The sequence below is a fragment of the Leptinotarsa decemlineata genome, unplaced genomic scaffold (genome assembly GCF_025532065.1).
Source record: "Leptinotarsa decemlineata unplaced genomic scaffold, Ldec_3_MD MMD2_tig00026354_RagTag_RagTag, whole genome shotgun sequence".
Taxonomy (NCBI): domain Eukaryota; kingdom Metazoa; phylum Arthropoda; class Insecta; order Coleoptera; family Chrysomelidae; genus Leptinotarsa; species Leptinotarsa decemlineata.
The window spans coordinates 6,415,888-6,546,151 of record NW_027412702.1 but is presented as its reverse complement, the minus strand read 5'-3'; the positions used below and the strand labels follow the sequence as shown (position 1 = coordinate 6,546,151).

The 130,264-nt window shown below is 35.1% G+C and overlaps 2 protein-coding genes, 1 long non-coding RNA gene and 1 other non-coding gene across 5 annotated transcripts; 2 read left to right on the top strand and 2 right to left on the bottom strand.

Moving 5' to 3' along the window:
* Positions 1–49,694: 49,694 nt before the first annotated feature.
* On the bottom strand, positions 49,695–49,766 carry TRNAP-UGG (transfer RNA proline (anticodon UGG)). Its single transcript has one exon. It is a non-coding gene; the product is annotated as a tRNA-Pro (tRNA).
* Positions 49,767–64,100: 14,334 nt separating this feature from the next.
* On the bottom strand, positions 64,101–128,537 carry LOC111504891 (uncharacterized). 2 transcript variants are annotated; one of them, XM_023159615.2, is made up of 7 exons: positions 128,205–128,537; positions 105,304–105,668; positions 89,572–89,878; positions 87,004–87,457; positions 81,812–82,326; positions 70,606–70,814; positions 64,101–65,748 (listed from the first exon to the last, which is right to left on the bottom strand). In XM_023159615.2, the coding sequence occupies exons 2-6, from the start codon at positions 105,564–105,566 to the stop codon at positions 70,629–70,631; spliced, it is 1,725 nt and encodes a 574-aa protein (XP_023015383.1). In that variant the 5' UTR covers positions 105,567–105,668; positions 128,205–128,537; the 3' UTR covers positions 64,101–65,748; positions 70,606–70,628. The 2 variants fall into 2 exon arrangements, with proteins under 2 accessions (XP_023015383.1, XP_023015373.1); XM_023159605.2 differs by having other exon boundaries at positions 70,628–70,814.
* On the top strand, positions 82,916–84,478 carry LOC141486495 (uncharacterized). Its single transcript, XR_012467890.1, has 2 exons — positions 82,916–83,798; positions 84,005–84,478. It is a non-coding gene; the product is annotated as an uncharacterized lncRNA (long non-coding RNA).
* Positions 102,346–103,857, top strand: LOC141486494 (uncharacterized). The gene is made up of 3 exons (XM_074184605.1): positions 102,346–102,861; positions 102,921–103,142; positions 103,201–103,857. Exons 1-3 carry the CDS (start codon positions 102,691–102,693, stop codon positions 103,837–103,839), a joined length of 1,032 nt encoding a protein of 343 aa, XP_074040706.1. The 5' UTR covers positions 102,346–102,690; the 3' UTR covers positions 103,840–103,857.
* Positions 128,538–130,264: the final 1,727 nt, after the last annotated feature.

Here is a 130,264-nt window from a genome sequence, read left to right as displayed (position 1 = left end):
AACCTTTGTAAATTGTAGCCTAAATAATATTCTAATGTATAATGTATAATGTTAAGTTCTATCTAAATCTGTTCAGCCGTTTAGGTGGAAAGAGCCCCAAACACGTACATACGTTTATCCATTCTCACAAACTTTCACATTTATAATATTAGTATAGATAACTTCAACAATGTTTACAATTTCAGGATGACTCATTGTATTGAATTCGCATATATGAAAGTAATATTTTCTAGAAATGATTTGAATAATATTTGAAAACACTAAATTTATTTGATAACACCTGATAATTGTAAAATGTGACGCACGTTGTCATACAATATGGTTATCGAAACGTGACTATGCATCACTATGTAATTCCAAGTTTTTCATGTATCAGAAAAATGGAATGATGTTTGCAAATCATTTTCATATGTACCACGTTGAAATTTCAACCTAAATTCTTGAGTATCAAGTTCTTTAATGTCATATCATTGTTTATTGGGGCACTTTACGATAAGTAAGTAACTAAAAGTTACTGTCCAGAAATGAAAAGAAATAGTTAGTTGTTTTGTCTGTTCTCACCCTGAGCTCAGGGAGTAAACATTATTCTGGTTACGAAATGTCATAATGAACTTTAATTTTTCATTCATCGTGAACAGGGAAAACCTTTTGAACGAAAAACTTTTCAGATGTAATTGGACGGTTATCGACGAATAGACGTGATAAACAAATTGAGATTACTTCTCAAGTAGTACCTTAAAATGCATCAGACAGAGACTACCAAAAATTCTAACTCAGTTAGCATCAAGTGTTAGCATCAAGTGAAAGGTTTCAATTTTACCTCATATATTAGAGACAACTGAAGAATCCATGATAATAATTAAACAGTTTGCTCAAACATAATTTTATTTTGGACGCGTTCCTCTAATATTGTAGTCTCATCGATAGTAACAGTACTCCCCAATGCCCCCTCTCGGGTTGAGTGCCCTGAGATGCAATCTTCCCTACACGGTTACTGTGTGCAGAACATCCCATCCCGTCCATCTACCCCCACTTTTATGAGTGGACCTTAATTAACTGATGACAATTTTTAGGTGCTTTTTCTTTCTAATCTAGAACCTCATTAAATCGTGTAATTTATTGCATGGGGCCCCCAAAAACTAACTGGAGATGAGTGTCTTTAGATGTGTTTCCCAGTGAATCTGAAAAAGAAGTGAATTTGAAATCTGATTGAAAAGTTTTTATACTTACCGAAGCTGGTTTCGATTTTCCAGAAGTATGTAATACATTTTATTGCATGTTTCACCAACACCTTTGACATTAGTTTTTATTGTTCAGAATTGGCAAACCAACAGCATTTTCATGCTCGTTCAGATACAAGAAACAAAAAAATAACAACAAATAGCTTTTGAAACTAAATTTGATTCAGTAGTAGAATAGATGATTTTGAGTTCATTCCTACTTTTTTTTGTCGAAATCATTAGCAAAATTTTATGAACAATTCACCAATTTCATTATTTTCTTGGTCGAAATTGTCAAAGGTTCTATCTGTATCTGTAGAGTAGGCAGGGTGAATGTAGACGCACAGCACTTGGGCCACATGTGACCCATTGTACATCCCCCCGAGGAGTTGTTCTCCTAGGTCATCATCCATCCTGTCCTTTCCAGAAAGTTGGACGGGTCACTAGGAGACATCTCCTTTATATTGTCAGGTGTAGTCCAAGAATCGCCGAGCACACACTCTTTTTGGCACCTTGAGGTGTTTTACGATGGCCTCCGTGAAGGTTTTGGAAGGTGCTGCGATATTACTGTCGATGCGCAGCTTCTTCAACCTTCTTGGAGTTCCTTCCATGGAGGTGCATAAGTGAGGGAGCTTTCCTGCAGGGGCAGCCGGTTCCTTGCCTTCATTCAAGGCGGAGCTCTTGGCGCCCGCCGCAGAAAGTGCCCTTGTTGTTGGAGACGGAGTGGGGGAAGAGGAGGGTGCACTTATAATTGCTGCCACTCCTGCCTCCTTCGCTCTCTTTCTCCTTTTGGCCTCGGCGCCGCAAATAAGCTTACGCCTTGGCCTTCGTATTACATCACGAGGTGGTCTGCTATGTCCAGCCTCATTCCAAGCGGTAGATTGGGGTGGACATTTCTGTTCATCCGCAGCCACCACCTTAGATTGAGGTGAGCACTTCTGTCCAGCCTCGGAATTGGTTTTTGTTTGTGTTGTTTCTGTTTTCGTGTTTGTTTCATACATGTGTGCTCACACGAGTAGCAAGGGAAGGGTTGGTCACCTCTGGCAGAGCCCCGCATTACCAGAGGTAGGCTGATTACAATGAGATTTCGTCCAGTTCCCCAAGAAGATCGTTCGTAACCGTAATCACCCTGCAGTCATTCAGCTGTCGGTACGATTCCTTACACCTTATCTTGGGTAGACTGGTCCACGGTGGCATGTTTTGTAAAGGCTTTTGGAGAGTTTCAGTTACCCTCACTCTACTTATTTCTGCCACTGACCAGGAGTCCGGCGACCCCGTCCGTAAGGCCACATTGGCTTCCCGGACCAGAGCCTCCAGTCCCCTGGCCGTTCCCCTATCCGACACCTGAGGACGATCCCGGTAGGTAGCCCAACCCACGGGATTGTCAAAGATTATTTCAATTGATAAATCATTCTAATCCCCAAATAGCTGATTTATGAATCGAATAACATTCCTTTTGGAACAGTGCAAGTACTTTAATAATAAAATACGCCGTTCTCGGAAACGAAATCAAAATGTAAAACATGTATCGATATACACGATAACCGTGCCTTCTCTTCAAATCGCTCTCCTCAAATAGTATTTATCATCTAGATTGATATCTAATAAATATTCATTTTGAAGCGAACCTTCTCATACTCGATTTAGGCGTATAATTTGAGCACATTTGTTATGATGAAATAGAAAATAATAAGCCGTCTACCGATGAATGTGAAAGTAAAACCGACTCCTTATTTCCTCGTAATGACCCGTATATACTCAGATAAGTAAAGGGAAACACTAGTTACGCTCGTAACAGAGTAAGACAAAAATATGGTTGCATTGTGATTTGTGTAATTCGATTTAGCATTATTTCCTTAGAAATAGCATGGAATATTGGTACAGATGCAATGGATACGAGAACGTTTCATCATTTATTTCCAGACAAAAATTGAAACAGATAATCAGTATATGAATTTGCATTTGTATAGTGAAGTACCATCTGAAGAGTACCTCTGAAAAATTCCCTGTCATTTGGCAAATATTATTTGAATGAGAGATTACATTATTGTACAATTAATAGAATATTACATCCATATTACAAAGGTTCATTACGCCTAGAGGATATAAGACATTTTCATGTCAAAAAAGGTAGACATGTTATTATTCAAATAAATATTTCAAAACTTATTTGTTCTATTTTGGAATTTACCGACTCTCAAGCATTCTACGCACAACCAAATTAGTTTTAGTGCAATTCCTTTCAATCTGGTTTCTACAAATACATAATGAATTGTGTGTTTTTTCTTATAATATTATCCAGAGGAGAATCCTGCCTTCCGTCAGCGGAAGGAGGCTCCTCCTCTCTCGTCGGACAGACGCTCAGCGTTTAGTGTGCGATAGACATATACTCTCAACAATATTATGAAAATCCAACCAGCAAGCATGTACTATTCTTTTATAATGTGAAATGTGGCTTTCTATATGTACATTAATAGTATAATTATTCATTCCAACAAAAGTAACAATTGGCTTATAGTAGCGATGATATATGTACATGCACAAAGTAATCAATGAAAGATTTCAATAATAAATAACCTTTCCCCACATTATCATTATAATAGGCACAGCATTTAAGTAATAACCCAAGCTTTTCTCAAGATAAAGCCTTTCAAAATCAAAAAGTTCAAGTTCTCATTTCTGTCGGGCGTCCCGAGACGCACAGCAGAACTGCATCACTCTTCTCGACGCGCGTTTCACCAACCAAGTTGTGGTCTTCAGGAAATGAAGTAGACTTACTGAAGTATATACTCTAGAATTTCAAGGTTGTTTGTGATTCAAGTGTATGTTACAGTAGTGTACAATAGTTTTTCGGTTCAAGGTAATGATGCAAGCATCTGAAAAGCCATCTGAAGTCTATATTTCTTTCGATATGAAGGTTTGGATCGAAGGTTTGGAAACAAGGTTTGGAAACAGGGAACTATCGATGGATACTTATGAAGAAGTTGGAAAGTCATTAGCAAAAGTCACCGGATGCAGGTCATGGAAACTGAATTGGACTTGATTACCTCATTAATTGCAACTACTTTCATTTAAAAGCTCTCTTCTGATTCTTAATATCATTCAAATATTTTCCTTTTTTCCATAATCTTGTATACTTGCGAACACCATAATAATTGTCGATTGAGTTTTCAAAGCATTCCAAATATCAGAAAATGTTATGTTTCGATATAACTGTTATTGTAGTGTTAATGTAGACCAATAGGATTTGAATGCTTTCTAACAGAAAAAAGAAATATTTTTTTGAAAGAAAAAGTCCACATGATTAGATGATATTTTATCAAGACGCGAAAGTTTCGATGATCGATGGTGAATAGTTTCAGAGCTTTATTGAACATTATCGAGCACCGTGTGTTGATCTGTAGAAATAATAGGAATCACATGTTGAAAGATAAGACCTCGTTAGTCAGCTCGCACAAATTTCAACTTCTGAGGGTTATCGTTTGTACGGGTGCAATAGTTGGTTAACGGAAAATCAACTGTTGAATTAAAATTCAATTTTATGGCACACAAGTTCACCATCTGTGTCGATGTAGTTGCTTTTATAACATCTGCTCTTCTTAAGCGTTGTATTATGGATTTGTAGAAATTATAGCTGATTATATTAGTCAATAACCAGTATAATATGAAATCGTTGTTGATACCAATAAACTAATTGGTGATTCTCAGAGATGACAGTGCTCAATAACGACATGATTTGGGATAACGATAGGATTGGATGTTAGAAAATCCTCTATTGGAAAAAGGATACAGTGAATATGATGTAATCATCTTATATTTCAGGAACACACGAAGGAAAGAGTAGAAACAAACGCTCACCCAGGAGGGAGCTCATAAGTTTTGAACATTTCGTAGGTGTTTTTCTGTAGGTGCTTTGTAATGCCAAATTATACGTGTTTCAGGTGATTCTTCGACACGGGTTATTGAGTCAATCATGATTTCGGAGAGTTTGTGGCTGGCAGGCTTAGTAATTATTTTCCATTTCATCAATCACTGTGAGATGTTCGAAATCTGCATAAATATCAACAGATAATTTGAAATCGAAGTGGAAATACTGATTTCATGAATTTAAAGAGATGGTCTAATGCAAATTGAAACATTTTCAATATTAATTCAACAAACAGTGATCAACCTTGGAAACCGATAGTTGTTTTTGATCGCCCCTAGATTTAGAAGAAATAGAAATATTCAAACTCTAAAAAACTAGGTATATCCGTGATATATTGGATGCCATAAATATATTTCGTATTTATGCAAATGTTACTGTGGCAATGAGCTCATTAGATTCGTTTTCGTAATGGATATTTGCGTAGGAATATCGAAACCTTTTCGAGGCCTCTAATAATCGTCAATAAATTTACGAATTGTATTGTTGATACAAATTTAGGGAACATAAACACATTTTTTTTTCATTTGTATTTAAGAAAAGAATATCTGAAACAAATGTGATTGTAGATATATAGAAAAAAATCATTGAAATGTTATCCAATTACATCAAGAATATAGGAAGTGTTTCGAATTGAATTAAAAAATGATTTTTGAATAATATTTTTCAGAAAAATGTAAAACTGATACATACATATATCGAACCCTTGAATGTATTCCAAAAAAGGTGTATGTTCAAATTTTGAAGAGAAAGAAATGGTTTTAAAATGAGTTTCTTCTTTAACCAGCTGCCTCTCCCATCCCAAACTGCAGTCGAAATTCGTACTAGCTATAGATTACCAAGATCTTACCTCTCACTGTATGATTCCTGGCACGGATCAGAAAATTTGTCGTTTGTTTGAAGCTGGTTGACAATGTTTCGTGGTGCAGAGCATGTTTGGACTCATCATCATAACATCAAGTGGGCTCAGGCTGAAATCATCCACAAGGAGGAACATTGGTTCAGGAGAAAATTCAAATAGGCCGCATATATGTTGTCCAACAATGCATTTACCCAAGCTAGCATAGAGATACGTAACATATGGAAACCTCTGATCAAGCGCAACACGAACAATTACCGCCAAATGGTCAGCTCCCGCTAAAAACCAATGAAGCGCAGAGATGTAAGAGGGGATAGGTGAAAGCAGTCGAATGACCTACAAATAGTCGGATCTCGAAGAAATAAGTCCAGCAAGAGACACATCTGAGAAATCAATCCATTGTCATTCCAAATTACAGATTCTATCACAGAGGGGGAGTTGGCATCTTTGTCAAACGATTCCTTCAGTGTGTTCAATACGGCATTGACAGTGCTCGATTACACGGAACTGAGACCGTGGGGGTCAAAATTCAACTGAGCAGGGGTTGTCACAGGATAATCTCGGTTTACAACCCTCCGAACAATCATTTACTTCCAGAATCTCTGGATGAACTGCTGATGGGAAGCAACATTCCGACAATTGCTGCTGGCGACTTCAATGCCAAGCACAGACTATGGAGCAGAATCACAAATCGAAACGGCCAAGCGCTCCATGCGCATGTTGACAGACACGAATATCTTGTGCTGGGACCAGATGAGCCTACGTACTATCGCGGGTAGACTAGGCCTGATGTAGGTACTAGACATCGCGCTTCTCAGAAACGTCTCTCTGACTAGCGAAATTTACGTTCTGTCGGAACTGGATTCCGATCATAATCCAGTAACCCTGGTATTAGGTGATGAACTTCCTTCTCCTGATTACCGCATGAGATCTAAGACGAATTGGGATATCTTCACAACCTCGGAGAGATGCGCGCCCCTCCTGCGGCACTTTGCTCTCCCGACAAACTCGACGCGGCAGTTGAGCGTTTCGAGCTTTCTGTGAATGATACGTTTCGAGCGGCCACCTCCAGGAAAGGGTTTTCGCTGAAGAGCTATAATGAGCTTCCCCCTCGTATCAAAGCCTGGATACGAGAGAGAAATCGCTTGAGAAGGTTCTATCAATGAACCCTTTTCTCAGGAGATGAAATTGCGGAAAGCAGCATGGCCAATCAAGTTAAGCAGGCCATCATTAACCACCGAAACGAAAGGTGAGAAGAGCTTTTGGAATCCTTCGAACCTAGGGATGACGAGCTTTGGCGAGTCACCCGCAGGCTCAGGGGGAAGAACACTGCTCTCTCGCCCATTCACGGAGAGCGCGGAGTGTGCTACTCCCCCGCCGACAAAGGGTTACCGACACGATGGAATGTCAGTTTCAGCTTAACGTTGACGACGATGAACACATCGTCGGCGATATGCTGTTGGAAGACCGGGTTTACCGTATCCTCAGGGAAGATGACGATGATAACATCCGTCCTGCTTCTGTGGAAGAACTAAAGGGTTACATCTGGCTCTAAGGCTGGTCGAAAACACCATCCACGAGTTAAACACCAACAAGAAAGTGTACATTGTTCTATTAGATATCTCGAAGGCCTTCGACCGTGTATGGCACGAAGGCTTTCTGCACAAATTAATCGCGTTCGACCTACCTAGGGGCCTAATCCGGTGGATTGGGTCTTTTCTGAAAGACAGAACATTTCAGGTTAGAGTAGATGGCTCCCTGTCTGACAACAAGCCCCGACACTCTGTTGAATGAGGCCCGTTAATGGACGAATAGATTTTTCATCCATCCCACCCTAGCCAGGTAGAGGTACACCGTGAAGGGCGGTACTGATGCCTGAGGACTTCATACCGCCAACATCCCGCCAGTCATGGACCCATTTGTCCTTCTTCGACAAAAATCAGCTGGGCTCCAACCTGAATGAACTCAAGACGACGTGCAGGGGAATAAGTTCAGTTATCACCCGAAGACGATTGTGGATATTAACAATCGAAACGTCGTGAAGTAACTTGGTTTGGAATCTTTTAATTTTATATTTTTAATTTTCATTTCTTGTTAATAATTTTTTAATTTACAGCTCGTGTTGATAGTTTTTGGTTGTTGCTTGTATGTTATTTCATTGTAATTTCAGTTTTTTACTTAATAAAAGCTAATCTTTTCGCGCTTCGCCCATTATACGGTGCTCATGATCGTCCTACCGAAAGGACAATTCACTATAAAGGGTTTTACAAAAACCGCGACATGTGTTTCGCTATAAAACAGCTTTCTCAAGCGTTAAATACGCTTGTATAGCGAAACACGTGTCACTGTTTTTGTAAAACCATTCATAGTGAAAATCATACAATAAACTGTATTAATTAGTTTTTTTATTCTTCGGAACGATTGGTGTGTGATAACTGAATTTTTACAACTGTGAAAAACTATTTTGTACGTCGAAAATGCCTGCCATTTGGAGAATTGACAAAAAAAATTTAAGTTTATCCGTTTGAAATTGTAGTTTGTAGAAAAACCACAAGTTCACTTAGAATACTCGAAGAATTACTTCAATTGTGTTATTTCTCTATCATGCTTTATAAAAACTTCAAAACACTTCGGTGTGTTTGTGCCAACAAGTTTTATTGATGTTATTCGCCAATGCATTTTGTATGACTTGAAAAAATTGATGTACTCATTCTTCAATATCTTATTCTCTGTATAATCTCATTTTTTGGAGAATTATTCATCAAGAAATTGCGGTTGCTGTATTTCTTGATATTGAAGGAGCATTTGATAATACACTACCTCATTCTATAGGATTGTCTCTGGCTAGAAAGGATATAGAATCGACCATAACTGGCTGGATCTATGCCATGCTAGTAAACAGAACTGCAACTACGACTCTTCAAGGCGAGGCTATCAGGTTCAGGGTCGACAGGGCCTGCCCTCAAGGTGGGGTACTATCTTCCCTTCTGTGGTCGCTCCTGGTGTATAGTCTGCTTGATGCCCTCGACAGAAGAAAAGTTGATCTGAAAGCTTATGCAGATCCACGTCGGGAAGGATAGCTTGTAATATCCTCCAATGCGCGTTGTTCACAGTTGGTGCCTGAGGGAGCAGATGTCTGTCAACCCCAGCAAAACTGTATTAATCCCCTTCACCAAGAAAAGGAAATTGGACGATCTAACGCCACTTTCCCTCAATGAGCCACAGAAAACGGCCTAAGCGAAGCTCTCTGGCTTACAGAGACAGGCTTGTCTGGCTATCAGTGGTGCCATCAGTACCACACCGTCAGCGGCCATGGAGATCTTTCTAGATCCATCTCCTCTCCACATTTTTCAGAAAAGAGAAGTTAGATGGACTGCATACAGACTTGTGCACATTGCCAATTGCACAAATCAATTCAATGCAGAGTGCAACAGACTCTTGGTTGACATTGGAAGTCACAGCATTCTGGAAATGACCTCTAACTGTATGCCTCCAACTGTCAACTACGAACTGCCTTATAAAGTACTATTCCCGAGTGGAGAGGACTGGATCCTGCGGGAGAAGGAAGTATTAAGAGCAGATAGTTGTTGGTTCACAGATGGATCAAAAACACCTTCCGGTTCTGGTGCAGGTATTTTCAGTCGCAGACCCAGGACAGAGTTATCTACCTGCCTAGGAACTTATGCGACTGTATTTCAAGCGGAAATTTACGCTATTGAATTGTGTGCGGAGAGATTGGATAAATCCAACCTCACTCACAAGTCAATAAAAATATTCTCGGCCAGTCAAGCGGCGTTGGAAGCTCTTAGCTCCCACCGAGCAACGTCTAAATTGGTAGCAAACTGCCAAAAAAGACTCTCCTCGATAGGAAGACTAAACAGATTGTGTCTGATCTGGATTCCTGGCCATACTGGCCTGGAAGTCCATGAAACTGCTGACTCTCTTGCAAAGGAGGGTGCTGCAAGCGGCTTCATTGGACCAGAACCTGTCATTGGCATCGCTTTAGGCTTTGCCAAACAAACACTCAACACCTGGATGGCAAGAAGATTTATGGACTTCTGGCAGAATCTACCTGGATTGGCTCACTCCAAGGCGTTTATTCACCCTTCGAAGCTTGATTCCAAACAGTTGTTGGACTACAGTAGGGATGAAAGACGATGTCTAATAGGCCTTCTTACAGGTCACTGTCATTTGAAACATCACATAATAAAAGTTTCGAATATCTATCTAGTAGGTCGCTATTAGCGATAGTACATTGCTAATTAAATCATATAATATTTCGTTGAATTCACCATCATCAGTAGTAATAATATTTTACTATCCAACTTCTGTATGACTAACTATTCTGGAGAATAATTCCGGAGTTTTTAGGTCAAAAAGTAGTCTCACTCGAAGTGTTCATATTGTTTTTTTTTCATTCTATTTTTCCTTTGATATTTTGCCATATTGGAATGAACGTTTATCGATTTTGGCTGAACGTCGTAAGCTCGTAGAACTTCGTAAACATATCTCGATAATTGTTGAATTTTAAATTGATATTCTGAAATAATCTACTGTATCACAAGCATATATCTCGTTGTGAGTTTTTGTACACAAAGTTATTGTCATTAACATGTACCGGAATATGAATATAATGTTCATGAAAAACTGGTAATGATCTGTTAATGATAAGTTTGTGAGTACAGAGCAAACTCCTAGTTCTCCCTGAAGATCTCACTATAATTTTCTCAGTAATCTGCTTTTCAAAAGTACGTACATTTACAAACCTGGGGAATAAACTGACACAATACTATTTTTACAGGTGGAATGACTGAAACTTAGAAAAGATGTATAAAGTTGCTCTCTATTGTTGAATAATTTCAGTTTTTAATTTACTCGATGGTATAAATTGTACCTGCATTTCCTTATTGGAATCGAGCATGGTAGAATTATTCACAATCTTATTTGACTTTACCTTATTTATTCCAATAGAAGAATGAACTATTATGTAATTTTCTCTTACACTCATGTTCTGTGAATCTTCTTCGACAGATATTGAGGTGTGTTTATTCACATCGCTATTTACATCGTAACTAGCTTCAGCGTTTCTATAAATGTTTACTAGTTCTTCGAAACTAAAATGCAAATAATTTCGTAATAAATTACATCTTTTGCGTATCAATTATTACCCAGTGAGGTCTTTCACCTGGTAAAACACTAAATAATTCATACTTCAACCAAGTTGAATTTGGTTGGCGTGATAAAAGAAAATAGTTAAGGCTTTTGCGGCCGAGGTTTTCTGTGTTACTATTTTTATTCGGGTTTGAAGGCCGTTTGAAGGCTGAAATGTCAACGTTTTCAATAAGTGTGCTTCACGTTTCCTACCTTTATCCAGTTGGTTGTATAGTCTCCATATTTCATACCAATAAAGGCTTTCGAAAAAATTATTGAAGCTTTCACGGCCGAGGTTTTCAGTTACTTTAGGTAACGAGGTAGTTCAGTTAATTACTATTTTTATTCGGGTTTGAAGGCCATCTATTTTTAAAATATCTTCCTCAGCTGGTCTGATATTGCTCGGAATCTCATATCAAAAGGTAGGACTTTGTTAATCATCAGCTCTCACAGATTTTGAATACAACTCTGAGAACCCATGTTTCAAAATTCAAACAAGAGACACACTCATTTGTTTCTCCCCTAGCAGTTGATGTACAGAGTTTCTACTTTTTGCAACCTCTGAATGTTGGTGAACCAGAAAAATATTAGCACCAGTTTATTTCATTGACTGCTGAAGATTCCTGATCAAGCTGAACCGTCACTGTCGGAAATTCCTTCTCTTAGGGAATTTTCTTGGAGAGGATGTGTTTATTTGCTATAAGAGAAAGTGTTGTTTGCCGAAGTCACGATATATAATTTTGTGTAAGATTTAATTCGTTTTATAATCTGTAAACATATAATTATCAGCCATTATACTTTTTTATCAATTATATTCTCCACATTACCACTGATGGCGTTTCCAATGGGCATATTCAATGGGCATAAATTCGAGTTCAAGCTGATTATGCTATGCAGTTTTATTACTCCCTCTGTATGTAGTTTACATTTGATATCATACAAAACTTTCAGTATTTGACAAGATTGACTTTGAAGTATGTGATTTGAAAAATGTTTTTCTGTTAACCAGCTGTCGCACCCCTACGAACGATAACCCTCAGAAGTCAAGAAGTGGTTTTCAATCGCACTACTCAATTACAAAAAAATCGCCTTTTCAAGCCTACTATTCAAAGCTGAATAAAAATATGAAAACAAATCATATGCGTTTTTCACGATTTTGTCAAAGTTCTCCGAAATGATGCTTCCAATTCCACCAGAAACTTGATTGTTCTCGTGTAAGTGAAATTCAACATAAATACTCTAAATATACGAGGAATACGTTATACTACAGATGTTTGTTGTACAAACTGAATGAGAAAAAGTGATTTTTGAATAATTCAATCTTCATATCGTTGAAATATTTTCTTTTTTCATTTGGAAATTTCCAAATTTTTTTGTGTAATGATAAAGGAGTAAAAAACCAAAGAGATTGAATCTCTTTTGGAAAATATTTTCCTTACTATGTACAGAAACGAAATAATGTGAAGGATAAATGAAGTAAGAAAAGATATATTGCAATTTATATTGTTGAATAGATCGTAATATACGCAAACGTATGTAACATTATATCACCTCTATAAGTAGTTAAGAACTGAAGTGGATTTAGAATGAGTGACATTCATCTGAAACAGCTATTGAAACGAGACTCGCAGAAAACATTAGAAATGAGTTTCTGAATATAAATATATAGAATATAAAAGTTTATGTGAAAGGTAATGTCGATTTCTTTGTCTCCATTAAGACTAAAATATTCTCAAAACCCACATACGTCACTCAAAGTAAGTAACAGTTCCCATCCATTTCAAAAAAACGCATACTGACTGCTTTCCAACCAGATCATTCGTTTTTATTTCTGTTTCCTAGATCAGTCGATCTTGTTAACAATTAACCTATAAAAAATGTCACTCATATTGTTATTTTTTCATTCATTTCTATTCACATAGTGCGCAGTGAACTAATCAAGCTTGCACTGCTGATTATTAATGATTGATAATTGTCTCTTTACGTAATTTCTTCCGTCAGTCAACTAATAGAATTGAAGAAGTAGACAAAGATTTTTTTTATTACGTAAGTGTTTCTTCAATCATTTTATTGTGACATGTGTATCCTATGTAACCACACAAGAATTTTTCATTTACGTTTTCAATATTTATCCGTATGATAGTGTTGAATGTCAAGCTATCGATTACGTAGAAATATATCGTACGTAATATTGCAAAACATTTTCCACCATTTTTTATATTTATATTTCAGTAAATATTACATTCATTATCTAAGATTCAAATATTATTAAATCCGTTGTCGTTATCTTTCAGGTTTGAAGGTCGCCGATTTTTCGAATTTTTCGAACTATGTAAAATATTTTCTTAATTATAAATTCGTTTGTATCCCTAATCGTGCAATAAATAGATAAATGAATGAATATGCTTCTTTCTGAGGGTGGATTGGTTAACGCGAAACGATAGAGTGGCCCCAAGATCTTCAGATCTTACGCCAACAGATTTTTTTGTGGGGTTATTTGAAATCGAAGGTGTATGTAGACCGCAAAATTTACAGAAGTTGAAATATCGACTTAGGGTCGAAATCAGCAGAATAACCCCAGAAGTTATTCGCAATATGTAAATTTGCTTATTGTCTAGAAACTGGTTGATGGCAGTTGGAAAATCTCATTTAACTGTTGTATTTTATTGTATTTGAAATTATTCTGCCTCTGAAATGGAATCAATTTTTGATCCTAGTACAAAGATATTAAATTGATGATCATCACTGAATGTATTATTTAACATTTTCAGATGAAGTATCAAAAGACCTCTATTTAAATTTAAAAATATCACTACGTGACTACGTCATAACCAATGACGGAATATCATTAGAATATACGCTGCAGCACATCAACAACCAATGAAATGTTGAGAAAGTGAAAATACTTGTTATGGATATCAGCATATTGGTTGGCTCATGCCATACATTTTTTTTAATTACTGGCATGGAGCGTGTGACAGCAAACTTTGTTCTGGAATTGCTGAACTTTGAGACAAACAAACCTCACATGAGCATCGCCCAGGAATGACATCAACGACGATTCAGATATGCTTGAAAAGGTCATAACTGATGAAAAATCATGGGTATATGATTAAGACATCGAATCCAAAGTCCAATCGTCCCAATGGAAGAGCCCAGGAGAGCCAAGATCAAAGAAAGCACGTCCAATTCGATCAAATGTAAGGGATCACTATTTTCTTAGATTGCTAGGCGTAGGGTATTAGGAGTTTTTGCCATATGGTCTTATGTCAAGAAAGAGTATTACCTTGAAGTTATGCGCTGCTTGCGAGAACAATACAAAGAAAACGTTCAGAATTGTGAAAAAAAAATGGCTCTTGGATCACGATAATGCACCTCATCACTCCACATTGCAAACTTGTCATTGCTTGTTCGTAATTTTTCTGCCAAAAACAACACGTATTACGCCTCAGCCACCGTATTCACCACATTTGCTCCCTTGCGACTTTTCCCTGTTCGCAGGATTCAAGAGACCCATGAAAGAATGGCATTTTGCAACAACGGTGGAGATCAAAACCGAATCGCTGAGAGAGCTCAAGGACATTACAAAAAGTGTATATCAGAACTGCTTTGAGGATTGAAAAAAAACGCTGGCACAAATGTAATTTATGGGACAAAATAGAAATTGAAAAATAAATAAATCTTTTTTGAGAAAAATGAAAATTCATGATTTTCATCAAAAGTACGCTTGCGAAATATTGAATTTACCGCTCACTATAAAGGGATGTGTTAATTTCTAATGTGACTGTATGGGGTATATGCACGATATATGAAAATAAAAAAAAAAATTGATTTCATTCCAGAAATTGATCATTTAATTTAGAAAATGTAGAATAAAAAACATATACCGAAATGGTATGTACACCTAAAACCAGGTAGGATGGACTACACCTTACCAAAATCATTCCAATCAATTAGTCTCACATCGTTCTTTTTAAAAACTATGGAGAGGCTATGTGAGCGGTACATAAGAGATGAAATAGATAGAACACAGAGGCAGATGCCACAAATGCAATAAGCATAAATATAAACGGCTCAAAAAGCAAAGAAGGCTCAGGATGTGGTGTTTACTCCAGATCACTCAGCCTAAGGATTAACTGGGGAATGGGAAAAATACCAACGTGGTTCAAACAGAACTGGCTGATATCTCAATCGCCACAAAACAAATAAACAGGAAATACATTTCTGGCAAAAACATAATAATTTGCACTGATAGTAGACAAGCCCTATTAGCCTTGAACAGACACCGTGTTATCTCAGGGCTAGTACAAGAGTGCTACCAAGTAGATAAAACATCATCCTGAGGAGAGTTGGAGAGCACGACAGGAGTAAAGGTAATCGCATTGCCGACTCTTCAGGCAAGCAAGAGGCTGAACTAAAAATTTTAGGACCCAGTGACACCTACGGCCTGATGACTTCGACAATTGCGGAACTAGCCAAACGCATGCTCAATCCCTAAAGAGGATCACCCTGAGCAACCCTGGGAAGGAGGTGCCGCAGAAATATCAAGTGACAACCAAGAAAATCCTACACTTAACAGTAGGACTTCTGACTGATCACTGTCAACTAAAGGAACATCTCCATAATATAGGACTTGTGGGCACACCTCTATGCAGGATGTGCGAACAGGAAGATGAAACTGTCAGACATGTCCTATGCGAAGGTCCGAAGTTATCGTCAATAAGAGAGTGTGTGTTCGGCGAGTCTTGGCCTACACCTACCGATATCTGTTCTGTCTGTTTAAAATCTGTTTTTCCGTTAATCTGTCGCACCCCTACGAAAGACAACGCTTAGAAGTCGAAACTTCTGCAAGCTAAGGACTGACGAGGTTTTACCTTTGAACGTGGGATTCCTAACTCCTATAAATGTGATATCTCCTTGTGACCTGTCCACCTTCCTGGAAAGGACGGGATAGACGATTGATGAGATTAAATATTCCATTTAGATAATTTTTCATGAGAAATTGGTTTCATACATGCATATTATGAATCGAAATCCCATGCCACGCCATACAATAAACTCCCAAACTACCGCACAGATTTCATAAGGTCTATATCCATAGATCGAATGATTTATGGGGAAGTTTTACGTGTATAATTTATTATTGTCTTGTTGTCAGATTTCATCGAAAACGCTGGCTAATCCCTTCGAGATTTTACAGATTGATAAATATGTTTCTCCTTTTATAAGTCTATAAAAAAGTTCTTGATGTTATGATCCACCAAGAACAGCTGACTATAGTGAAGAAGTAAAGAAGTTATAGCAAAATTAAAACTAGCGCGCAAGGAAATGAACTCAAATGGCTTGACAAACCGATGTGACACGCGTGATGAAGAGAGGTTGCAAATGCTTTTACGCAGTAATTGGTTTTGATTGTTAAGGTCGCATTTTTGCTGTTATTGTCTTTAGGTATATAAATCTATTTCGAAATTAAAATTGGAAATTGCTATCATAATTTTGTTTGAGTGAATATTATCAAATGGCATTATTATCAGTTACTAGCTAGGGAATCCAGCTTCGCTAAGTGAGTTAACTGTACTATAGGAGGTCGACGGATCTTACTTTATATCCTCCTGTAGCCTTACCTATACAAAAAAGCTTACCCAATATCCCCCAATATTTCATAACATTTCTCAGCTTCTAAAACTGTTCTGAAAAGTTTCACAATTCCATAACATATACTCTTTCGATGGTTCAATTATAATCTGGGATATTTCAGGAAATTCCCGAAGATGCCATACCATCTCCAATATTTCCAAAATGTTTTTAGATGTTCTGGAATGTTATAGAATGCTTTCGAATGTTCTGGGCCATTCTGAAACTTCCTAGAACGTGAAATTTTCAGAATCTACATCTTCAAAATCACTTCCTCCAGATGAAAACTGATTTTTTTTCACGGATAGAGGAAAAAGAGCTACAGCAGCATATAATTTCGTTAATTGTTACACAATGATTTGGGATATTTCGAAATTTCCCCAAAACTTCCAGACTATTTACGAACATTCTATCATACTCCAGAATGTTCCGAGGTGGCGTGGAATATTGTGTAATACTTTCGATAGAATATTATATCTTCTCAAGGTCGATAGAAATTTAGAAAGCACTTGATGGTCTTACCACTTCGTCCAAAATATGTAATTCAAATAATGATTTTTTTCAAAACATTGTGGAAAATACTAGATTATTCGAAATATTAACGGATATTTATGAATCACAAACTTCAGATTTCAACAGATTAACAGATGTGTTTTTCAGAAAGTAAGGCAAAATTGAACTTATCGGAAACTACTTTAGGGTGAATTCAGTAAATATTCATAGAGAAATATATTTGTTCCTTGTAGAATTACTGACTTCAATAAGTCTATTCTCAGGATTTTACAATAATGAAAAAAGTTCACAAATATACATGAATTTGAATTTTACTAGTTTGGACTTTCCTTGTCTAATATGACCTGAAATCTCTGAAAGAACAAATAAAATTAAAAAATTAGAATTAATATCTGAAAAAAACAATTATATCAGGCAATAGTGCAATGAAATTACAATAAAATAAAAAGAAGCAGAAAAATTAAAAAAAAAAACAATTAAAAATGGAATGAAAATTAAAAAAAAGATGTCAAACCAAGTTACTTCACGACGTTTCAATTATTAGTATTCACAATCGTTTCGGGTCATGACAACTATTCCTCTGAAAGATGAAAGATAACTATTAATGGGTCATTCGAACGCCTCCACCTAACCCCTCTTTCCGCTTCACTGGTTTAGCGGGAGTTGACCATTTTCCGCTTGATTAAAGGTGTGTATCTATACGCTAGTTTGGCTGAATGCGTTGTTGGACAACATTTATGCAGCTTCTTTGAACTCCCTCTTGAGCCAGTGTTCCTCCTTGTGAATGATCTCAGATTGGGACTACCTGATGTTATATTGATGCGTCCAAACATGCTCTGCTATTCCCGATTTGATGGTTTCTCTTCTCTGTGTGTTTCTCTTGTGCTCGGCAATGTGGACTTTCAATGGCCTTTCAGTGTCACCGATATAAGATTTGCCGCACTCACAGGGTATCCGGTAGATGCAGTTCTTGGAATCGAAGTTCGCGTGTGGTGGCCTGGTTGTCGTGAGGCTGCTAAGGATGGTGTTTCCGGTGTTCTATTTGTTCTTTCAGAGATTTCAAATCATAATATATCATAATAGACAATGCAAGTCCAAACAAGTAAAATTCACCATGAAACATTGTCGACTACTTTCAAACATAGATTATACTTGTTACTTCATATTGCCACACTTTTTGAATTATGACAAGCCCATAGCTTTCGTTGAACACGCGAGAGAAAAAGGCCATTGCTTTTATTTTTCAAAATCCATACATTTTATATATTCAAACTCATCTTTCAATATGTCAATAATAGAAGTGAAATCGAGGAAATGAATACCCAGCCACAAAACATTTTCTGGCTCAGTATCCTACGAAATCTGATGAATACTCATAGGTTTTTACGATTTCCTCAAACAGGTTGTCTTCAGGAAACTGTCAGTTGCTTATCAAGCAACGTGATTTCTTAAATTGTGGTGAAATTATCTCTTAATTATCAGTAACTCTGGGCTCTTAGGTTAGGTTACGTCCAAAGTGAGTGGGTCTATTCGACCCTCCACCGCAACCCGCAAGGGTTTATTGTGGCTCACACCTATTAACACTCGACAAAATAAACCCAGCTTCTTGACGCAGCCAACTAGTTTGTATGGTGAGTGGTCTTTCAGGTCAGATGGTAAGAATATGGTTCTACCGAACTCTAAAAACCTGATTCGGTCCCCAGCGGGGCAGGCACAAAGTATGTGCTCTATTGTTTCATCATTTTCCAAACAGAGGCGACACACATTGTCTTCCGACAGTCCGAGTCTCTGCATATGATGATTCAAATGACTGTGACATGTAAGAAGGCCTGTTAGACATCTTAGTTCATCCATACTGTAGTCCTGGAAGATTCTGCTAGAAGTACTTAAATCTTCTTGCCATCCAGGTGTTCAATCTTGACAGGCTCTGGTCCGATTAAGCTGCTTGCAGCACCCTCATTTGGAAAAGAGTCAGCAGCCTCATTGCTTCCAGGCCAGTATTGCCAGGAATCCAGACCAGAGACAATCTGTCAAGTCTTCATTCACTTGTGTATGAAGTTGGATTCTTTCAATCTCTCCGCATACAATTTAATAGGGTAAATTTCCGCTTGAAATACAGTCGCATAGGTTCCTAGGCAGGTTGATATCTCTTTCCTAGGTCTGCCACTGAAAACAACTGCACCAGAACTGGTGTTTTTGATCCATCTGTGAACCAACACCTGTATACTCTTAATATTTCCTTTTCCTGGAGGATTCAGTCTTCTCTACTCGGGAACAGTACTTTATGAGGCAGTTCGTAGTTGACAGTTAGAGGCATACAGTCAGAGGTCATTTCCAGAATGCTGTGACTTCTAGTGCCAACCAACAGTCTGTTGCACTCTGCATTAAATCGATTTGTGCAATTGGCGATGTGCAAAAGTCTACATGCAATCCATCTAGCCTCTTCAGAAAAATGTGGAGATGAGGTGTAAAATTCTTTTAGAGAGACTCTGGGCTCTTACTACCGATAACCTCATTATTATGCACCAGAAGTTTTTTGTCTTGAAGTGCTTATCCTTCTTCTTGACTGATTGTATGTCGATTCAAATCACTTTCTGATTTTGGTATTCCTAATATTTTTGTAGTATTTAAGTTCCACTTTCCAAAATTTTCTAGGTGTTGTAATATTATACTGTGAAAAAAAATCAGTATTTCACTAATAGATCACAGCAAGATCAGTCTCAGTTGGTGCAAGTATATTTCTTCAGAGATTTTAGCAAGTAGATCTCATAATTCCTTCTTAGGAATTATGAGAAAAATGAGAGTCTGTCAATACTTTGACAGACTCTCATTTTCCCAAATTATCGTCGTTTTAACAAATCTAGAAGAAGATCGTTTCCAATTTTTCATTGAATCTCATAAATACGATACCAGGTTAAAAAAATATCAGAGTTCATCGAATTCTCATGAACTCGCGGTTTAAACTTTCACACTAAAATATACGCCGAAGATGATCATCATTTAAGTAAGAAAGAAGAAAGTTTTGCTCTCAGGGTACGAAATGATTAATTGTAAATACCATACTTCGGTGCTGTGCAATTCATTGTTTACGTAAACCGGCAACAGGTGAATGATTTTGATTCTTAAAATGTGAATTTCTTATACTTAGTTTTGGATTATTCTCAAATAAAAACTTGATGATTTGGGAATCAATAGTCTAGTTTATAATGAGGAAAAAAAATTTATGGAAATGTATTTCAATGGAAAAATGTGAAAATCGGGCTACCTGTCAGATGATTTGTCGAAGTTTTAGGCGTCTATAACCATTCTTAACAGTACAGTTATTTCCGGTAGTATAAATAAATTGTCTAAAATATGCAAAAACACGTCCAAAAAATTGTTCGGGGGAATATTTTGTACGATGGTTTTCAATCAAATTATATCAAACCTCTATCCGGGCGGACACAACTCCAAAATCCCAAATGAAAAGGGAAATCAATTAACTCCTCCATTTAAAGATTCCATTATCTATTCAAAAATACCATATAGTTGACTTTTTTGTAGTTTTGGAGAAACACGGTGAAAAGGTGAAGATATAAAAATAATCGTATTGAATAATGTCTGCCTAAAATTTACTATACACAGCTGTTGTTCTCCTCTTCCAATCTGCCAACTCTCGAGTATAAGTAATGGATACACTCATATAAATGAATCTGTAGGCGATGAGTTGGGTGACAGTAATGAATATCTATCCAGAAAATCCATCATTTAGCCACTAATTTTCCAAAGTAGTTGTTATCAATTAGGCGTTCAATTTGTGATGCACTGTTCAGAACCTTTGGTGTAGTAATGAATATTACTGGAGTTTAATCCCAACACCAAACTGTTATTTTCAACACCTCGGAACCTGTTTCAATCACCAGGTGATCATCTTGAAGAGATGTCGCATATTTCTGATATGTACTGCTCTTGGTGGGATCAAATGTGCCAGATCACTTGAACACCTCTTGTGAAAATATCTATAAAAGATTGTTCCAGACTATCGAGGTTGCAAGTAATGTTCATGTTTCCAATCACGTGAATGATTTTTTCTGGATGGAACCCAGCAGCTTCAGGTGTGCTTAGAGATGGAGCTCCTTACATGAGAACAACACTCCAAAAAAGGTCTGATCTGAGCTTTGTAAAGCATCAAAGGTTGCTTAGGTGTGTACAGTTTTCTGGTTCAGAACAGTATTCCATGCTTTTGAGAAGTAGCCTTTGCAATTTCAGAGACATGATTGTGCCAAGATATATTGATGTCCATTTCAACTTAGACACTAGTAATATGAGTAACAATGAGACCCACACTTACTTACACTTACAAACTGAAAGAAACACCAGAAAATTGACACAGACTTGAATCTTTGGAATTATTTCATAAGATTTAAATGAAAAGAGTATTTCATACTCACAAAATTAATTAAAAATATGGTAAGATATATCCTTCTTTTCAATTACTGCCCTCTATTACAGTTACTTCAGTTATAAAATATATGTTCAATTATTTCTGGTTTCTTAAAGTCGAAATTGACTGCTTCATTCGAGTCAGAATCCAACTGAAATTATCACTTCTCCCTCAACTGCTAAAAGCAGTTTATGCTAAAAGCAGTTTATGTTTGGGGAAGCTATTGTATATCAAAACACGTGTCGCGGTTTTTAATATAGATTTTCATCAAGTAACGGCCAGTTCTATTCAAATGAAGGAAAAAAATTAAATTACACCTATTGTAGGTGATTAGGATGAATCGTGATGAAGTCGATCCGGTGTTAAACGACATTACCACGAAAATGTAAATTTAATCGGATTGTGACTTAAATTTGATTTGAAAGAATATCTAAGAACTAGAATGTGATTGATAATATCATGGTTGCTTTGATATGAAAATAGTTAGGTGTTAGACAGAACTAATTGCCCCCAACCAGGAATACCATAGCCGACTTGTACGGGAGGCAATAGAGATCCACAAACATACGAAAAATTTCAACAGAAAAGAAGAAGCGGTGAACCTCAATAGAATATGGAACCCCATTTTAACGAATTCGAAAATAACGAACAGGATAACAGGCACCGAGATTGTTAATGTTCCAGGTTCAAGTGCAGGTACGACTACAGGTACAAGAGCAGGTACGAATACAGGTACAAATACAGGTACAGATGCAACGGATCACCTTGATTTCTCCATCGAAGAAATCAGCGGCTTCCTAGAAGCCGCTAAACTTCAAGTATTAAAAATTTGGTGGATAACCTCCAAAAAAACGTGCAAACCGACAACCCTTATTCGCGTCATTACAGCGAATAAAGAACAGTATACAAGATGTTTGACTCACGGTAATAATATTTATGGCCGAACCCATGAGTGCGAGGCCTCAAATATCAACCCTCTACACCCCATCCCAAAATACTGTAACATATGCAGTGAAACGGGACATTCAGCAGCGGAATGTCCCACACACAAAGCGAAGTGTCCTCACTGCGGTGAGGCACGTCCATCTATGAAACGCACTGAAATATCTAACCCAAAATGTCCTAACTGTGAAGGCGACCATGCCGCCTTCTCACTGAAGTGTCCCAAAAGGGTTAAAACCCCAGAGAACCCCAAAGAGGTTGCTCCTATAAAAGTCGAAACTCCCAAAACTATCCTAGCAAATCAAAGCTGTTGCAAGACAATCCTAGGACACTTCCTCTTCGCCATGGCTATCGGTGACACTATTACATCGGATCACCTCACCGTCATCGTCAAAACTTTCCTATTCCCTCAATTCCTGAAACCATTACAAAAATCATAAACTCACAGACGTCAAACGTTTCCACCTCCTCATCAATCAAAAACTTTCTTCTCTTGACAATCCTCCACTTAACCATCCCCGACAAATTGACGCTCAAATTGACTCAATTCAAAAATTATTTCTGAATCAGACGACTTATCCAGTCCGACCACTACCAGACGAATCGATCAATCCCCACTTCCACCTTATCTCATAACTCTCATCAGAAGCAAGCGTAAACTCTACAGAACTTTCGTCCGAACTAGAGACCCAATCCTAAACACCGAGTGGAACCGTCTTAACGCTCGCATACGTCTCCTCATCAACCCATTCACCCAGAAAAGGTGGATGGAGGAGACTAAAAAACTCGACTACCGAGATGGAACGGCCTTCTGGAACAAATTCAAAGTCCTCACTGGACAAAAAAGGAAAACCGACAGTCACCTAGCGATTGACGCTAACATCATCTCCAACCCATTTGACAAAGCAAAAGCCTTCCGCGAAAATCTAGAAAACACCTTCCCTCTCCCTCAGGACCATCACTTCGATAACCCTTTCCTAAATCACATTCACCAGCAATTGCCCGCACAGCTGGGTAGGCAACCAGGTCGAATCCCCCTCGACGCCAACTGCCCCCTAAGATCCCCATTCAGTGAGGAAGACATCCTCATTACTATCCACAGCGGTATAAATACCGCTCCTGGCCCAGACTCGATTAACCGCCGAGTACTGAAAAACCTTCCCGATTCTGTAATTTCTTTCCTCAAACATATCCTCAATGCTTGTCTTGTACACGACTACTTCCCAATCGCCTGGAAACAGGCTAACACAATCTTAATTCCCAAACCCCATAAGGATCCCACTAATCCCGACTCATACAGACCTATCAGCATGCTTAGTTGCCTGAGCAAACTGCTGTAATGACTAATGACTAACCGTCTGAACGACTTCCTCATATATCACAGCATTATACCTCCCCACCAGCATGGTTTCAGGACCGAACATTCCACTCAGAACGCACTAGTCGAACTACATACCCACATATTCCAAAACATCAACGCATCTTTTTGCACTATTGCAATCTCTCTAGATATTCAAAAAGCTTTCGACAAGGTCTGGCACGCGGGCCTGATCTGAAAGCTTATCCAAATTCGTCTACCTCATCATTTCATCCGACTAGTAGCATCTTACTTATCTAACCAACAAATCCGCGTTGAAGTCGGTGAAGCATTATCCTCCCCTTTCACTCCAAAAGCCGGAGTCCCCCAGAGCTCAGTCCTCGTTCCGTCCTTATTCCTCATCTACGCTCATGACGTTCTCACTACCCATAAAATCCTCCAATATGCCGACGACACTATCCTTTACTCTTCCACCCCCAACACCCGCCGCTTTCAAATTCAAGCTCAAAACATGATCGACCATTTCGAGCAATGATGTAAAAAATGGCGTATCAAAATAAACCCCACTAAAACCCAAACTATCCTATTCCGACATCCTAACACCTCTACCCGTCCTAAATCAAATCCTGATATCTTGAATCTCAGACTTTTAAGGAAAACCTCATACTCCAGGATTCGGTGTCCTATTTGGGGGTCATCTTCACGAGGACCCTCAACTGGGAGACCGACCTGAGAGAGACACTGGACAGAGTTCGGAAGAGATCCAACCTGCTGAAGGCTCTGAGAGGCAAGCTCGGTAGGTGCGACAGTAAAACTCTCCTTCATACGTATAAAACTTTCATAAGATCAGTCCTAGACTACAAAGCGATGATATACTGTACGCTTCCCCCGAGACTATCCCACCGAATCCTCACAACTGAGAGAAGAATCCTTCGTAATATACATAACCTTCCCTATCGATACTCATCCCTAAAGCTATACTACCTCACCAATACTACACCTATTAACAACGATTTCAGAAACTTCAAGGAAGATATGCGACCAGAACGATGAGCAGCAGCAACACCGATGCCATCAACTCACTCACAACGTCTTGGATTCCCCGTCAGGATCCAGAAGGATACCCAGGAAAAAGCTCCCCTTTCCCCCAGCCAGAATCCTGGGAGCAATGGAAGACCCGCCGGAGCCGTTCCAGGATATCATAGAGGACTTCCCACTGAGAATCAGATAGCGGACAGCAACGTCCTGGAAAAACCCGAAATCCGAAGAGTTTCACCCCCTACAGCCTCGGCCTAAAAACCCGTACCCAAAAAGTACCAACACCACGACCTCTGCAATGGACCCGGACCACCCTACGGATCAACGGAATAAACCATATGAACAAGCGGAACACAAAAACAACACAATACAGACTCCAACACACAACAAAACACACACACACATACAACACACTTACCCTGAAGAGGCATTAGCCTATAGCAGGGCCCCACACAAACATACCTAACAAATGAATTGTAATTAACTAAAAATTTTGAATGAACGGTTTTTATTCATTCATTCAACGGATAACCTGACAAGGCATAAATACGCTTTACGAAGCCTAAAAGGTATTCATCGGACAGTAAGCCATGATGGTTAAACCTCTGAAGAAGCTAGCCACTCGCGCCAGCGAAACGTCAGGAAGAAATTCCAAAAATCCACGGCTTTCAAACTCGAAAAGCAATGACACTGATCATTATTATTATTATCATATAAACCAGCGTGTACCCAGATTACCAGTTTGCAATATTACTTCTTATATTGAGCTGTAGTTGAAGATTGGAAATATCAAAATTATTTTGACAGTAAAACATTGAGATCTGTGCCATAAGTAACAGATCTGTCTCATAAAATAGACAATTAAAACATCATCAGTATTCATTTGCAATTCACAACTGACGTGGAATTGTTTATTCATCAAATAATTGATATGACAAGAATCGCATCTGAAATCTCAGAAGTGACTTTCAAAACATTTTCGACTGAACAAAATTGAATATTTAGGCCAAATTATTCGTTGAAACGGTGACTTGCGAAGCTAGTACAGTCACTGCAACTTATGCAATCATCTTCTGCAAATGATTTCATAAATTAATTCAACCCTGTCAACAAAATTGTTGGTGAACGGAAAATAAGAAGTTGAACTTGACACCTCTGGCACTACCTATGTGTGTAAAAAAATAACTGAAAAGTTCCGTTATAAAACATAAAAAACATCGGTAGTAAATCACTGGTATTTCCTTCTCATTGGTCATTCCATTCTTCCGCATGCTCATCCCTAGGTATCGTATATCATGGGAAACATTAAAATGAATTTACTGGTAATTTTACTCTTCTAATCGTATAAACTTGAGCAGTTTCTCTAAACGATAAATTTATCATTCCTTTAATGTTTCCTGTGATGTGGTCATTGAACAAAGAAATAGTATCCGCACTACAGACGGATCATCCCAATTGAACTCCAGTGATAAATTGGTTTAATGGTGTTACACACAGTTTTTTACCAATAATAAATAATAAAATGATATCAGATTGCACCTTCTGATGATTGATCTGCCAATATTTTCAAGAAAGTATATCCAGATACCGAAATAAACTGATGGTCGAAGATATATTTATTCAAAAAACACCTTATTGTGAGATTTTCACTTAACAGTTTAACAAAAATGCATCACATGTTTCGCCATACAATGGCTTCTTCGGGCGTATCGAAGATATAACATTCATGGTGATTTGGTAATTTCTAAAAATAGATTGACAATGTACTTCAAATCAAATTTTGAGTCAAAATTGTTTCTTGTCGCCCTCTTACGAACGAAAACCCTCAGAAGTCAAAACTCGCGCGACCAAAAGATTAACGAGGGCTTTCTAAAACAGGTCGGACGATACGTAGTGAACACTCGCGCTAACCAACGGGCTCCTGTCTGTCCGGAATATTCTAGATTTTTTGTAACATGTGAATAAATGCAAAAATATGTCGATTTTATGATCGAAGAGAATAAGTTTCACTACACACTTGTTCAATTCCCATTCGTAATACCCTGCTAACTGATACTGATACTCTACCATTCTGATACTTGTGTGAATGCCCAGTCAGCTTGAAGTAATCAATCATTTGACTACATCATTTACATTATCTCTTTAAATTCTCTTATCCATCCAATATATCGTTCTAATACTCTTCTCACTGTTTGTGAACTATCCAACTATAGTTATTGCTGTTTTTTTCGTTTTTCTTTCAAAAATGTGATGAAGATGACAAAAACTTGATGAACATCAATTATAACGTATCCAAAAAACACACTTTATTGTGAGATTTCCACTTGAGGTGTTTTTTGAATACGTTTTTTTTCAATCAGCTAATACGTCATATCCATCTGATTGGTACCGTACTGAGTGTTCTGTTCGCGCAACGTACCGCGTGCTACGCCCATTTTACGGTCGCCATAATCGTCCTACATAGTAAACTATTCGCAATGTGATGAATGAATGTGAGTCCACTGGTTCAGTAAACGATTGACCAACACCCGTGTCAACACCCGCCTATGCAGATGACCTTGTCATCCTGGCAAGGTCCACGTCGGGAAGGGTAGCTTGTAATAACCTCCAAAGCGCGTTGGACGTTGTTCACAGTTGGTGAGGGAGCTGATGTCGGTCAACCCCAGCAAAACTGTGTTAATCCCCTTCACCAAAAGAAGAAAATTGTACGATCTAACGCCACTTTCCCCCAATGGTGTGGTCATTCCATTTGGAACGGAGGTGAAATATCTTGGCATTGTCTTTGATAAAAGACTCGCCTGGAACGCTCACTTGGCAAAAGTTTTTCACAAAGCCAGACTGTCTCTGTGATGGACATGTCGGAGGATTTGTGGTAAAACTTGGGGTTAAGATTCCAAACAAATCCATTGGATTTATGTGATGATTGTCAGACCAATGATCACGTATGGTGCAATTGCTTGGTGGCCAAAGGCTTTACAGAAAACGGTCCAAGCGAAGCTCTCTAGCTTACAGAGACAGGCTTGTCCGACTATCAGTGGTGATATCAGTACCACGCCGTCAGCGGCCATGAAGATCCTTCTAGATCTACCTCCTCTACACATTTTTCTGGAAAGAGAGGCTAGATGGACTGCATACAGACTTGTGCACATTGCCAATTGCACAAATTAATTCAATGCAGAGTGCAACAGACTCTTGGTTGACATTGGAAGTCACAGAATTCTGGAAATGACCTCTGATTTTATGCCTCCAACTGTCAACTACGAACTGCCCTATAAAGTACTATTCCCGAGTAGAGAGGACTGTATTCTGCGGGAGGAAGAAATATTAAGAGCAGATAATTGTTGGTTCACAGATAGATTAAAAACACCTTCCGGTTCTGGTGCAGGTGTTTTCAGTTGCAGACCCAGGACAGAGTTATCTACCTGCCTAGGAACTTATGCGACTGTATTTCAAGCGGAAATTTACGCTATTGAATTGTGTGAGGAGAGATTGGATAAATCCAACCTCACTCACAAGTCAATAAAAATATTTTCGGACAGTCAAGCGGCGTTGGAAGCTCTTGGCTCCCACCGAGCAACGTCTAAATTGGTAGCAAACTGCCAAAAAAGACTCTCCTCGATAGGAAGACCAAACTGATTGTCTGTGGTCTGGATTCCTGGCCATACTGACCTGGAAGGCAATGAAGCTGCTGACTCCCTTGCAAAGGACGGTGCTGCAAGCGGCTTCATTGGACCAGAACCTGTCATTGGCATCGCTTTGGGCTTTGCCAAACAAACACTCAACACCTGGATGGCAAGAAGAGTTTTGGACTTCTGGCCGAATATTCCTGGATTGGCTCACTCCAAGGCGTTTATTCACCCTTCGAAGCTTGATTCCAAACAGTTGTTGGACTACAGTAGGCATGAACAACGATGTCTAACAGGCCTTCTTATAGGTCACTGTCATCTGAAACATCACATGCAGAGACTTGGACTGTCGGAAGACATTGTGTGTCGCCTCTGTCTGGAAAATGATGGAACTGAAGAGCATATACTTTCTTTGAGTTCGGCAGATCCGTACTCTCACCATCTGACCTGAAAGACTACTCACCATACAAACTAATCGGCTTCGTTAATAAGCTGGGTTCATTTGGCCGAGTGTGAATAGGTGTGAGCCACAATGCTAATGGGTTGCGGTGGAGGGTCGAATAGACCCACTCACTTTAAACCTATCTACCTTCCAACACCCGTGAGATCTGCCGAAGAAACGTAAGATCTACAGAAAACATTGCCGCTATCTGTGAGAGTGTGCAAGATAATCCTAGGCAGCCGATTACGCGTCGCTCACAAGAGCTCGGCCTTTGAGAGACAACAACTTGGCGAATTCTGCATCATGAATTGGGCCTGCACTCGTACAAAATTCAACTGATTCAGGCACTGAAAGTAAACGACCATAGACATTGGCATGTGCTCACTGAATGGGCTCTGAAGCAGTTGGCAACTGACCCTAATTTTCATCTTCAGCGCAATAGGATGACGCTACGTGCCGCATTGAAAATTCTGCATAAGCGATTTGGGGGCATGATCGACTCACGTGGAGGTGATGTGAACTGGCCACCGAGATCGCACGATTTGACCCCGATAGACTTTTTCTTGCAGTGTTTCGTTAAGTCGCAGGTGTATGCGACTAAGTTACAAACCACAGCGGTCCTCAAAGTCAACTTAACCCATACCATCGCTCAAATTCGGCCTGATTCAGGCGCCAGAGTCATGAATAATTGGACATTTCAAATGCGCTCCACCCAGAGAAGCCGTGACGGACATTTGAACGATGTTATACTCCACACATAATGACATCAATAGATCTTTCAAACGAATAAAAAATTCCCATGATATCTCACACACCCATTTTCCATTCGTCGTCACATCAATGAACTCATGCACTATTTCATTAACACATAAAGATACAGATGAAGCCATTAGATTGTTTCACATCAATTTATGTGGTGTATTTTCTCACTACGGTCCTTTTTTTTGGTGTTTCTATTATGTCTTATGATTTTTAAATGAGATTATTTTTCGGTAAGTAACTTCATTGAAAATCAATTATCAATTCTTATAACATTGAAATGACAATACATGCTCATGAAGTGACATGTATTAGGTGAGGTACGTCATTTAAACTCATTGCAACAGAGCTTTCAAGAATAATTCAATCAATTTCGAAACGTTGACAAAATTATGAAATCAAGTAATAACCGTTAATACAATTGAAAACTTCACTGAAATATATTTCTTGTTGTATTTCATCAGTTCGGACTTCCATTGTCTAATATAATATAAATTGATCTCTGAAAAAAATAAATAAAATCATCCACAAAGAAGAACACTGGTTTAGGAGAAAATTCAAGGAAGCCACTTATATGTTGTCCAACAACGCAATTAGTCAAGCTAGCGTAGAGATACGTAACATATGGAAACCTTTTATCAAGCGAAAAACGATCAACTACCGCCAAACGGTCATCTCCCGCTAAAACCAATGAAGCGGAAAGAGGAAAGAGGAAAGAGGAGATAGGTGAAAGGTGAAAGCACCCGAATGACCTATAAATAGTCAGATCTCGGAGGAATGAGTCCAGTTATCACCCGGAGACGATTGTGGATACTAACAATCGAAACGTCGTGACGTAACTTGATTTGGAATCTTTTAATTTTCATTTCTATTTTTATTTTTGTTAATAATATTTTTTAATTTTCAGCTTTTATTATTATTTAATTTTTTTATTTCTGGTTGTAGCTTGCATGTTATTTGCTTGTAATTTCAGTTTTTTGTTTTAATAAAATTGTTATTTTCGTTTAATCTTTTATTTTTTTCAGGGATTTCAAATCAATTTATATTATATTAGACAATAGAAGCCCGAACTGATGAAATACATCACGAAACATTGTCAACCATCTTCAAACAAATAATCTCGTTGATAATGAAATTGAATTATTAATTTTTTTAAATGTTTTATGGATTAGTTAAATTATTGGGATAGGCATGAGGGTTGCAGTTCATGAGAAGTCAACCCTGGTTAACGGAAAAATAGATTCTAACAGATCTAATTGGCGAAAACGATTGGACTCATTCGCGAAATTGAAGTGAAATCGAAAATCTTCACATGAACTTTTACACGAATGATGAGAAGAACAAACACGATTAATTTGAAATAGATTAACGTTTTTCTCGTCACATTCATTTGGAATACATTTTGTTCTTTCAGATAGAAAGTGCTTGATGGAATATGAAATTATAATCAGTAACGAAAAAAAGTAAACACACGACCGTCAGTGAATTTTCAACTTTTACTCTGTTCTCGTGTTATTCAAGTCAGTGACGTGGGGAGCGAGGATCACGAGAATTGAATAAATAATTTCAAAAATGGCCTAGGGGGAGTTGAAAACAGCCAAAATCATCATTTTTGACAGTCAGGTTTCGAAAACTTATGATTTTGAACTATGCATTACTGATGTGAAAAATGTAGAAAATATCGATGCAAAAGTGGGAGAATGAACTTATTTTTTGTTCAAGCTATTAAACAGCTACAAACTCTTTTGAATACTTGAAATTATTGTTTAGACATCATGTATATATTCCTCATAACTTGCAAATTCATGTAAAAAATTCAGTTCAGTTGATACGTCAAAAAGAGTACTTCGACAACGACGCTGAAGAATGTTTCCACAGTTGCAGAAACATTTAGAGATTACAATCAAAGAAGACCACGGCAAAACCCGAAAACTAACCAAACCATTGACGCCAGCCGTAAAACCCTACATTCCAAGTAGGAATGTTTATTGATAATCTCAAAATTACATATTTTATGAACGTCCATATTCCTAGAAAAATACTACAATTCAATGTAGGAATACAAGTGAAAATTAATAGAAATATTCCCTATTCATCAAATCAAATTTAGTAGTCAGTGAATTTTCAACTTTCACTCTATTCTCTAGTAGTATTAAAAAGTAATTTAATGTTTTTTTTTTCTGTTTCATGTACAGTGAAACAGAAATTTTAAACATACCGCTTCTTTTACTTCTTCTTAATCAAACATAGAACTAGTAACGAGACTTGGGGACAAGGGAGATAACGACCTCGTCCTCGAGTCATGTAAGTACAAATCTAAGAGATTTTCGAAAATAGCTCCAAAGCAGGAGCCGAAACGTCGAAACGATGAAAATTACAGACGCGGTTCAACCCGGACAACACTATATCAAATTACTGACCACGGAAACCTATCCGAACAGTCTTTTTCAACTGAAATTACTTTTTTAATATGTAATGTAATGTAATAAATGATAAAAAGTCTGCGTTGTTATCACACTCGTTATTACTACTAGTATTTGTCTAAGGACGCCACATTTCAAACAGATAACAAAAATTTTAAGTTATTATATCTGCCCCAATTTCGAATTTCAACACTCAAATCGCGATCAGTTCCTGAACTGAACATTGACAACTCGACGGCTCGCATTTTATTCGTCACCGTAACATGACTTCAAATTTGATTTTATGACTCTTCAGCCAATCATAAAACTCGGTTAGTAAAACTCATCTAATAATACGAACCGCCAATTCGTCAGTCCACGTGGACTAGTTGGCAGCGACTTTATTTCTATGTATTGGTTTTTTCGGCCTTTGAGAGCGCCGACATTTTAAGTATGCACGATACCGGTTACTTCGACTATACTCATCCCTTTATATATTTTGTTTTTTATGCATTATGTGCATATTGGTCCAACATGTCTATGGAATATTTACTGTTATTCTGATCATTTATGTCTGGCTGAATCTATCAACATTCTCGAAAAAAATAGAAACGAGCTCAATGAACTCGTAAAATCAACTATTTAAATATGCACAGTTCTTTACTTGAATACGATTTAATGATTAATACGTATTTACAGACGGTATTTAAGGACTGCGAATGGTATTGATGATTCTTAATATATTGACACCATTCAAACTAAAAAACCTTGAAAATCTGATGAAGTACATTTTTTCCTATCGATTCCATTACAAAATTTCAGAAAGCCCAAACCTGAAATTTTTTCACGGTCCCAATGCAAATACTGGAGTTGATTGATGACATATTTTTAAAATCTGTCTAAGAATATTCTTTCATGAAACGGATCTGAAAGTCTTTAACAATTTGGTCTTAGGTTAGGGGGCCCAGCTTCAAAAATATGACCTCAGTTTTCATGGTGGGAAACAAGTTTTAGGAATCTTTATGTTTGACACTATGATGTCGTTTGGAGTCGTCTGTTATGTTGTATATGGTCTCGAGTTAACAGTAATCCTTAGCTTTCCCCGTTCCTTATCCATCTCTTAGATGTTCCTAGTTCATAGATCTCGCTGGTAAGCTGTTAATTTTGTTTCCATATCTGATGGTGTATATACTTTGGTAGTTGTTCAATGCACAGTTATTTCCTCCTCAAAATTTCAAACAATATTCTAGGAGATATCTGTACAAAACACTGTTTTGAATGAAATAATTATATTTGGCACTCGAGGTCCTTGATTTTCACAATAAATAGAGTTTTCTATCAACCAATGAATATTCTTTTGCGAATTGTTTGGTATTTTTTTCTGATACCATTGAAAGTGGTGAATGTGTGAAACAGCTCAAGGCTCTAGCTCAAGCTCAAGACATACCAAAAAGTGCATATCAGAATTGCTACAAAATTTAAAAAAACGCTAGTCCAAGTGTATTGTATTTGAAGGGGACTACTTTGAAGGAGGCAAAATGGAAATTGATGAGTAAATAAATATTTTTTGAGAAAAATAGAAGTTCATGTTGTTGTTTCATTCATATAACAAATCATTGTTTTTCATTGCGTTTCCATACAATGTTTAAAAGTATGAGTATGAAAACGCCTAAGAAAGCTTTTGTTTATCGAAACACGTGCTACGGTTATTTATGGTTTTGTAAACCGTCTAGTGAAAATATCTCTTGAAAAAAATGTTATTTGAGTACGTTATCAATTTTCATCAATTATCAGCCAATTCCATCACATATGTTGCATTATTCAAATAATTTTTGGAAATATCTTAAGAATATTATCGTCGCCACTGTCATTCGTCTGATCGACAGTAATTTATAAATAAAACAACCTGAATCTAGGATGCTATTAACAAGGTCATATTTGATCCCACTCTGTCACTACTAGAAAGATCGTTCTTTTATCAGAATCAATTTGCCGTGAATAATTATCGAAGAAATTTCACCTTCAGTAAAGTTATTTGATAATATCGAATATGTCGTATTTGGTTTCATTTTTCGACCGGCGATTTCTCCTGTACAGGCAAATAACTTAGATATTCTTTTACGCTGGAAAATGTAAAAGCTGCAGAAGAAAGTGATTGATAATTTGCTGGATCGAAAAATGATATGAAACAGATCCGAACACGATATGAAGAGGATGTAACATCCGGCAGATTCAATTTGCTAATGAAATGGAAATTTGATGCTGTCATTCCTTGATAATATTTTACAGATTCTTGTCGGAGTAGATTGTTTTAAATAGAAGCCATAGGATTTTTTATTTGTTAAATTATCATGGATTTTTGAACTGAGATTTGTTTATATATTGTCACCTATTTGAATAAAATTAGGAATCGGGTTTTTGAGTATCTTGTTCTCAAAAAACAAGGAAATTGCGATGTTTGAATTGAACAGAAATATCTTTCAAGGTGGAATGCTCATAAGTTTTTTTGAAACGAATATTTATGTAATCATCTACACATTCATTCAATAGAAGCTACATTGATTTTCTACTTTTCGATGGGAGTTTCCCAGAAATTGTCGCAGAGAATATTTTTCAGAACTAAACAAATAGCTTTTTTAAAAGTTTCAAATTCCGTTCGTCATAGTGAATATACTTTCATTTGCCAAACTTTCTAAATGATTTTGTTTGCGTCTTTGATTATACACAACGAAAACAAACAATATATCTGTTGTGTTTTTCAAATTTGGAAATGTCAGGAAATGGCATTTGTAGCTATGCAGCTCATCTGAGAAACTTTATACTACTAGTTGATTTTAAGTACAATAGCACTTAGGCTTCCACGGAAGCCTTACTCCATTTATCATCAAGTATTAGGTATATACTTTCTTAAAGTAGATCACTCTACTTCATCTCTGAAGACGTTAACTTGGTTGGTGAAACGCGCGTCGAGAAGAGTATTGTAGTTTTGGTGTTGGAAACAGTGCTTGTTTTGGAATTATTCTAGGCCTGAGGTTTCAGTTTTACTTTTTATTGATGCTGAATAGTTAAATTCCATACACTTTTGAACATTTTAAATGACACTTAATACTGTATTTGTAACTCTATATAATAATAATAACATGTATTGAAATCGTCAAAGTACACATAAAGCCATGACACAAAATTCAAAGTATGAGCAACACCGTTGTTATTAAAACAACAACAAAATTAAAATAAAATAAAATAAAATTCAGCACAGATACACTTACATATTACGAATCGAAAAATTTTTGCAAATTATAAAAACATTTCTCAATCAAATAATTATTCAACAAATTACTGAGTTTATTGAGGTTTGTTATATCTTTTAGACACCTAGGGAGCTTATTGAAAATAGTAAGACCTACCACTGATGGACAATTTAATGTTGTTTTATATTGACGAAACGTAATATGGAGATCACGTTTTTGTCTAGTGTTCACATTAGAAATACTTCCATTTGAAGAAAATCTATTCTTGTGTTTAAAACATATATTGACAGTTCAAAAATGTACATGACATGGTTAAATTTCAAAATTTTTGAAATATATCCCTACAGGAACTCCTGCTTCTATAGGAATTTTTTCTGTACAATGAACACATCTGAAGCTAATGTAGAGTTACTCCATATTCATATGCCATATCGCCACCTTGACGCAACTTGCGCATGATATAAAGATAATAATAGTTGTTCTATCAAAATGCTTCTGAGGTTTCTGAAAAGGTAACACAATGAATTCAATTTGTTAATCACGAGTGTGCATTGTTTTTTCTAAGTCAGACATGCATCCATGGTTATCCCCAAAAATGATGTATCATCTGAACTGTTGAGTGTTTGATCATTTATTTAAATTTGTAAATTTTTGCACTGAGTTTTTTCAGTATTGAAGTACAATGAATTGTTTCCGCACCAATTCACAACTGACTTCAGAGTACTTTCACACTTCTCAAACAGAAGATTATCCACATTACTAGACACCACCAAGAATGAGTCATCAGCGTACATCGTTATGAATGAATCTGTGATGAAGTTATCGATTTCATTTATATAAAGAAGGAATAATATCGGACATAGCACAGATCCTTGTGATACACCTATCGTGATGTCCAAGCTCTCAGAAACAAAGGTGGTGGTAGTAGTCATACCATCATAGTAGCAGACGAAACGTTTGGTACCTACTACTCAATACTGACTCCGATCATATATCAACTATTAATTATAGGTTGATATTGTTTCTACTCTGAATGTCTCAGAATCTTATTTTTTTCAGTTGTACAGTTTTTTGTCCATCATGCATATTATCAGCTCTCAAGTTCGATAAACGCAACTATCCCGCCTAACGGGCCAACAAAATATTTTTATATTTTTATCAAGGTGTGTGCAGAAAAAGCAATTTCCAACGATCATTTCCCATTTCTGAATTGGAAACAGATTGATCAAATTATACAGCTGATCAAGCCAACACCTGGACAATAACACCGCTAAACTCATCAGGTGGAAGCATATTGTACATGACTTGAATTACATTTGAATAATGTGAGGTAAGTATACAGTTATTTTGTAGTTGATAAAGTTTTTCATTAGCAGTACGATTTTAATTTTTATAGTGACATTGATGAAAGCTCAGCTTCAATTAGTGAGCTAGTGAAAGTTGCTTCTTCTTCAGATTCAGATGCACAACTGTACTCTGCACAGTATTGATCTAGCAGTTAGTAAAATCTGACATGGATCACCTTGGGATAGTTCTTTTCTTATGTTTGAAAATGGCTTTAACCTTTGTATATAACATTACGATGTACCCGATTATCTGGAATCGATACGATGACAGCGAGGAATGTGGAAGACAGAAGTTTTCTTGAGACTGCTAGTGATGATTCACCTGCTTTACTATTTGAACGTTCTATTGGACTTTCACAATATGCTATGATAATGGCATGATATATAATGATATATTGCGATGATATCCAGTTGTATCAACAAATATTTTCAACAGATTGTACACTATTGTTTGATAATCCAGTTGTTGCCCGATCAGTAATCTAAAATCGTCATTCACATCACTGAATCCAAACCCCAAGAACAGGTTCAGTCTAACAAGTCTTTTTTGAATATCGGATGTGGTGGTTCCAGCTTTTGGTATATGGTATTTGGCATTATTTGTTTTTATGAAACTGCAGCTTGGTAGTTTAAGGAACAATTTCCTTTCCAATGATTTCTCAACGGAGGCTGTTTCAAAGCTTTCCAGAAATAGATTTATGTGAAAAAAAATTTAGGAACTTCAATTTTGAAAATTTCACGGTTTTTATGTGAATATTCAATTTAAAAAATCCTCATTCATGAAAAGCATAATTGAAATGCGCGAAAAATGTAAATAGCAGCTTATTTCATTTATGTATCTGAATGATAACTGGATTTTTCATTCTTTGATATTTATATTTTATGAAAATATATATTTTTTGAGAAAGGGAGGAAATCAAGTAGCACCCTTGGGGGCGTCAGTTCTTTTTTCACCTCTAAATTGAACGGATAAAAATTGCTGATAGAGTTCCGTAAGTACGGCCTTTCCGTAGAGAATTTGTTCTTTGAAATTCGTTTTTCATATTTGGGATATCTGCAAAACTTTTACAGATATTTGCAAAAAAACATAACCTATTTTCTATTTTGCACTTATTCGTTAAGAAATTTTTCATTTTTTGCGTGTCACTTCAAATTTTTCAAGAAGTTTCTGTATGCTATAGATTTGTTGACGAATATCGATTCTTCATCAAATTTTATACACATTAAATATTTTATTTGAATGAAATTTCTGTCATTAAGTTCACTGACGAACGTGTTTCTTCAGAGTGTCTGCAATATACTTGCCAACGGGTACGATTCGTGGCATTTATCAACGATCACCTGGTATATGGCGGAACACATAATCGAAAGAGCAATGAGTCGTGATGATGATGCACCGTCTGCGCTTTCTAACCGTCGATGGCCGGAAGAAGCGCGGCGGCTGTGCTCACACAAGAAGAAGAAAGTCATCGAACATTCCGAATAATTTGAGTGCCTACGAAAAAAGCTATCTAGACACGGAGCGGCCTACTTACCGGGCTACTTTTGCTTCTCTCATCGCCATTATAGCAAATATTCGAGAACGAATTTCTGCAGCGATGACGGATAAGCGAAAATTGCCTCGGTGAAAACAAAGAACGGAGAGAGGTTACACGTGGGTACTGTAACGTCCAGTTGACTCAGTACTTTTTGAATTGTGCAGAAATGTTCATTTGTTGTTTCTATTTTCTCATTGAGATACACAGGCTATGCCAAAAAGGGCAAGAAAAGTCTTTCAAAGAACTAATTGCTTCACTATCACTGATATCAATAATCATGTAGAGAGTTGATGAACAACAATACATTGTTGAAATGTTTCAAGATCTTGAGCAATATGATTTACAAAATAAACAAGCGACCTTTCCACATATGTCACCCACTTTTATAACTATGTAATTAGGCAACATGGACAGTCTTGAGCTGTTGAGCTTGCTTCCAAAGCATTCAACCGTGTCTGGCAAGAATGTCTACTAATTGAACCTTGATGCTATGGCTTATGACATATTCTTCTTCTTTTCTCAAAGAACATAGAACTTCCGCTAGAAGCTATCGATGGTTCTCTCTCAGAAACCTTAACCAACGATCTTCAGTGGTCCATTCGGTTACCAAACCATTTTCTTCAGAAGATCAATGATATATTGGAAAAGAATAACAATTCTTGATAACAGCTCACTCTTCTTCCCAATTGAATGTCTGAACATCATCTGCCAATGCATATCTTCATCGACAATTGGATGTTGGTAAGGGAATATTTTCAAAAGAGATCGGTCTTTTGGGAAAAGCTTTTTGCTTCTCCATACATATCTTCATATCTTTATAAAAGAATAAATTGTACCTATCCTTTTCTTTCTTTCTTTGGAAGATTCTCACATACTCAAAAATATTATTTTGTTGAAAACTTACAGACAGCCTTTGTCTTTGTGGTGATACGCTATTTGAAATACTCTTAATTTTATATCAAATAAAATTTAATGGTTATATTGTTTGGATGTGAAAATGTGTAATTGATATTTCCGTTTATACTAATAAATATTTCCACCAGCTCATAACCATTTTCCACACTTCAAGATGAGTGATCATTGGGTCCGAGAATCGGAGCCAAAAATGATAGGCTTCAGCATTTGTGCGTCCAAGATTTCTGCCGTACTACGGCACGCCTAGACGACCTTCAGACTTGAGGATACAGAGGGATCATTCTTTCAAGAAATCTAATAAGTCCAACAATCAGAACAAACATTTCAGTAGAGTATTCTCGGTAGAGTTTGTGGAGTTTGAAAGAAAGATCTCGATATTTCATTCGTTTTTTTAATTAATTTAATTATCCAATCATAACCAATGATCACTTCTCACACTGTGAGGTAAGTGATCATTGGGTCCGAAAATCATGTGCTACGAGCCTACTACTGACTTAGTCATTTTGAACACGTCTGAGGAAGTCATTGTGAGTGAAATATGTGTTGATATTTTTTAAACTATCCAGTGAAAATCTACCACTGAAGTTCCACTAAAATACATCATGAATTTTCATCAAGTATTTCATCGAGTATTGACCAATTCCATCACAAGTCTTTAATGTTGTTGAAGAAGACTCCATGCATGGCTCATCTCTGTGTTTCCGCAGGAGTGAGGTAATCTTTGAGGCTTCCATGTGCGCTTTCTGCTAAACGGCTTCCACTTCTTGACAGAGGTGTGATCATCTTTTTCATTGTCGTAAATTGAACAAAGTTCCTCAGCTGCTCGGGTAGCTGCGTTGAAGAAAAGATCATAAATTTCTGCTCTTTCATTGTCGCGGACCATGCAGTCAAGATGATGCGAACTTCTGCTAACTCCACAGATTCCATACAGTACCATTCTGTCATCTAGATACTTCAAACTCAAAAATCCACGACCTCCCGGAAATCATATTCGTGACAGCAACTTTGTTCTTTCCCGACGACAGATTCGATGATCAGGTTTGTCGGAGTTTATGGTGTTACTTGTCGTGGAGAGTTCTTCATGGAGGTAACTCCCTATGAGTTCCATATATATATATATATATATATATATGAGTGACCTATTCCTCTGGTTTCCGGAGGTGCCACGGGTATCATTCTAGGAATAGGTGAATCTTGACCAAATTATTACTATCATCATCATCATCATCTTCATTATTATTATTAGTATCCGACGAGGTTTCCTTATCAGAAGAGTAATAAATATATCTAAACAACTCCCATTGAAAAGATAAGACGGGTAGAAATTTAAGGTTATGAAACTCATACTGGAGTCAGAAATTTGTAGGATAACGAAACTTAGCCGTAGAATATACATGTGTTTTTTTAGAAATCAGTACCTCTGATCTGAACGTTGTCGCAATATAATCTCCTGATGACAGTTTGTGTCAGGAAGGTTACAGTGGTTACAGTTTTAGAGTGTGGCATATTGAACGTGAAACTTGTTTCACGCTACACATATCCTATTTCGGAGATCAGAATACAGAATAGTCTTCACCATTTGGGAAACGACCACAGAATTTACGAAAATTGTCTAAAATTATGAAGACCTAGACTTTTGCTTTCAAAACTCGAAAAATAGCAAACTGTGACATTAGACCTATGCACAATGAGAAAAGACTTATTCCAAACAGCCGATTGTTCACTTTTATAGTAATTACACTGATGTAAATTGACGGGAAAATTTGTACACAAAATCATTGATGTATGGTAAATGTGTACACTGATGAATATAAAAGGGTGAAGTTACAGTTGGGAACTAGTCTTGTTCATCTCCTGATGACTCAAACTTGATCAACGATAGGCTCACCAAGAATAGTGCCGCAGTTCTGATGTTGGGATACAGTGCTTGTTTTGGATTTACTGTACACGAGAGGTTCGGGGTGAAGAACTCCCTATGATTAGAATAAACTGTTGTGTTTGGAAAAAACAGTAATATCTCAAAAGCAATTTTAACGTAATCCAGCGTTCGCTAGAGATTTCATTGTGGTACTAGGCCATGAGTGCAACCTTTGATCTTGGGTATCTTGAGGACAAAAGCATCCCTAAAATAGGAATTGACCATAACGACGCTGGTCTCTAAGACCAAATGATGACGATGGTTCAGAAAGAGGGCCATGGGATTGAAAGAATTCAATATCAATTATGAACTTACTATTCACGTATTCATAATCAATAATTGATATGCAATGCAATATGAAGATTCATTCACCTCATTCATCATATGGAATTTCTACTTAGTTGCATAACCCTTTCAAATTCATTCATGTGTATTCTTTCCTTGATCGATAATCCTCATTACTTTAAGTATTTCCTGCATTGTCTGGCAGTAATGGTATTTTCCCATTACTACATGGTATGCTAATACCCAGGAATATTCTACTAACAAGTTATGTAACAATTAAATAGAACAATTTGTGTGCGTGTTCAGCATCGATTGGAAAAATCACAGAATCGCAAATCATGTTCATTGATTTGTTCTTTCCTTTCAAAATACTGGAGAGATGTGTTTACATTCATAATGATCAAAGAAGTATTATTGAAAATTGAGCCGATATAGAATTTCTTTCTCGCATGAACCAGTCATCCTACAGTAATCTGTGATATAATTCCGGATCAATAGCTTAGATTTTTTGTCATTTTAATCAGAATTGATCCATAATATGATGTAAGTAACATAAAAAAATCCGACTACTCAAATAACCGACAGTTTTATAATGGTGATTTATAAAATGATTTGTTGTGTAAGAAATCATTATTTTATTCCAAATTGTTGCATGTTTTTCTGCATCAACTACTCAGTATAAAACAAAGACGCTTTCCTCTGTCTGTCCCTGTGATTTAAAGCTACGCAACGGATTTTGATGCGGGTTTTTTAATAGATGGAGTGATTCAAGTGGAAGGCTTATTTGTATATAACAAGCATAATAGAATAAAGAAACACTGATACTTTTAGAGGTTTCTAATGTGATGTCGTATATAAACACATTTTTTGCGACTACATTGCAAAACGGGTTACCTCGTTCACAGGCAGATGAGGCAATGACAAATATGTTGTTCGTTGTCTGCTGCATCCTAGTTCGAGGAATGATACTCTGAAGAAATTCGATTTTCAATTATCAAAAATCATTGACTTTATGTTGATGATAGACACTTCCTTGCAATGACGAGTGGCCAAAGAGCCTGAAACCGGTCTGCAAGTGTGTTCCATCAATTGAATCTATTGCGGCAGTTGTATCGCCAACAGCATATGCAGGAATAACTTCAGTGAAAAATCATGCACTGACACCTGTCGGATATAATCCAACGCCTTTCGTGGTATTAACCAGGGAAGTAGTTGTTTTCTGATAGGTGTCAGTCCATTAAACTTCAGTGTAGGGAGTTGAGACTGGACTGAAAAAATTTTTGCTTTAGATGATTTAATCTATTCAGTTTGTATTCCAAACATTCGTTATGGAACTGATTTATATATCCTTCACAGGATTGCTACACAATATGGGTTTTTCTAGTCTCATTTCTTTTTAATTTTATTTTATATGAATGAAATTGTAAATTTACTTCTTTGCAAAATGGGAGGCTAATTATTTTGGATATTTATTCTCACCAATTGAATAATTCAGAAGTTGTAGCTGATGTTACTAATAAGATTTTTAGAGTAGCTGCTAACAAACTTAATACTTGTCTGGTTTCACTTGACTTCAGCAAAGCCTTCGACACCATCAATCATGAACTTATCTGGTGTATCCCAGGGAACTATCCTTGACCCACTATTATTTTCAGCTGATTTTATCGATAGGTACTTATAGTTCTGCAGGATGCATCAGTATGCTGACGATACAAAGATCTGCTTTTCTTCTTCCATGGTAGACAGAGATATTACTTGTTACAAAATCAATTATGATCGAAAATATATTTATGAAATTTTCTGTCATCATAACTTGAAACTCAATGAGGTGTAAGTGTCACCTTATGTGTTTAGTTTCATAAACATTTATAGAACGTTAAACGTATTAAGAACTGTGACATCAATGAACGTACCACACACTCATGATAAAATTATGTTTTACTATATATGTCACTGCAATTTTTCAAAACTCATTTTGATGCGTTGGGGATTCTTCATAAAACTCCATACCTGGTACAATCAAATTGTCTACTACAGTATTTTCGTTCCAAAAAAATCTTATTTTTTTTGTACTTCTCTCCCAATTGAGTTAGGTCACCTGTTTTACAGTTACATATTTCAGTTCTTTGACATTTTTGTGATTTTCACTTATATTCATTGTTTTTCGTCTGGAGGTTGAATGGAAGAGCAATTCTGTTGAACCCGCCTTTATTGAAATCGTATATTTGTTTTGTCTATTAAAAAAAATTAAGACACATTATTATTATAATTTTATCTCTCTTCCTATCAATAACGGAGCTAATTTTCACTTCATTTAATCAAGTGATTACAACGAATGATGTATAAAATACAAACAAGCACTATTCATTCATCTCAAAATCCCCTTGTGTTTGTCGTTATAACATTTATTTAGTTCATCTGCCTTTGAATCCGTGATAAATATTCGTTATATTTTACCATCAAAACATGACTTGTTTTGATTTCGTAAAATTCAAAAAGTTAAATTTGCTTTTGCATGTTCTTTGTATCCTATTTTATTTCATTTAGATTGTTGAGTCCATGCTAATCACTTCAACATCTTGAAAGATTAATCTCAGCAGAGAGGAGATAGTTAAACTTAAAATCAGACCTCTAATGCTAAAAGTGATAGTATCGAAAGGCTCTTAGATAAATAAAATATTCTCGAAACCATTTCCAAGAATCACTCTGTGCCTGTCGACAGTTGTAGAATTTGACGACCATAGAGGTATCAAATAACACGAAAATTATTCAACATTAACTTCTAGTCGAAGGTGTACAAATTAATGTTGAAGAGATTAATAACGTCAAGAGTTATGTCTTGAAGAATTATTTTCTACGCGAACAGGCAAGTTTACGATTGTGATTTACAATATAATGAAAATGGAAATTATGAACATATGAAATGGATTTTTGATAAGATCAGAAGTATTAACATTTTTTCGTGAATATTCCACTGCCCTCTTGGCTATTTACTTCATACATACCAGATTATCTACCAAACATTTGTTAAATTTGTGAATAAATATATCTTTATCAATAGAGCATAATGGTACATAAATTTGTAACATTTTTTTGAAATGGATTTTTGATAAGATCAGAAGTATTAACATTTTTTCGTGGATATTCCACTGCCCCCTTGGCTAATAGTTTATTTACTTCATACATACCAGATTATCTACCAAACATTTGTTAAATTTGTGAATAAATATATCTTTTTCAATAGAGCATAATGGTACATAAATTTGTAACATTTTTTTGAAATGGATTTTTGATAAGATCAGAAGTATTAAAATTTTTTCGTGAATATTACACTGCCCCCTTGGCTAATAGTTTATTTACTTCATACATACCAGATTATCTACCAAACATTTGTTAAATTTGTGAATAAATATATCTTTTTCAATAGAGCATAATGGTACATGAATTTGTAACATTTTTTTGAGGTCAACGTTATCGACAGCTATGGTCATTAGCTTCGTGTTCTGCGTAGGCGATGTTAATATTTAGGGAGTATCATGGCCATGTTACGTTGCAGACAAACTTCAACCGGATGAATTATCCCGAGAAATGTATCTGGTCAAGGTATCGAACTCACCACATTTATTCATATATTATTGATTAGATTAATGTTTGTATGCTTAGAAGAAAGGTCGTCTATGTCGCAGTTTTCTTCTCTATGTTCATGATAGTCTCTGGATCTAGTGTATCCTATTCGAAGAATGAATATAACGGTTTGAACATTCTTATTGTTTGGGATGTGTTGCCAAGGTTCATTCTTCCTCCCATTTTCTCCCTCTATACCAGTGTGGGAAGTTGCATACATGAACTTCACCTAGACCAGTCTTTTAGTGTATACTCGTAGATCAGCAGAGCTTTGAGTTTTTCTGCGTAGGTTCTTGTACTTTTTGGCAGTAGTGGGTGGAGATCGATGTCACCACAGCTAGATCAATTTTCGAGCAATCTGTAAAAGCACATTGAATTTTGGTATAAACTTAGCCTTTGATGGTATGACTTCACTTTGATTGATATCTAATTTTTTGAAAATGGTAATGTAGGTCGCATTTTGAAAACGTGATCACCAACAGGTGTTGGTAGCAATTGTGGGGAAAATTGTTGCGTTCCTCATGTGTGGATTTAGGAGTGTTCTGTTGACTCTTCAGTCAATATATAGCTACATAAGTGATTCGAAATGATGTCATGAGCCGGATAATCTGGAAATGCAGACATTGCATTAGCATATAATATTGGGGTGAATAACCTTCCACAATCTGAAAAATAAAAGCGAAATGAATAGAGAATCTACTGAAGTGAAGTAAAGGGTAAACTGAAAAGTTCACCCTGAAAAGTAACTTCGTGATATGAATTACTGAAAAGTCCAATGAGTCAGTAACCTGTATTCATAAATTTTGCCTACAAATTGAAAAAATCAATAAAAAAAATTTAATATCAATATTTAGCTTTCTTTAGTGGTCGGCATTTCAGAAAACAATCAGTTTCCATTTTCAAAACCTGAATTCATTATTAAACTCTCTCCCCAAACTGTGACAGTTATATTTCCTTTGACACACATCAAAAGAATGAAATATCCAGATGTCACACGCGACACGTGGGGTATGTGTATACCCCACTAACGCCATTTGTGATGATTGTGGGATCTGGATATGTTGTATATTGCTTCAACCAAATTCATGGAGAGCTCTTTCCACACACTGTTCCGGATATGCGTTTTGCTTCAAAACTATTTTAATGGTTGGTTAGTTTTCTCTTTCATGTTATGAATTGAATTAGAAATTGTCTTTGCCCTATCATAAAAACATCTAACTATACCCTTTTTTGACGCTAGAAGGTGATTAGATTTATGATTGAGATATCTGTTAATATGTATCGTATCAAGAGCATTCATTGATTTTTTATCGTAACATCGAGAAAAGAGAATGATTGTGAACTTAATTTTATCGTGGATTCTCTTGAGTTCAAGATATCATCTGGGATATGGTCCCATATAGCGAATACGTTATCAACATAATAATATCTCTACCATATCTTTGGACCATTCTTGTAAGTTTCGATGTATGTTTCCTTAAAATGCTCCATGAAAATTTTACTCAGAATCGGTGACAAATGAGCCCATTGCCATTCCAATTTCCTGTTGATAAAAATCCTCCTTGAACTAGAAAAAAGTTTTACTGGTACATAGTTTTAGAAGCTCCAAAATAACTTCTACATTTATTTTTGTCCTATTTTTGAGATTACTATCATTTTTCAATTTAGTTCTCACAATTCGAAACTCACCAGGCAATGAATTCAGAAGTATTTTCAATGAAATTGTTTCCACCTCCAGATAAGGAGATCCGATGAACTGACAATCGGTCTCAGACGGCACTTGTGTTTTTGTATTTTTCGTAAACCATAAAAATGTGGAGGTTTTTGTGAGAATGTTTTCGTGTTTGGCTAAAGTTCTTTAAATCTTTTGTTCTACCGATTTTGTTGAATTTTATTTCAGTTTTCTGTTAACATGCATGGTAGTAACAGTGAAATATTTATTGTGTAGTTCGTATGTTGTCTCTGAAATCAATTGCCTCAATTTGTTTTCGTATTCATGGGAATCCATTAGAACTTGCAAAAAAAATTTTAATATTACTGTCTGAGAGATTTGAGTTGCTGAGTAATTTGAGCACTTCGAGCCTTCTGTGAAATAATTGGATTAGTTTGCTGGAGTGAAGGTTTCTGCCTAAATTTGGTTCTGAAAAAGTTACGATTTATGCAGATAATATTTTCACAAGTTACTTTGATATTGCTTTCCTCGATTGGATAAATAAAGGTAATTAACTTGGAATGAATATAATTGTGTTTAAAATTCGACCATTCTACATACTCAGAAATGCCTAAAACCAAAACTTTCGACCCCCACTAGATAGGAACAGGCCGCCTTGTTGTAAAATTATTTATAATATACCCGTCTCGACTTATTCACCAATTAAACCGAGACCATAAAAGTGCTTGCGTTTACAGAAACATGTAGTTTACATTCTCTATGAAAATTGAATAAATCTAGTCGGCTATGAAGTAATAATTATGCAACTGCATTCCGTGCATTTCATTCGCAAAGGGCAAAATCCGATCGCGAAGGCCACCAAGGCACATTAGATCCGAGAACAAAATCTAACTAACTGTAATTATTTGTTTATTATTAAATATTATTCCTCTGAGTTGTTGGAATTCAAAGAGTCCACGACGATCGAAACAAGTTTTCTGAAAAGATTTTATGACTATTGCACAGAAAGCCATCGAACTGAGTAGCAGTAAACTCGGTTGCAAATCATGACTACTATAAAAAATTGAACTTTTAGTTTTCAAATCAGATTGAAACAAATAGGCTCTCAACTAACTGAAAATTTATTTTCTATTCTAATTTCGAAAAAAGAAAGTGAAAAATATAAATATACAGTTTCAAAGTTTTCATCGACTCTTCTTGCGATTTTCACCTTTCACAAACTAAAATAAAAAAATGAAATTGTAATGCAAAACTTCATTACACAGGTTTGAAACGGCAAACTTTTCAGTTCACCCCGATAAGTTACTGCGTAAATTCAAAGCACTTTTCACAAAAAAAATGTATCAGTAACTTTGATAATTTTGCCTGTTAAAAAGGGACAATAATCTCAACGTTCCGAAGGCCAAAATCTGACACAGATTGAAATATTCAAATACACGGTGTTTTCTAACTACGGTATATATATATATATAGAGAGAGAGAGAGATTTTATCGAGTGTGTATGATACAAATCAAGAATGGAATAATTCGTGGACACAACACTCAAAAAATAGGGGCAAACCGCGGACACGTGTTTCTGGCTATTGACCTCATCAGCACGGTGACTCCGTGCGTGTGTGTTGTTTCCTGCTTTCAGCAAACAAGTGTTGCCCATCTTTACACTTGGCTGCACCGCGCTGATGAGACCAATAGCCAGAAACACGTGTCCGCGGTTTGCCGCTATTTTTTGAGTGTTGTGTACACGAATTATTTCATTCTTGATTTGTATCATACACACTCGATAAAATATCTATCTGTATTTATATCCTGGACCCGGAGGTCACGCAGGTAGCTATAGCTGCCTACGTGGTCATGTTAGATGTAGCCTAGGAATTCTAGGTCTTCTAACTGGAACCACAAATGTGCGGTTGGCTTCTGTTGTTGACTCCGTGCGTATGTGTTGTTTCCTGCTTTCGGCAAACAAGTGTTGCCCATCTTTACACTTGGCTGCACCGCGCTGGTGAAGTTAATAGCCAGAAACACGTGTCCGCGGTTTGCCCCTATTTTTTGAGTGTTGTATCCACGATTTATTTCATTCTTGATTTGTATCATACACACTCGATAAAATCTCTATCTGTATTTATATCCTGGACCCGGATGTCATGCAGGTAGCTATAGCTGCCCACGTGGTCATGTTAGATGTAGCCTAGGAATTCTAGGTCTTCTAACTGGAACCACAAATGTGCAGTTGGCTTCTGTTGTTGACTCCGTGCGTATGTGTTGTTTCCTGCTTTCGGCAAACAAGTGTTGCCCATCTTTACACTTGGCTGCACCGCGCTGATGAGGCCAATAGCCAGAAACACAGAATATATGTATATATATATATATATATATATATATATATATATATATATATATATATATATATATATATATATATATATATATATATATATATATATATATATATGTATATATATCCGTGTTCTGTGTATTTTATCTCCATAAGGATTATTTTCACAACGTTTTGGCAAAGTCTCATTTGCCATCTTCTGGTTTTTTCAACCAGACTGTTGATTATTTGTGATGTTATCTCGATGTTTATTCTCACATATTTGAAATGATCTTGAAGTTTCAACCATATGACTTTTTATCTTATTAATTTAATTTTTTGTATTTTCCTCTGTGTTATTGGGTTTTGTATAAGTAGTTATAGATCCCAGTGTATTTCTTGTTTTGTAATGAGTTCTGATTCATATCTATTCGAATTGTGATTGTTGAGTCGGTGGTTTATTTTATTTTATTTTCTGTTGCATTCATTGTGCATTCTGAGGATGAATCTGGATAAACATTTTCTTCCAGAACAGATATCATCAAAAATATCAAAACATTTTCACTCGAAAAATAAAAAATTGGGCTCAACCGGGATTTGAACCCGGGACCTCTCGCACCCAAAGCGAGAATCATACCCCTAGACCATTGAGCCGCTATACAAATCATTAGTTAAACAATCAATTCGAAAAACAATATTTTTAATGCAATCACTATAAGCAGTTATATTCAATATCAATTAAATGCATATAATTTTTGTGAAACAAATTTTTGCTAACGGTATCTCCTATGGGCAATAATTTGTGGAAAATTATGTATTATCAAATCTATTATTCAATAGCTGTTGATCAGTGAGTGTATCGCCATCTATGGGATTTGCAAGAAAACTCGAAAGCTCTCGAAGATAAACAATGCGATCTCATATAAAAGCCAAGGTTTTTCATTGAACAATTACTTACTGTCTACCTTACAGCAAACGTCATCACAGATTCAAAAGCTTCACAAGAAATGGTAGGCATAGTAAGGAAATATTTCCCTGTGTCCTCTAGTCACCACGCTCAATCATCTGAAATACAGTTAAGAGTAAGATAGGTATACCTCAAACTTGCTTCACAACTATATATCTGCAGCTGCAGCAATTCAGCAGTTAGCCATCTATCAGTAAGCAGGAAAACATCTTGAGAGTGGAGATAGAAGTAGCCAAAAATTGATTTCAAGCCTGCTACCATTATACTATCCACTATTCTACAAGCTCTTCTTCTCCAAGAAGTCAATTATAGATGTTTTTTGCTACTCCATTAGATGCCTCAACACTATTTTGTTGATGGATGTAGACTATCATGGAGCAGAAGCGTATTGGAGATGGATTTGCTATACCTACTTTGAACGTGAACCCAGTGGATAAGAACTTGGAAATGCTCAAAAGTACGAAACTGTTGCTATAACAGAAACATATAGTTTTCAATATTATGAGTAGTCTACATTCACTATTTCCGTGCCTCCTATTGAAAATAAGTGCATATCAGATTCAGGACTTTTTTATATAGTCTATCATTATATTTATTGTACTAGGTAGACTCATGCTCGCGGAACCTTGGTAATTTACGATTTTCAGTTTACTGACTTATTTTTGAGACTCATTTTCCTTAACTGACAATATATAAAATGTAAGTTGCATCTTCTTCACTTCTGTGCGGGATAAACTTCACAAAAAACTCATAGTTTTAGAGTTATTCGATAAAACCGAAACAAAATTTTCACTTTCTATTTCTCCTACTAATACTAATATCTTTTAAAAATTATCCCCCCTTCAGTTCGAAGAAGATTTTAGAGTTTTTTTGCAAAAAACGTGGCCCATCAAAGGTATCGTTAAAAAACCTCAAAATTATTATCAACAGTTCAAAGTATTATGTAAAGATTACTTCAAATAAAATGCGCATCATTGGCAACTTTCTTTTCGAAGGGGTAGCATTTCTCACACTAATTAAAACTGAGATACGTTTCTTCCACTTCTGAGTTCTTGAGCGTGATACTTTTTTGATGGAATATGATGAGCCTTTTTAGCAAATAAATTTGTTCTAGAGATAAACTATAATTACTACTCAGAAGGAATTTGGTTCAATAGTCAAGATCAAAATATCTCACTGAACATAATTTACTAATTATTTCTTTAATAATAATAAATATTTCAATACTATTTGTAATGCGACAAAGCTATCAATTATAGTTCATTTTTGAATAATAATAAAGACAAGATGGATTATGTAATGATGGAAAAAGCTGTATCATTATGCAAGACTTTTATGATATGATTGGTTATTTTCAGTATGAATAGTTTTTCTTCAAAGTGAAAGGTAGAAATATCTGAGTGCGTTTGCGTGTTTTTTATGATGATAATAATTTTAACCTGTTGAATTTGAAGAGTAATATTCTACTTATATTCTGCAAATATGATATACTTTATATACTATAGTGAATAATTAGAGTATACCGGTTGACAACTAAATTATTGCATACAGCGCCATTCAGTTGTGATTGAGGTAAAAAATTTAAACATCTAGTTTGTGAACTGTATGATATTTCTAATTGTCGAATTTCGAATAATTTGGCATTTTCAGAAATTGATAGTCTATCATGATGATAAGTGAAACAAAAAGGTGTTTTCATAAATAAACTTCTGGTATACCTTTGTCTTCCTTATCGCCCCACGTTGGGTGCCAATTATAGGGCAATATAAGTACTTTGTGAATGTATATTCAGGAGGCTATCAAAATTATTTCTCAAGAAGTTGAAAACGAAACAGTCATCTCAGTTGATGTTTCACAGGTGTAAAAAGCATATACTGAGTATTGAGATGCACCTGAGATCTTTGGATTGAATTGTGCCACCACTTATGCAAAATCAAATCGACAGTCCATGCGCACCTAGGAGGGAGAAACCTAATGTCCCTCCGGTGCCGACCGTGAGTCTACAGCTCTAACCATCCGGTAGAGTCAAAACTTGATTACTGGAATGCCAGGAAGGAGCCCCCACACTCAAACAGTTAGGTGAAGTTAGAGGCAAGTTGGTGGGGCCCATAACGATAACTTGCTTGTTGTTGATAACCTCGACAATGGCAGCGGACAATTTGAGTGGACGCGTGAGCTTAGGGATTGCCTTCTGCATTGCCACGAGATTACTGAGACCGAGAGAAGGAGTCACATGACATTAATGCTTACCTTCTGCATTGCTACGAGAGTAGTGAGCCCGCGAGAAGAGTCTAAATGACGCAAATGCATGCTCCTGTGGTGTGATACACACCCAAAGTGCCGAAAGATGTAGTATACACACCCAAAGTGCCGAAAGATGTAGTTCTACCGTCAGTTTGAGCTGAAAACTTCGACAATCTTTCTCGCTTATTCCAAGAGCCTCCACGCATCGTGGATAATCCGGCGACCGCTGATCAGGTAAAATTCTTCAGGAAGGACATTCATGAAAAGTAGCCACTCAACCTAGACACTCCAGTCCTAGTGCAGTTCAAAAACTTCACAGATAGATTGATCACTTATTGCTGGAAAAAACTACTGAGCACCCACGGTCATCTGGCAGGAGTTTTTCATTTTACAGCAGATTCAGGATTGGTCTGACAAGGGGCGGACTGTTTCAGATCGATAACCTCAGCCCTTTTCTTCTCTGCATCTCACTATTACCATCATCCGTTGCAGCCATTATCCATTGTACTCAGAAATATTCAAGCGTATAACTATAGGACACCCGGAAACCGGAGGCTTGAGGTCACCAATCCATTTCATACACATGATTTTAAACTTTATGCCTCGACTCGTAGACATCAGCATTCAGCACCATATAAAGTGACGTACATTCATCTCCTAGAGGTGAAACAACGCCACTCACGAGAGGTAATCCCAGAGAAGAGGGAACCATCAGCACAATTTCTGGCAGATCTGGTCATCGAAACTGTAGGGGAAGAACAAAGTTGCTTGACATTCTAATCTCACTCTACTCCTTTGAAGTAGTGAAGTGAATACGAGACAAGTTTATCAACTCCATGTGAATACCAAAAAAAATATGCATCTCTAAACGAGTTCGTTTCCAAATCGTCCGTTCACGGTTGTCTTTTCCTCGACAACAGGGAGGCTGACGACTTTTGAGTTTGTGCCTACGTGACATAATGGTACTGGAAGGAACCTGTAGAGTCATCAGAAATTCAGATGATATTCTATGCATGGTGAAGCATTTCTCTTCAAGGGGCTGATGACTTTCCTTTAGTTTTCGACACTAAACGATGTGATGAAAACTCTGACAACGAGTTGCAACCCGTTCAGCAACAGGCCCATGTATAAAACCGCTCACGAAATTTTTTCATAATATTATGAAAAAATAAGAAAATTTAACAAAGCAATCTCTCGCAAAAATTGAATTGGTGATTGCGATACACATTTGGGATCATTTCGAGTTATATCCAGAAATTGGAAAAAGAGGGATGTTTAATTGAAAAACAATGATGACGTCATTACTTAAAGGTAGGTAACTGTTATTTTGTTACGGATATATCTACTAATTTTGCTTATTCAGCTGATGATGAATTGATACATCACTTGTTGAACGCACTGGATATCCTTGAGTGATTTCTGAAGAATTCACCAAGAGTTCAATTTTTGAAAATTGGATATATATTGATATTTCAATATATTAGCCTCCTGAACTTTAGGCATCTGAAGAATAAATTTTACGACAACTTTATATTTTCGCTTTTTTGAACTGTGAACTGTGTACATTTTACCACCATTTTTTACGAAGAGATGATGATTAATTAGCTCTAACCGTTATTGCCGATGAAAAAGATTACATAATGTTGCTTCAACTCGAGTATAGCACATCAAAAATATCAGTTATTTCAACATTTAAGTGAAGTTACCGGCTCGCCTTGAAATAACGTAGATGTGTGGAATAAATTAAGATAAAAAATATCACATCGTTAAATACCGTTGCGATTCTAATAGTTGTCTTTGAAAATATGCATTATTATTCCGGTTATTTACAATGTGTTATGAATTCAATATTATTGAAACCAAATGAAATTCAACTATATGCCATCAGAACATTTGAAGCTTCAGTAATAAAATTTTGATTTTCTACTACTCCATCTGATACAAAAAAAATGGATGAGAGAATCTTCCAAAGAAAGGAAGGAAGTAATCAATTTGAAAATAAGTAACGCTATACATGGATATGATTACTTCCTTCCTTTCTTTGGAAGATTCTCTCATCCATTTTTTTTGTATCAGATGAAGTAGTAGAAAGCCAAAAACTTTCTTTGCCAAAAATTAATCACTTCTGAAAATATAACCCCTTTCAATTCAAAAATTCTGATGTTTCAGCAAGTCGGGGTCTGAAATGTGATGCTCTTTTTAATTCAGAACACTGAGAAAAACCTCCTCAGTTAGACGCGACAAAGTTACCAAAATACGATGAATGCATATACTTTCGTAAAAGTGTAACGAAAAATGGTGGTATAACGATATACAAGTCGGCTGAAGGTATCTTGCCTTTGATTTAGGTGACATTTGTGAAAAGAGAGTTTTTGAGTTCATGATGAAATGATTATATCAGAAGGGGTGGCGATTTCAATATTAACTTTGACGTAGACAGTGGAAATCTCAACCTGTTTTGTTTTTCATCTACACAGTCGATTTTCTGGAAAAAGCACCATTCCCACACTAGAATCCACAATGTCGGAAATTACTTTTCGACAGCGTCTAGCCAGGCGAATTTTGAAACAGCTCAATATCAACAAAGCGTCTGTTCCTGATGAAGTGCCCGTCATCGTACTTAAAAAGAGCGCAAATGAACTCTCACCAGTATTTTGCAGACTTTTGAACCTGTCTTACAAGAAATGGATTTTCCTTTTTGTTGGGAGATTGCTCGCGTTGAGCCTATTCCCAAAGAGGGCAAGAAAACTCTTCCAAATAACTATTGAACAGTCGCTTTACTATCAGTGATATCAAAAATCATGAAGAAAGCCGTAATCGAGAAACATGGAGAATCAAGAGCTGTTGCGCTTGATATTTCTAAGGCATTTGACTGTGTGTGGCATAAGAGTTTTGCTGATCAAACTTCGAGCTATGGGTTGCCGAATCATTTTTGTGTATGGCTACTCAGCTTCCTGAAAGAACGTTTCCTGCAAGTGGACGTCGACGGATATTTCTCGAACACTTTCACCATCAACGATGGTGTTCCCTAGGGATCCATATTGTCTCCCACCCTCGTTTTACTGTATATCAACGACTTATTGAAAGAAACCAAGAATCTAATATATTGCTTTGCTGACGACAGAATACTTGTCTCATCATTACATTTGGATTCCAGGACATCGGCTGCGGATGCACATCTTCATCGGCAGCAGGGGATTTTCAATATCCTAATGAGGATCTAGAAGTAATTTAGAATTGGAATGAAAGTAATCAGGTTCAATTCAATGCCACCAAAAACCCAGGCATCGGTTTTCTCCAAAAAGATAAATGTTTCCGAACCGGATATAATAATGTCAGGTCAGAAAATTCCGCTTTCTGCTTCGATAAGTTTGTTGGGGGTTAAAATGTGCGCCAATATGTCTTGGCACAATCATGTCGCTGGGATTGCAAAGGCTGCCTCTCAAAACCCTGGAATACTGTTCCGAACCAGAAAACTGTACACACCTCAGCAACTTTTGATGCTGTATGAAGCTTAGATCAGACCTTTTTTGGAGTATTGTTTTCATGTATGGAGCTCCACCCCTAAGCATACCTTGAAGCTGCTGGATTCCATCCAGGAAAGAGCCATCCACCTGATTGGAGAAGCGAACATCACTTGCAACCTTGATAGTCTGGAACATCGAAGAAAGGTTAGAGATTTGTCTCTCTTCTATAGATACTTTCTCGGGAAGTGTTCAAGTGACCTGTCACATTTGAGCTGTACATATCAGAAATATGCGACGGACTGTGGCTGCTCATCGTTTCGAAGTTCAACTCAGTATACCTCGAACTTCACTATTAAAGAAATCTTTCATTTGGAGAACGGCGTTTATATAAAATAAACTTCCTGAGAACGTTTTTCCAAATGGATTCGATCTCCAGTGATTCAAATCCAATGTGAATCACTACTTCCGCACAGGCACCGCTCTAAGAGCTCCTTAAGGATTTTCCTGTAGTACTTGTGATGAGTGAATTCTAACGCAAGTACATGTTTCGATAACTTCATTGCGAGAAAGGATTTGGAACACAAAGTTGAAATGAATATTTCAATTCGTCTGATCGTTACACACATATTTACAAAATGAAATATGGCAAATCAATATTAAAATAGGTGGTAAAATTTTATGTTATGAAAGAATTTTTTGGTGGAACCCTATAGATATCTCCAACGTTTTATTACCAACCAACCATGGGACGACTAGTATAATTGAATATGGCCTAAGTAACTCCAATAGTTTTTTCACCATATCGAGTGGTTTAACGAAAAGTATGCACCTTGCTTTTCTCCTTTTTTTGTAACTTAACGCAAAAATGCTCGGACAGGTCAATTTTGCTTTTGAGGGGGACATATTTTAGATGTATTTTTCTACCTGTGCCTTCAACCCCCTAGCGAGGGTGAGTAACAACCCTAAAATTTTAAATGGAAAGTGGGGTCGAGTTATATATCATTTGAAAGGGCATAAAATTCTCCTCCAATGATGCCTAATTTGTTGTATTTACTTGAATAGTTATAAAAAAGCAAGAACATTTACTCGATATTTTTGGTGTTAATGAAAATGCGGAAAAAAACGGCATTTTTATCACTACTACATTCCTCAATTTCTCTTGTGTGTTTTTTGGTTCAAATAACAGCAGATAAGTGTACAAAAAGAATTTAGGCAAACGTTTATTGATTCAGTTCGGTTGCTTTTGAAATTATTTCAACTTTACTGTAAAAATGGTTCATTCCATTCCTGAACGAGTTGAAATTGTTAAACTTTATTATCAACATAATAGTTATGCTAAACTTACTGCTCGCCTCTTTAATAACAGTCATCCCGGAAAAAATATGAATGATTCGTTCGTTGCCAAGTTAGTCCAAAAGTTTGTCGATACCGGATCTGTCTGTAATGTGAAACACCAGCCACGGAAACCGATCAGAAATGAAGCAGTGGAAGTCGCTGTTTTGGGTCATGTTGAATTGGATCATATACTCAAAGTACCCGTCAGCTTTCTGCAGCCTCAGGTGTCTCCAGTTCGTCCATAATACGGATATTAAAAACCTATAAATTTCATTCGTTCAAAATTAAATTAGTACAGGAACTCAATGAAGATGATCCTGATAGAAGGCTGCAATTTTGTGAACAACTGAGCCAGCTACTAATTGATGATCCTCACCTATCATTCAACACGTGCTTTTTCGATGAGAGTACATTTTTTTTAATGGAGCTGTGAATAGGCATAATTGCCGTTAGTGGGATGACAGTAACCCACACTTATTCCGAGAGTTCCATACCCAGTACCCTCAAAAAATCAATGTCTGGTGTGGCATATTAGGTAGTCATATCGTAGGGCCACTTTTTATTCCTGGGAATTCAACTGGTGAGGTCTACCTGAACATGCTTGAAGATACAATTGATCCTCTCATAACAGAAATAATTGAAAATGACCAAAATCATAATGATGATCGGCTTCATTTCCAGCAAGATGGAGCACCTCCTCACTATGTTGCTCCGGTAAGAGAGTTTTTAGATGACCGGTTTCCTGTACGGTGGATTGGAAGGAGAGGCCCCATCGAATGGCCTGCCAGGTCACCTGATTTATCGCCATTAGACTTTCTCCTTTGGGGACACTTGAAAAATAAATGTTTTGCTACGCAGCCCGAGTCCATAGAAGATCTTCGTCAACGAATCACAGCAGAGTGCAGAAGTATAACACCTGATATGCTACAGAATGTTAGGAATAGATTTGAACAAAATCTATATTATTGTATGAAAGCAAATGGGTCACATTTTCAGCACTTGCTGAAGTAGGATTCTACTAAGTCAATTACACATTTCAAAGTACTGGGTTGTAGTTGTTTTTTTTCATAATACCTATATGTTTGAGTGAAATACAACAAATTAGGTATCATTGGAAATATAATTTTGTGCCCTTTCAAATGATATATCACTGGCCCCACTTTTCATTTAAAATTTTAGGGTTGTTACTCACCCTCGCTAGGGGGTTGAAGGCACAGGTAGAAAAATACATCTAAAATGTGTTCCCCTCAAAAGCAAAATTGACCTGTCCGAGCATTTTTGCGTTAAGTTGGAAAAAAAGGAGAAAAGCAAGGTGCATACTTTTCGTTGGATCACTGTATAGTTAGTTACATATCACATCGAACTGTCTTTTCCTATGAAAATGTTGCAAAACCAAAGAAAACAGCCGAATAAATATTAATCCCAAAGTATATGAACTGAAAACTGTGCGAGAGAAATTGAAGAGAATATAGATTTATATAGAGAACATTACAATGAAAATTTTAATTTCCGCTATAAAATTCATAAATGTCAAATTATCATATGCAAATAATGAACCAAAAGTCACGTGGAAGATTTCAAAAAAACAGGAAACGAATCTGGGGAAATTTTATTTATGATAGCAAAATATCGGAACTTGACATGGCTAGTTAACATTTTTTCATAGTTCCTTAACAAGAGAACTGATATATTTGAGGAAAGTAAAATGTCAAAATATGGAAAATATATTTTCCTAAGATCTATCACAGAACATGATATTGTTTTTGGAAAAAATCATCCCTTTTAATGTGAATAATATTGCTGAACTGGAGAAAAAATTAAAAAATTTCAAATAATTTTTTGGAGAAATGTGTCTATGAATTATGTAAGAAACTAAAATATATTTAAAATAATTCTTTGAAATGCCAAGTTTTTTCCGATTAAGTTAAAGTAGCGATTTTCAGAAAGAAAAATTGAATTTTTATGGAAATTATAGGGCTCTCTTTCGAGTATTTCAAAGATGTTTGAACTGGAAAATCAAGTTTTTTCAGGAGATCAAGAATGATTTACTCAAAATAAAAGCACCGAAATATCTCTTTGTAAGTTTAGTGGACATCTGATAAATAAGCCACAAATTTAATATTTGTGGCTTATTTGTTGATTCCTCCATATCATTTTACTGCATAAAACACATATTACTTTTCTTGAAAATTGGGAAATATGGTGTGAGGGGGTATCACAATGAGGTGATCCTCAAGGTTCCATCTAAGACCTGAATGCGCAATTGAAATTCAGAATCGACATTGCCGCAAGATGGTGCCAATGGTCAATATTTAGTCATTTATTGATCCTTGATAAGTAATGTTGCCAATACTGATATTTTTTGTTAGAAACAAATGTGTGAGGTTATCGGAAATAAACCGCGGAGGTTGACTTTCGTTGACATATTAGCATTGTGCCAAATTTAAAAAATGATCTTTACTGATAATAGATTCGTTCAGTTGTTCGCTATTTGGAGTACTGGATAAAATAAGGGGATATTGCTTCTCATGTGGGTGTTCCAAAGGTGATGATCCAAGTATAACGTTTAATAAGGTACATATGGTAAGGACACTCCGAAACTAACAATAGACTTAGACAATAGACAAAAAAAGCATATCAATATTGAGGAAAGGGCAATTCAGGTTTATAAATCAGAATGTGAGAACAAAAAATCCGTGTATTTTTTTAAGGACAAAACAGAAGCACTACAGGAAAATTCTTAAGGCGTTCTCAGAACGGTGCCTGTGCGAAATTAGCGATTCACATTGGATTTGAATCGCTGGAACAGTGAAGTTCGAGGTGTACTGAGTTGAACCTCAAAACGATGAGCAGCCACAGTCCGTCGCGTATTTCTGATATGTATTTCTCTTGGTGGAATCAAATGTGCCAAGTCACTTGAACACCTCCCGTGAAAGTATCTATAGAAGAGAGACAAATCTCCAACCTTCCTTTGATGTTCCAGGCTATCAAGGTTGCACGTGATGTTCGCGCCTCCAATCAGGTGGATGGCTCTTTTCTGGATGGAATCCAGCAACTTCAGGTGGCACATGAGAAAGTTGCTAAGGTGTGTATACAAATTTACAATACAAAGTTCTAGGTACAAGATTATTTCTGTATGGATTACTGGGTTGACTTTTTGTCGTGTTAACAGTTCATCAATAAGTATAACTGTTTCCACATGGAAAAAGTTTTATACGTCAAAGGAAATTAATTTTGAGTTTGGTGGGAGTTTGACATTTTTTATTTTGTTAACTAGTTCATATGAGTTTTTAATCAAGAATTTTGATGTGAACTTTGTATGATGTTTGATTTCTATTAGATATATTGGAAAGTTAAACTGTACAGTATGATACCAATAGTCTTATGGGGTAACCTGTTTCATGAAGTTTGACTAACGAATATAGCTATGGAGGTTGAGGATTCGGTAATATAAATTTATTTTTGTCATTCTCTGAAATTATTTATTTAAAGTTTTTGATGGCGAATCTAATTCAGTTCTGGAATCTAATTGGTATTTCAAATGAGTATTGTCAGAAGTATTTCTGAGGAAAATGCTACATGGGATATGACGATTTTAAATCATGCTCAAACCTTTCTCGAGGAGGGAAATTTCTGTTTAATCAAATTTGGTGTCAGATAGATTGATGGATCGGTTGAAAATTGGATGATCTGAATATTCAGTATTCGTTTTGTGATTTATTGAGGGTTTATTTTGAATTAATAAGTTCAATTTGTTTCTTTGAACTGTGAATTTATTTTATATAAAATACTATTTTTGATCTAGTTTCCGAATCTAAAATATTGAATTCTATTGGATGCAATCTATGTGATAACTCTGAATGAATTCCCTCAGCATGAGTTTAGTTGTTGTCTCTTCTATTGAATTATATCTTAATGTATTCTTCAAATAATTTCTTCGTTCCTGCATGTATTTCTTTTTGGGTTGCACTGCTGTTATTGCTCGTTTTCAATTTGATATATTTGGAAACCACTTTCTTCTTTGAACGCTGTTTCAAAAACCACGAATTTTGTGTACACTTGGCTACTTCACTTCAAGAAGGAATCTGTAAGGAAGTTGTCATTAGCTTTTTTTAACATCTTGATTGATTTGAACGATACTTGATGGATATCCATCATTACTAGGAATTAAATTAATGCCTACACTTTTTCTTTAAATATCCAACATATACTTATTACTATTTGGAATACGTGAAGCGTTTAGCTTCTCAAACAAAAATGATATTCAGTAAATGTGCAGACATGTTTATAGTATCAGGCTATTCATTTATAATTACCACCTCCTTCTATTCACCTAATTTCAAAACTACTATAAATATTTCTGTTCATTTACTGAATGCCATTTTTTTTAAAAGCTATACGAATATCGAAACGCTTCACATATTACAAACAGTAATATATTGTGGATATTTAAAAATCAAGTGTTTTTTCATTTATTTTCTGGTAATTATGGATATCCATCAAGTATCAGTCACATCAATCAAGATGTTGATACAGAGAAATGTTCAATAACTTCATTATTGAGATTTATGAACCACCATTCTTATCGACAAAAGGTGTACATTGGATTTCGTTTGAATATGATTTTTACTTCTTGTACCCCAACAGCACTAATCTTGGCCGGCCAAAGATAGAAGGTTGTCAGGTTCTGAAGTATCAAGTGACAAAGATAATATTATAATGAACTTTTCGGAATGTAGCAATAGCGGAAGTTTTTGATGCAGGATTAGGTAATAGGTACTCAGTTATTAAATATACTCAATTTACATTAAAGCACGACAGTTGGTTTTAATTATGATTTACAAAATATTGAAAAATCCAACTTACGTTTCAGTAGCAAGTCTAAGTTTTATATTATGTTGCTTGGGCCATTTTATATTTGAATACCTGTTGCAAAATGACCTAGTCTAGTTGCACAGACTTTTCAACTTGTCTTACACGAAACGAGTTTTATCTTCTTGTTGGAAGATTGCTCGTATTCAGCCTATTCCCAAAAAGGGCAAGAAAATGTTCCAAATAACTAAAGACCAGTTGCTTTGCTATCAGAGATATCAAAAATCATGGAGAAAGCTGAAAATCACCATATCCTCAAATATTTGGAAGGCTTCAACATCTTGAGCGATCATCAATAAGGCTTCCGTAAACAAAGGTCAACAGGCGATCTTCTATCATGTACCACCCATATTTGGCATAACACTACCAAGAAACATGCCAAGTCAAAAGCTGGTGCACTTGATATTTCTGTGTGATATAAGGGTTTGCTGGCCAAACTTTGATGCTATGGCTTGTCGGATCATTTTTGTGCATGGCTCTCCAGCTTCCTGAAAGAACGTTGCCTTCAGGTGGCCGTCGATGGATGTATTTCGAATATTTTTACCATCAACGCTGATGGTGTTCCCAGGGATACATATTATCTCCAACCCTCTTTTTATTGTATACTAACGACTTATCGAAAAATTAACAAGAATCCAATATTTTGCTTTGCTGAAGACAGCACACTTGTTTCACATTCCATTTAGATTTCAGGACATCGGCTGCGGATGCACATCTTCACCGGCAGCAGGAGGTTGCATATTTCAATGAGGATCTAGAAATGATTTCGAATTGATGTGAAAGTAATCAGGTTCAATTCAATACCACAGAAACCCAGGCATTGGTTATCTCCAAAAAGATAAATGCCTCCGAATCGGATATAATTATGACAGCATGAGTTTGTTGAGGTTTGAAATGATCAACAATATGTCTTGGCACAATCATGTCACTGGAATTGCGAAGGCTGCTTCTCAAGAGCTTGGAACACTGTTCCGAACAAGAAAACTGTACACACCTCAGCAATTTTTGATGCTTCATAAAGCTCAGATCAGACCTTCTTTGGAGTATTGTTCTAATGTATGGAGCTCCGCCCCTAAGCATACCGTGAAGCTACTGGATTCCATCCAGAAAAGAGTCATCCGCCTGATTGCAGACGCAAACATTACTTGTAACCTTGATAGTCTGGAACATCGAAAAATGTGTGGAGATGAACCTCTTTTTTAGATTCTTTCACGGGAAGTGTTCAAGTGACTTGGCACATTTGATTCCACCAAGAGCGGTACATATCAAAAATACGCGACGGAGTGGCTGCTCATCGTTATGAGGTTCAACTCAGTACACCTCAAACTTCACTGTTTAAGAACTCTTCCATCTGGAGAACTGCCTTTAGTGGAGTAAACTTCCCAACAATGTTTTTCCAAATGGATTTAATATCCAGCGATTCAGGCACCGCTCTTAGAGCGCTTTGAGGATTTTCCTGTAGTGCTTGTATTTTGTTCTTGAAAAAACTGAAATCTGGAAATACTTCTGGTGGACGATCTCTGAATAACCATATCATTTGAATTTTTTAGTGATTCATCATTTTATGTTGTTGCTTGAGAAGTATCGTGAACACATTTTTCAATATTATTTATATTTTCGAAGAAAAAAAGAATGAAAATGTAAAAAATCACTCGAAATAGTACTGAGATTTTTATCGGGTATTTTCATCATCCACAATTAGAAAAATATGTAAATTGTAATGGAATACTCCATACACGTGTAGAAAGGCCAAACTTTTCAATTTACCCCAATAAGTTACTGTGTAAATTCAAAGTATTTTTCACAAATAATTTATCAGTAACCCATCTTACATGTACATAAAGTATAAATTTTGATATTTTTCTGATACTGAAAGGTGAAAATACCCAAAGAGAAGATAATGGGAAATTTTCAAAGATCCATTATTTTAATTCTAAGAATATTGAACAACTTCTCTTTTTCTTAGTATTCGTGGTCATGAGAAGTTGAATTGTTATTCGTAAGTGGTATCCCAGTTTGGAACTGCTGATTTAAAAAAGAGTTATCCTGATATTTTCATTTCATTTTCAACAAATACCAATTGAATTACAAAAATAGTCGAAAAACTAGTAAAAACATATATTTTTTATATACAAAATCAAATCACTGACTTACATAAACACTAAAGAGAAAAATATATTCGATGTTGTAAATGCCTGGTTTGGAAATGACTAATGAACTGTTCTATTGATTTATAATGGCACTTATAATTGATTTTCCTGAATGAAAATGAAAGTACCAGTGTTAATGTTATTCCTAGACTATTGTTAGGTGTATAATATTCAATATATTTACAAAGATAAAATTTCTCACAAATAATTTTCAAAATCTACTTAATATAATAATGATGTAAATTTCTTCTTAATATACATAAATGACAATAATTAAAGACAACAAACATCACATGTTATGGAATATTATGATAAAAGCTATTTTCATTTGATAAAAAATAAAAATTGAACAAGTCATATTTTGATTCAGAATTACTCAGGAGCTTTGCATTGAAGAAATTATTAGTTTTTCATGAAAATGTAGCTTTTAAAATAAATTATTTTGGAATTCTTATGATATTCCATCTTTGTCTCGAGAACTTCTGACTCAACTCTAATTGGAAACGATATCAAAATAAGTTTGTTTGATGATTAGCAATTCCGATTCAAACAACTGAAAATATAATCAATCACTTTCATTAAACTCAGTGTAAAAGAGTAACAATAGTACATATTTTCACATCAAAGTACATTTTCATCAATACAACAATTTTTCTCGTCAATTCTAAGCCTAAATATACATATTATAATATTGGTCAATTGAGCAAATTTTGAATACCAAAAAATAACAAAAAATACTAAATATAGTTCAAAACATTATTTACATAAGATACATTCCATAAACTACTTAATGTAATTGGAATATACATACATCGTGTGGAATCACTTATAACTCATTCAACATTAAGTATATTTTTTCTGAAATTCAATAAATAATAAATCAATAAAAATTGAAGATAATTCTCCAATGGAGATTTCTCCCCTGAAAATGTTGAATATTTATTATTTATGTATGAAATATAAAAAAAGCTTCTCAAACTAAAATTATTTTGTTTGGCTAGGTGTATGTACATATAATTTACAAAAACCGTTTATTACTAGTGAACAAATGACGGGCGTATTACCAACCAGGTTAGTTCATCTCCTGATGACGCTAACTTTGTAAGTTAAATGCGCGTCGATTGAACGTGGTTTGGTTGAGGTTGATATTATTTGCAGAATTCAATTATTATAAGCTCGGAAAAACACCAAATTCTTAAAATGACTGAATTTAAGATTTGGTGACTTTACAGCACATGTACCCAGATTGTTCAATACATGACGATTGCATCTCACCTTCGAGAACCTTTATTCATTCACTGGAACTATAAAAACTCTATTATTGTCAATTTTGAAATTATAATAAAAGTAACTGTTCAACAATCAAATTCAATATTTTTTTTAAATGAAGACATTCTTTCATGCAGTTACAAAAATACACAAGGTTATATGAATATTTAAATATAAAAAAATAATTAAAGTGAACAAACTTTTTGGGGAACAAACTTGATTCGAAACTATACCTAATAATCCAGGTAATGTATGGATGTGACGATAGTATATTTCCTTAGGCCTACCAGCCGATTTGGATTAGTTGTCTACTACATAAATGTTTTGTCCATCTGAAAATGAAATGAAAAATATGAGTACCACCTACTATCTGATTCTTTTATTTTGATCTATTGATTTCAATTTTGAAATAGGGTAACAGAAAACAAAAATACGAGCTTAACCTTCAAAGTGACTCACTACGTAAAACAAAACCAATGCAATTGCAACCTTTTTTCATTACGCGTGTCGCGTCGGTTATTGATGTCACTTGAATTTAAATTGTTGCGCGATAAATTTGATTTTTGCGATAACTCCTACATATCAAACTGTATAGTATGAAGGAAAATTGTTATGTGAATGAAATGCTTGAGGTAACTAACATATTTAATTTGATGAGGATTGGTATCGTATCCATCTGAATGGGTTTCCAATTAGCGCAATATAAGTTTAAATATAAGGATGAGTGTGTGTGCTATCCTTGAAAGATAGATAAATGCCATCGCGAACTTTTCTGTAGACCCACAAATGAAAACGATATCTCCGGGCTAGAAATGAAACTTTCTTTTGATCCGTGATTCAGGATGTGGGACAGAAAAATGCAACCATAAGTTTGACAACAACTGCGACGAAAACTGGATAAAGTTTGGAAATATACCTGACAATTACTCTAAATGACCAGTGACAAAACGAAAAGAGGTTTGATAGAAGGAACTCATATACTGCCCTCTACCGCAACCCACTCCACCGCAACCCACCGCGAGTTATTTTGGACCTAACATAACCTAACCTAACCTACTGCTTTCAATCCAGGTGATTGTATTTGCTGAAACATCTACTACCTCAAAGAAAGGAAAACCCCAGTTTGAGGTTTCAGAGGAATTGGACAGGCTAGTGGTATGACTAGTAGGTCATAGACTGAATTCTCCGGAATCACAGATGAGCGAGTTTCCAAAAAACGATCAATTGCGAAGCCAATCTTCGACATCGTCCTCCAAAAACGATTTTGTCTTCTGTCTTTTTCTGCATCATTCACTTCAAGAATACTAGTTGAAGCCAGAGCCCAAATAATGAAACATTTGTGGTCCATCACCAGTTAGCGCTGTTTCAAACCATTATAGCTTATATAAGTCGTGCACAAGTACAATGTTACGATGACATATCTTCCCTTTCAAAGATGCCATATATGGTATAGACAAATAACTGAATCCAATGTGAGAGATAAACGAGACTCCTAAAAGCTTGTTCGGTGGTTGATGTTACAATCAACCGCCCTGAAATACCCCATTTATCATTACAATTTGTGTACCGAGTCTTTCATTTATCTCATAGAATGAGTCTTCGTATGGGAAAGTGGCATTACCGATTCCTCAGGATTATCCTTCAACAATAGTGAAGTGTATCCCAGCACCAGTAATGAGTATGGTGGATCGAAACAGTGTTATTAAGTTTTGGTCCTATTTGGTCGAAACATTCGACCAAATAGAATGACCTTGGGGTTCTGCTGTAGAGAAAGTATCATTTTTTGAATGGAAAATGGAGAATGTCTATCCACGAGAGTATACACTCAACAATTCTATAATAATGAGTGCTTTTTTTGCTGGTATCTTTTTGGCAACACTGTTTTTGACACATCACGCGTGAATCGTGTCTTGTGCCATTATCAAACTTGTTCAGTTTGGTCTATAATTCAACCATGAATCGACTTACGAATGAACAACGCTTGCAAATTATTGAATTTCATTATCAAAATTCATGCTCGGTGAAGAAAGTGCATCGTGCACTTCTTCCAATTTATGGACAGTTTCGTCGGCCTACTGAGGGAGCTATTTGGAAGCTTGTGACTAAATTTCGAATCCAGTTTACAATATTGGACATTAAACCACCAACACGAATACGTAGAGTGAACACCTTATAAGTTAGGTACAGCTGGTGCAAGAATTGAAATCACACGACGTCCCACAACGTCTAACATTTGGTGAATGGGCGCTGGCAAATTTGGAGGAAGATCCACATTTTGGATACACAATGGATACAGAGATTAACTAGCAATGACTGACGCTCTGGAAGCCAATATTGAAGCATTTATACGTGAAATATCGGTCGATATGTTAAAGAGAGTGAGCCAAAATTGGACCTTGCGCATAGACCATCTAAAGCGGAGCCGCGGACAATATTTGCATGAAATCATCTACAAACATCAAATTATATTGATCGTTCTATCGATTTCAATAAAGATTTCATCAATTTTTTCAAATTTTTTGTGTTGTTTTGAAAATCATATCCTATACCTCTTGAAAAATCACCTGTTAGTACAAAAGACTGTACCTAATTCAGTAGTTTTTGAATAACATATATATAAATCATAACATCAGAGAGTGTAAACTTTAATGTTCGGAGATAACTGTTTCAAAGGTATTTTTTTGGGTCTTTGAACGTGGTCTGCAGCTTTTTATCTCAGACGTTTCGTTTTCTACTAATGTTGAACTCAGAAGTAGACGAAACGTCAAGCATAAAAATCTGCAGACCACGAAACTGGAAAATAGCTGTGACATAACAACTATATCCAATCATAATAGCTAATCTATCTATACGGTCTGATACCTGCGAAGATCATTGATATTTTGTATATACCTACTACAGTTAGTAGTAGTACATCGCCTAGAATACTCGTATATTAAACACTGTGTTCGTTGTCTACATATCTACCGCAGTTGTTGACAAAACATCAAGTATAAAAACCCGCAGACCCCTGCCAACAAACCCGGTTTGACACAGTTATGTCATATGTTAAAATTACTCCAATAATTTTGGCGATTCAACATACTCAGTTGCATTGATTAAGAAAATCTACAGTGATGACTTACTTTCCACCGGTTACTCAACGTTATTGTCTTCAAAATAATGGCAAATCATTCTTTGTATGTTAAATGTACCAGTTTTCATGGGTAATGAACTGATTACCATCTGTTACCATGCGTGAATCCTCACGAATGATGTGATTGGAAGGAAACGACGTTTTACGAGTTATTGTTTTAGGAAAGCGAGAATGATATATAACTGATGAAAGAACGACAAATCAATTCTTCCTTGAATACCTGGCCACGCTAGTAAACATGTTGATTGTGGTATGTTGTGTTCAAAATATGTTTTCCCGTTAACCAGCTGTCGGAACCCTACGAACGACAACCCTCAGAAGTCGAAACTTGTGCGAGCTAAGGACTAACGAGGTCTTACCTTTTAACGTGTGATTCCTAACACGGGTTGGACGATATCAAGTGAAAATCGGTCGTTCAGCCTGCGGCTTGAAACACCGACTAAGACGGCGGTCGTTTGAGTGAGTGAACAAAGCACCCACGTCGAACCGATCGGCCACCGACCGACCGCTAAACCATTTAATTGAATTTAATTCTGTTGAAATAAATAATTGACAGAAATGATTATATCGATTTCCTATAACTATGAGTCGAATTTATCGATGACTAGCGACCTGCCCCGGCTCTGCACGGGTGCAATGCTGATACTATATATACATATAAACGCGTGCGATCGCTGCTAATCATAAATAGGCACATGTCGCCGGCCCCTCGGCCGTTACCGCCGCAACCGCTATGTCCCTGCATTTTAATTCTGTAATATCTTCAAAAATATTCATTCCAATTATATGTTGTGATTTTGATCTAAATTAAATGTACAATGTATTCAATTGGATGAAGATTAATGCTATATTGCTTAAAATCGCTTCGTTAATGAGCCATTATTTCTCGAGAATACAAAATGGTTATTGTGTGTTATACCTAAGAGACATATACCATCGCGGACTTTTTTGTAGACCTCTTCAAGTACTGTAGTACTTCTCTTGATCTATATCGTAGGGTTCAGCCAGCGTTTGCAATGTAAACGCAAAAAAAATACATATATAGTCACTGGGCATACTAGAAGACTGGCTATGAATCAACACCTATCAGAAAATAACTATTCCCTGAATAATACCACGAAGAGCGTTGGATTATATCCTTCACATTATTATTCATCGAACTAGGCTGAAGCGGACAACAAGCAACATGTTTGTCATCGCTCCATCTGCCTGTGAACGAGGTTACCAATCGCATATTTGAAATTTGCCCAATTCTTCGGAAAGGAAAGAAAAATTTTCATATATAGTCAGTGGGCAACACTGACTAAGTTGAACTATTCAATCTCTTATTGATTATTTTGTGTATGTAGATAAATTATAGTTACCATGAGCCAATTTTTACTTTTGTAGGATTAAATAATGATACTAATAATGTACATACACAAAATTTGTGTCATCATTTTTAAGCCACGTTTCACATAATGAAAGAATATTACGTGCTTGCTGGTTAGATTTTTATAAAACTGTCAACAATATATGTCTATCGCTCACACTGAGCATCTGTCCGGCGATAGAGGAAGAGCCTGCCTTCTGCTGACGTATGCTTGAGAGGAAGGGGAGCCAGACAGACATGCGCTATAACGCGTTAGGTAACGAAGCGGTTTACCCTCCCAAGAAAACAGAAATATTTGAATTAACATTTCATGAACCAGCTGAAGGATAAACCATATCAGATATTTCAATAAATGCCAAAATAATAATCATTCGAAAAATTATATAGCGTAATCTGAAATGTACTGGGCAATAAGTTCTTATATATTCTTTCCTAATCGATATATATTTTAAAACTGCTATTTTAAAGTATAACATTTTTCAATATATATAGACTCTTAATGAATTAAATGAATTTTATCATTGTTAGATTTAGGATTTTCCTGTAGTACTTGTATTTGTCCTTAAAAAAATGACATTTAGTTCTCAATTTGTTCATATCTGAATTATGAAATATATCCCTATGTATAGTAACAGAGTTGAATCAGAAAGTTACAAAAAATTGGTTCGTCCTAAAACTTACGGAAACGCTTATAAATTCACACCTTATCGTCGATGTCCTTTCCCATTAATCTGTGATGCTGTTACAATAACAGGTCCTGGTGGTATACCTCTAGCTTCATACATTCCTCTAGGTACTTCGGATCTTTCTAGTTCGTCTCCAGAAAGGTCCAAGTCTTGAACCATCTGCATTATCTCTCTTTCTTTCTTGATATCTTCTCTATCTTCTACCTGAAAATCAAACGTCAAATTTACTACAGTGGTGGTGTTTAGATATATAAGGGCTATAAGGGTATCAATTATTTTCAGTTTATTGTATTCGTTTAAAAATTTCCTTGTATGACAAAACTGCAGTAACGTTAGTTACAAAAACATGTGGTTGAAAATCAGAAAGTTTTATTTCTCTTTTTCATTAGATTAGATTAGATTGTTGGGGAGCTAGCCCATGACCTGATTCACTGTGACCTTATCAGATCTATTGTGATGCTTCTTGGTTGTTAGAGCTCATTGTCTAGCTTGATCTCTTTGATGAGACTTCGTAGCCTTGACACTGACCCCTTCATATAGCTGGCAGCCTCTGGTTTTTCTTCCCCGCATCTTACGTGTCTCAGCCTTGCTATCGCTTCGCATTCACAGAGCACATGCAGTACGGTTTCTTCCTCTTCTTGACAGAACCTACATTGGGTTTCTTCTGTCAGACCCATGTTGCTCATATTTTTCCTGAGCCGGCTATGCCCCGTTAGTGATCCACCACTACCCTCACAACTTTTTGGTTGTGGTATAGCAGGTCTTCCATGAATCTGGGCGATGGTTTCTTTATGAACTCTTTCGCCTGCCTCATTCCTGGAAGCTTATTCCACGAATCTATCGATTCGGCTTGAATCCATGAGTTTATGGATGTCTTTATACATGCTTTCGCTACCCCGCAAAAAGGTTCTGGGCCAATCATAGCACTGGATGCGCCTTCACGGGCTAGAACATCGGCCTCCTTCATTGCCCATGTGATCTCCATGTCCGGGTACCCAAGCTAGAGTGACCTTATTTTGGGTACTTAGCTCCTTGAGTGTGCTCAGACAGTTTCCCACCAGTCTTGAGAAGACTTCTCATTTTCAAAAAAATATCTGGAAAATACCTGTAACTCAATCTAGTTGATAGCACATTACAAGAACTGTGTGAGTAAGGAATAACCGCCTTAGATTCACTTAAATATAAAGACTGTTTTGAGTTTGTATAAGCGACCTGTACATATTCCGTGTTCACAAAAATTGGATAGCAACCTAGATGCCTCATATTTTTATGCGAAAAAAGGCTGAAAAAATGTTTTTTATCTTTCACTGTTTATTCACCTTCGAGACAAAAGGGGTAGATTTGCACTAACTTGCCAGTGCTCATGAAAATGATATGTCGTAAGTAGGGTACTGATATAAAGATATATTTCTTTCACAAGAATTTTCAGTTTCGCTCCAAAATTTTTAGTGGATATTATATATTCTGCGAATTATTGCATAACAGTTAATGACAGTAGTTGAGGAGATAACAAGTATGTATCGGTGTGCAATTGACGTTAGGTAACAGAAAATAATCGCTCTTCCACGCCTTATATGAACCACAAATATCGCCTCGAGCTAAACAAAGTACCCATTATATTTAGTCAAAACTTTCTTCTGGACGTCTGAGGCGAAAATAATTAAATGAGTGCTGTATTCACGTGAAACGAGCTTCGAGTGATAATACGAAAAATAATCGCAGAAGAATTCACACATGACCAAATATGAAAAACGGTTTATGTGCAGCGTTTCAATTTCACTCGAGTTTTCTTTAGAAATTGTTGCTAATTGCTACGGGTTCCGTGTGAGAGTGTCACGGCCAAGTATTTTTTGAAATACCGGATATCCTTATGAGAACAATCTGCATTCAACTTCGATAACGTTGAGTTCCCTTTTTATTGTATTGATTGATGATTGTTGTAGTTTGAGTTGATATAACGATTTGTGATGCACTGTTTGGGACCTTTGGTGTAGTAATGAATATTACTGGAGTTTTTTACCAACACCAAACTATAATCACCAAATGATCATCTTCAAGAGGAAAATTAAATTAAATTACATACAATATTGTCCTCATTTATACTCTAGGTACCTCTGCCAGGTACTTGCGTCTTAATTGCCTAAAATTAATTTTACATGTTACCTTATCTAATAATCAAGTAAATCTGGTAATAAAATATTATTTCAACAAACTATATAGTATACTATTATGTTTACTTATTTCTACCTCTCAAAGGCATCTAGAAATAGGTAAATATAACATTATGAATAACTATAGTGGACCAATACCTAATAGTATACTAATTTTGCTGAAGCATTTGATCAACTTGATGATCTTCTACAAAAACTCCACCAATATGGTTTCCATAATTCAGTAGTACTTTTCATTAAAACCTACTTACTTCAACGTGAACAGTTTGCATCTGATTCTGTAGATTACATTCCTTCATCTGGAGTACCTTATGGGTTGAATATCGTACTACTTCTATTCTTGTTATTCATTAATGATCTCAGTAATTATGTCGATTGTAATAAGTTATTTTTTGCAGATGATTCAAAAATATGTTTACCTCGACGACGGTTAGAAAATATACAGACTTGGTGTGAAGTAGGAAAATGACAGTCATCGAGTACCATTATCGAGTAGATACCATTTTATTGTCACGCAGTAACTCAATTAAAGATCTTGTATATTTTAATCAAAATTTGCCTTTTTTCAACCGCATTGGATCGAAAGTAGGTGAAGCATTGAGAGTTTATGGCTTTATAGTTCGCAATTGAAGATCTTTTTCAAACATATCTGCTCTATTTACTCTTTATGTAGCCTACGTAAGGTCAAAATTGGAATATGGCTCTGTTCTATGGTCTCCATTCTACAATTGCTATAATACACTCGTTGAAAAAGTTCAACGTCGTCTCCTAAAGTTTATTTACTTCAAATCTTATGGTATCTATCCTGATAGAGGTATTCCATTTGAATCTCTTATCATAACATTCAATATTGAAAGTCTTGAGTTACACGGAAAACTTGCTGGAATAATTTATCTGTATAAATTATTGCACAGCAATGTGGATGCTATGGAGGTGTTATCTCTTATGAATTTATGTGTGCCTCATTTTAGAACTAGAAGTGCAAAAACTTTTTACAGCCGACTGGCCAGAACCAATTTGTACCTCAAGTCACCTATCTTTAGCATTTGCAATAATTTCAATTTAATTTCAAATGTGTGTGATATTACTTTTGATTCCCTCCCTAGAATATACTGCTGACACTCCATCTCAGTATTTCATGGAGAATTTAAAATTTTCTGGTATAGTTTTTTTATTTTATTTTATTATATTATAATTTTGTTATTCATTTTCTCAAATTGTAACTTTGCAATTATAAGGACCTTTATTATTTTTTAACATACTTAATTAACCCTGTAAATGGTTTTTAACTGTTGAGTAATAAAGGCTATTATTATTACTATTATTATTATTATATAGCTTGTTGAAATAATATTTCATTATCAGATTTACCTGACTATTAGATAAGGCAATATGTAAAATTAATTTAAGACTATAATAGCGGAGTCCAAGCGGGGATTTCGGGATTCACTAAAGCGCTGCAGAATAATATACAGGGGGATACCTGTACCAGGTTAAGTACCTCCATCAAATATGAGCCCCATATATAAGGCCGCCCGTGAAGGGCAAAGGATCAGATTAGTAAAAAAAATTGATCATCAGGGTGAGTTAATTACATGCTAAAAAGTGTATATTCCAGTAATCTGACAATTTGAGAGTGACGTAAAGAAAGGGGAGGGCAGCAAAGTTGTAAAAAAATAATGTCATTTCGACATTCTCAAGCGTAGATTTTTTTATTTTGAAGGAAATAATTCAAGGATAACAAAAAATATATAATCTGACGATTTTCGCAAGCTGAAATAACAAAAATTCTTCGATAAAGTTTAATACGTGCAGCTGTATGATACCTATATTTCCTTCTCCGAGTTTCTATTCCTCTTTCACTTTTTCTCTATCTATTACTCTCTCACTCCATCCCCACTCTGAATTCTGTTGCCATGACGCCATCACAGCTGATCACAGAGACTCGTTCGTGATTGAGATGAAGATGATGAATAATTAATCATTGGATTATGAAAAATTAAATTTCTGTGAAAATTTTTTGCCAAAAAAATTATCCTATCAAATTTGTCTATTTCTAGTCATGTGTGTCGAAATAACCAATGAAACCATCATTACACTGATAACTACCCATGGATAGTTTTCACGGGTAGTTATCACTTATGTCATGACATTGCTAAGCAACCAACACAATAAAGTTGTTTGACATTTCAGTAATTCAATTTATTTCGAAAATGTCACTTCCTCGCTTTGGTGTTCAAATAGGTAACCGAGGCAAATACAGCAAGATCAACGGAATATCATTATACGAATTGTTCTTTTAATAACTGTGTGTTCAATAAATAATTTTGTTCGAATTGCAAAAAATTTTCTCACCGAATATCCCTCGAACATTGATAAATAACTCATAATTTTATCACAACTTCCTCAAGCACGTTATTTTAGGTAACATCCCTCCGCCTTCGGCGTCGGGATGTTACCAAATAACGTGCTTTCGAAAACTGTGATAAAATTATTTCGTAAGTTATCAATGTCCTTGGGATATTATAGCTGATAATTTTTTTAAAAATTATTTTCTTATAAATACAAGTATTCTACTTAAAAAATATACACTTATTTATTTGCATGCTATTTCCTGAGCTTTTTAATTGATTAAGTCCAATGATTGAAAAAATATTTTAATTTTTTTTTTGTCAGATTAGGTGAGTCTCTCTAGAAAATCGTCAGATTATGAGACAGCACGTCTAGAACATAAAGATGAACGATATATATCTTAATCTAATGCGTTTGAGTATTTCAAAATGGCGAATTTTTTTTGCACATTATAATAATGGCCGCGAGTTTGCGTCAGATCGAAATCGTCAGATTATTGAATGAGAGCTTTTTTTGTTGCACTTAACACCCCTTTAGAAAATCTGACGCGCTCGCATAAATTTTTTTCTTTTCACTTTTAACCCTTACATACAACCACCCGCATCATGCAAACGATCAGATTAACATACGGACATTATTAAAAATACGTAGGACATTGATGCTATCAATATCTGACGCGCTCGAGTATGTCCATGCAACAGTATTTTTTTACATATTTAAGGTGGGGAAAGCGGCTATAGCTTCCCCCACCGATGAAAAGGTATGAATTATATAAACTTTTTTTCCTTCTTATCATCCAAGCTTTGCAACCTAAAGGTGCGTATTCACCAAAAAAGCAAGCACGAGCGAGCATGAGCCAGCATTCGTCTATGTTTGCTCGTGCTCGCTTTTTTGGTGAATACGCACCTACACTAAACGACCGCGAACAAGTATTTTCTTTGATGTATCGCCTTCTTCTCGATCTTTTCTAAACGCAACCAAGCATACGTTCGCTCACTCGCTAGCGAGCAAGCACCTTAAAGGTGCGTATTCACCAAAAAAGCGAGCACGAGCGAACAAGAGTGAACGAGCATTCTGCATCAATAATCGTCTGGTGAGTACGGGCTAGCGAGCGAACGAACGTATGTTTGTTCGCGTTCAGAAAAGATCGAGAAGAAGGCGGTACATCAAAAGTTGCTCGCACAAAGTAGATGGATCAACTACGACTACGAACTTGAAGATATTCGCTCTGGTGTGGACGAGACATCAATATGTCGAGCAAACACGAGCGAACACGAGCAAACATATACGAATGCTCGCTCATGCTCGCTTTTTTGGTGAATACGCACCTTAATATGTCTCTAATCTAATAAAACAAATCAGTCCAACCTAAGTTTCAGAACGTCATCAATTCAGATGTGTTTCTGTCCTTTCAAATCGAATCTTTTTTGCATCCACCATCAAAGAGTAGATTACTTTGTTGTTACTAACAGCCAAAGTTATCGAGATGGGCTATAATTATTGATCACCAAGTGATCAGTTTGATCTTCCTTGATGATGAGGTGTTAAAATAACGGTTTGGTGTTGGAAAAAAACTCTAGCAATATTCATTACCACAGTAAAGGTTTCAAACAGTGCATCACAAGTATAGTTTTCATTACCAAAAATCAACACAGCATTGCTAAGATTCTGACAAAGGTATATGGCCTGACTTCTATGAGAGATGTGGAGAATATCTAGCAGCAGCTTTAGTTTAAAGAACATATTTTTTTGCAAACATTGCATTTGGTATGTAGGTTTTCACGGCTGGCGTTGATGTCTCGGTTAGTTTCCGGGTTTTGCCGTGGTCTTCTTTGGTTACAATCTCCAATTTCAACTGCCACAGTCATCTTCAGTGGCGAGGTCTGAAGATGACTGCTGTAGTTGCATTTGAAACGTTTGGAGATTGTAACCAAAGATGACCACGGAAAAATCCGGAAACCAACTAAACGATTTCAAGATTTGCTGTGAGGTAGCTAGTATGCGGTCCAAATGATCAAATTTGTGATGATCAGAGATACTTTCTTCCTGACGATAGCAAGATGATTTTAACTGCGTTTTTTTAGGATTTCACTTCGGCTATAACATTATAGGTGACCCATTGAAATGCAGTGGTTCAAAATACGAATCTATACATGAAAATTGATGATTTTCACAAGTTTAAACTGGTTAAATTCGTTAACAATATGTCTATTTGGAGCAGTATCTTTCAGTCCTCCACATCATAATTTATAGCATCCTATCTTTCATGTTCTGATTAAAATTACGTCAGGAAACGAATAGATAGGATCTCCAATACAGAGTTCATCATTTAGGTCACTTAAGTTACCCGCTGAAAAAAATTTAGTTTTCGTAAAAAAGAATCAGCACCTAATTCCCAACCAACTGAAATCTTCCTTCCTATGGTTTCAGAATTATCTCTCCATAAGAAAAAAACGTGGGCGTCTTGGGTTGCCCACGGGACTGAAATGATAACTTAAACTAATCTAAGTTGAACTATTTAATATTGAAAAAATCTAGGTTATTTGAATTTAATTTATATTAATATGATAATGCATAAGCAATGATACATATGATACCATAAGCCAATTGTTACTTTTATAGAAATAAATAATAATCCTAATAATGTACATACACAAAATTAGTATCATCATTTTTAAGCCACATATCACAAAATGAAAGAATATTACGTGCTTGCTGGTTAGATTTGTATAATACTATCAACAGTATATCTCTACACTAAACACTGGGCGTTTGTCCGACGAGAGAGGAAGATCCTACCTTCCGCTGACGTATGCGTGAGAGAAAGGGAAGCCAAACAGACTGGCGTTGTAACACGTTAGGTAACGAAGCTGTCCACCCTCCCATAATAAGTTATCACTTCAGAAGGCAAGGAAGCAAGTCTCTGCTGTAAAATTATATTAATTTTGGAGAGATTGCATGTATGGCGCTAAACATCGATACTTCTCTCTCATCCATTGGTAAATCTTTTTCGGCGGCAATGAACTTGACTATTTTAGGAAATGGCAAAAACTTCTGCTGATATCCTTCGATCACTAGCTGGTCTCACATGAATTACATTCAAGAACATTAATGGGGAACCATTTTTGTTTTTTGGTCGATTTGTGGAATAACTTCCTATTTGTCGTTCAACTACCATTTCGCTTCTCGTCTTGTTAAATGAATTCTATAGAATACCTATCAAATAAGTCAAAAAATACTAGCTGATTTCAGATTTATTTGCGATTTTTTAAAATGTGATTTCGTCTACAACCGCGACATACATTTTCAAAGGCAGGCAATTATCGAAGTCATCTTTCTTGCTACGATGTGTAAACTGCAAGTATTTTCTTTCGTGAGAGGAAATAAGTCCACTGCTGCACTGAAAAATATTGGTGGTACCCGTTTTAACTGGTGATAATTCTCTAGTCTTAATAGATTTTCGAAGATTATTTATTATTTCTGGGTGTAGATGAAAAACACATTGGTTGGCTGAAGTAACACCTTCACCCAGAAGTTGCTGGCTGTGTTGGATGCAGTCCAATCATTCAACCCATATTATGATCATTGAAATTAATAGCCAGGATCATCGTGTTCGTTAAGGAATTCCACAAGGATTTGTTTCAGGTCTAGCTACTATTGATTTTACTCTATATCAATAATATGTCCCAATTTATCAGTAGAGGAGTAATATTGCACGTAATGTAATTGGTGAAAAAAACTAAAATCTTAATTTGAACTTTTCAACACATGAAAGTGATAATCTAAACAAATCTACAAATATCACTTGATCCGTCAATTAAAACAATTTAAAGAATGAAGAGGTTTTCAGTAATAATTTTCGAACCCTTGTTTGAACTGCTATCATTCCTTGAAGATGAAACTTCTTTTCAACGAGTGGAAAAGTTATCAATTCATTATGAATGAATTAAAAATTTTTTTATTATATATAAAACAAAATTCTGTTCACGACTTCCACGTCGTTATTGAATGTGAATCATCAGACAACGATGGTTAGAGATCATTCAATCATTATTTATAAAACTTCAATTAAACGAAGTACTATTCATGACCATCATGCCATTGAATGAAAACAATATTAATCATTTATTGTGCATTCTTAATAGGGAATTCAATGCCATTCTGAAGTTTATCACGACTAAATGGATTGCAGGTAGAAAGTTCTAGGAAAACATGATATAAGTATTAATGTACTTTTTTACATTCCCGATATGACAATTGTTAGTGAACAATTACAGACGTACGGGTGATTACACAAAATCAGTTTATATGTTTCCTTTATTTTTCATTTAGTTCAAATGCCTCGGATGTGAAGTGGGGTCGATAACGTTTCTGATATTCGGAATATCAATAATAATACATCGTTTCCAATCCAAAGGGTGGAGTTTTATAATGAATCTCAATTTTATAAAACTCGAATTTTCCATCTGATTTCTCTTAAATCAGTGTTCCTCTTTGTATATGATTTCAGTTTGAGCCCACTTGATATTATATTAATGAGACCAAACATGCTCTGCTATTCCCAATTTGCTGGTTTTTCCTCGCTGTGTGTGTTTCTTGTGCTCAACAATGCGAACTTTCAATGGCCTCTTTGTTTCACCAATGTATGATTCTCCGCACTCGCAGGGTATTCGGTAAATGCAATTCTTGGAATCGCAGTCCGCGTTTGGTGGCCTGCTTTTCGTGACGCTACTATGGATAGTGTTTCCAGATCTGAAGCAGGTCCTGATGTTATACTTGGACCCAATCCTTTTTATCATTTCCGATAATCCTATGATGTAGGGAACTACAAGTACTGGTTTTGGCGGCTTCTCTTCCTTGTGAAGCTCTTGCTATCTTCTAGATAAAGCCTATTCTATCACCACTCTGGAGTAACCATTCCGTTGAAGGACATTTTTGATGATGCGTAGTTTTTTTTCGAGACCTTCCTTTGTATTACAGAGCCCGAAAGCATGGTCTAGTAGAGTCTTGATGATTCTTCTCTTAGTCGATTGATAGTGGTTGGATGTCTGGAGCAGATACTTTCCTGTGTGAGTGGGTTTTCCATATACAGATGTTTAACATTTAGTCCTCTTCACTAATACGTTTAAGAAAGGCAATTTGTTGTGGACTTCCTTTTCCATTGTGGAAGTGATGGAAGGACTTACGTTGTTGATGTGCTTCAGGAAAGTGTCTAGTTCTGCATTCCCATGGTTCCATATTATGAAGGTGTCGTCTACGTATCTCAACCAGACTCAGGGCTTCTTGTGGGCTTCTTCAATAGCCAGAGTTTCAAACCACTCAATATATGTATTAGCTATAACCGGTGGAAGTGGCGATCCCATTGGCAGTCCCTCATTTTGCGTAAAGAATTCGTCCTACAGTTGTAAATAGCAGTTTCGTACACAGCATCCTAGTAATTCCATGATTACTTGTATCGGTAAGTTTGTTATATCTTTCAGATACCCATCTTCGGATAGCTTCTTCGACAGAAACTCTCAATATTTTATGACCAATCAAACTGAACTGAATAATTCGCCATTATTTAATCTATTTACTTCCAGAATAGTTGAGTATATTTACGGTAATCTCGGAAATTTTTTCCATATAGTTAATGAATTCATACCTGACCTTTACAGGTAGATTCATTCATTAGAAAGTAGGCATATAAGTAGGTAATATGTTAGAGTGTAAAATAATTGTATTTAATAAGTAACTTTTAGTTTACGCTTGATGAAGCTATTGTATAGCGAAACACGTGTCGCGGTTTTTGTAAAACCCTTTATAGTATAAATCATACAATAAACTGTATTAATTAGTTTCGAAGATCTTTCCGAAAGAACGAACCCTTTATTATCGCAAATATAGGGAATATAGCAAGAACAGTTTTTTGAAGATTTATTGAGTATACGAGCAATTTACAGTGTGCCCATGTGAAATCGGGACACCTTCCTAAAATTTGCATCTTTTCTCCGGTTTCGAAGAACTTCATTTCGAATTGTATAGCTCAAATAAACTGTACTTTGTGACCAAATATCATTTTCTGCCTACAAAAATCAAGGCTTGCTGCGAATATTTCTATAGATTAAAATACAAGAAAACTTTTTTTTTCATTGATTCGGTCGTTACTTAATGAAGATCCATAGTAATTTAATTCAAATCACTGTTGATAAAGCTAATGTGTTAGCGAAACATGTCGTGATATATTTTTCAAATAAAGTTTGTGGCGATCAAATCGTGAGGTGTAGTTTATGAAACAAGAAAACGTATTAGCAATTTTTTTAAGGAAAATTTAAAATCACTATTGGTGGTCGAATCAAAGAAGGCGCATAAGTTCAATGTTATCTCGTACACTTAGTTCTCCCATGATAAATCACTGATTCCTACCGCTTTACAAAATATGTTTCCTACTAATCGGATTTAATTTGACGTTACTGTTTCAAAACAGTTTTTGAAGACAGCAATAATAATCAGTGCCAAATGAAAAGAACGCGATTTTGCATATACGCAAGGTGTTTCACGGTCAACTCACCAAGATTTAAAAACCACTTGAGAGGTGTGCATTTAACATTCTATTATGATACAATGTGAATGTTGATTCGACCACAGAAGCATTAATATTAAATACACACTGTATAATAATGAAAAGTATTGACTCACATCATGTCCGTTTGGTATGGGCGTTGCAAACTTCAAATTCGCCAAGCTTCCATAACTCCGACTCCTATGCTCCTGCCTGATAGAATAGGAAAACGCCCTTTCGTTCAAGTGCCCTTTTTTCTTGTAAATTCCAGTGTTGTATGGTGACTCATCGTTCATCAAATTGGGATCATCAAGTCCGTTCATACTTTGGGCAAGTTTCTTATTCATTTTAACTTCTTCCGATGACTTTTTCCGATTACTTTTCCGCTGTTGTTTTCCCTGTGACTCCATGGTGGCGTAGTGCTGCATGAGGTACGCTTCGTGGGGAAAATTAACAGGCTGATAACTGGCAACAGGGCTGAGAGCTCTATTGCTAGGCATGTATATAGGTTCTTCCAGGTGTTTGTTCTTCTTCTTGCTTTTTTGCAACGTTGGGGTTGGAATGATGACTGGAGCTACGGGTACTAATGGTGGTGGTATCGGTCGAGCTGGGATCAAAACCTTACCTCTTGGACGATGGGAATAGGTATTACCTATGAAGAAAAAGCTGATTACAGAACTTACGAAGTGAAAATGTTTGTATTCTTCCAACTACAAAATTTGATGAATTATAATTTTTCTAAACTCATTTCAAAAAGTATTTAATTGAGGATGCTGGTGATATAATCATTCAGGAGGAATTTATTTCAATTATTTTCTAAACTCATTTACAACACCTTTATTTTTTGACGAACATATCTGAATACAGGCTATCTAGTCTTTCAAATGTTGAGGAATCGAAATGTATTCCAATATTCATATTATATATTGAAATACAAATTTATTTTGAGAAACTTTCATTTTCACATAAAACTTTTCATTCTTTTTCCTTCATTTTTATTCTGTTGATACTGAGAAATCGAACATAACTTTTCTGGTACTAAAAATCTCTGCTGATACCGATATCAGCACCGAATGTTCATCGGCAATTAATTCTGTTTGTGATTTATGCTGAATATAGTGAAGTATAGGTACAAGCCATAAAATGTGTGAAAATTGGTATTGGTTTACTTAAATGTTAACACATTACTGAGTCACCTTTTGCCCATACAGCACTAGATATTCTTGGAATATTCCCTGTATATCATAAAACGAACGTATATATTCCAAATATTCATAGAATATTCTTGGAATATATACATACCTTTACAATATTCATAGAATATGCTTGAATGAATATGGCAGGATTATTCCCGAAAGAATGTGCATAGAATGTCTATAAATGGATTATTCTCCCTTGAATATTCTAAGAATATTGTCGATCGAATATACCATATGGTATATTCTTAGAATATGTCCCCACGGTATATTTTGGAATATTCTATACAATGGAATTTTGAATTATCTTATAATAACGTATTCAAATAATTCAATATTATTAAAAACAAAAATATTTGAAGATCTTAATCGAATGCATAACCTAATGTATATAACCCTGATAGTGTTAACCAGTTTTTGAACTCAACGCAAAGATTCTGGATGAATTGCTCCAACAGCAACTGTTGGAAACGACAAAAAAATTTGAATGGGCCAATAAATGAACCAATTGCATCAATAAATTGGTTAATTCTCATCCTATTTGTCTTTTTGTATTTGAAATTATTTAATTACAAAGCGAAAAATCCTGGAAACAGAGAAATGGGGATGTGAATAATTGGAGTAAACGTTTCTCATTGGTCAATTGAAGTGTAGCGCGCGACAGTCGAATAAGCTCTGTGAAAGCGGCTGTCCCTTAATGCATGGTACATTTGCGTTTGCGTTAAATTCGACATTTGATTCAACATGGCGGTTGACGTGGCAGGTTCGCGTGTGTAATGCATGATGTGTTGGTGTTATTATCAAAGTATAATTCTGTCACGTTCAGTGTACCATTTATAATTTGGGGTTGTCCAATTTGCAGTACAGCGAATAGTTTGATTGTGGATCTTCAAACAGGAGAGTTGCATCTATTCAGTCTTCAAGAAAAGTAAGTAAAATGCAATAGTATCGATAGTAAACTGAAAACGTAATGATTACTTTTCAATAAGACAATGGAAGTTGCTCTCCAAGTCATAAAATGTTGTAAATGTTCATGAGTAACCTATGCGAAAACTATCTATTTGATTTTTATTCCAGTTTTATTGTGCCACTTTCAAATAGTGATAATGAACGTTAATGTACATTTTGTTCCAGGTATTACTATTGAAACACTGGCTGATGCATTGTTGGACAAATATAAGGAAAACTATTCTGGTGAGCAAAGTTTGAATAACTTTAAGTAAGTGAAATTCATTGAAGAACCCATCATACCACTCATTTTAAATACTTCATTTGTGGGTTTATTTTTCTAAGTGAGAAACCTAACCTAACCTATTTCTTGATGTAATACACTTTTTCTTTTTCAATGAAATGATATATTTATTATTTTTTAATTAGTGCTGATGAATTCACAGAGTTGTTAATTTTAGTATATTTTTTAGTATACATTTGTTTGAGAGTAGGAACATCCTAATTTGAATACATTTTTAATATTTGTAATATGACAGTATTCAGGAATATTTTATTCAGTGAATAAATATTTTGAATTAGATTTTTTATTTTTAATATTGGTTGAAACGCCAAATATTTCAGTGTATATTGTTTTTAAAATATATTTGTTTATGAATATTATGTGTTTTATTACTTGTGTGAATCTTGTATCAAAATGCAATATATACATGCCTAATAGCGGTTACTCGTCACATTCTTGGAATATTCAAAATATTCCTAGAATATTCATAAAATATATTTAAAGAATATTCTATGGTGTTTCTCTATTGTATATTCCTACAATAAACTAAGAATATCCTGAATATTTTATGAATATTCCTCGGGTTCTATTCCTGGAATATTCTTAATAGAATATACCTTAGATATTCTAAGAATATTATAAGATATTCTAAGAATATTCCCAAGGAATATTCTTAAAATATATCAAAGGTTCGCCAGGAGCACTTCCAGGGAATATTCTCCAGAAGATATATATATCCATGGCATATTCATAGCATAATACAATATCCTTAAATGTATATTCATGAAATATACCTGGAATATCTATTGCTATGTGGGTGGTTTCAAACATTTATCAATTTGCGTTGAATGATTGTTCAAATAAAAGAACTGTTTCAAAATCTGTTTTTCCGTTAATCAGCTGTACCGAAACTCTTTAATTCTTTTTCTTTAGAACTATAGAAGAGGTAAAATACATTGAAGGATATGTTGCAGATGTAGAAGTACTGAATGTTTGACAAATTTTATATTATCTTTTCCGTTTCATTTTCTCAAAGTATCATGAATGATGATCAGCTACAAGATCTTCTTCCTCCTATATTCGTCCAACGCATCTATTAACATCTCCTTGACCTGCTTCTCTATCTTCTTTATCTGGGACTCCATTTCTTCACCATATTCATTCATGTATTTTTTCTACTTTTTCAACTTGCCTGCACTTTTCTAGTGGTTATTTCTCTTCTTTCTTTCAGTCTGTCTGTACAACTGCACATTATTCCCATTAAGATGATGTTGGAATATACAGAGAACAAAATCAGAATTAAAGTAATTTTTCGAAAACCTTCCAGGTCAAAAGGATAGATTACGACAGAAAGATCCGTCATCCAAAACTCTATTAAATCGAACATAAATCGAAAATGTCATATATTATAAAAATCATCAAATCCTCACTTATGAAGACGATATCGCCATAATATCTAGAACGAGAATTGGAGAAGGTACTCGGAAGGCTCAAAAATACTGCACAGAAGGTTGGCTTTCAAACCAATGAAGAAAATGAATACATAAACTGGACAGACAACTACTTCCAGAGAGAGAAAACAGTTACAGGAGGAAGGAAGAAATTCGAAAACGATATCAGACAAACCAACGTTGTCAGCTGAAAATGATGGTTGAAAATTAGAGAGATTATTTTCTATGCAGCTGTCCTATCTCATTCAGTCTGCCAATCGACTCAGTTTCGATTAGATCCCTAAGGATTTTTCTTGTGGTGTATACTTGCGATCTGTTTGCCGCTGTTAAAGTCGATGTTATGATCTGTCTAAAAGTAATGTTTGTAGGTCTTTTTGTTTATTTGTTGCGAAGTGAGAGTATGTTTGTGTAACGGAACGGTAATAGGAACAGTAGGGACTGTATACCGTTATGATACTTAACAAAATGTTAAATTAAATCCCTCAAAGACGACTTACCTTGAGTGGATTGCGGCTGTCTCATCAGAGTCCTGAGATTGGTACCAGTTCTTGTGGTCGAAGCTAATCCGTGTATCAAGAAGCACGATATTATGCGGTGTGATAAACATAAATATTATCAGCAAACAACGAATATTCACAGTTGAACTGGGCAGTCGAGAATGGTGGACAATCAACCACATAGAAAAACCAATACAACAACACTGTTCGTCCCTTTTCATCGCTCCAACACACCACAGAGGGCGCAATCATAATGAAGTCGTTTTGAGGGTACAGGGTGAGGCAAAATTAAGAAAATAAAAATGAGTATGTTAGCCGTTCCGCAACAGTTTGTCAAATTCAAAAAGATGGGCAGAGATACAAAAAAATACGCACACTACTTCTCTGCTTCATGAAAACAATTTTATTCAAAACTAAGGCCCGAGCACAAGTATAACAGTAATCACTGTACCTCCAGTTGTGCCAGATGCATTACACCATCCATATATCTCAACAACCAACCAATCAGGACATTCCACGCTACAACTATAGCCCACAGTAACCTATAAATAGACAACGAGGACGACTTGAAATTCAAATACAGCTACCAAGCTACCGGTTAACGAGTGATTCCCAAAACGGGTTGGACGATAGTGCGTAAAAATTGATCGTCCGACTTTGCGGTTAGAACCATTGGTCCACACAGCGGTGGATTGAGTGAGTGATGAAAACCAACCACGTCAGCCGAAAACGAACATATGTATTACTGGGATTACACTTCAGCGGTTTACCATAAACCAGAACTAGGTTGAGTTACAAATTTGATATAATTGATGATGATGAACCTTGTTGTCGTTCTGGTTCTAATGTTAGTCGAGGGTAACTGGATTAGAATCAAACAATTTGTTTAAATATCACAACAAATAAATATTCAAAGTTAACACATATTTCAAAGCAAAACAAATCCTGTCTTACCGTGATGTTTAAAGAACTTGGGGTTCGGTAAGGTCCCTGGATGGGGAGCCATGATATAAATAGGCTGAGGTCCTGGAACCGGACCCATTTGGGGCATGGGTCTGGGTTTCATCATAGAACCGGAAACGCTACTTGCTTTTCCGTTCATTACAGGGTGGTACAATTCTTCCCGAGAACCGCTCAAAGACTTTCCTTTATTCTTTTTCTTCTTTTCTTTCATTGGTGGGGGAGGTACCGATACTGGTTGTGCTATTTGGCGAGGTCTCGAGGGTCTCGAGATGGTACTGCTGGCGTACGCATCGTAAATACCATCCAGATTGTCTTGTGAACCGGCCCAGACTTTGTGATTCTCGTCTCCGTTGTAGATACTGATATCATCCTTTGTCGAGTTGGCTATTGTGTTTAGGGTCATGGTGGAGCCGGACTGGGATTTGTTCATCCTCCATTCCTCAATCTGTAAACATACATTTAGAGGTGCATATTTCATTGTGAAATTGAAACTATTAGTGAAAATGGTATATTTTGAACCTTATATCTATATTTTTTATGAAATTTTTGGATATGATCTGATATACCAAAGCCCCACTATTTTCCTTCGATAATATCGTTTACAGATATATCGTTGTATTTTGACCTGAAAAGGTCATTGTACAACAGAGACAGAAAACAGAATAGCCAGTGAAAGCATAATCCATGTAACGAATATGCGTAATGAATTTTGATTAATTAGGTTTGAAAGACATATTCGCTGATTCCAAAACAAATTATCATCATGGTATAATGGTAAATAAAGCATAATTTGTTCAGCTCTATTATCATTTGGGAATCATTCAACATATATTCAACAGTTTGTAAGACACTTTGGTGTTGAAATTTTACTGCTCGACGGACCATGATGCATTTATTTGTATCAATGAAAATTATGGTAGGAAATATAAACATACTGAAAAATTTAATCTTGTTTGGTCTCTACTTTAGCTGAATTTGTTTAGGCTGATTGAATTAAAAAAAAACATCAGATATCTGAAATGGATGAAAAAAACCAGAATGTTTTCTTTTTCAACTACTTTTCTGATTCAGTCAGGAGGAATAAATTTAAATCATGTCAACTATTTTCAACTTATTCTTTATTTTGAAACTTTCTGGTTTCTAACATTGGGCATTTTCATTAGTTCGGACTTCCATTGTCTAATATGCTATAAATTGATTTGAAATTCCTAAAAGAATCTAAAAAAAATTAAAAAGATTATTTAAAAAATAACTATTATATTAAGCAAAAAAGAAAACTGAAATTACAATGAAATAAAATGAAAGCAACAATTAAAAAATTGAACTATTAACACGAGAGAACAAAAATTATTAACAAGAAATGGAAATTAAAAATTAAAAGATTCCAAGCCAAGTTACTTCACGACATTTCGATTGAAAGTTCACATTTCCGAGCAGAAGAAACGCACACAGCGAGGAGAAACCAGCAAATCTGGAATAGCAGAGCATGTTTGGGCTCATCAACATAACATCAAGTGGTCTCAAGCTGAAATCATCCAAAAAGAGGAACACTAGTTTAGGAGAAAATTCAAAGAAGCCACATATATGTTATTCAATACGCATTTAGTCAATCTAGCATAGAGATACGTAACACATAGTGACCCATAATCTATCGGAACACGACCAACTCCCGCCAAAAGGTCAGCTCCCGCTAAAACCGATGAAGCGGTAAGAGGGAATAGGTGAAAGCACTCGAGTGATCTATAAATAGTCAGATCTCTGAGGAATAAGTCCAGTTAACACTGGAAGACGATTGTGGATATTAACAATCGAAATGTCGTGAAGTAATTTGGCTTGAAATCTTTTAATTTTTAATTTCCATTTCTTGTTAATAATTTTTGTTCTCTCGTGTTAATAGTTCAATTTTTTAATTGTTGCTTGTATTTTATTTCATTGTGATTTCAGTTTTTTTGCTTACTTAATATAATTGTTATTTTTTCAGCTAATCTTTTTAATTTTTTTATAGATTCTATCAGGGCTTTCAAATCAATTTATAGTATATCAAACAATGGATGTCCGAACTGATGAAATGCACCACGAAACATTGTCAACCACCTTCAAACAAACATTGAGTATTTCAATTTTATTTTAAAAATTGAAGGTATTCAGATATCACAACTGAATTCAAGTCTACAAAATTTTGAAATTATTTCTTGTTTTCAACTATATTTTTGATTTTAACAGCATATTTTTATGTGTTACACTAGTAATTTTACATTACAGACTGTGAATGAGTGTATGTATTTTCATATCAAACCACGTAGAAAGGAAACTCTTCAAGTTATTGAAATCCTGCAAACAATGATTTTTTTCAATAGTGAATATATCACTGAATCCATCAAATGATGATAATAACTATTTGATGTACATGTATGTCTATTGATATACTCTGTTTTTCTCATCATGAAAGATTTACAAATTTGTGAAAATTGGAAACAAATCAACTCAAATATTGTCTGCCAAACTTCTTTAACCAACAGTCAACGTCAGAGGATAACATATTATGGAAATACTTCTCACCTTATCTTTATTCGACAATCTCTCTGAAGCAAGGGTCCCGTATATACTCCCTGCGGTATCCACTTGTTTCGCATAAGAAGAATCTGCGTAGGCATGAAAACAACATCTTACCAATGCATTGGCAGCGACTTCCCTTTTACAAATGAAGGCATGGCATTCCAGTACTTTTATACCTGTTGTTCTTCTCAATATGGCGGCGAAAAGGGGAGGATGTGTCGGGTTGGGAGTCCGAGCGAATGGAGAGTCCAACGGAAGGAATCTGGGATTCGGACTGTGTAGGGTGTTTTTTTCTGGGACTAGAACATACCTGAAATAAATACATGAGTGAAGATTAGCTGTAAATAACACTAGTAATTTCGAAAGATAATGTAAGATGAGTAGGGGAAACCCGGGTAAAGTAGATACCCTGGCCAAGCGAATATTCCCTATAATACTATTTGTGACATGCCCTTTGTTATGAGCAGAATTTAATGCATGATCATGTAGCTTGCAATTATCCGTAGATAACGAGTTTAGATGCTCTGGTTTTTCAGTAATTTCGGATGATCTCAAAAATGCATTTGAACGGTAAAGTGGATACTGTATTCACTTTGCCCGGTCATGACAAGTTATATAGTTTTAGCGGTTTTTTCTATTGCAGATGGCGTATAAATACAAAAAAAGACAACACAGGGATCTTGGAGTAAAGAAAACATACGATATAAATATGTCCTTGTCCGGTCATGAAAAGTTATATAGTTTTAGCGATTTTTTCTATTGCAGATGGCGTATAAATACAAAAAAAGACAACACGGGGATCTTGGAGTAAAGAAAACATACGATCCTGTATTCGATCCTCCTTGGCAGGAGGATCGAATAAAGGGAGGGCAAAAAATGTTAACTTATGCTACACCATATAGACATGTCAAAAGTGGAATTGCTTCTCCACAGTTAGGTCGATGCCGTCCTATATTCACGTATGTTCAAGAAAATGAAATGGTGACCAATCTACAAGACATCGACATAGCATTTTTTGGCCTTACTCGGGATGAATTTATGAGTCTAACATTTGAGTATGCAAAACGCAACCATTTACAATATCCTGTGAGCTGGGATAAACGTAACAATGCACGTCATACTAACTTGACTTTAAGAACTCCAGAATCGACAACTGTGGTGAGGTCAAAAGGATTTAATCGCCGCGAAGTAGGTAACCGCGAAGTGATGATTTTGTTTGTGATAACTACAATGAACCAATATATTCCTTTAATTTTCGACATTTATTTATTTTTCTTTATTTGTGATAACTGAATTGATAAGTATTGTAGCAAAAAATGTTTTTTTTTAAATGTTCCTTCAATTTTCAATGTTTATTTATTCATTCATGAGTTCTGTGCCTTTGTTTGTGATAAAACTACAATAATTAGCATTGTAAAAAAAAATTATACACTCCTTTAATTTTTAATAATTAATTTATTTCCAATGTTTACTTCCATGACAAATAATGATGTTATTCGCTTTGCCTTAGTACTGAATCCACTTTACCCGGGGTGTTGGGCAAACTGGGTATTCATGCCATTGTTGAAAACTGGCATTATATCTAATAGTTTAATCAATGTTAGGAACAACTGTTATTACATTATGTAAGTTCATTAACTGAAGACCTAATATAAATATTCGTTTCAATTTCCCCAGTTATAACTAAACGACAATAATCAAGAAAAGCTTAAGGTATTCACGTTGCCCGGGTTTCCCCTATGCGAATTTCAATCAGATTTCAAACCAATGTGTTGGAATATTTTCAATGAACCTTGTTAAAAGTGTCCAATACTCCCTTGGAAAAAAGATAACACACCTCACTCATACTCATACTCATACTGCAGACAATTGTACAAGGTGATATTTGACTTAGTTTTACAACTATTCAAACTGTAGCAACTTTACAATAAATAACAACAAATTGTTGAACGATGGTGATACCTTATCAACTGTCGAATTTGAACTTTGACTCACGTTTAAAGCGGACGTTAACTGTTTTGTCTCCCTTCATCACTTGTAGACAGAAATGATGCTATATAAACGTATATATTTTATCGCTTCAGTTATTGGCGACGCGTTTGTAATGAGTCTACCAATCTGTCTATCCTCCTTCAATGTTATAATTATGTGATGATAATAATAATAATGACGAATAACTGCCCTAGATGAGAATCCTGTTGAACTACAGAAGCGATTATAAAGGACTTTTCTTTACCAACTAGATTCCATTGAAATTTAAAATGCATAATGTAAATGATTTCAAAAGAGTATATTTTTATTAATTCCTATATATATATATATATATATATATATATATATATATATATATATATATATATATATATATATATATATATATATATATATATATATATATATATATATATATATATATATATAGTATATATATATATATATATATATATATATATATATATATATATATATATATATACATATATATATATATATATATATATATATATATATATATATATATATATATATATATATATATATATATATATCTTTAAACATAATCCATGTTGACATTTCAACATGAATTATTTTGCAAAATATGAAAGAATATAAAAAAACGTAATTTTCGAACAAGGAACACAACGTGCTGTGAACTTCAACATCTTGAGCTTCCCATCTTGAGCGACTATCAATATGGCTTTCGAAAACAAAGATCAACAGGCGACATTCTGTCGTATGTCACCAATATTTGGAATAACGCAATCGAGAAATATGAAGAATCAAGAGCTCTTGCGCCTTTGACCGTGTGCGGCATGAGGGTTTACTGGCCAAACTTCGATGAGATGGCTTGTCGGATCATTTTTGTGTATGGCTTTTCAGCTTCCTGAAAGAACGTTTCCGCAAGTGGCCGTCGATGGATATCCCTCGTTCCTCAGGGATCCTTATTGTCTCCAACCCTCTTTTTAATTGTTTATCAACAACTTATTGGAAAACACCAAAAATCCAATATATTGCTTTGCTAACGACAGCACACTTGTCTCGTCATTGCATTTGGATTCCAGGACATCGCCTGCGGAGGCACATCTTCATGTCTCCGAACCAGATATAATAATGACAGGTCAGACAATTCCGCTTTCAGCTCGGATAGGTTTGTTGGGGGTTAAAATGTACACCAATATGTCTTGGCACAATCATGTCGCTGGAATTGCAAAAGCTGCTTCTCAAAAACTTTGAACACTGTTCCGAACCAGAAAACTGTACACACCTCAGCAACTTCTGATGCTTTATAAAACTTGAATCAGACCTTCTTTGGAGTAATGTTCTCATGTATGGAGCTCTGCTCCCAAACATACCATGAAGTTGCTGGATTCCATCCAAAAAAGAGCCATCCGCCTAATTGGAGACGCGAACATCGCGTGAAACCTTTGATAGCCTGGAACATTGAAAGCAGGTTGGAGATTTGTATCTCTTCTATAGATACTTTCAGAGGAATTGCTCAAGTGACATAGAACATTTGAGTCTATCCAGAGTAGTAAATATCTGAAATACGCGACGGACTGTGGCTTCTCATCGTTTTGAGGTTCAACTCGGTACACCTCGAACTTCACTGTTTAAGAACTCTTCCATCTGGAGAGCTGCGTTTATGTGAAATAAACTTCCTGAGGACGTTTTTCCAAATGGATTTAATCTCCAGCGATTCAAATTCAATGTGAATCGCCTTGAGGATTTTCATGTGGTGCTTGTGTTTTGTCCTTGAAAAAAAACGTACTGATAACGCTGTAGTTAGTGAGTGGTTATTCACTGACAATCAGATAAATAAAGCCCAATATTCTTTGTTTGATATAAAGGAAAATAATATTGTACCGACAACCGATTATGTTTGTCGTAAATTCCTTTATGAAGTCTCTCTGCTGTGTTTTCTAAGAAGGTTGGCCATTACGGGTTGATATTCAAAAGCCGATTCTTCTTTGTTCATTTTACCTGTTCGTTTATTCCAAAGTTTTTCTACCAAGTGGAACTAATATTTCGGAAAGAAATTTTGTATTGGCTTTGTACTTGCTTCGGCGGTACATATACATTGTCCACAATAATTCATTAGGTATTTAGTTCTGGGATAGTATATCGTTATATTCCGTTTTCTCATAGCAGCTGATGGTGATTATTATATTTTTTTGAATAATTTAATTATTCCTGTAATCTCCCTCGCTCAAAAGTAGCAATCATTCATGTAAACGGGCATATAATCTAAAACTATCATTTTTGAACATTCATCACTTACAGAGAACTTATTCAGGAATCCAGTTTCGAATTTATGATGTCAAGTTAGGATGAAATATGAATACATACTGACTATTATGTTATGGCTGCCGTGCATGAACTGACAGACATTCTGAGGAGGTGTTTTATTGTTTTTCATGCTCTGTGCACAACCATGATTTCCTAATTTTTCCAAATAAAATTCATTTATAAAACTTCGCGATGATGTGAGTATTCATTGTTTTATATTTCACAGGTGAAAAATATCTGGCCCATCAGAATGTTCGAATCATGCCCCAATTCAGTTCTAAGAACAGGAGTGTGAAGTTATCCACGTCCACAAAGTACACTGAGAAAAAACATCGAATTTTTGTGTTTTCATTTACCCACTCTGTACACCTACCATTTTTCAATATTATATACAAGGAATCGTCCTAGTTTATTTATATATATGTATATATATATATATATATATATATATATATATATATATATATATATAAAGATATATATATATATATATATATATATATATATATATATATATATATATATATATATGTGTTTCTATTAGGATTTTTATTACTACAGTTCAATTAGATATGTATTCTATGAGTTTCAAATTATTTTTCTATTAGTATCCCTGGGCGGTTTCATCTTTTGCTTCTCACAGTATGATATCATTTTCAAAATCGATTTTTCTAACATAAAATTATGCTGTGAGGATTTTTCCTTTCATGACTTTCGATTCAGTTTTGAATTTTATCCCCGTTTGACAGGATTTTTTCTTCTAGGAGTTTCGATTACTTTTTAAAGGTATGTCTCCATGTGACCCCCTTCAATTATTTCACTATTTGAGCCCTTCTAACTGCTGGTCTCATCTACTACGTCTGATATCAATACATGTTTAGTAGGCACATTCGAAAGAGCTGCCCGAGGTGTTCGTTCAGCGATAATAATAGAGCTTCTAATAATTTTTCACCTTTTCAATGTTTATTTCTCCGTAATAGTTTTTCGACGTACGTCTATGTACGCTCGGGTGTTTTCGGGATTTTGGCTGCTACCTTTTAGCTGCTAAGTTCACACCGGTTTCATATAGAGCATCTAAATCATACTGACTTTGCAGCGTTGTCAGACTGTTTTCCAAGTAATCTACTCCTGCATACATTACGCTAACATTTATCAATTCATTACACAAAACAACTGATATGGTATAAAAGTTTCCAGTCACTTTGTTTTCACTCCATTTCCACCTTCTCAGAACTGAAAATCTCTGACACGGTGTTTTTTTTTTTGGTAAATCGATCATCAGGAGTATCTCAATTTTGATTTTCGAATTTAATTTTCAAAGATATGATTTATTTGAATTTCCAACCCCTCAGACGGCCTGAAATACTATGACGTAAAGGTTTTTCTGTTGAATAAATCAGCATGGATAACATATCTCAAACTTGTAGGCGTACACATTCAATTTTGAGAAATACGATTTTTTCAAGTTTCCACCACATTTTCACCCCCTCAGACGGCCTGGAAAACTATAACGTGAAGTTGTTTTCATCGAATAGATCATCAAGAATAACATGTCTCAATTCTGTAGGTGTTCAAAGTCGATTTTTCCTGTTCCTGTTTTTTAATATTCTCACCCCATTTCCAAACACTCAGAAGGCCTGGAAAACTATGACGTGAAGTTTTTTCTGTCGAATAGATCATCAGAAATACCATTTTTCGATATTGTAGGTGTACAAAGTAGATTTTTCATGTTACGAATTTTTTAAATATACAGTTTAATAAACTAGGACTGTTTTTCACCAAATCAGTCAATAAGCGTATCATATTGAAAAATCCTAGGTGAAAAACGGTAAATGAAAAAATAATTCGATATTTTTTTCTCAGTGTACTTTGTGGATGTGGATAACTTCACACCCGTTCTAAGAACTATGGTAGAAACCATTTTCTGAGTAATATTCATAGTGAGAGTAAAATATTGAAGAAAGTTACAGTTGAGAACTTCAAGATAGCGGAGAATATCACCAGAGAACTCTACTTTGCTTTTATAAATTGTTTTTCACATTGGTAGTGAAATAAATTAGAGACAAATTTATGAATCAGGTGATCAATCCTTTGAAAAGGAGATATTTTTGTTATGAAGTTTGGTCAAGGGACTCAATCTGGATAACGTGAACTCTTATTGACCACAAAAAATATATGCAAATAAATGGGGAAAATAATCTACGAAAGAGTTAACATCGTCAACTAGGTTCATTCAAAATTAATAACATTGAAAAATTTTGAGCCAAGTTCCCGATGAAATAACGACGAGGAATCTATAGAATAAGATGTTTCCTTTGAATATGATAAAAATGATGTTTTTAAACGTTGAACCTTCCAATATATCAGTCGATTTACTTTTCAACAATGGAAAGACTTCTGAAACTGAAATTGTGTCTAATTTTTTTTTGGGTGTTTCTGCAGTTGCTTAATCTACGGGCTAAATAAGCGCTTTTTCACTTCAAATAACTGTAGCGAATATAAACCAAATCGGTGTAAAGATATTCATGATACTTTATAAATACCGTTATTTTTTAAATTTCAACGCCCTGTATCTCAGAAACGAAGTTAATCCGGACATATATTCATAGCAACGTTTTTTTTAAACGTCCATACTTTTCTGAACAGTCATCATATCGACAAGTACGACTGGTATCGAAATGAAAAATACATCAGACTTGAAATATTGGATGTTGACGAAACTACGACCAGAACCCATACCATTTTTGGTCCACTTAAATAAAGACTGAAGCAAGTTTACTTTTCACGAACTTATCGGACCATTGTTTCTAGCTTAAAAATGTAGCTTTGTACACATTTTCACAGATGCTTGTACTATATTAACGCATGCAAAAAATTTTGTGATATTTTAGAAACGAGTTACCATTATTTTTTTTTAGTTGTTGAACTTTTTACAATGTCCGGTAGTACAGAATCCAATTTCGAGTTATAAATATGTAAATTTTGGTGAATAATGATCAACAACAACACGATTATTACATCTTGAATTTGAATAAACAAGTAAATTTGCTGTCATGGATATTTTAGGATTATTGTGTATGGGATGAGTCACCCAAACAGGAAAATTGTATAATTCTTCTGTGAATTCAAAACCTGACACAACTGAATTGGATTTGATCAATTCAACACGTATGTATGTGATATGATTGAAACCACTATATTTCTATATATACAATTCATTTATAAAAATTAATATATATACGTATGCATTCCTCGCAAATTATTAATCTGATCGTGATCATTCTTTATCTGGGACATTTACTTAGGGAACAGTGCAGGTTTTATCAATGTTGATTCAAAAGTTTTCAACTAATACGAATGAGTTTGGCGGCCTGATCTATTCATACTAGCTACGGATGTAGTGTCAAAGGAAAAACATCTTGGAACCCTGCTCAAATTCAACTGCAAGTGAGAAAAAAAATTAAATTGTAGAACTGTATAAATTCGAGTTGACTAAAAATTACGAAATAATGAAATGTAATTGAAAAATTAGTGAACTTATAAAAATTGACTCAACTTTATGAAGAAATACTTGGACAAAATTAACCATTGACGAAATCAACCATTAACGAAATCAAAGGTAGGTAAGATACAAAAAATTTAGCGTCTACATTTTACTTGAAGAGTGCTGTATATAAAAACGATTTGAGCACAGGTAAAAACTAATTGATAATCTGAACATCATGAAAAAAAATCACAATCAACTAACCACTATGAATGTCACTATGAAGTTTCCATAAAAAAATCGACTGCCAAATGTCTCAACGAGTTTTCCTTTATTGGTCCTTCGCTGCATGAATAACATTTTTCATTAAATTGAAAATGATTTTGAGGCGGTTTTATAAACAATCCGAAGAAAATATTACAATGAAGTGTTGAATACATTTCAAATAGAAAATTATGGTTCGATGCCGAAGAAAATTATAGGCTTTAATTTGAATCCTACCTACTTTTGACTTTGATTCGTTGAATAACTTCGTATATATTTAAGAACTAGTGACCCGCCCCCGCTCCACACAGGTGCAATGCTCATACTTAATATACAGTGCCTTCATTTCAAAACTTCCCACCCCTAGTACGTTGTTTAGCAGGGGGAATTTGCCGTAAGCAAAAAACACGTCAATATAGATATCGAGGGGGATTTAAAACCAGTGCCAGTGGTATTTTAGGTTTAACCCCCTTACCCCTAGCTACCCCCTCTTAATAATTATAAATGGAAAGAATCAATGGATATAGGGATCCATGACAGAAGTGAAAAGAAGTAAAATAAAGTTGAATTATAAAATGAAGAAGATTTTAATCATAATGGTTGCAGATTAAAAAAAAATTAATACACAAGAAATATCTACAATCGAGAAAATAAGTATTTATTTTGATAATTGTCTATGTATCTCTGCTAGAACAAGAAAATAATTTGGGCCTCTTCTCTTCCGTAATTTCATTGTTGGAAGCCATATCTCAAACTTAAATTGCAGAAAACTATAAGTTTGACGTGAAGCTCTACTTCGATGGATTTTCCTGATATTGGTTCAACCACAGCTAATAACGGAGTACGGGAAGAATTTTGTTTACTAAATCAATATCGACCACTCTCACAATTTAGTTAGCATGCGAATCACTGCAATATAAATGTGCATTGGAATTGGAATGCAATTTCATAATATTTTCAGATAAAGTCTTGTTTCTCAAGAGCATGAAGTAGCTAACGAAATGACCGTTGGAAAGGTAGAAGCGCCTTTTGAAATTGCATAATCAATTCGAACAGGTTCTCTCTCTGCGTATCACGACTTGACTAGTTCGATATATTAGGAATTCTTGTGTACAATTATTTCTTACTAATGTTCAAGACATGACAGTCCTGCTGAAAGAAAACTGCCTTGCAATGTGGTCAATCCACAGTCGACGTGGTACGACCTTCTAAAGGATTCCACGCATTGTAACACTTTTCACGACTTGATATTCGAAGAGATATTCGATGGTATCAGCATTGGAATTCTCTCATTTCATTTCAAGGTTGGGATGGCATACATAAACAACAATTTCCATGCCAAATTTTTCACTGAATACCTATAACTACTTATAATTATAGGACGTGATATCAAGTAGGCCGGGGGTCTGATGTTTTGGGGCCGGCATCTTGAATATTGGAATTTGAAGATGTTTACATTTTTATTTAATATCCGGTTCAGTATATTTCGTTATTTACAGGGGTATCGAGAGGAGCAGCATTGACTTTTCTGAATTTAACTCAAGCCGTTCATAATACACATCCCGCATGAAATCACTCCTTAATTATTTGTAGAAAAATGTGAGTTAAAACATTGAACCTAAACATTGAACTTGAAAATATTATAGGACCCAACATTATTTTTTTGTGAAGTACTAAAGTAACCTGAACAATAATATACCCTGTTTCCTAATGGTAAAATGTAATGAATGCTCATCATAAATGCAAAACGCTAACAGAGTGCTCAAAAAATTTTGTGATTTAATTATAATCCGCTACAGCTGGTAGAGGCGGTTACCAGATCCAAACGGGTCGTTCGGGTCGTTTTCTACCAGCAGTGGAGTGCGTTTGGGTATTAGTCAAAAATACTTGGCAAAATTAATGACTGCGTTAATTAGTCATACTCAATTAATATTCCTATTTTAATTCTGAATATTCACGTAATAATGAATGGGAATGCTTATTCAAGAATATATAAGGTATAAGCAAAAATCATAGTGTGTTATCACCATAAAAATCCGATGAACCTTCTGCAATTATTATGAATAGAGTTTCAACAATTTCCTCAACTAAATGGTATAATTTCCACATCCTCCTCTTCTTTCATAACATATTGAATTCATTTTCGCCATTGTTCATAATTGACATTTTTTAATCTACATCATTTTTATTCTCGAATTTCTCACAAATATTAATAAAAATACAGTGACACTCAGTTTGAATTTGAGTTGAGCCCAGATACCAAATCAATTTCGGCTTTCAAATTCTTCAGTTAGTACAGACAAAATTCTAAAAAACTAAGGAAAATCAACAGATATTAATAGAAACTATTTGTAGATGTACTGAAAAGCCAAAAAAAAAGTATTTTTCGTGTAGAAAATCAAAGTTTTTACCAATTTGGGAATTTTTCAACTCCCATAATCTGAAAAAAAATTGAAATTGAGAATTTTCAATACCTACATACCTATAGTTCTACATTACAATTTGTTTTCATTTAATGGCGATTTGAGTTTTCTGTTTCTCAAAATCTTCTAGAGACTTCTGAGAATCAACGCAAGTTAATAGTGAATGTGGTATTCTCTTGATGGTTCAGGGGTTTCTCATATAAATATTTCACTGGATTCCTCCAACAATTTTTTCTGAATATGGTTTCAGGAAATTCATTTCTTATTTCACTTTCTGTTTTTGAAGTTTTGTAGAATGTTATGTTTATAAATGGCGTACGCAACGATTTTATCTCACTTGTCACATATCATGGAATAATCTCCCATTGAATTTTATTGAAGAAATGTTTTCATCATACCACATGAGCTGATATTAATACCATACATTATGTCTTGTTCAATATAATTTCACGAGTTTCAGTTGTGAATATTTCACAAAGAAACTGCCATCCGATTCCAATTTTTCAATTAGTGTATCCGTTTTAATTCCATGGCGGAAAGTACCTGGTAATTTAGGAAGCAGATAATTTTCTTGGGAAAGCTCTAGTTCAAGTCGCAGTGTCGAAGGTGACACACTAACAATAAATTGTAAATGTACGTTTCAGAAAAACATGAACTTGGTACTGTTGTTGAGAAACTTTCATTTAGCTTCTTCAATGTACTGAATCGAATGGAATACTGGTAGGTATAGTGGTACGGAAAGTTCATTTGAATATTGACGATTAATTGAGAATCATACAGGGTGTCGTCTTAGTACGGGCTAATTTCTCCTGTGTTATTGAAGACAATTACATATGTTCAAAAAAATCAACTTCTTCACGCATTAGTAACTATTTCAGTAAATTGGCAAGAACTATGACAATGAATCACATATTTGTGCGATAATATAACAGCAGAAATTCTGACAAACATAAGGACAGAATTCGAAAGTAGAATCTTATTTTCAAAAAGTTGGTGGTAGTCATTTTGAACAACTTGTGTCAAGTTGACACGTCAAGGAGAGTACTTCGACCACGCCACAGAAGATGACCGCCGCAGTTGTAGTTGAAATGTTTGGAGATTATAACCGGTAGCCGGTCGGTTCGACGTGGGTGCTTTGTTTACTCACTCAATTGACCACCGTGTTGGTTGGTGGTTCAAGCCGCAGGCTAAACGCTCGATTTTCACTCGCTATCGACCAACCCGTGTTAGGAACCACACGTTAAAAGGTAAGACCTCGTTACTCCTTAGCTCGCAGAAATTTTGACTTTTGAGGGTTGTCATTCGTAGGAGTACGACAACTGGTTAACGGAGAAACATATTTTTAATATATTTAAAGAAGGCCACGGCAAAACCCAGAAGCCAATCTTAATCAACGCCAGCCGCGAAACGCTAAATTCCTATAAGCACAAAAACTAGCCACCAAAGTCATTCTCATGGATTTCAACTGAATGATATTTGTCGTGATAGAGTATGTTATAAATGAAACCATACTCACAGTATCGCTTTATATAAGTTTTTCGAACTATTTCTTGTTTGGTCCTAGGTTAAGTTTGTTAAAATATTATTTTTAGTTAACCAGCTGTCGCCTTCCTACGAACGGCAACCCTCAGAAGTCGAAACTTGTGCGACATAAAGACTAACAAGATCTTACCTTTCAACGTGCGATTCCTAGCACGTTAAGTATCCATCAAGATGACAGTATATTATGGAGCTATCATGTAAAAATGGTAAATATTACAAGAGCATTTACCGGGATACGAAACGAGCCGAAGGCGAGTTTCCTATGGTTTATGTGAGTGTATCAATAACCATTGCATGAGAGTTGCATACGCTATTTTGTCTACACCCCATAAATAATGAATAACTCTAAATTATATATTCATATTTGAACTGAACGCAATAACAGTAATTACTCATATTTCTTTAAAAAATTCTACAAAATTGTAATTATCAGTATTACCTCGGGTGATTCCATAAATATAAGAAAAACTATAAACGTTTTATTTTAAATTATTATTGAGCCTAATAATTGTAATTGATCAGATTTTTTGAAAATATTAAGATTACCTATTGTGAAGTTTGAAAAGTGTATTCCAGGTCCCACTGATCTGGAAGTGGAAGGAATATTTACATTTATTTCAATATTGCTAGACTCAATAGAGTTCAACATTGTATCGGATGCTTCGTCGATGTACAACTATCATTAAAAGTGGCATTTTCAATGGTTGTCAAGAGTATTAAAAGATGACGTTCACAAAGTAGCGCGTTAAAAATAATTTTAACAGTAGTGTTAATAGTTATTTATGTATCAAGGGAATTAGGAGGGCCTTAATTACCGATGGCAAAGTTTGCGTCCCGAGGGCCTCTGGCCCGAGGAACAGCAATTGCCTGAGGTTATTAAGGCTCATTAATTCCCGTGGTACATAGATAATTTTATTTCTGACCGATTTCTATAAAATTTTGTTCATTTTTGAAACGTAAAAATGTACCAATTCATTACCTTCCCGGTATATTTGAATCAGGTACCGTTGATTATAGTAGAGTTTTCTTGTTGCTAGGTTGTTGCTATGTTACTTGTTTATAAACAGAACTTTGTTATCAAGCTGTGTTTGCGGTGAAAACGTGTTTTCTACCCCAAATATAATGGAGGATATTTTGAAAAAAGCTGAACAAGCAAGAAAATCATTAATTCCATCGAAAAGTGAAGCCGTATACCAAAAAGAATACAAGATATATCTAGACTGGTTGACACGGAAAAATGTTATGCCAAAAGAAGTCACTGAAACTGTATTTCTGGCATATTTTCAAGAACTGGTAAGTAATTTTCTATGTTTTTCGGTAGATTTGGTAGTAATTGTGTTTATTCGTTTCAGTCAGAAACGTATAGTCCGAATTCTTTATGGACTAAATGGTCAATGCTAAAATCGATGGTGACTATACATGAGAAACGAGATATCACCAAGTTCAATGAACTACAGGCTTTTTTGAAACGGAAGAGTAAGAGTTATAAGCCGAAAAAGTCTGCTGTTTTATCTCCTAAAGATGTTATCAGATTCCTAAAGGATGCTCCTAATGATATTCATTTATTGCATAAGGTATTTTTTTTCTTATTTTCCTTTTTGTGTGTTTTTTACTTCCTTTTTTTTGTTATAGGTTGTTTTGATTATGGGTTATTTTGGAGGATGCAGAAGTCAGGAACTTTTGACTATGAAGATATCGGATATAGAGGACCGGGATTCCGTTATGGTAGTGAACGTACCGGAAAGTACAACTGGTGTATCGAAGAAATTTACAGTTGTGGATGAAAAAGAGTTCTCTGCTTTGCCTTTATTAAGAATTTATATGTCTTTGCGTCCTAAAGGTATTGAACGATTTTTTTTGAGCTTCCGACAAAATAAATGTACATCTCAGCCAATTGGAAAAAACATGTTTGTGAAAATCCCCAGCAAAATCGCAATGTATTTAGGATTGCCAAACTATACGGGACATTGCCTTCGTCGCACTTCTGCTACTGCTCTAGCCAATGCAGGAGCAACTATGACTAACTTAAAAAGACACGGAGGTTGGAAAAGTTCCACGGTGGCGGAGGGGTATTTGGAGGATAGCATCGAATTGAGAAATAAAACGGCGCGTATGTTGTCTACTTTGTTATCAGAAGAGGCAGGTACCTCGACTGTAGTGAACAGAAGCTCCAGCCATACAAAAGAAGAAATTGTTTCCAGTGGCGGAAGTAATTTTCAGGGAACATTTCAAAATTGTACATTTATTATTTGTAATGACGTGAATAAATAAAATATGGTTCAGTTTTCATTTCTATTTATTTTTACTTGTGAAAGGTAGAGGGAATTATAAAATCTATAATGTCCCAAGGGAGTTATGACCCTCTTTATTGATAGCGTAACTATGACGATATAAGCTTATAATATCCCGGTCAGAAATAAATTACTTCTCTTGAAAATATGCCAGAAATACAGTTTCAGTGACATCTTTTGGCATAACATTTTTCCGTGTCAGCCAGTCCAGATATATCTTGTATTCTTTTTGGTGTACGGCTTCACTTTTCGATGGAATTAATGATTCTCTTGCTTGTTCAGCTTTTTTCAAAATATCCTCCATTATATTTGGGGTAGAAAACACGTTTTCACCACAAACACAGCTTGATAACAAAGTTCTGTTTATAAACAAGTAACATAGCAACAACCTAGCAACAAGAAAACTCTCTATAATCAACGGTACCTGATTCAAATATACCGGGAAGGTAATGAATTGGTACATTTTTCCGTTTCAAAAATGAACAAAATTTTATTGAAATCGGTCAGAAATAAAATTATCTATGTACCACGGGAATTAATGAGCCTTAATAACCTCAGGCAATTGCTGTCCCTCGGGCCAGAGGCCCTCGGGACGCAAACTTTGCCATCGGTAATTAAGGCCCTCCTAATTCCCTTGATACATAAATAACTATTTTAACACGATTTTCTGAGCCAATTTTTTTGGTAACAATTCAGTTGAAGCTCTTTTTGCAGCCTCTTCAATTTCGCCAGAAACACACAATTCCTCACTATTGTTCTTCAATATGTAAGACATCAAACACCAGCAAGAACTTTTAATGTGACTTTAAATAAAACGCGTGAGCTGTAAACAATACTGTTTGTTGGTAACCAGGTAATTCGGCGTCATCTGACACCGATATTTGTAAAAGTTTTATTTTGTTCGTGAAATTTAACACTCATATCATAAATAGTTATTGTATTTCTTCCATCCGAAAACTGTCGTTATAGTTTTTCGTACACTTTCTTGGATTTTTGGGGTAAAATATTTTGTACTGCATTTTCTACTTTCTCTTCGATATCTGGTAATTCTTCTATATCGCTGGTATCATACATTTTAATAATATAATTATCGAAGTTTAGCTATATTCTATGAACATTCAATGCCTACTGATTTTGACAAATGAAACAATCAGATAGGATTCTAGGACAAACGTCATATGCACAGCATGCTTGATTGAAAAATCATGGGTTTCTATTGACTGTCGTTATGAAAAAACTGTATCATTATGAATCTCATTATGAAACGGATTATGGCATATAATTGTATTATTATAGTATGGGTGTAGAGAATATAATTTAAGAAATCGAAAACAACCAGAAAATGACAGTAAAACAATCAAGTTTGCATCTACGATAAAGTTATAGAAAAATAACTACTCTGTTGCTACTTTAGGTGCTACTGAAAAATCTCTAATGAACTCACCTAACTGCCGCACAGTAATGCAAGCTCTCGATAGGAAAAAACCTTGTAATCTTCTTATGATTTTCGTCGACATTCTCCAGTAATATTCCATTCGACCAAACGCTCAACCACGAGTCGATTCCTTTAGCACCTGTTGCTCCTTGATCAGGATATAATTCTTGCAAAGGTTCTTGAATGCCTTGAAGGCCATCTTTGGTTTGTTGCGGGACACTCGAACCCAAATAAAGCACGCGGCACCGGCATATCGGGGTGGATTCAGACATGGTGGACTTGGAGGTTGCTCTTGAAGGTTTCAACAGAGAGATGACGTGTTAGTTACAGGAAACTTGGGAGAGTTTTGGTGACTAGCATCGTTGGTATGCAGGCTGAAAAAAAAATCTGTTATAGTGAATCTTTGATTTTGTTGAAAGTTGATCCAAAGATAAACATTTATTTTTTTAATATTTATTACATAATACAAAGCTTTGCTAATTTCCATTACTTTGAAACTTGATATTGCAAATGCCAGCTGAGCTACGTAGAGCTACGTTGGAATACATCTGTTCAAGAATCATATCGTATAAAAGTGGTCAGAACTCTCTAAACAACCGTAGATGGCTAGAAAGTTCTGACCAATATTACGAGTGGGATGTTTTGTCAGTATTAGAACCGTTCATCCGGTAATCCTTTGTTCGTAAAGTTTCCAGAAGGCTTCAGAGGGATATTGTTCATAGAAGGACTCTTTTCAACCCATTAACTAGGTTACTTTGGAACAACATTGTTCTTTGATGATTCAAATTGAATAAAATCTCATTTTCTTCTAGAATTGATTTTTAACTAGATACATCAAATATCTGCAAAAAATTATGGGAAATCAATATATCCAATAAAAGGAAGAAAAAGAGATGAGAAAAGGAGTATAGGTAGATTAGAAATGAGAATAGATTGAAAAAGACTGGATTTTTTTGAAGTGGTAACTTCTTATAGCAAGGTAAACCGCTTCATTACCTGAAGCGTAATGGCTTCCCTTTCTCTCACGCATACGTCAGCGGAAGGCAGGCTCCTCCTCTCGCGTCGGTCAGACGCTCAGTGTTTACTGTGCGTTAGACATATATTGCTGACAGTATTTTAAAAATCTAACCAGCAAGCACGTAATATTATTTTATAATGTGAATGTGACTTAAAAATCATTATATTAATTTTGTTGTGAATGTACATCATTGGTATCATGATTTAATCCTACAAAAGTAACAATTGGCTCATGGTACACATAGGTACATAGGTACACATACACAAAATAATCAATAAAATATTTCATCAATAAATAACCTTTCCTTACATTATCATATTGATATAGAAAAAATTCAAGTACTAACCTAAGCTCTTCTCAAGTTAAACAATTTCCATATCAAATAGTTCAAATTAGGTAAGTTCAAGTTATCACTTCCGTGATAACTTTTAATTTCCCATACCTTTGGCCAATATAATTCATTTGAAGTCGCCTATCAATTTTTTTCCATTCTAAGTTCTCCGAACAAAATATGAATTGAAAATCAGAAATTCCCATTACTACTAAACAAAAAAAATTTAGCATTGTAGAATGTTTCAATTCATTACTAACACGTGATTAACACTATGAATATTCATGGAACGCTATTATTACGTATATTATTAAATTTCTTTGGTTAATAAAAACTGTATCCTGAGTATAATGTACCTAATGAGATACGGAAAAAGCGAACGCCAAGTTCAGAAGCAATCGCTTGGTGTGGAAATAATTCATTGAAAAAGCGAAATGACTGGCAGATTATCGTAATTGCATCATAGCAGAACAAACATCTTATGTTTTTTATCAAATTATCTAGTTTGCAATATTTCCAATATGTGACATCTTTCTATGGTATGTGAGTCAGGTGACTATAGCATAGCAGAATAAGGCCTCTCGTCCACTGGGAGCGGAAAGCTGCGATAAGTTGCGAAGTCAATTCGTCAGAATTTGCACGACAACGCACGAACGATCCAAACATATGGATCGGTTGGGGACCGCGTATCGTTCGTCAGTTTTCGTCCGACTAGATGCGAATTGCGATCAAGTGCGAAAATATTTAGGTGCAATAATGTGTATGTGTATTTTCTCCAAATAAGAAAAGTGGTGGTCATCGTCGATTTGAAAATCATGCTACAAATGAGAAAGTTCACCGATCTCCTTTCTTTTTGCGTAAATGGGATTCACCCACATTTCCCGCCTTCGTCAATACCTGTGCCTGACACGACAATGTGTCAAAAGTGATAATTCCAAAGCGAAAAATTCTTCATCAGAATAATTGAAAAACCGTTACGAAGAACCATCTCGCCTACTACGAATCCGGATGAATACTGAGCAATGGACGATGTGCATCGCACGACTTCGTACGAACAGCGTTCGCACTAATTCGTTGCTCGCAGTTCGTAGCTTTCCGCGTTCCACGTTCAATTCGTTTGAGCCATTCTTAGGCTAATAAAAGCTGGAACTGGACACTCTGATGGAATGAAATGAATCCAAAACAAGCACTTTTACCCGCTACTAGAAATGCAATTCTTTTCTGGAGGCGCGTTTCACCAACCAAGTTGGCGTCTTCAGGAGATGAAGAAAACTTATTCAGCTTTCTTCGAAACCAATTCAGTTTTCTTAATCTCCTGACAAAGCCAACCTGAATATTACTGGAGTTTTTTCCCAACACCAAATCGTTATTTTTAACACATCATAGGTGTTAAAAATAACGATTTGGTGTTGGAAAAAAAAACTCCAGTAATATTCATTACTACACCAAAGGTTCCAAAGAGTGCATCAAAAGCCAACCTGGTTTATGAAACAAGCGTCGAGAAGAGTATTGCATTTCTGGTCATTGGGAAAAGTGCTTGTTCTAGACCTTACTTAGGAGTTGATTTATTGCAGTATGGTAAATACATGCATGAATACCTGTTAGGAAAGGTATGGTTTCTGTTTGATTTTAACCTGATTTTCAAAACATTGGACCCCTGATAGTATTGCCTATTGACAGTATTCAATATAGGCAGGCTTACTATTTTTTGCTGAATAGTTTTTAACTTTGGTGGTGAGTACACATAACCAGGAATATAAACACTTTCTGTTATCAACTCAACTCCATGAGATTTAGCAACATTGAAACTTTGCAATCTTTTAATATTCCATCGAACAAGATGCGAAAATGAGTCATCATTTTGGAATCCCATAATTTTAAAGCTAGACATTTACATTGTTTTTTGGCGATGATCTGAAAATATATAAACAGATACAAACAGTTAGGGATTTTGTTAATCTGCAAAGGTAGATCGACAGTATTTATGAGTGGAAAATCACAAATAAATTGAAATTTAATATTAACAAATGTAGTATCATCACAATAACTCGTTTGAGGGATTCTGTTAATTTTGATTATATGATGAATGGGAAAGTCCTCCACAGATGTTCTGAGGTTAGAGATCTTGGGGTAACTTACAACAGTACTTACTTAATATGGTCAGGTGAATATCGGTCCACAATCAATGCAGTTGAGAAAATACAAAATGAATTGCTCAGGTTTTCATATTATAAACAGTACCGTATTAGGGCTGACAATGAAGCTATCAGATCCAATCAACTTAGACATGACTTCAAAGTTCTCTCTTTAGAAACTAGGAGATTCCTCACCATGATGTATTTTTTGTATAATGTAATAAACAACAGAATAAATGCACCAGGAATCCTATCATTACTGAGATTCAATGTCCCTTCCCATAGAACTCGGAGAACTTATTCATTCAATATTCCGTTGGTGGTTACAAAGAACAGATCCCCTCTCGTGACCATGCTACGACCTGCCAATACATGTAGTGTGCTTGTAGATTTAGATTGAACTCTAGCTCAGGGAGTATTTCGTAGAGAAATATTAGATTATTTCTTGAATACATCTGTTTGATACGATATACATATTTATTATATTTATTATTTTCATCTGTGAAAGACTATGATTTTCTATCGATAAGCTAATTTACATGTATTATTATTATCGATTTTATTGCACAACTATATTCAATAACAGAGTACATATAGTTCATTGCTATTCGCCTTCAAAGTTTTCGAGTAGGTAGATACACAACTGACTCTCATGATTTATAATTATTGAAAGGTGGAGATTATTTTATATTCATTATCTATATTAATACATCTTTGGTCTGTTTGGATACAAATAAATAAATAAATGAATAATTAAATTACCAAACAGTAGGGACTACAAGTAGGGATGAACCACGATGTCTAAGAGGCCTTCTTACAGGTCACTGTCATTTGCATCATCATATACAGATACTCGGACTGTCGGAAGACAATGTGGGTCGCCTCTTTTGGGAAAATGATTAAACAACAGAGCACATACTTTGTGCCTGCCCCGCTGGAACCCGAATCAGATTTTTAGAGTTCGGCAGAGCCGTATTCTTACCATCTGGCCTGAAAGACCACTCACCATACAAAATAATCGGCTTCGTTGAGAAGCTGGGTTTATTTGGTCGAGTGTGAATAGGTGTGAGCCACAATAAACCCTTGCGGGTTACGGTGGAGGGTCGAATACATACACTCACTTTGGACCTAACCTAACCTATTACATTACGATGAAACGATGAAAACAATTTTCATGAAAAAAGCTCATTCTATATCTTCCTTACCAACTGATTTTCGGAGGCGATAAGAATAATTGAATTAGAGTATGGCATTAGAACTTGCTTCATATTTAGCAACGTCACAAAAATGAAATCACGAAATATTATTAACAAAATCTAAATGAACTCCAACCTTCATCATCCTTCATTACAACCAAGTCCACCTCTTTGAAATATTTTGAAACTGTTGTCATTTACATTGTTGAATGTATGGCACTGAATGTGCTACACATTAAGAACGTAATGGACATATGCTATTGCTGTCATTTGTCAGTCGAATGTTTTTTTTTTCCTATTCATTTCGACTGAAGGAAGTAGCAGATACTGCACCTATCTTCCTAATATCACAGTTGAATTCTTCAGTAAAAAAGTCCAATCAACCAATCAATGGAAAGAAAGTATCCGTTCAAGAAACAAAACTTATGAAGGACAGTTCGAAAGAAAATTTTTGGTCTAACAAAATAATCACACTTCACTTGGCAAAATGAAACAATATTGTGTGTTCAAAATGTACTTTCTCAGTTTTTCAAATTTCTTTCTTGTAAACACGTATATTTATATCATATCGTCTTCTATTTTTTTCAGACTCAGTGTGTTCTGTTTGATGATGGTTACATAACATTATGTTAATCAAAGCAATAAGAGTCACTGAACTTTATTGTAATAATAATTCATTCTGCTTCTCAGGAACTTCGATAGAATCTTGATTATATTATGTTGTAATGTAATCATTATTCTTCTTGGAGATATGTGTTATCTCGAACGATAAAATAGAAACATCAAACTTCTTGATTCTAGGACAAGATCCGCAAGTAAAAAAAATAAACATATGTTTTCTGCACGAATGTTTTCGTTTTTTTTTTTTGTAAGTTCCAGGAAAATAATTAAAATGCTAACTAAAATCTGATAAATCGATCAGATGAAAATTGTTTCCTCCTCAACACATGTGAGGCGTTTCAGAGTGGCAAATTTATACATATTTCTACTGATAATAGTAGAAAGAAAAAACATAAAAGAAATATGGGAATCTGATCAGTATTATTTTCTTTGTTAGAACACACTGAATCTTTCCCGATCATCTAATATCTAATTTTTCATGGTGTGGTTGTAATCAACAAACTAGCAGGAGGGATAAGATGTTTTTTTTCAGAAGTGGGGATATACAGAGAAAGCGGTATTTGACCTAGTCATTCCATGACTTGATTTTTGAAAGTTTCACTATGAAAAACACCTTCTTAAGAGCTACTGTGATAATTTCCAATGAAACTCCATCTTTCATTGACACTGGACAGTCTGCTAAGGTGTTACTCAGAAATTACCAAATGGAAGGTAGGATTAGAGAAAACAGTTCAAGTACATCACTGACCGGTAAAAAAATCGCAGATACTTTTCTAATAATTGAAATCTGTTGGGGTATTGTATATATTGAACATTTGAAGAATAACGAGCTGATCGGGCATATTATGATATAATAGTACAGTAGCGGGTGGAGATCGACTTACAACCGTCTGATAACCAGATGAGATATATTTTTTTAAATTCTATTGATTAATAAACACGATTATGATAACTTCCCTATCGCAACACTATCGTGAGTATTTTTAATTAAATCATTTTTGATCTTCTTTTTTCATCACCTTCACTCTACTAAAAACCAACTCAACTTCTCTCTGATGTTACTTTTTTATAGGGTTAATATGCTCAAGTAGGCTTGCCTATATAATGGAATAGGCTTGCCTGCAAAAATCGTTCATAGAATAGTATTGCCATGCACTGAAGCAATTAAATACGTGCAAGAAAGATAGTGCGACAAAAGATGAATTCTTTTTCTTTTTCCAGCGAAATCCATAGGCGCTTTTTGAATTCAACACATTATGTAAAACATCAAATATGTACTAATGAACTGAACATTATTGGGTTCGAACAAAGAGAATTCAAACCATGTCATGTAAATTATCCGATAAATAAAACATTGAAAGTGAATACTTATTCGGGGAACTGAGTAGCAGTGCATATTGTTCAATTCACTTTGTTTGCCTTATCTTTCGAACAAAAACATAACAGTGGCCTTCATTTCGCGAATAACGAGTGGCCAATTCATTAACAGTTACTTGCAACAAAATGTGACATTCTTTGACCTTGGCATGAAATTATTGACTCTGGGTGAAATATTGTAAATGGGTATAATTAATGTTTTTTGGGATTGAAAGTGTTGAGAATGATAAATAGTTTCGTGAACTATAAATTTGAATAACTAATTATTTTGACCACGGTAATTCATCATACCATATAGGAGATCGACAACACTCAAATCTCAAATACCAATGATGAACGAGGGTACTCACAACGGACGTTGTCAAAGGCAAGCTTTGTGTTGACCGCCGAATGGGTAATCACTTTCTAACAGTCTAAACAGCTTTCTTTGCTAACAAGTAATTGAATTATACTACTGCCAAAAGTTTGAGTGCGAAATAAACAGGCAGCTCTGTTTTGATCACTTTCATGGAAGTGGTACCAATCTATAGGATATAAGATACATAGGTAAGTACTATTCTGATCATTTCCTATTTGATTTTAATTTGGGCATCGCCAGTACCGGGCAGGCGGTCCTCGATTGAAGACAAAATGAGAAAAAACCAAGAAAGTTCTTCATAAAAAATAGCTGCGTAAACGCAAGCGAAACATAAGTGAAACCACCTATTGGTGTGACACCCAAGTCAACTTGCCAAGTTTTTATGCCAATGTTTTGACCAATCAACCGACAACTGACAATATATATATATATATATATATATATATATATATATATATATATATATATATATAATATTTTGGCTGACAATGTCAAGTGGGAAAATTCTGAATGATACTCCAATTACTAGATCTTTTATCTTTTATACCTACTGTTAAAAGTAGTGAAACAAACTTTGAACAAAAATTGGTCTAACATTGAAGAACATTGTGAATTAGGCAAAATTACATTCATGAATATTTTAGATTTTATTTTTGATTCAACATATTTTATATTTGAAGACAAATTTTATAAACAAATATTTGGCACACCTATGGGTTCCACCATTTCACCAATTTTATCGAGTTTTGTTTTAGATGAACTTATTGATGAATGTATTCAAAAATTATCTTTCCGTAGTCCATTCATCAAACGTTTTGTAGATGATTTGATTCTGACCATACCTGCAGATGGAAAAGAAGAAATTTTGAACGTATTTAATTCATATGATCTCAATATCCAATTCACTATTGAAGAGGAAATAAACAACTCTATTCCTTTCCTCGATATGAAGTTATTGAGATCAGAACAAAATATTATCATCACTGAATGGTACAGAAAACCAACATCAAGTAATAGATTCATTAATTACCATTCCTATCATCCAAATAAAATGAAAATCAATTTAATAAAATCATTAAAAAACAGAATCATCAAAATTACTCATCCCGATTTACGAAACCATTTTATATTTTATTCTCACGTTAGTAAGTTCTCCATATTTATATATTTTTTACAAGATATATAATCTTATTATTGTAGTTGTCCTGACGAAGGTGTGAAATATACCGAAAGCTTGACATATAACAAAGACTTTTTTTTGTAATAGCCCAGCTATTGACTGCAACCGCACAAATTGAACCGATTTATATATATTTATATATATATATATATATATATATATATATATATATATATATATATATATATATATATATATAAATATATATATATATATATTACTATTAATGTAAGTTACAAAAAGGATTTGAAGCTCTTTGACTTCTATTTGATTATCTTCGAGCGCTTTCGACAGCTAGTCGTGCTGTCATCTTCTAGGCACTCTTTTATCTGAACGTGTTATCCTGTTGTGTGTCATTTTATACGGTCCGAACGCCTCAATACAGGCACTTCTGTTGCTTTAGGTAAATTTGCCTGTATTTGGATTACATCAGGTACTACTATTCTTTGTGTTGAATCTTCTACAGGTTCATTGCTTCTAGGAGTGTATATTGATTTGTTTAATATACTAAATGTTAGGTCCTGTTGTGTTTTGATTTGTACTTGTTCCTCGATAAGTGATTTTTGACTGTTAAATTTGTGGATGTTTAAGTTTTCCCAAATGTCCATGCGGTTTCCCTTATTGACTTGTTTTATGAGTTTTATGTTCTCTGGTGGGGGAAAGTTATGTTTGTTTTGTATTGCGTGTGTTGTGAGGTTTGATTGATTGATTGATGATAAATCAAACCTGTTGAAAGTTATTCAATTTATTTTTGGTACAACTCATGAATTCTTGTGCTCTTTAGCTGACCTGTGACTCATTGTTTCAGTGGGCTCTAGAACATTCGTAGGGTCGACCTTTCTGTTGATGGTTCGGGGTAACAGAGAGGTAGACCTTGCAACATTTCTGGAATATTTGAATTCCTGCAATCCAAAAATTCAGTTCACTATGGAGAAGGGGAATGGAGAATCCTTTCCTGTATATATTAATGTGGATACGAAATAATAGGAGACTGGTGTATACGGTCCCATATCTGAACAAGGACTCCATCAATCGCGATAGAAAAGAGGGGTTACAGAGTCTCTGATAGAGAGAGCAAGATATATCTGTGAACCGATAGGGGGTTACAAATAAATCTGTCATTTGAGGAATGCGTTTCTGAGAAACAGTAATAGCGAAGCTCGAATCAATCGAGCCTCCGACGAAATCAAATGGCAATGGAACGGACAGTCAACGGGAAATGTTTCACCCTTCATAAACAGTGTGACAGGCCGGATTGGCAGGATTCTCAAAGTAATTTTCAAACAGAATAGTCTCAGGTTAGTCGAAGACCCCAAAGATCCATTGAGTATACAAGAAGAATACAGAATATCTTGTAGTTATGACTCTTTCTACATCGGAACCACGAAAGGTAGCATTAAAACGCGCTCGACGAACCATAACAAAGTTGATGTCGCTATGGCTGAACAGACAAATCGACAGTTGCAGAACATGCTCTCTTAGAATGCATTCATGATATTGCGACTTAAGTGTAAGATTAAATAAGCAGGATTATAGGCGGTTATATAGGGAGGCTATGGATATCCATCAATATTAAAATCATTTCGAGTGTAACGAACGAACAGATTTGAAATAATAATTTGAAAACGATCATTTGAGCAGATTCGAAAAAAGTAGGCCGTTCGAAATCTATTCTGACAAATCAGGACAATTTTCAGTTTCTGTATCGCATCGAAGTAGATCAATACAAGTTGCCTTTGACAATATCTGCCGCAGTAGCAGACTGATTCGTCGGCTATTGTGGTACAAATACCTGTGGTATCAGTACCATACATGCGTTCACTGCGAGGACGAGGTTATATTTTGAAGTCTCAGTTACGAATAATTATCACTAGTGTTATACCAGCAGAACTTTGTTTTATTGTGAAATGATGGACTCATTATAAAATAAGATCAGACTGATACAAAAAATATTAATGATTGTTTTCATGTTCGTAACAAGGAAATTTTGACACTAAAAACTTCTTTCACTGCAAAAAAGTATTCGGTACGACCTATACTCCGGTATTCATCACAAAAAGTTCTTGAAAGTACCATCTTCATTGTCATCTTCAAGATTTCCCTTATTCACCAATTTCACCTGCCGGCGTGGAACTCTTGCCGTTATGATTTCGAGCTAAACAATTACCGTAATTGAAGCATACAAATTATTTTTTATTATCGACAAATGATTGGCTATCATTAATAAAATCCCGTATCCTTGCACAGCGCGAAACAGTATCATTAGTGAGCGATTTGTAATTATTTCGATCAACGCTCATTTACTCCTAAAACGTATTTTCGTTCTTTTATACCGAACTGCTCATTGGTCACTCATAATTGGCATAATGATCAATTACTTCCATCGAAAAATTTCTCAGTCTGTGTAAGTAGCATTAACTTCCTTTCCAATGTGTTATCTGGTAATATGTGAATTTGACCTGTTGCAATATTGAATTTACCTCAAACACATGGTCGGTGTATTTTATTTTAGATTGAAACAGTTGTGATGCTCAAAATGCTCAATGGTACTCAATAAATATATGTCATTACATATATCAAAATTGTAACTGGTCGCTGTCTATATGTGAAAGATATTTGTGAAAAACTTGGAACTTGGAACGATTTTTGAAATATTTCTAGGGTTTTTTCTCATCAGCTTAGTTACATTCTCTCTTTTTCTGTTGTGTATTGTTGTTCGATATGCTTGTTTTTTGAGTGCCTTTAAGTTTTTAGCTATTGGATATTGGATGAAATTGAAGAGGCATTATATCTATGCCAAAAAGAAAAAATATGGTATGAATTTAATCGAAAGTCTATACAACTACATCAACCATTAAGAAATGAGAAATAGTTTTCTGCGTAATTCTGACAAATACCGTTTCAGGTAGAAGAAAGCGGACTGTCAGTCAAACACTTCTGATGATTGGTCAGTTGGGTCTCTAATCAGGCGGCTGGTCTTTCAGCGATCTCAGTGAATGCTTGGAGCGGGGTTGAAAATTGTTGAGGTGCATAGCTTTCTGGTTCGTACTAAGATTCCATCCGAGTTTGAGGCTGCGAAAAATGTTTCGAGGACTGCAAAGTCAATGTTGCAAGAACGGGTCAAAACTTCAGGGGAACATTTCTAAATTGAGCCCATCAGTTGAGAAAAGACGAATTATAATTGGTTTGCAGGAAAGAAGGAACAAATATATATGGGGAGGAAATGAAGATGACAGATCAATCCAATGAGATGGAACGACCACCAAGTCCCAGGAAAAAAACACACTTTCAATAGCAAAAATATGGTTGAAGGTCAACGACGTCAGTAAGAAAATGGATCTTTCTGAGCAAATATCAAGGAATCGAGAAATAACCAGTACTAAGGGGCGTGTATTGACTTTAAGTGCTCGAATCACCAGAAATTTCAAAGGAGCATGTACAGAACTTGGTACTTTGAACGGCTACAGGACGAACAGAACATATAATTGAAGAGGATCTTAGTTCTGGGCTCAGTTCAATAACCATTCAACATCCTTTCTTGGTAGACATCATGAATGAATTGGCTGCGGCCTCGAAATCGTAGAATAAAACAACTACATCCCAAACATCAGAGGTATAATTGAAGAAATGTTGTTGTATCTTTATTTGGTGCTGTGAGGAGTTCGCAATCTAAATATTGGAGAAATAAAACTTCCAGCCTTCACTAAAGAAATCTTAAACTCTTTCAAAATAGTAATTATTTCAGGTAAGTGAAGAAGCAACAATGAAATAGTGCGATAATTAAAAATTTTGAGTGAAGTGGTGCTGAATTCGCATTTGTGATGTTGAATGAAATTGTTGAATTTGAATAATCATATATCTTGTTAAGTTTTCAGGAACCCATGCATAGGCAAGTTTGTTACAATATTTTGAGTGGATATCATTATGGTTGCAGATACATTCTTCAGGGTCTTTCCCTAAAGAATTTCAAAACACCGAATGAAATACCTCAGCAAAATACCTTTTCTATCGAAATTTCAAAATTGTTTTGTTGGGTGAGTATTAGGGTTCTCAATTAAGTTTATGGTCTGTAATTTCTGTAATGTACTACTTTTTTGTTTTTCATGGAGTCCTGTATTCTTCCGCTGATTTGAGTGGATCTCTGCTGTCTTTTGCTGATCTCGTACACTCCTATATTTTCTTCGTTGGTTTGAAGACGGTGGTAATTTTCTCCTTATTTAGCATTTTCCCGATTCGATACGTGACATCTTCTATGTATGGCTGCTAGACAGCGTCTTGGGGTTGATCTTCATCAGTGTTTCTCTTCGTCTCCCTTGGACGCGTAGCTTCGTCGACGTACCTTTCTTCACATATTCTCAAAGCTCTTTTCACTAGGGTGTTAATAAAGGTTCGTTTCCGTTTTGGATGATGGTTGGATCCATTATGTAGAAATCGATCTGTGTCTGTTTTCTTCCTGCACACCTAAGGGCTTGTTGATTACTTTCGTTGATGACTAAAACATCAAGGAATGGGATTTGAAGGTTTTCTTCTGATTCCATGGTGAACTGGATTTTTGGATGAAAACTATTCAGATGATTTAGGAAGTTCTGAAGTTCTTATTTCCCATGACTCCAAACACTGAACGTGTCATCTACATGTCTCAACCAGTGCTTGGGCCGATTTTCTATATGATGTTGCCATTTTCCACTAATCGTCTCATAGTGAGATTTTCATACATGATTAATCGAAACATCCCTATCTGCTTCACAGACAATTGGACGCTATTTTTTCCAAATAAACTACAAAATCGAACCATGAAACAGGTCTATACAAATTTCAGGGAAGATAGTAGGCGACGTAGGAAATAGACGTATTTTGGTGAAACAAACAAATATAAAAACTTGAACATGGCTAAAGCAAATAATAATTTGAGCAAATTCATTAAAATCACATTTTCTACACTACTCCATTTGGATTTTTTATTGTCTTTTCAGAAATTCAGAGAATTCCAATCTATTTTATGGTATATTTGAGCGGAATTGTTTTTGGAGAAATTATTCAGTTATTTAATACGTTCGATGCGCATGGAATATTTTTAAACTCAATTACCATTACTGTTGAAGTCACCGTTAAACAATATGCATTCATGGGTAATTGATGACGAATGGGTATAAAATAGTTCAATAACTAAAATAAAAATGTACAGTCACGAAGAATTCTCTATTAATGAACGAACAGGATATGAGGTCAATCGAAAATAACAATTCATATTTTTTTAGTTGATTTTTTAGATAATATGATTTTTTCACAGCCTGAAAAGATTTACAGTCAGTATAGATCATCTTCACATATTTAACTATTTACCTCAAGACTCCATTTATTTCCATCTAAACTTCAGTTAATGCAGTTGATGATTTTTACATATTGAATCAAAATTGTTTAAATTTTCAAAATGAAACATTTTTTTTAGCAGATACTCGTATATCCAACACTTACTCACTTAGAATAAAGGAAGAATATCACATACAGGAAAACCTCGAGCCTACACTGTTTACAGGAAAAGTTTTGATTATTCAATAACAAAACTAATCATGAACTGTCTTCAAAACTATCGGTTAACATATATTTGTAAATTTTCGTTCAATGGAAAATTATTTTGAAAATTAGCACCACTGAAATTTCAATGATTTGCATGTTCAAATACAGTTCAAACCCCAAAGTTTGTGACTAGGAACACGTACTATCGTTATTTTTAATGAACCTGGAAATATTTCATGAACTGCAATTGTTACCTATGAACTGAATGTTTATTAAATATTTCCGGTTGACATTTTCAACTATTTAGATTCAAATAACAGAGTGAGAATATATAAATTTAAAAAAGCTTTTCCGTTCATCTTGTAGGATATCTAACGTTTAACTAAACTGTCAAACAATATATTTTAATGAATGTTAGTGGAGACATGATCATTTTCCGATAATGAAAAACTTGCTGATAGAAGTATTCCATAAGAAATCCTAAGTAATTTGAGTTTGAGAACAATCACAATGAATAACTACATTTCAAGTGAATTAACCATAAAAATGAACTTTGAAAACTGCATTACCTCATATTTATTAGTCATTTTCGAAATCAACAATTTGAAAAATTTTTGATTATTTCAGTTTTACAGTCCGATTCAGCTGATCAAGTTAGATTTACTGGCCATTAATTGCATGTGAAAATAGAAAAGTATTCGTATAAGTATGTATACGAGTATACTCGAAACGTTTTGGTATCTGTGTCATAGGTTCATTGAGAAATCGTTTGAACAGGTGTCTCGACAGACATTCATTAAAAATGTATTTGTTACTGCTTAAATTTCACCGTTAAAAGGCACATTGAAATATATGTTCTAAACGAAGGAGTTCATTGAAATATTTCGGAACATACCATAATCGATTTCTACAAACAATCCCTCCAAACCCTGTTATGATACAGGATGTCGCTTTTGTTAATGAACATATCTCAATATTTTCGCTTTCTCAAGAAATACAGACATGAATGCTTTTGAATGAATGGTTTTGATTGATGTACCAAATTATTTTAATTCTCGACATTTTGAGTTTTTCAATTCTGACAATAATGAATAGACTAAATCATCAAAATTGACTAAATTATCAATATCAATGAATATATGTACAATTTCTGTCTTCAAATGAAGTATTTCATCAGTTCGGACTTCCATTGTCTGATATAATATAAATTGATTTGGAATTGGAAAGATTAACAGAAAAATAACAATTTAATTAAATAAAAAACTGAAATTACCAAGAAACAACATGCTTGTGTGTTGTACACAAAAAAATTGAAAAGATACAGAAGCTAAAAATTAAAAATTAAAAAATATTGAAACTAGAAATTAAAAGTTTCCAAACCAAGTTACGTCACGACGTTTCGATTATTGGTATCCACAATCGTCTTGGTTGCTGCTTGTATGTTATTTCTTTGTAATTTTAGTTTTTTGTTTAATAAAATTGTTATTTTTCTGTTAATCGTTTGAATTTCTTTCAGGGATTCCAAATCAATTTATATTTTATTAGACAATGGAAGTCCGAACTGAGGAAATACACCAGGGAACATTGTCAACCACCTCCAAACAAACGTCCAAATATAATATTTAAAAGAAAAATATTTTTGATGTGAATTATGTTATTACTTCTAATCTCTATTATACTTAGGTACTAACCATACTTTATACATAAACCTAAGTGAAATTATTGCTAATATTCATGATGTTAAATGTGTTTTTATAATTTTTATTACTTTGATATACATTATACATACCAACCACACTTTATACATTGTAGAGTTTCCCGGTAATAATTATCATCCCTTTCTATAAAAGCAGTGAAATCCTGTTAATCTTATTTAGTCTAGAAAGCACACGTAATAACCTTAATATAAGTGAAGAATCAACATTAATCCCTACGGACAAAATTATATTTTGTAGGGTTCTTGTTTATTTCTTCTATTCACTTTATTTTATGTATGTATTTTCAATATCAAATCAATCATTCAAATTATACAATTTTCAGAAGGAAAAATTGAAATATTCCAATTGTCTATTGAACATACTGAGGTTGCTACCTATTGCATCTTAAACAAATAACTACAATCCACCCAAAGTTTTCTCACAGAACAGTAATTTTTTTTTGTGCTATTATTTTTTGTATTGAAAGATATTCTTTTTCTAGGGTTTTATTCTCGTACATCCAGTTGAGAACAGCAATTTAACGACACTTACAAAATGCAAAAATAGCAATGCATAAATAAAATAATTGAAACTACTGATTAATAAGGTGAATACAAGGTGGTCCACAAAGAGATGAATCTCTGTTCTTGGGTGTAGCTAATAAAATAAGCAAGAATATTGACATGTTCATATGCACCTTGATCAACAATTTTCAACCATATTATGGATTATATTTTCGAATCTGGTATTGAACGGCATGTCATTGAATTTTATTCCGCATGGAACTAACTTTATTGATCATTAATAAACTGAATTGAATTAATTTTTACAACTGTATATTTTAAATTTCGAAGTTGATGACTTCGTAACTGAAAGTTGTGTAAAGATGTATCTAATTCATTTTAATTTGTTTTCATGATAGTATTAAATGACTTCATTTTTAATTGTCAACGAGTCTTTGATCATTAGCCTCGTGTGCTGGGTAGCCAATGTTATAAGAATTCCCTTAGCCGCCATCTAGGAATCATTATGGCTATTTGCAATCCGTCAGCCATGTGACGTTGCAGATTTATCCCAACTTCAACTAAACTATATCCATCCAACAAAAAAATAAACCCAAACAATGATAGATGCGTGATTGAAGCATGATCACCACGCATATTTGCATCTATTGGGTAAAATAAACATACCTCCTGACGCTGGCCAATCAGATTTAACTGCAATCGGGTGGCAGAATTCATTGTTACAGTATCGGAGTAGTCAGTTACGTTTTACGCATGTGTTGTGTACACAAACGGTATTTTTAAGTTTAAAATTTTTAAAATGTCAACTACTGATACTGTTAATTCATGTCCCTACACTCCATCTAAAAAATTTTCCTATACCCAGCCGCATATTATTAGAAAAACAATTCGGTCGTTCCTTAGCGCGATTCTGTACAAGCAGCCTTGTCTGGCACATTACGTGCACTATGCATGATAATGTTTTGGAGCACTCCGTTGTTGGTTGGACACAGTATAGATAACTTCTCCCGAGGAATCGAACTCACGATCTTTCGATCGTAAATTGGCAATTTTTTTCAAAATCAGTAAAAGTCCAATATATACCTTCTAAGTCATCCTATAAAATAATTTGATTCAATGAATGTATATATACAAGAATAATCGATATGTGAACCATTTTGGAGAGAGTTAAAAATATAAGTACTGGTGAGAATTTATGAAAATTTTATTTCATGCAGGTACTAATTTAGTTATTTGTTGCTTTCCAAGATTGCAAAGTTTTTACCGAAGCTTACGTAATTGCCAACATGTACCATGAATAATAATCAATTATTTTTCTATTTTGCAACTTAAATATAGATGTTGGGATGATGCTCATTCATGGTCATCGTGGACTGGTTCTCGTGATCGAAAAACTTGTTAGTTTGTCTCACAATTCGTGAAGTATTCAATGTTGCAATACAATAACAACATCATTTTTCCTACTAAAAATGAATTTGGATATTTCTCTTATTGAGAAATGATCATTAGTTGCAAATTTGGATTACTATTAATTTTGTTCGTTTAATGTTAGACCACCGCCTGATACATCCAACTTATTAAGAAACTAGAGTCAAAATTACTAGGTCACCGTAATTCATAACGAAACTCTTGGTTACTATAGATTTTAAATGAGTTATGTCAATATTGTTCAATAAATAGAAAGTTGGGGTTTGACGAATTAAACCAGGCAGTCAAAAATGCAATATGTTTAGTAAAATGCAATTTGTGTTCAATTTCTCCAATGGGTAAAATTTAAAAATAAAAGTATATTCGAAAAGACCAATCATGAGGGTGATTTACTTTCTATAACTCAGAAAACAAAAATGTGTTTTGTTTGAACAACCAGTTGTAACACAATTAATGGCTGTATTCTCCATATACTAATAATCCTGGATAAGAGTTTAGGCTCGCCTAATTCGAAAATTTCATATGCACCGTAAGAAAATTAGAGTTTTGCCTGCTTGAAGTTTGGCCCTCCATTTTGGCGACTCGGAGCTTTTGTGATCACAACCTAGCTTTCTGTCTGCGGTGGGGACTGACAAGTCCCAATATAACTTACAATTGTACCTACCATGGACAGATATTTATATACCTACAACATTCAACCTTCCGTCCTGGGGCTAATTTCACTATCTAAAAAAATGTTCTTCTTTTACTTTTCAGGGACGGACTATTATTGAATAACATTGTGACAACTTCCTCAAAATGAAAGTTCGGTGTATGATGTGTTAGATATATTTAATATAAGGTACTTCAAAAGTGTACATGTTTTTTCCTTACTAGCAAATTCGATTTATAGTAATTTCACATATATTTTGTGTTTTTTCATGACGAGGAAATTTTCTGCTTTATATATATGATGCAATTGGCCGATACTTGAAGAAAATTCATAACTAAAATATTCAAAAAATACTTCGCGTGTAAAGACATGCCCGAAGAAGCCATTGTATGACGAAACACGTGTTGCATTTTTGTAAAACTGTTTAGTGAAAATCTCACAATAAAGAGTTTTTTGAATACGTTATTTTCTGCTTCGATGTGCTGGAATTGAACTTCCATAATATAAAATATATTTCATCAGTTCGGACTTCCATCGTCTAATATAATATAAATTGATTTGAAATCTCTGAAAGAATCTGTAAAAAATTAAAAAGATTAACCGAAAAATAACAATTTTTATTAAAAAAAAAATTTACTACTAACAATCGAAACGGCGTGACGTAACTTGGTTTGGAATCTTTTAATTTTTATTTCTTGTTAATAATATTTTTTAATTTTCAGCCTATATTAATATTTAAATTTTTTTTTGGTTGTTGCTTGTATGTTATTTCTTTGTAATTTCAGTTTTTTGTTTAATAAAAATTGTTATTTTTCGGTTAATCTTTTTAATATTTTACAGATTCTTTCAGGAATTTCAAATCAATCCACGAAACATTGTCAACCATCTTCCAATAAACATAAAATATATTGTCTCTACCTGAGATTCCTTTCACTTGAATACAGAAAAATATTTCCTCTACTTGAATCGCACAATTTAGACCAGTTATCTTTTCAGGCGGAGCCACATGTATTTCGGGCTTCAGAAAGTTTGGCTAAAATAACTACGGTGCCTAACATCAACATTCTAGTCGAGTTTAGTAAAGCTTGGCTTTGCATGATATACGGAGAGAGAGGACATAAGGAATTTTATTTTGTTCAACTTTGTTCATAATGATTCAATCCAGTTCAGTTCAGTTTATTTATTGTTGTGAAATTACCGAAATCCAATTTTTCGATACTGTGAATAAAAAATTTATGAATTTCAGTATGTGTCAACAATAAATTATTTCTGGGAATTTTAAGTTGAAGCCGAAGATATATATAGGGTTCGTTCATTAACAACCTGAGGCTCGAAAGAAGGAGGAGAAGGTTCGGGTTTGAGAAAATTACTTGAAAATAGCCGTGGAGTTTACCGGCAATAGATCTTGGAATCTATGAATTTTTTGCATTTTTCGTCTCCTTCGTTTCAATTATATTGCATGCACTTTTACAACTCAAATGAAGTTCTACTTTCTTTTGTAGTAGCTAGTGAAAGGTGCCAAACAGATACCACCAAACCAATGGTGATGAGATGATAAGACAAATATCTTATCCCGAAACTTCGAAGTACACCATTATGAATGATAGTGTTTCAAATAAGTGACATTCTATACCAACCCTTTCACATATCGACATTTCTATGAATGATATATTTTTCGATCACATAACAATATTTTATTGATTTTGGAGTAATTGAGTAAACATCAATAGCTGATATCGGGAACTAAGATACTGACATCAGAGACTCCCAATTTCTTCTTCTTTTCTCTTGAACTGTATCGCCCTGTGAACTCACTTCACGATGCTATGCTCTTGCGGAAAGATCTTTATAACTTAGTTGAATGAAGTCAAATCAATGAATTGAATCTGAATGTGAATAAATACTTTATTATTTCTTTCTTGCCAGTGAATGCCAGTTATCATATGTAAATGTATCAAATTAGAGGTCTGGGTGTAAAATTTGATACCTAGTTGACATTTTCCAACACATTGTTGAAATAATACATTGAGAATATTTACTGCTCACATGAGAGATCGATTTTGGGATACTTTTTTGTTGTCTAAGCTCTATAATATGACTGCTATGTTATTCAAATTTAACGTGTCCAAGAAACATATATTTTTGAGCTGAGTTTTGCCAGAGATCAGTATAAATATGAAGATATCGACAAAAATCGGAATATCATCTCACTTTCACATAGAAGATCTGTCTGTAACCTTATATCTATCTTCAAAAACTGCACTAAGTTACTTCGCACCATTCGAAATATTTGCAATTTTTCACTCCACCACTTATATTCGAGATCAATTCGAAACGTTCTTGGGAGAGTGTGTTTAGAAATATGTGTTTAAAAATATAAATTAAGATATATAGTCCCAATATGTAAACCCCATTTTAAATACAGAAACAATTTACTTCATACTTATACATCTTCCTATTTTTATAAAATCTTGCAGGTAAATATTCACCAAATCGTCAGGTTATGTTTTAAATTTTGTGGGGATTAGGAATTGATGCGGTTGATAACCCAAGTCGTAGACTTTTTTTTTTGCTATCGCCTCATTCAGGGGATCATTGTATTTTACATTCATCTGTTCATGACACACATTCCAACATTTTTAATCTGAACTAATTATCTCCATTACTTTGTTGAATTTGTTGCAGTTGAGATCTTCGTTGTACAACTCTTTTCGTGTTCTCTAAATGGACAGTATCCAATGAGTATAGCTCTGTAATGATCTCGAGTCAATCGATCACTGTTGTCCTGCAGAAACTCTTCAATTCTTTAGCCAGACTGAATTTCACTTGCGTGGTCCCAGGGATATTTTCGCAGTATTCTTTATATTCCTGCCTAACCCATCTACTCGTGAGATTCTGGGCTGATGATTTTGTTCATGTTCTTTATGCTCCAAGTGGATGTAGCCTGTCGTGACCTTACTAGTGAACGAGACACTGACTTTGGAACTTTGATAGCCAGTTTCAGCTGAAGAAACTTTGAATATTGTGAATTTGTTCGTTGGTTGAACAAAATACTGGAAAATCAGTGTGAATCATCAATCATCAATTTACGTTTTGAAAAAACATGTTTTCATTTCCAAAATGAATAATAAACTATGATTCAGTGGGGCAATGGGCTCTTCGTTCATAATAATGATCTACTTCTCTAAAATAAATCTTAAATAAAAAGAATTACTCACGCGTTTATTTCCCAGAATAATCTCAAAAAACAGTGTTTATAATGTGAAGAATTTATTTCGAAGTGAACTTCCTTCTTTCTATTCGAAACAACTAATGAAATCATTTCGAAATGATGAAGAATGAAACATTTTATTTAGATATGAAGATTGAAAACTAACGTCATCACATCTACCCAATGTTTTATCAAAAATAAATTGTGCTATAGCATATGTCATAACTCAAAATTGTGGTCAACGAATACATATCGTTGAATCTGCTGAATATCTTCCCAGTAGAAGTAGATTCAATGGTTACACTGACTTCATTTTCAGACACAATAGATAGCCAGATCAGTTTATAGAAAAACGTTTGATGAAATGATAAAATAAAAGAAAAACAACCATTATTACAAAATAAGTTCAAGGCAAAGTCAGAAAGAAAGATCATTACAAACGGAAGAAAGAAATATACCAAAAATCATCCGGTTGTTGAAATTATCGTCTCGATCAACTGAATTTTACAAGCTCAAAAAAATGACTAGAATAAGATTTTATGGGGAACGTGATGAAAAAATTGGAGAAACAGAAGGATATCCCAGATAAAGTCAGAAAGAGAGCTAAGATTATTACTAGCGGAAGAAAGAAAATATATCAAAAACCATCCAGGTATTGAAATTCTCGTCACATCAACTAAGCTGAGTTGAGTTGAGTTACAAGCTGAGGAAAATGACTAGAAAAAGATAATTGGGGAACGTGATGACAAATAGGAAAATGAGATGGATATCCCTTATAATAATAATAATCGTCTTTATTATTTTCAAATAAATAAATCCAAAAAAACAAAAATACTGATAACTACCTAGATATTATTGAAAATGAAGGGCAAAGTTTATTTTTGTTAAGTGTTAGCCACCGTCAAAAATATTCTTCCACCACAATTCCTCTCGTTACCTGGTAATTGATAGATAAAAGAAAAATAGCACTATTATCACATAATTCTTTCATATTTAAAACCTTCCTCATCGTCTTAAGGAAATTATCTTTTGTGTTTTGAGAAACCGTTTTTCCCAGAGAGTATTACTTTAGGTTTCACTTTCAGTATACAGATAAACGAATAATCATAAAAGTACCAGACATTAAGGTTCCACATAAATGTCCGTCAAACAGTACTACTTAGTCTTTCTAACGTTGAAAAAATCCATGGAAATTTTAAATTTTGACAATAAATACGCGTCTATGTGTTCAAACAAAATTACTGGGAATCTTCTAAATGCTTGAATGGACATTAAGTTCTCTTTGGAATCATACACCAACTGAAGAATTCTCAGGTGAAATGGTTCATACATTTATAAACCTCGAAGAATTTCTTCGGTAGAGAATACGAAGAATGTGAGCTTCTACACCTTCCGGCTATATAAAAATACAGTTATTAATTGCTACCTCTCTCTCATGTGAATATGATCGATGTTAATCGATAAGTTGGTAAACAAATAAGAATAATTTCTATTTTCAAATATTTTCAAATATATGGGAATAAGAAGTGATATTACATCCTGAATGAGTGCGATGAACACATAAGACTGTGATTGAAGACAATAAGCATTGGAATACAGGTCAAATCAACCAAGATGAACATTACATCATTTTCATACTTCACTAGTTGAAAGACGTAGACTTACCAATATTGCTGCAACTGCCAAGAAAGAAAAGAAAAAGAAATCCACAGCACAGTTATTTCGCACAACGTTCCTAACACACCTAAAAATTCCACCGTTCCACAATAATAATTCTACCGTAGTATTTATCACTTATGTCATCAGTTTTCGCACTATTCCCAGCAAGACAACCGAAAATTCTCAACGGGTATGCCCCAGGGAAGGGTACTGAGTACACAGGGCTCTAGTCTCCCAATAACTAGGCGAAAATTGTGTGAAATTCCTCCAGAGTTCGGTAATGACGTCGACACTTGGTTGGCTAGAACGCGGCCGTCTCAGGTAACTATGTTTCTTGGCAGGTAGTGACGAGGAACGTGAAAGAGAGGGGATTAAACAAGAAGTTAAGGTTAGAGGTAGAACTGCGATGTTGCCAGTATATAGAAAAATGTTGATAACTAATGTTTTTTGATATCTATTCAGGAGTGACCATGTATCAAAATCGAAGTTCTCGGATTTTTGTTTCACTGTTATGTGAAATAAAGATTCGAAAAATTGTCTCATCTATTGTGATTAAATCAAAAGTTTTTCAGAGGTTTTATTTTGTTTCTGCAGAGCGGAAAAACAAAGTGAAAAGTATCAATCGATGCGTTATAAAATATCGCAATGAGTTTGAGAATGCAATTCAATTTAAAAAAAGGAATAGTTGAATATTGTTTTTCTTTTTTATGGAGATTGGGTATTGTTCAATATATCAATGTTTCCACATTTACGGGGTCCCTTTCTAGGTTTTTTCAATTCTTCAACTTCATAGGTATGAGGTGGATTGCCATATTAAACACTCGAGAGATTTGTGGAGGTTTCCTAATAATTATGTACAATCTCATATTCAATATCATAATCATGATAATTTCAATTTCACAATGGTTGAAAAAGATCAATAGAAATTTCCTATCGATCACAATCTCACTTGAAGTCTCAGTCTTCAGGCGAGATCAAAAGTATAATTCAATACCAAAAAGCGTCTTGTTGATACAGATTGAAGGATGTAAATATCATTTGAATATTGTTTTTGGTTGTTTTTTTTTAATATTCCGATTCTCCTGATGAGAATGTTTCACTGTAACTTTTCTAGTTCAATAAATTTTCAAAAAATATTTTTCCTTGTTAATGTAATATCCTCAAAACTCTTCAATTTCAGAGATTCTGATATCAAATCTGTTGGCAAACTTAGATTCATATGAGAATGACTAAATGCATTCAACATAATCTCTTTGAACACGAAAATATCGGACATTTTGTATAAATTCAGATTTGGAACCATGTTCCACTTCCATAAATTTTTTATATGAATATAGTTATCCCTAGATATTCTGGGGCATAGTAAAAGTATAACCAAAATTGAGTTACTCTGAAAAGAAAGAAGGATTTTATAACATAAACCAGTTATTCCACTTTTATCAAAACAAATTCAAACTGTTCAAACTGAATGAAGTGTCACTCACTTGGTTTACATGAATATTCTCAACAAATTTTGAGCTTGAGATCTAATATTATTACTTAGCTATATCCATCCATGCGTGATCAAAGCATGATTACCACTCACATATACATCTCTTGGGTAAAATAAACAAGCCTCCTTACGCTGGCCAATCAGATTAACCTGTAATCGGCGGACGGGTTTCATTTGTTACAGTGTCGGAGTGGTCAGTTATGTTTTAACGCCTGGGGTATTTACATATACGGCATTATAAAGTTTAGAAATTTCAAGTACTGATACCACTGAAGAAACTGATAATTTGTGTCCCTACACTTCTCCTGAAAATTTTTCCTACATCCAGCCGCATATTATTAAAAAAGATTGATCGTTCCTTAGTGCGACTCTGTACAAGCAGTCTTATCTGCTTAGATGGAGTATAGTAACAGTACAGTTGCTATCTAACATCAGACCTGTCGTCAGGGGATGAACTAAGCTTCCAAGGCGTATCACAACCTGTAAATTCATATCATTTACCTTATTACCTGTTCGGATTGTTATACTGTTGTTCTATGTTCATTTTATTTTACTTGACGATCTTACATAACTG

Excerpts from the sequence above, each read along its gene's own strand:
- LOC141486494 (XM_074184605.1), top strand. The coding sequence starts at position 102,691 with ATGGAGGATATTTTGAAAAAAGCTGAACAAGCAAGAAAATCATTAATT. Across the intron at positions 102,862-102,920 it reads TGGCATATTTTCAAGAACTG|TCAGAAACGTATAGTCCGAA; the intron begins GTAAGTAATTTT and ends TATTCGTTTCAG. Across the intron at positions 103,143-103,200 it reads ATATTCATTTATTGCATAAG|GTTGTTTTGATTATGGGTTA; the intron begins GTATTTTTTTTC and ends TTTTTGTTATAG.
- LOC111504891 (XM_023159615.2), bottom strand. The coding sequence starts at position 105,566 with ATGTCTGAATCCACCCCGATATGCCGGTGCCGCGTGCTTTATTTGGGT. Across the intron at positions 87,458-89,571 it reads GATTGTCGAATAAAGATAAG|ATTGAGGAATGGAGGATGAA; the intron begins GTGAGAAGTATT and ends GTATGTTTACAG. Across the intron at positions 82,327-87,003 it reads CAAGTTCTTTAAACATCACG|GTAATACCTATTCCCATCGT; the intron begins GTAAGACAGGAT and ends TTTTCTTCATAG.